Here is a 128,114-nt window from a genome sequence, read left to right on the forward strand (position 1 = left end):
ACATATCATTTGGTATGATCTCTTTCTCAATATTAGCAAATTAAATTGACTTGTAGTCTTAGTCAACCTCCTATTGCAACAAGTCTCCCATAGCTACTTGCATGATGCCCTCTGCACAAATAAAGAAATTATATGAAACAAACATAAGACACTGTTAAATGTGAGTAGTTAGAGTAATATTAAACATAAACAAGCCAACGGCGCACCCAAACAATTATGAAAAACAGATTATGATAAGTTATTCATAAAAGGCACCTATGGATTCGGAGCTAGAGAACGGAAAGGGAGATAGCTCGAAATAAGACAAAATCTGATCTTCTAAGAGGGCTGAGATTATATCTTTCTTGTCCTGCAAGGTTTGGAAGGTGGAAGAGAAATTGCAACGAGCTCTGGATGTTTTCACGTCAGGAAGATAAGGGAGCTCCGTCACCCATGAACTGAAGAACGGCAAGGGAAAGTTTAATTTGGCGAAAAAGAATAAATGTTTCCAACCTTTATGGGAGAAAGACATATCGGCAAGAATTTGACAGTCGCCTTGAAGACAGTCGCCAGTTGATAAAAGCAGTAAAAAGGAGAGGTGACAAGGGTATTTTGTGATATTTGAACACGATGATAGTTTACTGATTGAATTGTAATGTAGTTTCCTTACTCCCAATGAAATGCTTATGGGATAAAGAAAACAGCTCATTCATTGCCCCAATGGAAACAACTCCTTGCTAATTTTGAGAAAAAGGAACACAATCTTACATAACAAAAGATTTCTCAAACAAAAAATGTTAGTACGGTCAAGGATTATGTGACACCTGTGTTGGACAATCTTTGCCGGAGAGATTGATATTTTGCTGAATTACAATACAATTCAACTTATCTGTAGAGATGACTTGAACTGATAATTTCAAGCTGCCAGCAGGGGCTGGTGTTTTCCTGATTGCTGGTGCTGAGTCAACCGAATGTCAGTCTGCCAAGATGCCGAGTGCAGAGTTGGCTGAGTCACCGAATTGGCCGAGTCGGCCGAGTTGGCCGAGTGCCGAGTCGGCCGAGACGCCGAGAGTCGAGTCGGCCGAGAAGCCGAGATACCGAGTGCCGAGTCGGCCGAGACGCCGAGTTGGCCGAAGTCGGCCGAGCCGAGAGTCGAGTCGCCGAGAGCCGCCGAGAGCCGAGTCGGCCGAGACACCGAGATGCCGAGTGCCGAGTCGGCCGAGACGCCGAGAGCCGAGTCGGCCAAGACACCGAGATGCCGAGATGGCCGAGATGGCCGAGTCGGCCGAGATGCCGAGATGCCGAGACGCCGAGATGGCCGAGTGCCGAGTCGGCCGAGACGCCGAGTGCTGAGTCGGCCGAGAGCAGAGAGCTGAGTCGGCTGAATGTCGAAACGCCGAGTGGCCGAGTCGCCGAGAGGATGATGTCGAGGCCTGCGTTCAACGCAGTTTCCTTAAAACAGATTCGTCCCCTCCGGCGGTGCTTAGAGGTCACGACGGACGTCTGTTTCCCAGGATACAACGACAGAACCGTGCTGACTGCCAAGCACAGGCAGATCGTGGCGAACTGAGACAGTACCCGAACGCTATCACAGAAGATCGGGTAAAAGGTGGATTTTCTGGATACTCCTCTTCGCTCAAGATTTGGACTCTTATATAGAGTTTCTCCGTATACGTTTGCATTCATGCCATTAACATTCATGCAATTCATGCATTCAATATGCATAACGTTCATGCATGACTAAATTGTATTTATGCATGAACGTTCATTTGAGCAAAAGAAAACATTATCAAGTGGCAAAATGTTGGTTCATTCGCTTGGGCAAATTTTGCCCTGACCGGTCTGACATTCGACGTGCGCAGGTCACGCTCGCACATAAATTACCTTGCGGGTAGTGCAATCCGGGCCCTGGATTTGCACCCCCCCTGCGCACCCACGCGTGAGAGAGAGCCTCTCTCCTTGCATTTGTTCACAACATCAATGCTTGTGACACAATATAAACCAACAACTAGGCCTTGAAACTCCCAATGTGGGACTATATTCCCATTCACAAAGGAGTCTCCTCCTTCCACCATCATTTATTTTCATTCAAATTTCCAACAACCTGTTCCTATAATGACAGAGTTGGTGAAGATTGCTATGCATACCTGGAACCTATCAATTAAAGATATAGCCCCAGCAAGCTCGGCAGGTAGAGCCATTGATAGGTGTGCTGCAAAAGCAAAAGCATCAGGAAACAAGCATGTGGAAAGCTGGAAGCTAAGCAGCTTTACTAGAGGCTTCAGATGTATGAATTTATAAAATACAATAAATGCAATAATGTGAATTGAGTAACAATGAAAAAGAAATCAATCAGCAACAATGTTCGCTTAATTTAATAATGAGATTTGCTTGGCAGAACAGCCTTATATTTGACTGAGGTAGACCAACTGCTATGTTGCACAATAGTTCCTTCAAGGAGTTAAACTGAAAATTCAGACGACCAATTTATACAGACCTTGTAGAACTACAAATCTTATGGCAGAGCTGTGTGAGAACGAGGCTGAAAAATCAGTGAACATCTCATGTTGGATAAGGTATACAATATACAACACAGTAACGTTTGGTAAGTTATCATAATTTAGCAAGCAATGTTTTTTTTCATCATTGATTCTGGTAAGTTACTAAAATATACCAAAGTTAACAATTGGATGATTACCACAAAAAAAGAATATATAGTAAGAGTCAAATAGCCTATCAATTGAAGCTATGGGTTCAAAGATGAGAAAATAGCTAAAAAATTAATTGGTCCACTTGTTTCATCTTGGACAAATTATTCTTCATAAAAGAGGGAGGAAAAAAAAATCTTTGTATCAATGTGGTGGGGAAGCTTGTAGATTGATGTAGCCCACTCCCACCCATAATTTGTAAACAAGCATTCAGAACTTCAAACAACAAGCGAGTCATGAAGGCTGTTAAGTTTTCTTTGCAGCTGGTATGATGACACAAGGAGTCCGAGCTGAAATTATTAAGAAAAAACTATTCAAAAAATCAAGAGAATTAAGTTTTTGTTCTGATTCTCATGTTGTATGAAAAAAAAGGTGAAGTATCAACTTACAGAGGAGCAAATAGGATCCATCACTATCATAACCATCCCCATTTACGCTGGCAGCAGAGACATGCAAAGGTGTCATATTGTCACTACTGGAGCTAAAGGATGATTGGCTTGCTCTAGTAACTTGTACTGTTGCAGAGGGATTATCAATAGCCTTTCCTCCTTGTGCACCACCTGCTGTTGATTCAGCTCGCTAATTTTCTGCCTTCAAACAGAAGCGGAGATGATTCTAAAGAACAATAAACTTCATGCTACATTAATCCTGCCGACCAGGCAAATGAAGTCTTTAGATGAAGTACTAGAAGGATTCATATAAAGCTAATCTCTTGTATTTACTTCAACCTCAAGAAAACCACCATAAATGATTGTTGCTGAAAAGAGGACCCTACGGGTACCCACAAAAGACATGCAGAAGTTACTAGTTTCTGGTGAAACTTCGAATTAGAAGGCATCACAAAGAGGAGGAGCTCAAGCAGCCAAAAGGACTCCATTACTCGCTATTTGTTTTTTCTTTCTATTATTATGCTTTGTTTGCATCCATCTATTTCTACAGCTGAATATATGCAAGGCCACATGAAGGCAAACTGATAGTCTAGTAGGTTTTCACTACAAGTCGAATAATATGCTATACCAAATAACATGAATAACAAATTATACCAAAGAATAGTAAAAAAATATCTTTAGAAAGAAAAGTATGCTTACAGTAATGGCTGGAATAATTATCGATCGGTAGGGAAAACAAAAATTTTCTGATTGAGAACCCATCAGATTTGTTGTCCAAAAGATGAAGTTTATGGACCATCAACTTCATAAGTTACACAAATCTTTGCACAGCAGAACTGTGCATATACAAATCTTAGTTTCAACTCTTGTGAAGATATTCACTAGTGTTTAGCAGGAAAAAACAGAGAATGCATAGCCATAGGCTGGATTTCAAGTTCCCTTTTCAGGAACCAAACGATGGTCCAACACAGCAAGAGGCACAGGCTTACAATTGCCCTGCTTCAAGTTTCATAACAGATCAGGTCAGGGAGGGAGCTGTCAACATATTCCAGTGCCCTTCTCTTGACATGTTCGATTGTTTCTTCGTCACCATGGGCTTTTTCATATTCCAGATACTTCTTGAAGAGGAACTACAAACAGAGACCAGCATGAAAATGAAGATAATGAACATCATGACAGAGAAGAGACCATATCCATCATTGATCACTAAATCAGGATGCATATTTATTCAGTTAGGCTAAGGAATATTTACCAATAGCATTTAAGTTCCTGATATGCAGAAACAATGGGGGGCAAAGAGTAATAAGCTGAAATGTGCTGTTGAAAAAATACAAATATGAAAACCCCTAAATCATTTTAAAAAATTGATCATGCCTTGCAAAGTAGAAATGTTCCTTCCACTAGTGGTAAAATTAAGCATAATGTACATGGAAGAGAAACAGTGGTTACAGACAAAACACCACTGAAGATTATGAACAGCACAACAAAACCAGCATATCCATATGGGAAAATCTACAGAGAAAATTAAATTCCTAACATAAAATATTCTCTTCTTCTGCAGCAAGTAGGATGAGGAATTACACTATTATCAAAATACCTGGATATGAGATGTAAGAAAAAAAATGTTAGTACATACAGTGTTGAAGACTTTACCTACACTGGTAACGAAATTAAGAATTTAAGCTACCTTAAAGTTCATGCAACACCATCAATGAATATAGATAGGATAATGAGACAATCATCAAAAGGTAATTTGGTTATTTAAATATTTATAGTTCTATCTCGATCTGACAATTCAAGGGAACACAAAAATTAAATGTATTTGAAGTGTATGTGCAATAGATTCTCTTCTGAGCCGGATTGGTAAATGATAATAGTAATAAACCACAATTTTAGGAATTGCTATAAAATATGATACAAAACAATAACAAACAAAAAACCCTTCAGGATATAAGGATTGATCTGAGACACCAGAAGTGATGTAAAGCACACACTAAAAACGACAGTGTTACCTTCATTTTCTTAGGAGGGAGACACCAGAAGTAAGGTTGTGCGAGATTATAAAAGAAGATCCCAGTCAGTTTGGAACATTAGTCTCAAGTAAAAAGGCTGGTGTTCCCGTTCCCAGTAAAATGGATGGACATTTTCTTCGAGAAAAGATCAATTTCTTGATGAAGCTGGGGTATATAGAGAACTCTGATGAAATGGCTAAAGCACTGAGCAAGTTTGTAGGAAGAGGAGACAAATTGCAAAAGCGATTTGACTTCTTAGTGAATACTGGACTCGATTGCAACAGTGTCTCTCAGATGCTTAGGGTAGTTCCTGCCATACTTAATCAGTCAATAGAGACACTTGAGAAAAAGATTGACTATCTTCTGAATCACTTGGGCTATTCAATCGAGTCACTCGTCCACTTTCCAGGATTTTTGAGCTACAGCATAGAGAAGATGAAGCTGAGGTTTACTATGCATGCTTGGATCATAGAAAGAAAGGTAATACCACCTAGAAAAAATATGAGAATCGGTAGCTCAAATGTGGCCTTGAGTACGATTCTCTCATGCTCAGACAAAAGGTTTGTGAAATCTGTTGTTAGTCTTCATCCCGACGGGCCTAATGAATGGGAGAAGTTGAAGAATTCCTTTGCATCGTAAGAATGTTCTTCAAAGTGGTAAAAGCAATGATCGGTTTCTGATGAGCTCTTATTCATCCTATGAGCGCGATAACAGCTTCTCTAAATTATAGATCTTGCCAAACCTTGTATCTTATTCACTTATTTGGCCATGTTCAGTTATTTTCTGGATTATTGGGGCACCATTTGTGGGACAGTTTGTGTCCCAGGGTCACAATGGCATCTTATTGACTTGTAGCATCTGAAAGTTTCTCATAATGATATAGCATCTCTGAGGTTGCAAGAAGCATTCCTTGTTTGTATAACTTTAGTTTTGTTAGTTATGAATTTCTCTGTAACAGAAAAACTAAAGTTCTTAAAATTGAATATAAAATACTCAAAATAACCTTTCTTACAGAAATAGTTTGCTTTTTTTCCCAGTATAAATGGAATTAAATATACTCTTGAAGATTTTCTAGTATCCAAGATTTTGCAGATAGCTAGTAAGCCTTTTTAACAGATGACAGTAGCACTGGTGATTTGTTTAATATACGTTAAGGTCAATTAAATGAACGGGTTTAAATAACTAATCAAACCATATGAATATATTTATATTTAATATGTTTTCACAATAAAATTTATAAATTATATGCATCAATAAATTTTTTATCAAATTTATAAGTATATAAAGAAGTATGAATAATAAAAAAGTTTATAATATCAAATTTATTAATCAACTAAATATATTTAAAAATATAAAAATTTTAAATAATTAAATAAATTAAAAAATATAAAAAATTTTAAACAATTAAATAAGTTCAAATACATAGCTCGATAATTTGAATGAAGTTTAAGCTCATTAAAAAAAAGGATTTCAATGTTAGAAAAAAACATTGGAATTTACTTTCAACAGCTTAAGATCTTCATAGATGAAAACGTGTCGTGTAATTTTGGAGGTCAATGGATTATAAACTTAAGTAATTTTAATTAGATTAATATATTAAAACAGGAATAAAATTAAAATAAAAAATAATTAAAATTTCTTTTCCCTTAATCTTCCTCTTCATGGGTTCTCACTCTTTTTCCAACAAGATTCAAAGTTTCCTTCTTTCTCTTCCCTCACCTCCTCCCCAATTCCCCCTCTAAACATACACACAGAAACTGACCATCTTTTTTGTGCTTTTGCCTTTGGATCTTTTTGGTAGTCATATAGAGCTTTCTCTTCATTTCATCAAAGAAGTCAAGAGGACCACCTAAAATAATAAATAAAACATTGGGAAAAAACAGATTAATTGATTATTGGTTTCTTACAGTAGCTTTCGAGCCACTCCATTGTCACACTCTTTGACCGCTCGAGTGATAATCCGATGACTCTTCAGTAAAAGGTGATATCCGCCATCTCAACGATCCCACATGGTCGATCACACGATCATATGTGAAGAGGTAAATCGGAAAGGTACAATTCACCCCTACGAAGGAGGACATTGCCTCGACTTTGTCGAAATTCGATCCTTGTCCACTTCAGTAAATCTGTCCTGCAGCAATCCGACAGCTCAATCTCATATAAGCTTCTTGGTATATCAAGAAGCATTGGTATAGGCTCTCATGTGAGTCCATCTCTCTATCTCCATAAAATGATTATAAAACTTGTGCACCATTTAAACCCCCTAAATATTTGGTGTTTATGTAGGTTATATGGGGCTGAGCCGTCGGATTATTGTAGAGCAGATTTGTTGAAATGGACAAGGATCGAATTTTAACGAAGTCGAGGAATGCCCTCCCTCGTAGTGGTCAACTATACCTTCTCAATTTACCTTTTCATAGATGATCATGTGGCCGACTATGTGAGACCGTTGAAGTGGTGAAGTTCATCTTTTGTTGAAGGGTCGTCGGATTATCACTCGAGTGGCCAAAGAGTGTGACAATGGAGTGGCTCGAAAGCTCCTGTAAGAAACCGATAATCAATTAATCTGTTTTTTCCCAATGTTTTATTTATTATTTTAGGTGGATCAGAGGACGTTAATAATACAAGATATCTCCTGCTGATCGCTCTGACCACCGCCATGGACGTTGATGCGGCCACCAATGCCGCCATCGCTGCCGCTAACGCTGCCGCAGCCGCCGCCGGCGCCAACGCCTGCGCATTCTCAGCTGCCGGGTCCGTGACGGCCGCCGCCGCCGCCAAAGCCTCCGCAACCTCAGCTGCCGGGTCCGTGACGGCCGCCGCCATCGCAGCCGCCTCCTCCATCGCCGGCGGTAGCGACCCCGATGCCATCGCCTCCGTTTGCATAGCCGCCAACGCAGCCGCAGCCGCCGCCGCTTCAATCATGGATGTCGTCTTCTTCGCCTGGGTCCCCGCCGGCCGCGGCCGCGGCCGAGGCCGAGGCCGTCCCCCCGATGCCATGACGGCCGCGGACGAGGGGGGGACGGCCTCGGCCTCGGCCGCGGCCGCGGCCGGCAGGGACCCAGGCGAAGAAGACGACATCGACGATCGAAGCGGCGGCGGCTGCGGCTGCGTTGGCGGCTATGCAAACGGAGGCGATGGCATCGGGGTCGCTACCGCCGGCGATGGCGGAGGCGGCTGCGATGGCGGCGGCCGTCACGGACCCGGCAGCTGAGGTTACAGAGGCGTTGGCGCCGGCGGCGGCTGCGGCAGCGTTAGCGGCAGCGATGGCGGCATTGGTGCCGCATCAACGTCCATGGCGACGGTACTCAGCTCGGGAATCGCAACGGGGCTCGAGCGGGTTTAAAAAGGCGAACAAAAAAACTTAACCTAAAAAGAGGGCTGGGCGCCCACTATAGCCCAATTATTCCAGAGGGCTGGGCTACAGCCCACTATAGCCCAATTTAATGAGTTGTTATGTGATGAACTTGGCTATTATTCACCATCATTATCAGTAAATTAATGATCCACTAGCTCATTGTGGGTAAAAATTTCATAGATGATCACTGCAGGCCGAGACGAGACAAAAGCCGCAGGTGACACCTTGACCTTAACTTTGATCTTGGGAAGACTCATAGAGGAGCCACATCACCTGCCTCGACTCCCCGCATCAGTAGTCATATAGAGCTTTCTCTTCATTCATCAAAGAAGCATCAGATTGATCAGCAGGAGATATCTTGTATTATTAACGTCCTCTGATTTTATTTATTATTTTAGGTGGATCAGAGGACGTTAATAATACAAGATATCTCCTGCTGATCAATCTGATGCTTCTTTGATGAATGAAGAGAAAGCTCTATATGACTACTGATGCGGGGAGTTGAGGCAGGTGATGTGGCTCCTCTATGAGTCTTCCCAAGGTCAAAGTTAAGGTCAAGGTGTCACCTGCGGCTTTTGTCTCGTCTCGGCCTGCAGTGATCATCTATGAAATTTTACCCACAATGAGCTAGTGGATCATTAATTTACTGATAATGATGGTGAATAATAGCCAAGTTCATCACATAACAACTCATTAAATTGGGCTATAGTGGGCTGTAGCCCAGCCCTCTGGAATAATTGGGCTATAGTGGGCGCCCAACCCTCTTTTTAGGTTAAGTTTTTTTGTTCGCCTTTTTAAACCCGCTCGAGCCCCGTTGCGATTCCCGAGCTGAGTACCGCCGCCATGGACGTTGATGCGGCCACCAATGCCGCCATCGCTGCCGCTAACGCTGCCGCAGCCGCCGCCGGCGCCAACGCCTCCGCAACCTCAGCTGCCGGGTCCGTGACGGCCGCCGCCGCCGCCAAAGCCTCCGCAACCTCAGCTGCCGGGTCCGTGACGGCCGCCGCCATCGCAGCCGCCTCCGCCATCGCCGGCGGTAGCGACCCCGATGCCATCGCCTCCGTTTGCATAGCCGCCAACGCAGCCGCAGCCGCCGCCGCTTCAATCATGGATGTCGTCTTCTTCGCCTGGGTCCCCGCCGGCCGCGGCCGCGGCCGAGGCCGAGGTCGTCCCCCCCGATCCGACGGCCGCGGACGAGGGGGGACGGCCTCGGCCTCGGCCGCGGCCGCGGCCGGCGGGGACCCAGGCGAAGAAGACGACATCCATGATTGAAGCGGCGGCGGCTGCGGCTGCGTTGGCGGCTATGCAAACGGAGGCGATGGCATCGGGGTCGCTACCGCCGGCGATGGGAGGGAGGCGGCTGGCGGCGGCGGCGGCCGTCACGGACCCGGCAGCTGAGGTTGCGGAGGCGTTGGCACGGCGGCGGCCGTCACGGACCCGGCAGGTGAGGTTGCGGCGTTGGCGCCGGCGGCGGCTGCGGCAGCGTTAGCGGCAGCGATGGCGGCATTGGTGGCCGCATCAACGTCCATGGCGACGGTACTCAGCTCGGGAATCGCAACGGGGCTCGAGCGGGTTTAAAAAGGCGAACAAAAAAACTTAACCTAAAAAGAGGGCTGGGCGCCCACTATAGCCCAATTATTCCAGAGGGCTGGGCTACAGCCCACTATAGCCCAATTTAATGAGTTGTTATGTGATGAACTTGGCTATTATTCACCATCATTATCAGTAAATTAATGATCCACTAGCTCATTGTGGGTAAAATTTCATAGATGATCACTGCAGGCCGAGACGAGACAAAAGCCGCAGGTGACACCTTGACCTTAACTTTGACCTTGGGAAGACTCATAGAGGAGCCACATCACCTGCCTCGACTCCCCGCATCAGTAGTCATATAGAGCTTTCTCTTCATTCATCAAAGAAGCATCAGATTGATCAGCAGGAGATATCTTGTATTATTAACGTCCTCTGATCCACCTAAAATAATAAATAAAACATTGGGAAAAAACAGATTAATTGATTATCGGTTTCTTACAGGAGCTTTCGAGCCACTCCATTGTCACATTCTTTGGCAACGAAGTTCATCTTTTGTTGATGGGTCGCCGGATTATCACTCGAGTGGCCAAAGAGTGTGACAATGGAGTGGCTCGAAAGCTCCTGTAAGAAACTGATAATCAATTAATCTGTTTTTTCCCAATATTTTATTTATTATTTTAGGTGGATCAGAGGACGTTAATAATACAAGATATCTCCTGCTGATCAATCTGATGCTTCTTTGATGAATGAAGAGAAAGCTCTATATGACTACTGATGCGGGGAGTCGAGGCAGGTGATGTGGCTCCTCTATGAGTCTTCCCAAGGTCAAAGTTAAGGTGTCACCTGCGGCTTTTGTCTCGTCTCGGCCTGCAGTGATCATCTATGAAATTTTACCCACAATGAGCTAGTGGATCATTAATTTACTGATAATGATGGTGAATAATAGCCAAGTTCATCACATAACAACTCATTAAATTGGGCTATAGTGGGCTGTAGCCCAGCCCTCTGGAATAATTGGGCTATAGTGGGCGCCCAGCCCTCTTTTTAGGTTAAGTTTTTTTGTTCGCCTTTTTAAACCCGCTCGAGCCCCGTTGCGATTCCCGAGCTGAGTACCGCCGCCATGGACGTTGATGCGGCCACCAATGCCGCCATCGCTGCCGCTAACGCTGCCGCAGCCGGCGCCAACGCCTGCGCATTCTCAGCTGCCGGGTCCAACGGCCGCCGCCGCCGCCAAAGCCTCCGCAACCTCAGCTGCCGGGTCCGTGACGGCCGCCGCCATCGCAGCCGCCTCCTCCATCGCCGGCGGTAGCGACCCCGATGCCATCGCCTCCGTTTGCATAGCCGCCAACGCAGCCGCAGCCGCCGCCGCTTCAATCATGGATGTCGTCTTCTTCGCCTGGGTCCCCGCCGGCCGCGGCCGAGGCCGAGGCCGCCGTCCCCCCGTGCCGCGGCCATCGGACGACGGGGGGGGGACGGGCTCGGCCTCGGCCTCGGCCGCGGCCGGCGGGGACCCAGGCGAAGAAGACGACATCCATGATTGAAGCGGCGGCGGCTGCGGCTGCGTTGGCGGCTATGCAAACGGAGGCGATGGCATCGGGGTCGCTACCGCCGGCGATGGCGGAGGCGGCTGCGATGGCGGCGGCCGTCACGGACCCGGCAGCTGAGGTGGCGGCGGCGGCGGTCGTGTAGAGGCGTTGGCGCCGGCGGCGGCTGCGGCAGCGTTAGCGGCAGCGATGGCGGCATTGGTGCCCGCATCAACGTCCATGGCGGCGGTACTCAGCTCGGGAATCGCAACGGGGCTCGAGCGGGTTTAAAAAGGCGAACAAAAAAACTTAACCTAAAAAGAGGGCTGGGCGCCCACTATAGCCCAATTATTCCAGAGGGCTGGGCTACAGCCCACTATAGCCCAATTTAATGAGTTGTTATGTGATGAACTTGGCTATTATTCACCATCATTATCAGTAAATTAATGATCCACTAGCTCATTGTGGGTAAAAATTTCATAGATGATCACTGCAGGCCGAGACGAGACAAAAGCCGCAGGTGACACCTTGACCTTAACTTTGACCTTGGGAAGACTCATAGAGGAGCCACATCACCTGCCTCGACTCCCCGCATCAGTAGTCATATAGAGCTTTCTCTTCATTCGTCAAAGAAGCATCAGATTGATCAGCAGGAGATATCTTGTATTATTAACGTCCTCTGATCCACCTAAAATAATAAATAAAACATTGGGAAAAAACAGATTAATTGATTATCGGTTTCTTACAGGAGCTTTCGAGCCACTCCATTGTCACATTCTTTGGCAACGAAGTTCATCTTTTGTTGAAGGGTCGTCGGATTATCACTCGAGTGGCCAAAGAGTGTGACAATGGAGTGGCTCGAAAGCTCCTGTAAGAAACTGATAATCAATTAATCTGTTTTTTCCCAATATTTTATTTATTATTTTAGGTGGATCAGAGGACGTTAATAATACAAGATATCTCCTGCTGATCAATCTGATGCTTCTTTGATGAATGAAGAGAAAGCTCTATATGACTACTGATGCGGGGAGTCGAGGCAGGTGATGTGGCTCCTCTATGAGTCTTCCCAAGGTCAAAGTTAAGGTCAAGGTGTCACCTGCGGCTTTTGTCTCGTCTCGGCCTGCAGTGATCATCTATGAAATTTTACCCACAATGAGCTAGTGGATCATTAATTTACTGATAATGATGGTGAATAATAGCCAAGTTTATCACATAACAACTCATTAAATTGGGCTATAGTGGGCTGTAGCCCAGCCCTCTGGAATAATTGGGCTATAGTGGGCGCCCAGCCTCTTTTTAGGTTAAGTTTTTTTGTTCGCCTTTTTAAACCCGCTCGAGCCCCGTTGCGATTCCCGAGCTGAGTACCACCGCCATGGACGTTGATGCGGCCACCAATGCCGCCATCGCTGCCGCTAACGCTGCCGCAGCCGCCGCGCGGCCGCCAACGCGGGTCCGTGACGGCCGCCGCCGCCGCCAAAGCCTCCGCAACCTCAGCTGCCGGGTCCGTGACGGCCGCCGCCATCGCAGCCGCCTCCTCCATCGCCGGCGGTAGCGACCCCGATGCCATCGCCTCCGTTTGCATAGCCGCCAACGCAGCCGCAGCCGCCGCCGCTTCAATCATGGATGTCGTCTTCTTCGCCTGGGTCCCCGCCGGCCGCGGCCGAGGCCGAGGCCGAGGCCGTCCCCCTCGTCCGCGGCCGTCATGGCATCGGGGGGGACGGCCTCGGCCTCGGCCGCGGCCGCGGCCGGCGGGGACCCAGGCGAAGAAGACGACATCCATGATTGAAGCGGCGGCGGCTGCGGCTGCGTTGGCGGCTATGCAAACGGAGGCGATGGCATCGGGGTCGCTACCGCCGGCGATGGCGGAGGCGGCTGCGATGGCGGCGGCCGTCACGGACCCGGCAGCTGAGGTTGCAGAGGCGTTGGCGCCGGCGGCGGCTGCGGCAGCGTTAGCGGCAGCGATGGCGGCATTGGTGGCCGCATCAACGTCCATGGCGACGGTACTCAGCTCGGGAATCGCAACGGGGCTCGAGCGGGTTTAAAAAGGCGAACAAAAAAACTTAACCTAAAAAGAGGGCTGGGCGCCCACTATAGCCCAATTATTCCAGAGGGCTGGGCTACAGCCCACTATAGCCCAATTTAATGAGTTGTTATGTGATGAACTTGGCTATTATTCACCATCATTATCAGTAAATTAATGATCCACTAGCTCATTGTGGGTAAAAATTTCATAGATGATCACTGCAGGCCGACACGAGACAAAAGCCGCAGGTGACACCTTGACCTTAACTTTGACCTTGGGAAGACTCATAGAGGAGCCACATCACCTGCCTCGACTCCCCGCATCAGTAGTCATATAGAGCTTTCTCTTCATTCATCAAAGAAGCATCAGATTGATCAGCAGGAGATATCTTGTATTATTAACGTCCTCTGATCCACCTAAAATAATAAATAAAACATTGGGAAAAAATAGATTAATTGATTATCGGTTTCTTACAGGAGCTTTCGAGCCACTCCATTGTCACATTCTTTGGCAACGAAGTTCATCTTTTGTTGAAGGGTCGCCGGATTATCACTCGAGTGGCCAAAGAGTGTGACAATGGAGTGGCTCGAAAGCTCCTGTAAGAAACTGATAATCAATTAATCTGTTTTTTCCCAATATTTTATTTATTATTTTAGGTGGATCAGAGGACGTTAATAATACAAGATATCTCCTGCTGATCAATCTGATGCTTCTTTGATGAATGAAGAGAAAGCTCTATATGACTACTGATGCGGGGAGTCGAGGCAGGTGATGTGGCTCCTCTATGAGTCTTCCAAGGTCAAAGTTAAGGTCAAGGTGTCACCTGCGGCTTTTGTCTCGTCTCGGCCTGCAGTGATCATCTATGAAATTTTACCCACAATGAGCTAGTGGATCATTAATTTACTGATAATGATGGTGAATAATAGCCAAGTTCATCACATAACAACTCATTAAATTGGGCTATAGTGGGCTGTAGCCCAGCCCTCTGGAATAATTGGGCTATAGTGGGCGCCCAGCCCTCTTTTTAGGTTAAGTTTTTTTGTTCGCCTTTTTAAACCCGCTCGAGCCCCATTGCGATTCCCGAGCTGAGTACCGCCGCCATGGACGTTGATGCGGCCACCAATGCCGCCATCGCTGCCGCTAACGCTGCCGCAGCCGCCGGCGCCAACGCCTGCGCATTCTCAGCTGCCGGGTCCGTGACGGCCGCCGCCGCCGCCAAAGCCTCCGCAACCTCAGCTGCCGGGTCCGTGACGGCCGCCGCCATCGCAGCCGCCTCCTCCATCGCCGGCGGTAGCGACCCCGATGCCATCGCCTCCGTTTGCATAGCCGCCAACGCAGCCGCAGCCGCCGCCGCTTCAATCATGGATGTCGTCTTCTTCGCCTGGGTCCCCGCCGGCCGCGGCCGAGGCCGAGGCCGTCCCCCCCTCGTCCGCGGCCGTCATGGCATCGGGGGGGACGGCCTCGGCCTCGGCCGCGGCCGGCGGGGACCCAGGCGAAGAAGACGACATCCATGATTGAAGCGGCGGCGGCTGCGGCTGCGTTGGCGGCTATGCAAACGGAGGCGATGGCATCGGGGTCGCTACCGCCGGCGATGGCGGAGGCGGCTGCGATGGCGGCGGCCGTCACGGACCCGACAGCTGAGGTTGTAGAGGCGTTGGCGCCGGCGGCGGCTGCGGCAGCGTTAGCGGCAGCGATGGCGGCATTGGTGGCCGCATCAACGTCCATGGCGGCGGTACTCAGCTCGGGAATCGCAACGGGGCTCGAGCGGGTTTAAAAAGGCGAACAAAAAAACTTAACCTAAAAAGAGGGCTGGGCGCCCACTATAGCCCAATTATTCCAGAGGGCTGGGCTACAGCCCACTATAGCCCAATTTAATGAGTTGTTATGTGATGAACTTGGCTATTATTCACCATCATTATCAGTAAATTAATGATCCACTAGCTCATTGTGGGTAAAATTTCATAGATGATCACTGCAGGCCGAGACGAGACAAAAGCCGCAGGTGACACCTTGACCTTAACTTTGACCTTGGGAAGACTCATAGAGGAGCCACATCACCTGCCTCGACTCCCCGCATCAGTAGTCATATAGAGCTTTCTCTTCATTCATCAAAGAAGCATCAGATTGATCAGCAGGAGATATCTTGTATTATTAACGTCCTCTGATCCACCTAAAATAATAAATAAAACATTGGGAAAAAACAGATTAATTGATTATCGGTTTCTTACAGGAGCTTTCGAGCCACTCCATTGTCACACTCTTTGGCCACTCGAGTGATAATCCGACGACCCTTCAACAAATTATCACTCGAGTGGCCAAAGAGTGTGACAATGGAGTGGCTCGAAAGCTCCTGTAAGAAACCGATAATCAATTAATCTGTTTTTTCCCAATGTTTTATTTATTATTTTAGGTGGATCAGAGGACGTTAATAATACAAGATATCTCCTGCTGATCAATCTGATGCTTCTTTGATGAATGAAGAGAAAGCTCTATATGACTACTGATGCGGGGAGTCGAGGCAGGTGATGTGGCTCCTCTATGAGTCTTCCCAAGGTCAAAGTTAAGGTCAAGGTGTCACCTGCGGCTTTTGTCTCGTCTCGGCCTGCAGTGATCATCTATGAAATTTTACCCACAATGAGCTAGTGGATCATTAATTTACTGATAATGATGGTGAATAATAGCCAAGTTCATCACATAACAACTCATTAAATTGGGCTATAGTGGGCTGTAGCCCAGCCCTCTGGAATAATTGGGCTATAGTGGGCGCCCAGCCCTCTTTTTAGGTTAAGTTTTTTTGTTCGCCTTTTTAAACCCGCTCGAGCCCCGTTGCGATTCCCGAGCTGAGTACCGCCGCCATGGACGTTGATGCGGCCACCAATGCCGCCATCGCTGCCGCAGCCGCCGCCGGCGCCAACGCCTCCGCAACCTCAGCTGCCGGGTCCGTGACGACCGCCGCCGCCGCCAAAGCCTCCGCAACCTCAGCTGCCGGGTCCGTGACGGCCGCCGCCATCGCAGCCGCCTCCGCCATCGCCGGCGGTAGCGACCCCGATGCCATGACGGCCGCGGACGAGGGGGGGACGGCCTCGGCCTCGGCCTCGGTCGCGGCCGCGGCCGGCGGGGACCCAGGCGAAGAAGACGACATCCATGATTGAAGCGGCGGCGGCTGCGGCTGCGTTGGCGGCTATGCAAACGGAGGCGATGGCATCGGGGTCGCTACCGCCGGCGATGGCGGAGGCGGCTGCGATGGCGGCGGCGGCGGCCGTCACGGACCCGGCAGCTGAGGTTGCGGAGGCTTTGGCGGCGGCGGCGGCCGTCACGGACCCGGCAGCTGAGGTTGCGGAGGCGTTGGCGCCGGCGGCGGCTGCGGCAGCGATGGCGGCATTGGTGGCCGCATCAACGTCCATGGCGGCGGTACTCAGCTCGGGAATCGCAACGGGGCTCGAGCGGGTTTAAAAAGGCGAACAAAAAAACTTAACCTAAAAAGAGGGCTGGGCGCCCACTATAGCCCAATTATTCCAGAGGGCTGGGCTACAGCCCACTATAGCCCAATTTAATGAGTTGTTATGTGATGAACTTGGCTATTATTCACCATCATTATCAGTAAATTAATGATCCACTAGCTCATTGTGGGTAAAATTTCATAGATGATCACTGCAGGCCGAGACGAGACAAAAGCCGCAGGTGACACCTTGACCTTAACTTTGACCTTGGGAAGACTCATAGAGGAGCCACATCACCTGCCTCGACTCCCCGCATCAGTAGTCATATAGAGCTTTCTCTTCATTCATCAAAGAAGCATCAGATTGATCAGCAGGAGATATCTTGTATTATTAACGTCCTCTGATCCACCTAAAATAATAAATAAAACATTGGGAAAAAACAGATTAATTGATTATCGGTTTCTTACAGGAGCTTTCGAGCCACTCCATTGTCACACTCTTTGGCCACTCGAGTGATAATCCGACGACCCTTCAACAAAAGATGAACTTCACCACTTCAACGGTCTCACATAGTCGGCCACATGATCATCTATGAAAAGGTAAATTGAGAAGGTATAGTTGACCACTACGAGGGAGGGCATTCCTCGACTTCGTTAAAATTCGATCCTTGTCCATTTCAACAAATCTGCTCTACAATAATCCGACGGCTCAGCCCCATATAACCTACATAAACACCAAATATTTAGGGGGTTTAAATGGTGCACAAGTCTTATAATCATTTTATGGAGATAGAGAGATGGACTCACATGAGAGCCTATACCAATGCTTCTTGATATACCAAATAAAACAGTGTAATACCTAAAAAGATCAAATACCGGAAAGATTAACAATAGGCCCCAAAATCTTTAAAATGGCCCTAAAATTTTCAAACTTTTGTCATTTCACACGTACTGTTCGCTATTAAACTCGAAAATGCAATGAATTTCAATAGGGTGCATCTAAGCTGCGAATCAACTGAAGGATACTGATATTGTCGATGATGTTTACCAGAAACTTACAAAGTAATGAATCGTTTGACAAAAGCTTGCCGTGCTTCTAATAAACCAAAATACTTCAGCAGGACTCCATGGATTCTTATGAGCATCAACATTGTTGGGCCATGGATTCTTAACCTGCAAGCAAAAATCATTTTAAAAAAAATCTTGCTAATCAAGTAGGAACGATGAGATGCTTATAACATTACCTTGCCTAGCTCAGTGAGTATAGGAGGAACAACTTCATACAATTTTGAAACCTACAAATGAAATTTCACAGGAAGATGGCTCAATTTTGTTCCAATCCTTTTTTCTAGCAAAATCAATGACAGAAAAGTTTAACGGATTAACCAGCTTAAAAAGTGGATCATCTGGCAAATGCTTCAGAGCAAATTCTCTTTGGCAAGTATATCTTGGATCTGTCTTTCATAACACTCCATGGCCTGTAGCATAGGAATTGAAATTCAGAACAGAAACACTATTTAAATCGTCAATCCAAGACAACATCCAACAAATTATAAAAAACGGTCAAGGCATTATATTCCCTTCGCAATGAGACAATTAAACTTGTGCCTTTTCCAATCCATCACTCATATATTGTAGTACCTTGCCACTTTTCAAGGTTTTCCAGACATATATAGTCCTTCAATTGATCTGTAGTGATATCCTCTCCACACTCTTTTTACAAGAGATTCAATCAATAGAACTTCCTGCACAATAACCAAAAAGAAAAAGTGAAGCCACAGACTTCTTTTCAAGATGATAAGAATCATAACAGATAACAACTACTAACTACTAACATAAAGCAATTGACTATGGTATTTTTCAGCATTCACTTGTACAAAAAAAAAAAAAACTACAGTACTGCAAATATTGTAGTGAAATAAATGGTATATATATACGATGAAGAAGACAATATTATTGGTGCAGGAAGTACTAGATGATCGAACCTTAGTTTTGATGATGGCACGAGGTTCAAATTAAGTGTGTGTTGTGTACTGACCAGCTTATCTAGTGTGCAGGGAGCACGAAAAAGTTCTAGTTGAGGCTAGGCAAAGTAAGTCCTAGTTGCGGCTAGGCAAAGGCAAGTCCTGGTTTGGAGGATCAGACAGAAGTTTTAGCAAGATCAAGTGCACCAGGTGCAAGTCCAGGCAGGTCAGGAGGACCGGAAAACATGGCAGAAATCCAGCTAAGTTAGGAGGACCAGATGCTTGGTGGAAGTCTAGACGGTCAGGTGGACCGGTAGCCTAGTAGCAAATCCTGGGGGTCGAGAATCATGGCTAAGCAGGAAGTCCAACAAGTCTGGAGACTTGGTGGAAGTCTAGACGGTCAGGTGGACCGGTAGCCTAGTAGCAAATCCCGGGGGTCGAGAATCATGGCTAAGCAGGAAGTCCAACAAGTCTGGAGAACTTGTTGGCAAATCAGGTAAATTCTCCCAAGTGGAGTGGGTAAGGACGCGTTCCCGAAGTGGAATAGTAGGCATCGGTCTAACTCAGGGTTTCACTGGAAACTTGAAGTTAAGACCATTTAACAATTTGAAAACTGTTAATCCAATTCTGTTATTTTGGTTTTTGAACTAACTTGTAATGCAGATTGGAGAGGCGAGAATTTTGACTCTGGGCTACTCTATCCTGAATCCAGGCGACCGGAGGTCCAGAATCTAGGTGACTATGGTTCGGATAATCGCAGCGGCAGTCAAAGTTCATCCAGAACTTCCACGTTAGCACGGAGTTGCCTGGAAAGGGAATCCAGTCGACTGAAAGTGTCGGATCAGCAGCGTCGATGGCGGATCGGCAGACGTCGTGGAGGCGCCCGGAAGGGGAATCCAAGCGCCCGGAAAGCCTTATAAAAGAACGTTGACAGAAAGCTTCTGTACATCAATTCAAAGCATTCCATAGCAACCCGACGGCAGTCTGCGCACAAAGGATCACCTTAGAAGTCGTTGTAATGCTGGAGTTCGCACCGCAAGCTTCATCTCATTCTCCGATTTGGATAATGATTTATTGTATGCATTTAATTTTTACGATAAAGATTTTATCGTAATTCTGTTTTGTAAATCGTTACAACTCCTCTCCGTAAAGAAGGAGTTAATTAGTGGATTGCCCATATGTAGACGATCAAAGATCGTGGGCCTTGGAATAACAGTTTGTGGTTGTGAACCAAGTAAAAAAGGATTGTGTTCTTCTTATTATGTTTGTGACTCTTGTTTTCCGCTGCAACATTCTCTAATTTATGAACGAACGAAAATATTCAGCGAATTTACGAAAATCGGGAAAATGCTAAAAGATAGCGCTATTCACCCACCCCCTCTAGCGCTCTCTACGATCGTACAAATATAAGTACCTGATTGGCTAAGCCATAAAGAGGTCCAGCTACACCATTCAACACAGCTGCAAATGATAGGTAGGATCTGGAAGAGCAATGCCCACCTGAATGCTTAAGAATGATTTGTAAGGGAAAGGATCGTGTAGATATAACAATCGGACAAGATGTCAAAGTTAATATTTATCTTTAGTGTTGAATATCAGAGAAAAGTAATAAATAATAATGCTCTCATTTACCAGATGAGCAGTGTGAGCACTAACATTCCCACCCTCATGATCACTGAGAATTATATAAATCACAATGTTAATATAAAGAGAAATCACAAGAAACACCAACATAAATTTGAGCAATTAAACAGATTAGTCACCTGTGGATTGTTACATAAAGTCTCATCAACTCAAGCATTTTGAGATCATCAAAAACCAAGCATGCGATAAAAATTAGCTGCATGATCCAGAGAATTGTCTGGAGGTATGATTCCACCATCCTTGTAAATTCTGAATAATATAACACAACAAACCTATCAATATGTAAACACAGATCTATAGGAAGTTGACTCTAACATCTAGAAGAGTGAAATTAATTTCTGTCTAAAATATCAAAATTAAGGCAGCTTGTTATAAAAGATAGCATGTGAAATCAAGTCCACCAAAATATTAATAAAAAGGATATACAAGGAAAGAAAGAGGAAAAAGGTGACAAAACAAAGAAGAAATTCTAGAAAAAATCGTATGTCTTTCATTAAGAGAATTACAATATATATACATCAATACATTCCTTGATCTTAGGGTCTGAAATAGTAAACATAATCAGATCCCTTAATCTTAGACCTATTATAAGAAAATTTACGGCAGTAATTGCAACAAGAATAATAAATACCTTCAAGAGGAAATCAAGGGATCTTGAGGAGGATCTTGAGGAGGAAATTAAGGGATATGCAACTAAAAAAGAAAGGAAAGATGAATATATTGACACCCCCCCCCCCCCCCCCCTCAAATTGATGTGGATAAGTTAATCAGCATCAATTTGCTACTTAGAAACATGTGTCGTTGGCGTGTCAACACTTTTGTAAAGACATCTGCTATTTGAAGATCAGTAGTAAGATGAGGGAGAGTGATAACACCCTTTGTAAATGCCTCTCTGATAAAATGACAGTCCACCTCTATATGCTTTGTGCGTTCATGATATACTGGATTTGCAATTATATGAATAACACTAGTATTATTACCATGAAGTGGAGTAGGATTGGTCGGAGAAAATCCAAGTTCAGAAAGAAGACCACGTAACCACACAATTTCAGAACAAACAGCAGATATAGCCCTATATTCAGCCTCCGTGGAAGATTTAGAGACACAATTCTGCTTCCTATACTTCCAAGAAATCAAGGCACCTCCAAGAAAAATGCACCACCCTGTTGTAGATTTTCTAGTATCTGGGCATCCAGCCCAATCTGCATCACTATAGGCAGTTAAATGAAGAGCAGATTTTCTAAGAAAAAATAATCCACGATTAGGTGATCCAATTAAGTATCGAATAATACGACGGACTGCAACAAGATGAAGATGTCGAGGTGAGTGCATAAATTTACTAACTATATGAACAACATATGAGATATCGGGCCTTGTAATTGTTTGGTAGATAAGACTACCAACAAGTTGTCTGTATAAAAATGGATCAGGTAAAATCTCGCCTTCATCTTTTCGGTATTTCACATTCACTTCCATTGGCATATCAACAGCAGTAGCATTCTTTAAATCAGCTAGCTCAATGAGATCTTGAATATATTTATGTTGATTTAAGAACAAACCATGATATCAAGAATGAACCTCCAGTCCCAAAAAATATATGAGACGCCCAAGATCTTTCATTTGAAATGTACTATGCAACATTTCTTTAAGCTTAGTTATCAGTTCCTTGTCATTGTTGGTGATGATAATATCATCAACATAGACTAAGAGAAAGACCATTCCAGTAGTTGTCTTGTGAAAGAAGAGTGAGGAATCATATTGACTTTGTGTGAAAGAGAAAGTGAGAAGAGTACTGCAAAATTTTTCAAACCAAGCTCTAAGTGCCTGCTACAAAGAGCGTTTTAGCTTGCAAACTTCATGGGAAGCCATCATTTCCATACCAGGTGGAAGTTTCATGTAAATTTCTTCTTTAAGGTCCTCATTTAGGAAGACATTTTTTACGTCCATTTGATGTAAAGACCAAGATTGAGAGGATGCAATAGCAAGAATAGTTCTCACCGTAGTCATCTTAGCAACTGATGCAAATGTTTCTTCATAATTGAGGCCATATTCTTGTTTATTGCCAAGAGCAACCAAACGAGCTTTATATCTATCTAGAGAGCCATCAGACTTAAGTTTTACAGTATAAATCCACTTACTACCAATGAGCTTAACATTTGGAGGACAAGAAACAATATCTCAAGTATGATTCTCTTTAAGCGCTTAAATTTCTGCTTCCATTGCTTGTTGCCAACACTCATGTTCCATAGCTTGCTTATAACAAGTGGGAATAGAAATAGAAGACAAGGTAGTGGACATGGCCACAGGAGTTGAAAAACCATACCTTTCAGGAGGTTTGCGAGGTCTAGAACTTCTTCGAAGAAGATTTGGATCATTAGATATGGGTAGAATAGGATCAAATGCCATGGGAAGATGTGAAGGAACTTCAGTGAGACCTGTAGAAGAATTAGATGCAGGTGTAGTACGCCTATGGTAAACAAAACCAAGTTTAAACCTTTGTACTGGTGTTGGCGATTGAGAAAAATGCGGCAAAGTAGATAGAGAGGAAAATTCGGGAGTCTGGATTGAGAAAAATGCGACTAAAGAAGTATTGATTTTCAAAAAAATGACATTCCTAGAGACACGAGTTTGTCGAGCATGAGGATCATAACAAAGAAATCCTTTTTGGGTTCCAGCATATCCTAAGAAAGCACACTTGATAGATTGAACAGTAAATTTATTTCTCTCATGTGCAGGGAGGTGAACAAAACAAACACATCCAAAAATGTGAAGATTAGAATAATTTGGTGTATGTCTAAACAAACGAAAAAATGGAGAATCATCATTTAAGTTGGAAGATGGTAATCTATTAATCAAATAAATAGCAGTAGACAAAGCCTCACACCAAAAATGAGAAGGAACACAAGACTCAATTAGAAGAGTACGAACAACATCAAGAAGATGACGATTCTTTCTTTCAGCCACACCGTTTTGTTGTGGAGTGAAAGGACAAGAACGTTGTGATTGATTCCATGACTTTGAAGAAAAGATTGAAATTCATTTAACATATATTCATCACCTGAATCGGATTGCAAGATTTTGATTTTGGCAGAAAATTGTGTTTCAACTAAAGCAAGAAATACTTTAAACACAGAGAAAACCTCACTCGTAGATCGAAGAAAATATACCCAAGTAAAGCAAGTGAAGTCATCAATGAAGGTAACAAAGTATTTGTAGTGTTCATGAGAAATTACAGGTGCAATACGCCATACATCACTATGTACCAGTTCAAAAAGTTTAATTGTGCAGGTTTTATGTAATGGAAAAGGAAGTGTTTTGTTTTTACCTAGTTTGCAAGATGCACAATCAACAATATCATTATTAGAAGAAGTCGAATTTTTATTTCCAAGTAAACCGGATTTAAGCAAGACTTGAAGTACATGGGAATTAGGATGTCCTAAGTGTCTATGCCACACCTGATTATCACATTGAGCAAGATTACAAGCAATAGAATTCGACACCGGAGAGGGAGATGGAAGTAAAGAAAAAAGACGTCCCACTTTAGGTCCCGTCACGATTATCTTCCCGGACACTTGATCTTGCACAAGACAACCAGAATTTGAGAATTGAACAGTACAATTATTGTCAACTAATTGGTCGACAGATAGAAGATTAGTGGACAACTTAGGAGACACAAATATAGTATTTAAAGAGGCTGAGAGATCACCAACAGCTGTTATGAGTAAGGAATTACCATCGGCAATATGAATCTGAAGATCTCCATTATATTTTTCAACATTATATAAAAATAAGGGAGTGTTGGTCATGTGATTGGAAGCAGCAAAATCAAAATACCATGGCTTAGAATTAGAATATTTGTTACCTGAAAAACATAAAGCAGAAAGGGCAGAAATTATCATTTGTTGGACCATTTTAGGAGTAATAGAAGGCTAACCAGGATTAGGAGTATTCGAGGAACCAACTGAGACATTATAGGCTGTTTCAGATTTCTTTGGAGGCCGAATGGAACAATCTTTGATGATATGCCCTGGTTTCTTACAATAGTTGCAAAATTTCTTAGTACAATTAGTAACAATGTGCCCAAATCCTTTATAGCTATAGCACTGGACATTAGTCATGTCTCTTCCTCCTTTAGACCTTGATGAGTTAGGGTTTGTATGCATTTTAATCGATTCATTTTTGGGTTTTTGCATGAAAATAAATTATTAAATGAATCGATTTGATTATATTTCTGTCATGTGGTATAATTGAAGGTTTGATTATAATTTCTGCAATTTTATGGCAAATTTTACATTAATTGAGTTTATTTGATTTTAGGGCTCAAATCAGATTAAGTTCAAGCTCAATCGTGGTCAAATCGAGCCAATTTGCCCAAATTGATCAAGCCAACATGGAGGACATGACCTAGATCAAGCCCGATCAAGATCCTTCAAATTTTTGGAAGCCCTAGACTGCCCTAAAGCCCTAGATCAAGCCCTGACCATCAGATTCAAAATGGACGGTCCAGATCATCAGATTAATCAGCCGGTATATAAGCTGGGATTTAATCGATGAACAGTGGCGATCGTCCCCGACGCAGCTCCTCTGCTCGGCGACGTAGCAGCACAGGGCACCCCATTTCCACCCAAACTTCCTCCATTGCACTCCTTGATCTTTGAAGAGTCCAACACCGGCCGATTGGGTATATTCCGGCGGCTGGATTTAGCGCGACGGCGAGGGTCTCACCGGCGGTGCTGAGCTCTGTTTTCGCGTTTTCCGGCGTTCAGTTGTACAATCCGAGCCCCCGGTTCGCGGAGGGGTTCTCCTAGGATCGTGGAGTTTCCTTGTATTAACAGAAGCATCATCGGAGCACGTAGAAGACGGAAATCCCGTTTTGCCAGCTGAAAAGAGGTCTGCACAGCCTGATTTTCGTTCGGAGAGGGTTTTTCCGACGTTTTTCTGGGTTTGGGCAGCAAGAAAACACACAAGAGACCGGCGTGGAAGATTCCAATTGGATTCAATAGCTTGTTTGACACCAAGCTAAGGAGAAGCAATCGGAAGAAGAATGGCTGGATGCATTTTCTGTATTTCTGAACATTCGATTACCTGTTCCTTTTTACTGCATTTTAGGCTATCACTGCTAATTGTTTGAGTTTTTTTGGTTTCTAATGCTAAGTTTAGTTGTTGTTTTTCTTTTGGATTTAATCTATTTCATTAGCTTGCATTTCTTGATCAGTTTCTGATAAATTAGGTTTCTGTCTACACTGTTCCGTGCCATCTTTTGCTGTCGCGTATCAGTTTGTTAGGGATTATTGGTTTAAGCATGGATGTCGTTGATAGCTAATGGGAGTGGTTAGTTAAATGGAATAATTAGCTTCACTTTGCTAAGGAATTAGGTTAGCCTCATAGTGCACTGTTTCGTATCAGTATTGTGCAGGTATCTGTTTGTTCGAGTTTAATTGGTTAATGGATTCAGCTGTTGTCAATTGAATTTGGATAATTGAATTGTAATTAGATTTATTCCCTTGAACTTCAATTTGTTGCATGAGCATGGTTTGTGTATTGTCCTTGTTTTATTTTCTCCGAATTGCATTAACTGTTCAGCCTTTTACTTCATTACCTTGGTGATTTTTAGAGCTTACATACCTTGGTTCATTAGCTTCATCTTTAAATTAGGGAATTGCATTCTTCATTTGTTTGCTAATTTTAATTTGCATTTCATTTAAAAACCCCAAAACCCCCATTTTTATTGAAAACCCAAAAAGAACGACACAAAAGCTTGAGTTAAACAACTTTTCTACTATCCCTTGGAAAAATACGACTCGAGTCCCCTATACTTCGTTTGTTTGAATTTATTGTGGGTTTTCGATAAATCTATAAATTCTAATTTGCAACCCTACTCGTGACACATATCAAATCTAGGGTTGTCAAACCTCCCTTGAGCAGCGTAGGCAACGGGAATTGGAGTAGAATTTTGAGCATTCTGCTCCATGACTGCCTGTGTGATGAGCCGTTGTTCTTCCGTAAAAAGCTCTCCACAAATATCCAACGAAGGAACTGATTCTCTGTTCATCATATTTGACCTGATTGCTTCAAAATCCTTAACTTCATTAAAAAATAATCACGCTTACTAGTCTCAAGTACACTTTGAATAACAAACAATCCTTCGAGAGGTACACTTGCATACACAATATCAGTGTACTTAGCCCAAAGATTCTCAAAGGAAGAATAAAACTCTTGGATTGACATACTTCCTTAACTGAGTTAACTCAACTCAAGTTCCAATTGAAATCTTCGTGCTGTATTGTTTTGGTTGTAAACTTTCTTCAAGTAATCCCACATTGCTCTAGAATTCTTATAAGACTTGAGATTTAGAAATATGGAGGGTTCTGTTGGGTTGTAAGGGTGCAAATATTGTCCCACATCTAAAATACACGGAAAAGATCATGGGTTTAAAAGGATGAAAAATATCTTCATTGGCATGAGGCCTTTTTGGATTGAGCCCAAGAATAAAACCATGAGGACTTAGGCCCAAAGTGGACAATATCATGTATTGTAGAGATATTTTGATTTCATCGGTTCTAACAAGTGGTATCAGAGCGAGGCCGCTCTTCACTGGACTAACCACCAGAAGAGTCATGATCCAGATCTAACCATGTGGGTTGAACCTTAAAAATAAAGGAAGTGGGTGCTCCCATGTCTGAATCAAGAGGATCAGACACCAGACAGAAAGTCCTAGTTGCGGTTAAGTAGGAAATCCTAGTAGGTTGGGTGGACCGAGGGGCGTCAGACTAACCCAGGATTTCGGTAGGAATCCGAAGTTAGAGCCACAATGTAAGGCTTTGAATTGTTTGTATATTTGCATGCTTGTCTTGCAGGAACAAGGAACTGGAAGCAAGATGAAGAAAACGTAAGTGTAGCTAACAAAGTAAAGTCAAACCATCTAGTCGACTGGAACTGGAAACCAGTCGACTGGAAGGAAACTCCAATCGACTGGAGAGTGGATAATCGCAGCACAGAGAAAGCGGATCGAAGACCTACGTGGAGTCGACTCGAGATCCCATTGGAGTCGACTCGAGTGCCCTATAAAAGAAGGTGAACGTGCACAGATGGAAATCAATTAAGAAGTTCTCCTCTCCAAGAAGTGATATTTCTGAACGCGAACGGGGCCAGGCACGTGCAACCGGGGAAGGTCCAGGAGGAGTGTGCGGCGCTCGGACTTCCAGGTCCGCGGCTACCTGTTTGATTTTTATTTCTTACTTATCCTTTCTATTCTTAATTTATTTGTCTTGTTTATCGGACTGTAAGACGGGTTTCTCCGCCTCCGAACAAGGTTCGGAAAGGAGACCACTAATGGACGGGCGCCTCCCATACATAGACCTTGGATGTACTAATCCTGGGAGGTTAAGAACCAAGTAAAATTCGCGAGTCCCATATGTTTGTTTACTAATTCCGCTGTACAAAATCAAATACGTGGTCGGCCACGAAAACGACCTGCTAGGTTTGTAGAGTTGGGGATTTCTGAGGATGTTGTGAATAGTCGAGAGCAGATCCGTAATCCTCCAGGTGTGGGACAAGGTTCTCGAACTCAGGAGATACCACTGATGGACCCGGTATCGGCTACTGCTAGTAATATTATGGATAAGAGCAGGATGTCGTTGCTGGCAAAGTCGGTAAACGATCGATTTACCCTATTTCATGGGGGATCTGACCCATGGGTGACGCGTTCCTGCTTGGAAAGTTTGACAGATACCTTCAACTATATTGCTTGTACTGATACAGAGAAAGCTGAATTAGCTATCTACCAACTCCGTGATCAGGCTATCACATGGTGGAAAACACAGAGGACGATTTTCGGAGAGCAGAACATATTATGGCGATCATTCAGGGAGGCTTTCGAGGCACAGTACTTCTCAGCGGCATTGTGTTTAGCGCGGCGCCAGGAGTTTCTGAATTGTAAGCAAGGTGATCGTTCTGTCATGGAGTATAACACGAAGTTCTCTCGACTCGCCGGATTTCAGTTCTGAATTATAGCTCAGGATAGTGATCGGATGTTTCAGTTCACCCAGGGATTGGTTGCATATATTCGGGAAACAAACGTGGAGAAGTCGAGGAATTTGAGAAAAATTAGGAGAGTTCCTATGGTTAGATCATGTAGTCCGGCAGTATCTTTACTAATCAGGAGACTAAGGGATGTCCGTTGGATTTTGACTGTCATACCCTTACGGTGGATCTCCAGGTGTTAGAGATGGTAGAGTTTGATATTATTCTGGGTATGGATTGATTAGTCACTTATCATGCTACGGTGAATTGCCAAGCTAGAATGATTACCTTCCAACCTCCGGATCAACCCGCATGGGAATTCATGGGTACCAAAAGTGATGAAATATCCATTATTTTGGCAATACAAGCACAAAAGATGTTAGACGGAGGTTGCTGAGGTTATTTGCTATTCCTGAAGCAAACAAAGAAAAATACTGTTTCTAGTATTTTCGATGTTCGAATCATCCGCGATTATCAGGATGTGTTTCTGAACGAGCTTACTGGCTTGCTATCTCATAGGTAAGTACAGTTTACTATCGAGGTGATTCCAGATACGACACCAGTGTTTAAGGCACCGTATCGTATGACACTGAAGGAATTGGAAGAACTTGAGATCCAACTACATGAGCTATTGGACTGGGGTTTCATTTGTCCTAGTGCATCACCATGGAGAGCCCCAGTCCTATTTGTGAGAAAGAAGGACAGATTTATGAGGTTGTGCATTGATTACCGTCAGTTGAATGCGGTTACAATTAAGAACAAATACCCTTTACCGCGTATTGATGATTTGTTTGATCAGTTGAAGAACTCCTGCATGTACTCTAAGATTGACTTAAGATCTGGGTATCATCAGCTAAGAATACGGGACGAGGATGTACAGAAGACAGCTTTCCGTGCTCGCTACGGACACTATGAACTCTTGGTGATGTCATTCAGACTCACCAATGCTCCAGCCGCATTTATGGATCTGATGAACCGAGTTTTCTTGGAATATCTGGACCGGTTTGTCATAGTCTTTATTGATGACATTTTAATATATTCTCAATCGGAAAAGGAGCATGAGCAACATCTTCATATTATGTTGGAGGCATTACGTCGTGAGCAGCTATATGCGAAGTTCAGCAAATGTGCGTTCTGGTTATCTTGTATGGGAATTCTCGAACATGTGGTGTCTAACCGAGGCATTTCTGTAGACCCTCAGAAGATTAAAGCAGTTACTAGTTGGGAGCAGCCAAAGTTTGTTCAGGAAGTGCGTAGTTTTCTTGGTCTGGTCGAATATTACTAGAGATTTGTAGAGGGTTTCTCTCGTATTGCTACACCGCTCACTCGTCTAACCAAAAAGGGGACAAAGTTCGCTCGGTCAGAGGCTTGTGAGGCTAATTTTAGGAGCTTAAGTAGCGGTTAGTAAATGCCCCGATATTGGTGATTCCTTCTGGTGAAGACGGATTCACACTTTACACTAATGCATCATTCCAAAGATTGGGTGCAGTATTAATGCAGTGCGATTGGATAATTGCGTATGCTTCCAGACAGTTGAATGATTTAGAGTTTGCCGTTATTATCTTCGCACTAAAGATTTGGCGACACTATCTGTACAGGGTTACGTTCAATGTTTTCACCGATCATAAGAGTTTGAAGTATCTATTCACTCAAAAGGAGTTAAACCTCAGACAGAGACGTTGAATGGAGTATCTGAAGGACTATTATTGTACTATTAACTATCACTCAAGGAAAGCTAATGTGGTAGCTGATGCACTAAGTCGGAACTCTCGTGGGATTCCAGCTAGTCAGTGGGTGGCAATTACTAATCTGGTCCGATAGTTTTCTGAGTTGGGCTTGGTGGAGCTTAACCAAACTCAGCGAGGAGTGTTGATTTCTATGATGACGCAGTCACCTATAGTAGAGAAAATTAAGGTGGCACAAGCTAGCGACCAGCATACTCAGTTTATCTGTAGTAGGATGGACTCCGAACAGCAGTTGGGGTTTTCTTGCGACAATGATAAGATACTTCAATTCCGAGTAAGACTTTGTATTCCAGAGCAGCATCCGATTAAGGAGTTAATACAGGAGGCACACCATTCTAGGTTCGTGATACATCCTAGTGGTACTCGTATGTATCGGGATTTGAAACGCTCGTAATGGTGGAACGGTATGACGAGTGATATCGCAGACTTTGTTGCGAGATGTTTAATGTGTCAGCAAGTGAATGTTGAACCCCAAAGACTAGTCGAGTTACTTTAGGAGATACCGGTATCCGAGTGGAAGTGGGAATATATTACGATAGATTTCATTACAGGCCTATCCAAGACCCGGAACTCGGAAGGGGCATGATGCGATGTGGGTAATCCCTGTATTTAATTAATACAGAATAAGTTCTAGTGCATGTTATTTTTCTATTGTAGTTGGTTGGATACCTTAGACATATTCATGTTTATTCTATGTTTATCCTCGATTCGCTTGAATCTCATGTGACATCTATTTTGTTACGTGTTCAGACATTTTGCTATGCATGTTGATTTAGCATAGTAATTGTTGGTCATTGTTGCTTGATCATCACATCATACATGGTGCAATGTGACGATTGTAATTTTGAATGTTGTGGGTCAATCATCATTGATAGTTGGCCTAGTAGTGGCAAGTTATAGAATAGGTGGTTAGGAATTTCCTATTCATTGAACCATCGAGAGATAGTGGCTTTATGGTCTGTACTCAGTCGAGTCAATGTCCTGTGCCCTAGTCACCGCAGAGGGGTGGTACTCAGAGACGAGTATAGAGTGGTACTCAAAGACGAGTATGGAGGACAGACATTGACTATAGGATGTAGGTAGCTATATAGCTGCATACTGATTTATCACCAGGTTACTTTGTTGTGGTATTGGATTTATGGCAGTGTGATGTCGAACACCCCCAGCGTCATATATACGTGAGTACTGGGGCGAGTGTGGGTAGTTATATTGTGCATGTGCTGTTTTGTGTACTTGATATATAGGTACTGGACCGTATATGTTACATCGAACGGATTCGCTGAATCGTTTGGCAGATTTGTACGATAAAGGGATCGTTAGGTTTTATGGAGTACCTGTAAGTATCATTTCGGATAGAGATTCGTCTTTTACCTCACGGTTCTGGCAGAGTCTACAGCAAACACTGGGTACAGAGCTTCATTTTACTACAGAATTTCATCCACAGACAGACAGTCAGTCAGAGCGTACTATTCAGACTCTAGAAGATTTACTGAGGGTTTGTGTTATGGATTTCGGTGGCAGTTGGGAGGATCACTTACATTTGGTTGAGTTCGCATATAACAACAGCTATCACTCTACTATTCAGATGGCTCCGTATAAGGCTTTGTATGGAAGACCTTGCCAATCTCCGATGTTGTGGGAGGAGGTTGGTGAGAGACAGCTGTTGGGTCCACATGGTATTCAGCAAGATGCCGAGCTTGTACGCATTATCAAACGACGTATGTCAGAGGCTCAGGATTGACAGAAGAGTTATGTGGGTCCTTGGCCAGAAGGAGCAGCAGTTGCGGAACAAAACCATTTGACTTGTAAAAGTCAGGTGGCAGCAGCATACAGATGAGGAGGATTCTTGGGAGCTGGAGGATATTATCCGAGCTCGATACCCTCATCTATTTACTTGAGATATGATTCTGACTATGGTATTTCTACACTATAGTATGAAGATAGTAAATTTGAGGACCAAATTTTTATTAGTAAGGGAAAATGTAAGATACAATAAAATTCTTTTGTTGTTAATGGTGAAAAATGAAACTCGTCTTGTGAAGACGAAATGAACGAAACTGATTTCGTTCAAATTAAAGGTCGTTTAGTTAGTAAACCAAATAATTCAATTTTAAACCAACTTGGTTTGGTTCATGATGGAAGACGTTTTGGCAAAACGAATGCAATGAGAATCTTCGTCTTAGGCAGACGAATTGAACAAAACTAGGTTAGGTCGAATCGGAGTTCATTTAGTTAGTGAACCAAACGAACCAAAAACAAACCCAGTTTGCTACAGTGCCGGTTCGCTACAGTATTTAGGGTTAAGAAACCGATTCAGCCTAGCCGCCGCGTGATCCAAATTTGCTCAAACCCTAACCCCAATTTAAAAGTACTGTAGCTCCTCATTATAACGAGAAAATCACGATTTTCCTACAGAGCCTTCTTTCTCCTCTGTCGCGGTCAAACTTGCGACTTCTCCCTGACGGCGTGATCGCGCAGGCGTCCATCTGAAGCCAACACCGAGAGGAACCATCGGCGATCAGAACTCCGGCCATCAAGCGTGTCTCGCCGAGGGTGGCTGGGATTTGTTGGCAGTGGCAATCGACGCGAACAGAGGAGCACGATTTTGAGGGTTTATCGGTAAGAGCACGATTTTGAGGGTTTATCAGTAAGAGCCCGATTTTCTGTTTTCATCGGGATTTCTTGATCTGAATTCTTGATATGATCTGTTCTGTTCGATCGGCAGATCAGTGGTGGGCGACGGTCTTGATCGAGCAACATCGGGGCTGAGCAAGGGTTTCTAAGGCTTCAAATCTGAGGTGAGATCTCTCTTCTTGATTAGGTTTTTGTTTGAGCTTGCTGTGGAAATTGTCAATTGCTGAGGGTTCGGTGTTGTTTTGTTCGTCATCGGATTTTTAGGGGTTTGTCCTGAATTTTGGTTGGATCTGTTGAATGAGCTAGGTTCTATTTGATTGAAGTCATTGGATGGTTTGAATTTGTAAATATTGAGGAGGGAGGAGGGGGGGTTCTACGGTGCTTTCTCCTTTCGTGCAGCTGTGTTGTTCAGAGGCATGTCTGATTGTGGAGTTTTCGTTGCATCTTAACTGCGTGACAAGCGCTATAACAGATTTGACTGTTGTATTGGGTCTTCTCGATGATTTATGCTGATTGATTGGCTAAGCTTTGGTCTTTAGCACTGAACTAGGGGCACTGACTTGTTCGGATTTGCCAATTTTGGTTGGATTTGAATGTGGTTCTGTTGAATTGATCTAGGGCTTCTGATTTGAGGTAAGGGATTTTTAACTCGATTAGTTCTCAATCAATGATGGTTGCTATCGGGTTTCAAGGGTTGACGGATCTGAGTTGATTGGATCCGGTTGATCAAGTTTGCTAGATCTGTTGACGGATCTGATTTGGTTGGATCTGGTTGATCAAGTTTGTTGGATCTGTTGATGGATCTGATTTGATTTGATCCAGTTAAGGTTAACCCTAGTTTCGGTTAGGGTTTGATTTGTTGTAAAATTTAAAATATAATTGTATTTAGTGGTGTTGTATGTTATAATTTGCAGGACCCTGATTGGTGGATCATGCTATGTACGAGGTGTATTTTTCTGGGGATTCTCATATCGATTTTCGTCACACCAGATGGGTACTCCTATGATTGGTCAACACAAGTCCTATTCGTAGTGCATAATTATTTTCCATTGTTAATTATCTTGTTGTTATCCTTGTTACCTTCATTGCTTGATACCTTGTTGATTAATCTCTATATGATCTTCTGATTGCTTCTATACAGTTGCATTTTATTGTTGATCTGTGAGTAATGACTTGTTCTAGTTGATGTTGATTATGCCTGATTAGATGTAGACCTCACTTGTTGAATTAAGCATCATAACATATGCATGATAAAAGTAAGTGTGGATCATTGTTATTGTTGTTGGCACTCACCTGATACTGTGTTGTAGTGGTACAGGGGTGAGAACATTTGTTGCACTATATTGGATACAACCAGGACTGGCTAGATAGCCCTCCTGCGATATCCTGACTGCTCCCCACTTGATTAGTAGTAGTTTGTTGTTGGAACGTGTGCAATTATCCTATCGTGCGCCCTAGTTCACTGCACTAGGTGGGAGTCGAGGGGTGGCGAGTGCAAACAGTGATCATGCATAACATATAGAGTAATGATAGATCGCATGAAAAATTGTAGCATGACACACTCAATGCAAATGGGACCCACATCCATGCATTGAGTGTGTTATGCTACATTCATGCTACAATTTTCATGCTACCTATCATTACACTAACATATATATATGCATTTGTTGGTAGTTATTTTCTGCATTGATGGTTGTTGCACTTATTATTATATTATTGTGGTTATTGCACTTGTTGTTACATATGATTGTGATTGTTGTACTTGTTGTTATATGATTGTTGCATTGGATGCATTATTCTCGTATTGTATGTCATGAGATGATTATTTAATCTAGGTGTTGAAAAACTATGGAGTTGATCTAACCAAAATTTTACAAGAACCAATACTTCCATCTGATTCACGTCACTCCTTTTAGTATTAGTAAGGTAACTTATTATGATGTATCAACTATTAATTTTAATTCGAGTTATTAATAAATCAATTTTCTTTAAAGAAAAATATATTTATTTATTTTTGTTTAACAATATTAAGATGGTAAATAATTAAGAACTTATATCAAATCAATATACAACTTATTTTTAAATTATACACAATAAATATATTTATCTAATAATTACTATATATATAAATAAAAAAGTATCGAAACCGTATCGGCACACAGTACGAAACAGTATCGTTCCGATGTGGGACCGAAACTTCGGCACGAGTCGAGATTTTAAACCTTGAATACTACTTCATAAAAAGCTTAAAATATATATATATATATATATATATATATATATATATACACATATAATTTTGAATTTGTTTACCTGACACCATGGCTAAAAATTTATGATCTGTTGTTCTAAAATCTTAACAAATCTTCAATTTAGACCACAGGACACACCATTACCGCACAAGAATCTTCATTCATAAGCTAATCATAACCACTCAGTTTTTATTCTAAGAAATGGTATCTTCATTGATCTCTAATTATTGATGAATATAAACATAAATAAATACTAAAATTTCAATAACTCTAGCATATATTTTTATCCATCAAGCTTAAATATTCTATTTTTTTTAGTAAGTCAATCTTCATTTTACGCTATTTTATAAGATACATGTGTTATCTCTTGATAGCAATTCTTCAGTTAAAAAAACAAATTGATGATGTTCACCATATAACAATCATAGTAATTGTTGGTGTTGCACCAAGATTACCATTCACAAGAAAAGATGATAGCAAGATGCACGCACAAGCGGTGCAGACTTACAATCCACAATTAACACATATTTCACCAATGTCTTCTAAAATATAAGTTATCTCAAGAAAAGCATACCTTCAAGGTACCAATTGCTAGTCCTTTAAGATGTTTCATACCATGAATGCGAACACGAACATTATCACCTTGAAATTTTTCTCCAGTTTCAATGTTTTATCAGAAGCTTCAAATATCTGTTTAAATATAAGTAACAACTAGTAAGATCACAAAATGTATGATGTTATAGGAGTTGCACAGCCATTTAGAATCACTGCGCTTACATTGACATATGCACTGGTGAAGGAGAAGGAGAAGAAGATATCTCCAAAAGCAATCCAAGCCCCTTATCAACCTCAATATTTGTGAATTTTCATAAATTTCTCCGGTTTTAACATACATCAATTTGATCAATTTAGCAAAAAAAAAACAATCTATCAATCCAACTATAATTTCCTCAATTGCCCTAAACCTAAATAACCAACACATTTAAAGAATGCTAAATATTCTAAGAGCTTAAACTAAAACTTTTATGTAATCCAAGGAGCATAAATTTGGTCGGTATGCCTCCTTGTATGCTTGGATCGACAAAGAATTAGAGATTATCTTTATACACATTTTGTTTGGTTCTCTCAAAAAGAGATACTGCATCCTCCAAATAAATGAAAATAAATTAGCAACATCAGAAATGATTTCAGAATACATACAGCTGGTGGAGCTATGTTATACACAAGAAACTTATTCAAGGTCAATCCAACTGCCCTAGTTGACGGATCAACAAACAATATTCGAGCAATCACCTAGAATCAAGTACAATGAGAAAAGGTGAGATAAAGAGCAGTAGATCCTATTCAAATGACAGAACTGAAACCGACCCAGAATAAAATAGGAGCACAGAAGAATGATTATAGCAGAAAGAGAGCACTACAAAAATAATCAAATAACAATAAAAATTATTTTTCACAACAATAAACAGAAAAACCACAAGCTCGAAAGATACAGAAATATAATCTAGTAAAATCTTGTCTAAATATTCCAGTAATGGCCTGCAGAGAATGAGAATAAGTACAATCAAAATATGTTGTTCAACAGAGTATGCCAGACTAGGTTGTAGTAAACCAAAAATGCACCCATAAAGTAACTTGATTTATCAAACCGAGATAGTTGCTATTCATATCGACCAGGTTTAAGGTAGACATAAGTTGACAAATAACAAATCAGTAACTTCCCCTAAGTGAGCTACAACCCACTTGGAAACATTAAACAATAATTGTCGATATCTGGCCACATAACACAACTCATTTACTTATTTGGCATGACCATGAGCCAAATTGAATAACCTCAAATTAATAGTTCACACATTAGATAGTTAGAAGTGTAGACTGTTACTTTAATATATTTAGTGATAACCTACTATGCTGCCGCATGCCCCATATGTCTGAAGTAGGCCAACTGCTTGCTGCTTTAACATCCTTTTAAAATTTTGATGATAAGATAAATACAAGAAACAAGAAATATGTGTCGTTCATTATATAATACTAACAATTGAAAGCATCTGGAAAGCCACAAAGCATTGCAGATCATGTGTGAAAAAAAAAAAGAATTAGAAAGCATGGTTATTCGCCAGATAACAACTAACTCATTGACAATGAGAATGTAATACCTTTTTGTTCTGAGCATAGTTGTCTTTCCATGTTCCACTTGGGAAAGCATTCTCTAAATGGAACATATCTATCAAAAAGTATTAGATTATAAGCAACCAGGTGAATGCGTCTTATTCAATTTCAAAGCCTTGCACCTTCCAAAACATAAGCAATGAAAAAATTAAAAGGCCATACAGTTCCAGTGAAGTATGTAAGAAATGATAGCATCATTCCATTCTCCAGAACAGAAGTCACTCGAGCATTAACCATCATGCCTGGAACCAATAGTGTCAACTTGCAGAAGAGAGTCCTTTAAGATCTTTAACCTGTGATAGAATATCAAGACAATTAAAAATTAGATTAAATATTAAAAACATAGACAAATGAAAGAACTGAAACATACAACACGTTTTGCAACCACATCAGAATCAACATAGAGAACAGCTAGAGCTTTGTCAATGCTTTTAACACAACACTGTATAAATTGTCCTGCAGTAAGTTGATTTTCTGAAAACTAGATAATATAAGCACATTCGAAGAAGTAAAGTCCTGAGCAGTATTTCCTGTCAATTCATGCAATGGAATCGACAAAATCAGTTAGAAAAATGAAAGCTTCAAATATCTGTTCAAATATAAGTAACAACTAGTAAGATCACAAAATGTATGATGTTATAGGAGTTGCACAGCCATGTAGAATCACTGCGCTTACATTGACATATGCACTGGTGAAGGAGAAGGAGAAGAAGATATCTCCAAAAGCAATCCAAGCCCCTTATCAACCTCAATATTTGTGAATTTTCATAAATTTCTCCGGTTTTAACATACATCAATTTGATCAATTTAGCAAAAAAAAAAAACAATCTATCAATCCAACTATAATTTCCTCAATTGCCCTAAACCTAAATAACCAACACATTTAAAGAATGCTAAATATTCTAAGAGCTTAAACTAAAACTTTTATGTAATCCAAGGAGCATAAATTTGGTCGGTATGCCTCCTTGTATGCTTGGATCGACAAAGAATTAGAGATTATCTTTATACACATTTTGTTTGGTTCTCTCAAAAAGAGATACTGCATCCTCCAAATAAATGAAAATAAATTAGCAACATCAGAAATGATTTCAGAATACATACAGCTGGTGGAGCTATGTTATACACAAGAAACTTATTCAAGGTCAATCCAACTGCCCTAGTTGACGGATCAACAAACAATATCCGAGCAATCACCTAGAATCAAGTACAATGAGAAAAGGTGAGATAAAGAGCAGTAGATCCTATTCAAATGACAGAACTGAAATTCACCCAGAATAAAATAAGAGCACAGAAGAATTATTATAGCAGAAAGAGAGCACTGCAAAAAATAATCAAATAACAATAAAAATTATTTTTCACAACAATAAACAGAAAAACCACAAGCTCGAAAGATACAGAAATATACAGAGCTAACAATATGATGAAAAGAAGTAATCGATGTCATTATCCAGTAAAATCTTGTCTAAATATTCCAGTAATGGCCTGCAGAGAATGAGAATAAGTACAATCAAAATATGTTGTTCAACAGAGTATGTCAAACTAGGTTGTAGTAAACCAAAAATGCACCCATAAAGCAACTTGATTTATCAAACCGAGATAGTTGCTATTCATATCGGCCAGGTTTAAGGTAGACATAAGTAGACAAATAACAAATCAGTAATTTCCCCTAAGTGAGCTACAACCCACTTGGAAACATTAAACAATAATTGTCGATATCTGGCCACATAACACAACTCATTTACTTATTTGACATGACCATGAGCCAAATTGAATAACCTCAAATTAATAGTTCACACATTAGATAGTTAGAAGTGTAGACTGTTACTTTAATATATTTAGTGATAACCTAATATGCTGCCGCATGCCCCATATGTGTGAAGTAGGCCAACTGTTTGCTGCTTTAAACATCCTTTTAAAATTTTGATGATAAGATAAATACAAGAAACAAGAAATATGTGTCGTTCATTATATAATACTAACAATTGAAAGCATCTGGAAAGCCACAAAGCATTGCAGCTCATGTGTGAAAAAAAAAGAATTAGAAAGCATGGTTATTCGCCAGATAACAACTAACTCATTGACAATGAGAATGTAATACCTTTTTGTTCTGAGCATAGTTGTCTTTCCATGTTCCACTTGGGAAAGCATTCTCTAAATGGAACATATCAAGCTATCAAAAAGTATTAGATTATAAGCAACCAGGTGAATGCGTCTTATTCAATTTCAAAGCCTTGCACCTTCAAAAACATAAGCAATGAAAAAATTGAAAGGCCATACAGTTCCAGTGAAGTATGTAAGAAATGATAGCATCATTCCATTCTCCAGAACAGAAGTCACTCGAGCATTAACCATCATGCCTGGAACCAATAGGTCAATTGAGAGTCCTTTAAGATCTTTAACCTGTGATAGAATATCAAGACAATTAAAAATTAGATTAAATATTAAAAACATAGACAAATGAAAGAACTGAAGCGTACAACACGTTTTGCAACCACATCAGAATCAACATAGAGAACAGCTAGAGCTTTGTCAATGCTTTTAACACAACACTGTATAAATTGTCCTGCAGTAAGTTGATTTTCTGAAAACTAGATAATATAAGCACATTCGAAGAAGTAAAGTCCTGAGCAGTATTTCCTGTCAATTCATGCAATGGAATCGACAAAATCAGTTAGAAAAATGAAAGAAAATAATCAGTGACAAAAGGTAGAAAAAACTGCATATGGAACAAAAAAAATCATGAATGAACACAGACCCCATCCAGTAGTTACCATTTTGATTCCTTGGCAAAAATCCAGTAACAGATGAGACTCCAAAATAGAGAATGTAGCCATGATCCTCCATGCTCTTTACTTGAGCATTCAAGACCTGGAAGGCACCAAAAACATTCAGTTACAAAGAAAGAATTTTTTCCAACAAGAGGTAAGAACTTCCAATATGCCTTGGCACAATCATAAAATAATATTGTATGCAACCTCATAATTACCATTTGCCTAGATGTGGGAGTGAGCATTCATAGGTTGATAGCGATTAAACTATTGATAGGAATAATTTTGAAAAAATATTGGTGGTTTTAAGTTAAACTAACAGTATACTCATTATTATTATATTTATTTTAATTTAAATTATTTAATTAAAAGATGTGTTATCTTCATCTTTTGTTAATAAGATGAACAACTCAGGGGGCTAATCTTCATGGTTCTGTTCCTCTAATTAAATAAGTTAAAAACTCGGGGGGCTAATCATCGGCTAAAGGGACGAAAATTGTAGATTTTATGTTAGAAAAGATGTGTTATCTTCATCTTTTGTTAGGAACTAAATCCCCAGTAAAGGACAAAAAGATGTAATGTTGTAGGCATAAAATTTATGTAACATATGTCAATCAAAAACAAATTGTTAGAACCGACCTTTAGTGTTATTTGATTAGCAAACCTGGGAAGCTTCCCAGTGAAACCATCTCCGGCAAGAAAACCCTAGTCATCTTGCGCGTTTGTTAGTGATCCCCTCAGCCCCTTCTTTCTCAGATTATCTTTACCCTTCCTTCCACTACTTTCCTCCCTTTCAAATTCAACTTCTGCTTCTGCACGAGCCTAGATCTGCCTCCTCTTCCCAACTTATGACTCTCCCTCCACCTATCCACCAAGTAGATAGCCAAATTTAATGCCCTTCTTTCAGAATTGAGATTTAAGAATACGGAGCTGCAATGAGATCAATGAGATGGACAAGAGTTATAGAACCTCTGGGAAAATCAAGGTCATCATCTTCCATGACAACGGAGGACGGCGTCTTCAAAGGAAAGGAAAGGTTGTTCTCTGTCCCTTTCCCTGCCTTCTCCCCAACATGCGTTCTCTTGCTAGCTGCCATCGTATAAAAGAGCGGCAAAAGGCGAAAGAGTTTTAGGCTTTTGTGAAGGGTTGGATCAAGAGCAAAAAGCAGCACCTCACCTCCGCTGATAGAAAACCTCACTGAGGTCCCCTACGGCAAAAAAAAAAAAAACCGGTATGAAAGGGAATGGACGGAAGAAGAAGCTCCGGCTTCTCGGCGTCTCTCGAACGGAAGAGCAAGTGAGCTTTAGGGTTTTTGCTCCGTATAAGGAAGAGGAAGGGAACGCGGATGATTGCCGCCGGAGGATCGGACAGCGTCGCTTGATCGGACAGCTCACGGGCGTGGGACACAGCGGTGGTCGGTAGGCCGTGCGAGGGTTTAATCAAAACTTTAAGTTTTCAAATATGACCGTTTGAATAGGACCGTTCAAATAGGTTTTTTTTTTTAATCTAATCGATTTATTTTATTAAAATATGATTAAAAAAATATTTTAAATTTTAAAAAATCTAATAAATTTTATATAATCATTCAAATTCAAATTTCTCATATTGGAACTTGGAGTGATAGAGTCCTTAGAACTGAAATGATAAAGTACGCGATAATTATCGTGAATTAGAATGATAAAGTCTGTGATGATCACAATCGGTAGAGTCCACTTCAACTGTTATGATTTTTCTTGCGAACCATGGCAGGATGACTATTGTGAACTAATATTAGAAAATAAAAAATTTTATTCAAAATAACTCATCCTCAAGTTTGCATGTATACATCATAGGGTACAAGTTTCATAATAATAAAAGTAATTAAAACGCTATATTATGTAGGAAATTCACTCTTGTAAGTTTTTTTTTCATTATTCATAAGATTCTAAACGATCCATTCGCTCAAGGGTTAAATTTGTCAAAATGATCATAAAGAAAGCAGTTTTTGAGTAATAGTAATGAATTCATATTGAGTGATTTGGAAAAGTTATAAACTTGTAGTGTTTGTTAATAATATTCATGTATTTTTTTTATTCTACTTCAAGATGTATTTATGAAATTATTTTTATTTTTCTATTAAAGTTTGGAATATTGAAACTTTGCAGTTGACTTCTTACGGGAATCCTCCCTGAACTTTTAAACCAGATCTTCCACTTAACCAAATCGGGGATTTGAAAGGTTAGCCATGGAGTCAATAAGATTTGATTAGTCAACCTAAATTGAAATCGAATACAAAAAAAATGTTAACCTAATCTCACACTATTTTTTAGTATATAGGGTTGCATTTGGACAAATCTTCTGTAAAAGATGGAATCCTTTATCTTAGTGGTCTCACACGGTCGATCTCACGATCAAATGTGAGGAGGTAAATCGAAAAACTATAATTGATTACGACAGATAAAGGTATTGTGGTAAATCGAGAAACTGCAGTTGATCACGACAGAGGAGGGTATTGCTCGGTTTCGTTAAGATTTGAACCCTTGTCCTCTTTTATAAGTCTGCTCCATCGTAACTAACTCAGTTATGTTCCGAAGGTGCATTTAGATAAATCGATCAATCATCTAGTAGATATCTGAATCTGTTTTAGACATACTAGATTGACTTTGATTAGACCCAATAATTCTTTTAAAATATAAAATAATAATAAAGATTTAAAAGATCAATAAAATAGTTATATCTTTTAGAAAATAATAAATACATATGTATATAAGTTTTAAAATATATTTTAACCTTCAAAATGATAAAATTTATTATTTTTAATTGTCTAAGAAAATTTGACACGATAATGGTGCCTCAGATAAATCTTGTGAAACTTGACACAGGATCTATACTGAACTCGGTAAGACAGAGCCAAATTAAATTAAACTAAATTATACATGATTAACATCCATTACAAGAAAAAAAAAGGAATTAGCAATTGATTTAACTATCAAATTTAAGTCGCTAAATAAAATTTTAACCGATTTAGCATTTGAAAATTTTAATGGTTAAATTTTAATCATTAAATTAGTTATTCAGCTGGTGAATTTAATAATTGATTTTTTATTCGATTGTTAAATTTAACGATTGATTTTTCATTAGGTCGTTAAACCTAGTGACCGCATATAAAATTGAAAAATTATTCGTTAAACTTAGTGATCGAATGAAAAATTCATCGCTAATCAATTTAAATAATTTTCAAAATTTAAAATCATAACCAAATTAATTTAATTAAATCAATTTAACCAAAAATAATATTAAAAAAACAACTTTTACCCTAACCTAAAAAATCAATTAATTAAACTATTAAAATCAATCTAATTGCTAATTAGAGATTAAACTTCGCTAATTTATTGACCTAAATAAAAATAATCAATCGCTAATTTAATTTTTAAACATATAATTTTTAAAAACTATTTAATAAAAATTAATTTAATCAATTTAAATAATTTTTAAAATTAAAAATCTTAACCAAACTTATATAATTAATTCAATTTATATAAGAGACCGCGAGAAAGGATGTCGAGTGGGCAATGGTTAATGGTTTAGGATGATTTTGATACAAGAATAAGTTGAAGGACATCATATTTACATGCATTATTTTGCACAACATAATTATTGAGGATAAGAGAAATGTAATAGTTAATTGGTCGGATGATGAGGAGACTGTCATAAATATTTCAAGGCTCCACCTAAGAATTCCAAAAATACCTTGTGAGAAGTTGTGAGATATGTGATAGTCAACTATAATAAAGTAAAAACGAAATATATGAAATTTAAGTTTAACAATATTAGACGTAATGAAATAATTATTAAGATAGAAGATGACAAATTGTTTGAAATTGAGAACTATAAGTATTTAAGATTATTTTTGTAAGAAGATGGAGAGATTGAGAAAGATGTCTTACATAGAATACAAGTAGGATGGTTGAAATAGAAGAGAGTGTTGAATGTTTTATGTGATCATAAAGTACCTCTAAAATTTTTAAAAAAAAATCTACAAAATGACGGTTAGACCTGCTACATTATATAACACAATGTTGGACTATGATTTGAACAAATAAGTAGAAGATGAAAGTTACCGAGATGAAAATGTGAAGGTCGATGTGTGGACATAACATTAGAGAGAAAAACAAAATTGTATATATTAAGGAAAAATTTTAAGATATATATTTAAGTTGGTATGAATATATATTTAGATGATCAAAAAAATATAAGTTTTATTTAGTCAAGAGATATGAAATTAAGATCTTCTTTGATAAATTATGATGAGACATTTTGATTTTTTTTTTAATTATGATGAAAATAAAGGAGATTTTCAGACAAGTTGCTACCTATAAATTTCATGATCTTCTTCTCAAAAATGAAATGATAAAAGATGAGAGATTTTCAGACATGGATCTCAGTTGCTACCTATCAAATTCCACTTGGTCTTCTCAAGTTTCCTTATTTCATGGTTAAATGAAACTAGAATGGCGAGTGAAAAGGCGAGGGCTTCGCAGAGTAAACAAGAGCATACGTTGATTTGCTGCCAGTGAGCACTTCGATCGAGGGGAGGGAGCCAGGAGATCCTCTCCATTAGTGTGCTGCGCCTGCCACGAGCGGTTTCGGCTCCCCTCCCAGCCAACTGCTGGTGCTGGTTCTGCGGTGAGTTCCTTTTTTGCTTTGATAGATCGGGAGGAAGTTGGATTCGTGCATTTAGGTTTTCAGCTCTTCGATTTCGGTTTCGGTCCGTAGAGTCGATTTCATTGCCTTTGACTACGTTGATAGATAGTCCGGGTTTTGATTCGTTTGAGAAACCCTTTTGATTTGATCTCATCAGATTTGTTTAATCTAACTCTTCTTTCAGATTCCTGAACCAAGTAAACCTTGGTTTAATCAAAAAGTTAGTCAATTCTGAAATGGTGTTTAGGTTGCAAAATCACGACTCACCTCACCTCCTTATCGATGGAAGACTCATGTCCTAGATAATGCCACAATTTGTGACACCCTAATTTAGCATCTGATTTTGGAGGTTTTGGGCTAGTTCTATTGATTTATAATGCCTAGTTCGTCCACAATGTTCAAACCTACTGAGTTAATCGATCAACTTTAGATTGTGAGAAAAAGTCATTTGTGATACTTCTAAACAGAAAAGAAATGAGATTACTTACCTAATAACGGGATTTCAAAATGGTATTCTTAGGGTCTGCAATTTTGTAGCTAAAGAATTTTGTCTTCTTAGGGAATTGTATTATGAGGGTCTGGAATTCTGGATTTGTGCTTCAGCCATGCAAGTGTCCCCTATCCCAACACAAGTGTCTCCTATGCCGTCGTGCTATAACTCTGCTTATACTGCATCAACAATAAATGAGGATCACGACTGGGAAGCTTATCAAGTACTTCAGAGCATTGAGAATTACAATCGCCGGTTTGGCAGAAACCCAAGTCTTATTCAGGTATGTTGAGCTTTAGATACAATAGCAGACTTCTTGTCCATCACCATCCTAGATGCCTGCTAAATATTCATCAATGTCCAGTAACATAATGAAACACTATTCAAGGCTTTAAGCAATTAATCAGTCTTGTAATCATTTTATGTAAATCAATTATTCTGATAAGTGTTTGCTTTGAGTCATTTTCCAGAAAATTTTATAGTCCTCTGCTATCCTTCCAATTCTTATTCTTTAAATAAAAGATTTTTAAACAATATTAATTTCAAATAATTGAAATTGCCATATAATTGATACAAGGAATCAAATAATGATATATAAACTATGCTTAAATAACTTTACCAAATATCTTAGATAAAATAGACTAAAAACATATTGATTATATTGTATTATATGAAAAATAGAGGGGCACTCTTATAATTTTGATTTTTAAAGAATAAGTTGCATAAAAAGTGATGACAGCTTGAAACGTCAGCACATGGCATTGTCTTAAAGATTCCTTTTAATTGTGTGTGTGTGTAGATGTATATTAGACATATCTTTTGGATCATTCATGAGTGCTAACAATCTAAAAAAGTTCAATATTGAAGAGGTTTCAGGATGTTCCATTCTTCATAAGAAGGTTATTGAGAGAAGTTCTGGATCCTCAGAGAGCATTTCCCTTCGTCTTCAGAGCACGAACAGCCTTGTCTGTAAGTTCATCAATGATCAAATGGATGGTGTGCAGATCACTACATAAACTAGCTATTATCTCAATGTTTTATAACTGTGCTATCTAGATACTAAGAGCAAGTAGCATATTTTTAGAGATCCTACTTGTGTATTTTAGCAATGTCAGCAGTATGCATTCATGAAGATTCCAAATGCATGCGATATTATCTGAATGTCTAATTGACATAACAAGTTTCTTGATGCATCCAACATTGTTGAAATACCAAGAATAGGTGTTGAGTACACATGTTGGGTCACAGAATGCTAGTAGTCTCAGCTTATGTTGCAGGAGGTATAGAAGTTACTGGTCCTGTCCTAAATTTAGCGGCATTCAGTATGAGTTTACATTCTCTTCATAACTGCAACTAATCTAGAAACTTTTGCAGCTTGATTTAAGATATCGACTCACAAATGAATGTGGCATATTTCGAGATATAAAAACTAACTAACCTCCTGGTGTGCTATTTAAGCTTTGTAAAACTTTCTATTAATGAAAGGGTGAACTCAGTAATGTGATATAAGTATATAAAGTTGGATTTAGTTAGTGCATCTAATGTGACTACTATTTGTAGATATTAGTATTGGTTATGTTGTGAGCCCCTTGGACATTTTATTGGAACATAAGTTGCCGTTGACTTGACTCCAAACGGTATGTATCATCACAAACAACAAAATGTATGTGTTTAGTACTGGTGATTGTGTTCATCAACCTTGCTGCCCTGTATCGCGGTTTACTTCTGAATTGCCATGGAGGTGCTTAAAATGCCCCGCCTAGCATCACATGTGAAAGTGTGACTTGATCGAAGATGGTGTTTATGGTAAATTTCTTAAGAGTCAAAAACCAAATCATGGAAATTTTCTGAGATGTTATGGTCCTAATGCTCTTCTTCTGTTTGAAACTTGAACAGATTATCATTTATTAAAACATCTGACAATGCAATTTTAGTAAACCTATTTCCATAATATCAAATGGTGTTTGTACTGTGCCTTATTTTGTGATAAATGTATTTGATCAACTTTATCATTTTTTGGGTGTTTAATGCTATTCATTTTCTTCCATATCTCTATCCATATGACTTGAATGGTTCACAAAGTTATAGAAATGCTAGGTCATTGTTTTGCTTGTTTTATATGTAAAAGAGTATAGAAAAAAAATCATGAGAGACAATTGCATCTAGAGGAGCCAACTTAGGAAACAAATAATCACAAAGACTTTGATGAACATGGAGAACTTCTTTATTTACATATTTGATGGGAAATCTGAAATTCTACAACAATAAAACAGACAAAAGGAAACATAAATCATTCAACATAACCATGATTTCCCCCCTTTTTTTGTGTCTTCTTGTGCTCATTTATTTCCCATGAAGAGTATAGTGGAAACTAGTTGAGTAGCTTAGCAACATATTGATCACAACACAATTATAAACAACAAAAATACATTTAGAAAAAAAAAAGTTTTGCTTCCAGATTTCCATGAGACAACATATACCATTGTAAAAAGACATGAAATGCTAATCTATCAGTTCCAAAAACAAAAAGGGGGTACCCATACTCACCTTAAGTACTGATAATTAATCTGTTGAGCATGAACTTGAAGATCCTGTAGCTGGCCCTCTTTGATGAGTTTGAATAGAAATGTTTCACTACTACATTTTCACAAATCCTGTTTGTGTTCTGAAATGGCAGAGGACAGTTTGGCTGAGCATCACCAACAACGTTGAAACTACAAGATGGAAGTAGAAGAGACTAGAGGTACGTTCTAGTGAGATCGAAGCATCTTGACTTTAATCAAGATTTTGGACAGAATCAACTTCCCTTATTTTAAGATAAGGATTAGATTAGGTTCCAAAAGTCCTAAATAGGAAGTCAAAACCCCTTTAAAAAAATGTAAACCCTCAGTCAGTTTATTTATTTAATTGACCAGGTGACCATCAAAATTTTTTATTTCCATCAGCGTAAGAACCTCTAAGATGATGCAAGTAGTAGTTCAAATCTGACATTGGCAACCATCTAAGTCTAGTCTCAGAGGCACACCCTCTTGGCAAGTAAAGTCTAAGTGATGTGAGAGTTTATAATTGACTATACAAGTTACAAAATGACAAATTTAAAATTTCATTACACCAAATAAGAGTTTTGGAAACATAACTTTGAGTTAAGCAAGCTAAGGATGACTATAGATTGGTTGTATTGGATGATCCAGTCAACTAGAGGATGAGTTTAATTGACTAATGTATTGAGTAGACGAGTTAAGATGATCTAATGCAAATAAAATATTTCTATTTGATGAAGAATCTAATGGGTAAGTGACAGGAGCAAAATCAATCAATTAGATAGTCAATTGGATTTTCGACAAGATTGGAAGATGAGTTACCTGATAAAGTCGGTCATATTGGAATTGGAATTAGATTGAATCAACTAAAGTATTTGTTGTTAGGTAAAATAATAGTTTGAGATTAATAAATTATTTTGACTAGTGAAGAGTCAATTAGGTCAAAATAATTTATTAGTCTCATTAGTCTAATTGGATTCGATTGATGCACTTAGGATAAAAATTATAGCGAAAGTATAAATATATTAGATTAATATTGGTATGCGTATTGTGCATATGATAAACCACTTAATAATGATGATAAGTAATTAATAAATTTGTATTTAAATAATTTTTTAATTATTAAAGTTTACCATAATATTTTGGATATGATATGATTTGATCAACCATTAATGGAAAGAATATAAATATTTTATACTATCATCTAGAATAATTATATAATTATTCTCTGTGTGCCTACACAAAGAAACTATTAAGGTTTGGAAAGTAGATTTAATATTGAAAATATGCATAATGTAATCTCAATTTTTTTATATGTTCTATTATTCAATTTATACTAATATATAAATAATTAAAATAAATCCTCTAATGAGAAGTTATAATTATAAAAAATTAATTTATACTAATATCAAATTTATTCATAAATATTCGATTTATTTACATTCTTATATCCAATCTATGTATAACAACTAATTAAGATTGACCCGGAGTTAAGAGATTGTAATTTTAATTATAACTATTCATGTTAAGCATATGAGATAAATTAAGTAAATAGGAAAATTGGGAGAAACACTATTATTAAGATTCAACCAATTAGGATGTTCTCAAATATCATAATTAATTAGTAAATTAATAAGGAAAATTGAACAACTCAAAAATATGCAATATCATAGTTATTAATTTATATTATATAACTAGTACATGATGCTGACTATGTTCTTTCATATATATGAATGGCAATGGATCATATTTTAGTTGAAGTCCATATTTTCGTCCTCATCATTCAACTTTCATCTCCATTTCCATACTCATCATATGGATATTTATCTCCATTCTCACATCCATCAAATATCTTCTATATTAATGATTTTTTTTCATTTTATCGAACTACCATTATTCAACACAAGTATATTAGAATTAACATCATTAAAAAAAACATATATAGCTATGAGAGGAGAATTGAAGGCGAGAAGGTGAACATCAGATTTAATTATCTTTCTTTGATTGGTTGTTGTTGAAATAAAATAAAAAATAATTAATGGATTTATATATATATATAATTTAATTAGGTATTCTAGTTGTATATAAGTAATTTTACTATATCAATTTTCATATCCGATTATCCAATTATATAATCTGGTCCAAAAGTTTTCTCAATTCAAGTCGGGTGGGTATCAAATCATCATCCCTACTTTCATAATAGAGTTCTTCCTAATTGGTTAACTACTTCCCACAAGCAATCTATGGAAGAAGTACAACTCCAAGTTTGAAGTATGCTTTTGAGTTTGATCATTGCCACGTCAACTAGGCAAGTTTAATTATTCATGAAATGATCTCTATCATCTCTTATTCAATCAAATACTAACCCTACCTAATTCTATTAAGTTGCCCCACAAAGAACAATGGAAAATCTAGGTGGAAAAGAAATCTACTTAGTTTCAATAGTTGAACACCTCAACCACCTAACCATGTGTGATCTAACTAATAATTTAGACAAGATCACGTGTGTCGAGTTGGTCCGATTTAATAAAATAATTTTTTTAGCTAATATAAAAAATATGTTTCTTAGAAAGATCTCGGCCGTGTACATTTTTGTGTATCCGTGGGCCACATTATCTAATGGCCAATGGTTGGGACTATAGTGCCGCGGTAGGATTCAATTGTCACCCAAGTACATACGATTTGATCTCTCTACGGTGTATTTGTAAGAATTTTTCTTAAATAGGGAGCACAATCAAAAAATGTTGGGCGTCTGGGTTGGTCATCGCGTGCAATTCCCGATTTACTCTGGTGGTCGATAAAAAATTTCCGTGGGACTGAATCGGTCATCTCAGAGATAGTCAATGGGGTTAATTAGGATTTATTTATTTATTTATTTATTTTAGGATAGAGTTGATTGGATAATAAACAGCGGCCAATTGTGGCACCTGAGAAGTAGGCCCCGGGCCGGGGCCCATGTTGCTGGCGAATAGGAGGCATCTCGCTCTCTCGCGGCTGGTCTATAAGAAAGGCGAGAGAGGCGAGACGTGATGCCTCCACGCCAAACGGGCGGCAGCGAGAAGAAAAGATCGAGCGAGGCGGAGAGAGCGAGGGCGTGGGGGAAGATTCGTGTTCATCGTAGCCCCCTCTTCTCTAGTTCATCTCGTCAAGGTAAGAAATGCTCTCTCTCTCTATCTATCTTCCTCCTGTTTTGGTGTTTGATTTGATCTTGCATGTTTTCGCCGATGAATCTGTTTTTTTTTATTGCGTTTTTCATGCTCGAATCTCGCAATATCGTCTCGATCGCTTTCTCCGGATTGATTCGTGTTGATCATAGCCCCCTCTTCTCTAGTTCATCTCGTCGAGGTAAGAAATGCTCTCTCTATCTTCCTCCTGTTTTAATGTTTGATTTGATCTGCATGTTTTAGCCCATGAATATGTTTTTTTTTCATGCTCGAATCTCGCAATATCGTCTTGATCGCTTTCTCCGCATTGATTCGCGTTCATCATAGTCGTCAAGGTAAGAAATGTTCTCTCTGTCTTCCTCCTGTTTTGGTGTTTGATTTGATCTGCAAGTTTTCGCCCATGAATCTGCTTTTTTTTTTCCTGTTGCGTTTTTCATGCACGAATCTCGCAATATAGTCTCGATCCCTTTCTCCTAATTCATTCACCGCGTGGAGTTTACAGTGTTCTTCTTTCGCCTTGGGATCTTGAAAGATTTAAAGGTTTCCCGGTGTGTTCTTTATCCCAATCCCTATATGCCCTAGATCATGACTTTTTTTTTATTAGTCTCTCTGTTTGTAGATGAATGCTTGTCGTTGTTTTCTTTAGGGCTTTACACAGATCTGCTCCCTTCATTATAGAATACCCCCTGTGAGATATTTTGTTCTGGAGTATCTTGGGACTAGCAATTTTTAATGCCATTCTGATGGTTGCTTGACAGCAATGATATAATTATTCAATTATTGTGAATGTTTGGGCCGTGCATGAGACGAGCATGTCACCGTGATTCGCGGCCATTGCCGTCCGATTCTATTTTTCTATGAGAACCATGTGCAAGGGACTCCTGTAGGATTTCCTATAAAGAAGCCTTTGATAAAGAGCGACGATCTTTGCGTTTTCATCTGGTTTTCTAATCCTTTGTAAGTAATGGATAGATCAAGAATAAAATTACCAATCCGTTGTTTTCATCTGGTTTTCATCTATTTCGCTTGATCAGATCTCATGTGGCAGTAGAAGAGACCACGTGAAAACACTTGCCATTCCTAGTAGCTTGATTAGCAGATGTCTGGCCTTCGTTGCATTCATTTAATGCTCAAATCTTGTGTCTTGGTCCCCTCCTTTGTTTCTCTTCTCCAATTCCTTACCTTTAAGATTTCTTGTTCTTAATCACAGAAGACAGCTTATTTGATTTGTTATGAGTTCCATCTTAATGTGGCTTTCTGCTTTATATATCAAGGTGCAGGCGAGCAGTTAGAGCAGTGCAGCCATGGGCGCAGGTGGACGCATGACAGTCCAAGAGCAGGAGGCCAAAAAGCTCTCTGTTAGCCCCGGCGGCGGCGGCGGCGATAAAGACCTCCACCGCTCACCCACCGAAAAGCCACCCTTCAGCTTCGGTCAGATTAAGAAGGCTATCCCACCTCACTGCTTCCACCGCTCCATCCTCCGGTCCTTCTCTTACGTCGTCCATGACCTGCTCCTCGCCGCCCTTTTCCTCTACTTCGCCCTCGCCGTCATCCCCAACCTTCCGCCTTCCCTCGCCCTCGCTTCCTGGCCGCTCTACTGGGCTCTCCAGGGATGCGTGCTCACTGGCGTGTGGGTCATCGCCCACGAGTGCGGCCACCACGCCTTCTCCGATTACTCCCTTCTGGACGACGCCGTCGGACTCCTCCTCCACTCTGCTCTCCTGGTTCCCTACTTCTCCTGGAAGTACAGCCACCGCCGCCACCACTCCAACACCGGCTCCCTGGAGCGCGACGAAGTCTTCGTCCCCAAGCAAAAGGCGGCGCTCTCCTGGTTCGCCGAGTACCTCAACAACCCTCTCGGCCGCCTCCTCACGCTGGCCGTCACCCTCACCCTCGGCTGGCCGCTCTACCTCGCCTTCAACGTCTCCGGCCGGCCCTACCCCCGCTTCGCCTGCCACTACGACCCCTACGGCCCCATCTACTCGGACCGCGAGCGCGCCCAGATCTTCATCTCCGACGCCGGCCTCGTTGCCGTCTCCTACGGGCTTTCCGCCTCGCCGCCGCCCACGGCTTCTGGTGGCTCGTCCGCGTCTACGGCGTGCCGCTCCTCATCGTCAACGCGTGGCTCGTCACCATCACCTACCTCCAGCACACGCACCCGGCGCTGCCCCACTACGACTCGAGCGAGTGGGACTGGCTCCGCGGCGCGCTCGCCACCGTCGACCGCGACTACGGCGTGCTCAATCGGGTGTTCCACAACATCACCGACACCCACGTCGCCCACCACCTCTTCTCCACCATGCCGCACTACCACGCGATGGAGGCCACCGAGTCCATCAAGCCGCTGCTGGGCGAGTACTATCAGTTCGACGGCACGCCGCTGCTGAAGGCCGTGTGGAGGGAGGCGCGCGAGTGCATCTACGTGGAACCCGACGCCGGCGGCGAGCAGAAGGGCGTCTTCTGGTACCGCAACAAGTTCTAAACTAAAATCAACTCCTCCTCAATTAGCAAAAAATTAAGGCAGATATATAATTAGGAATGAGCGCCGGCCATCGATGGCTCCGTTCGCCAATTAATTTCGCGGTGGTTCTTCTTTGCACCGTCTACCTGTCGAGTCAGTGTCGACGTCTATCTGTGTATCTTAATTAACTTGTCTGTCGTTGTTCCTCGTGTCCTTCTTCCTTATAAAAAAGGTTAGTGATACTCATAATTTTAAGTAATGGACATGACCTTTTACAAATATAAATTTTTATAATGTGGTCTTTATTTTCAGGTTGCACCTCCTAATTTCAAAAACATTCAGTTACATTGTCTTTTCTTCTTTTTATTTTTTCATATGCATAAAAAGGTACCATAGGTCGATGCTTTATTTTAGAAATAATTTTTTAATTAGAAAGATTAAAGAATTATTCTTAGAACTCCTAAAAGTCTCTCGTATAATCTTTTTTTCTAAAAGAATTATTTTGAGTTGTATTGACAATTTTTTTAATTTAAAAATCTAGAAATCTTTTTTTTTGAGATGCCCATGAAGACTTTGATATAAATTTTTTTACCTTTTTGATGAATATTTTTAATTGAAAATGGTTCATTTCAACTGTAAAAGAAGATTTTAAAATACTCTTCTTTTAGATAGAGTTAGTTATTTTTGGATAGAATTAGTTCTAGCTTTAGGTCACCATAATCAACTCGATCGGTAACATCATTCTCACTTAAAAATGATTGATTATTTAAATTTAGCAAGTTAATAACTTTTATTTATTTGGCATACATACTATTTATTTTCATATACTTTTATAATCATCTTTCTTTGGTTACCTGTTTATTTTTTTATTTCAAATCATCTTAGTTATCTTATTTTCTATTTTTCTAATCATTAATATTAAATTCTAAGTTATTTTATTAAAATTATTATGTCGCTTAATTTATAAATCTGATTACTTATGAAACCTCCACATCAGATATGACAAGGAACCTTATCATTTGAGAAGTAGATGTTAGGTGTGAACTTATGGAAGACGAGTTTAAAATCTTCTAATTAATTGAGAATGGAAGATCTAGAATGATTTAAAATTTATATTGCAACTATAATCCACAAGTTGATAAAGGATACGAATCTTGAGCCCACATATCATATATCACCTAGGCCTCATCCATCATGGGGCCATCAATCAATCATCGATGAAGATGACCACTTTCAAAACACCCAAACTCAATCTAGAGCTAGACTTGGTCTGATGAAATCAATGTTGTCTATTATTTGTGTCTTTTTCTCATGGTATCTAAATTTATTTGTTCAAAAAATATCTAGTGAATTTAGATCATTAGTCGCCTGATAACACCGTAATATCGAACATAAGCTTTAAAAATCGATTGAAAAACTCGGACTGATAGTATCAGTTGACTGATGATGGGTATCAATTGATTGATATCGATCATGAATCAAACAGAAGCACATTGATTTGACTGATTAAACAGTAATCGACTGATGATAATGATCAGTCAACTGATGCTAAGATGGATGGAGTCGTTAAACTGACAGGTCATAATAACGTTTGAATTTATAATAGATCAATCAATTGATGAGTAAGATCAGTTGACTGATTGGCAAAAATCAACCTCAACCTAAAGGCTATAAAAGAAAGCTTTCGAGGAGATTTTCGATACCGATTCTTGAGAAATTGGAGATGAAGTGCTGTTGTATTTTCTACCATCAACAGACAATCCAAAGAAATAAAGAAGTATTCAAAGCAAAGTTTTCACTTGTAAAGTGTTTTTCTTTCGATTGTCTTTGTATCTTTACTTTGTTTTTGTATGGTTGTATAAATGAGATTGTAAGAGGTTTCTCTGTCTCCGAAAGTATTTGAGAAGGAGGATTAGTGATGATAGTCGTTAGGATTAGACTTTAGACACAGTCATCTTAAGAGATGATGAACCAAGTAAAATCGATTATGTATTGTATTGTGTTATATTTTTAAATTTCTGTTGCATTCTCAACAATCCATCCAAGCTACTCACCCCAGCCACTCCTCTCTAGTTCAGTATCGGTACTACTAATATATTCTTAAGGAGAGTAAATTCTTGAGACTCTCCTAAATATAATCCTACCCTTTAATTTTGATCCCTCACCTGATTCCTCACCTTATTAAACCCATTGTGAGATTTTAAAAAAAGTTAGCTTTTTTCAAGACAAATAGTGATTTCAAATCCGATAAAACATGGCTCATTTTTTGAAATTTTAAATGTGTTTCAATATCTTGGTGGGTTAGATAAGTGTGTTCAAAATGAAAATTATTTTAGAAAAGAGGTGTATGATTTGGATATTAGTGAAAGTCAGGTGGTATACGGTTCAATAAAATATAGACAAAATAAAGTGAATTTAGAGATCACTGGTTCCAACTAAAGTGCTTTCAAGAACCGTTGTGTTTTCTTTTTCCAAAATAATTAGAGAATTTGTTTGATCGAACAACTTCAAAACTTATTGTTGGATTGTCAACAAATCAATTGGTATATTTCTAACTAATTAATGTTAATTAACTCGTATAAAATTCTAGATACCACTTCTTAGGATTGACTGAGATGGTTGGCTGAATAATTAGAGAGGATGAATAACGAATTCTAACTGTAAATGAGACACTTCTAATTGTAAATGAATTCTTTCTGCTCTTGCCAATAACTTATTAGGGTCACACAAATAAGAATATACAACGGAAATAATAACATACGAAATTAATGCATATCAATTGCTAACCCTAATATCTAACACCACAACCTATGAGTCATTGGTGAGTCAGTCTCAAAAGCCCACTTTCTCTTTCGCAGATAACCTCTAGAGGTTGAAATACCTCTTACAATATGAACTTTAAAACTTTACAATGAGAACTAGAAGAAGACTACCAGAGCACAAGAGAACAAGGCTTGATGAATTATACAATCACTATTTCACCAACTTTCAAATCTCCCATTTGATTCTCCTTTTATAATCTTCAAATACTTTCAGCTTCACTTAATATTCTATTGCTCTATCACCAATCAGTTGATTGATTTCTAGATAGCTTCCTCCTGCAATCTAGCAACGACTATCTAAGTGGATTATATTTCACCATCAATCTACTGCTTTCTACTTTCATGCTATAGCATCAGATGAATATAAGTTATCATTAGTCAGTCGATTGTCCAGTCAATTCAATTATAAACAAAAATATTTTGTAAGCTAGTTGACCACTAGATTGGTTGGAGCCCTGCCAACAATCAACCTAATGATTTAGTCTTTGCCTATGTTGAGATTTAGTCTCTTCAAAGGATACGAGTCTATCAACATTCACATCTCACACATGAATTTATCTTCTACAGCTTGACTTCGCCATTATGGTTATCTCTTACTAGGTCCTCCAATCCTGCTCAGATGTACAAAATCCATAGTTTCCTTTTTATATCTCTTCAAAGGATTCTATATAATTCACATCTCTACACATGTATGAATTTATCTTCCCTCATCCTATGATTCGCCATTATGGTTATCTCTTCTTCTCACATGCACCAAACCCACAGTTTCTTTTTTAAAAGCCCTCTTCTTCACTCTTCCCTATATAATTCATCTTCTTTCCACAACTATCAATGTTGCATTTTGAGTTCCTCATCCTATGATTCCTTGAATGTCTCATACCATCCTCTAATCTCTAATGAACTTCAAGCCACCAAACCAACCAACTTAGCCACTCCAAATCCTGCTCCACTAGCTGCTCCAACAATAACTTTTCAGCAAAAGATGAAATCCGCTACCCCAGCGGCCCCACACGATCGACCCCACGACCATCTGTGAAGAGGTAAATTGAGAAGTTACAGTTGGCCACTACGAGGAAGGTATTACCTTGACTTCGTCGAGATTCAACCCTTGCTCACTTCAGTAAATTTATCCCGCACTAACAAACTCAATCATTCCCCGAAGGCTAAACAACAACAACTCTTCGACAAAAGGTAGAGTCCGCCACCCGAACGGTCTCACACGGTCGGTTCCACGACCATCTGTAAGGAGGTAAATCGAAAAGCTGCAATTGACCACTACGGAGGAGGACATTGTTTTGGCTTCACTAAACAACAACTCAATGGTTCTCATAGTGGTCTCTCAATTGCTCTATCTTGCTTTCACTTAAATATTATTGCTCTTATTGACAAAATCGACATTAGAATACCCTCTTATAAACTTCTTATTGCCAACAGCTACCTTAATTGGTTGATTGCATCAACTGAGTCAACTGAACACATTCTATTGGTTGGTAATTCAGCCTGAGTTAACTAACTAATCAAGTCAACCATCAGTCAATAGAAACCTCCCTCAATCGACTAAAACCATTAGACAGTAAAATGCAAGTTGTTACCACAATCTCTCACAACTCACATGCTAAAAGATCTTACCTCGTGTTCTAGGTATTCAATTGACCTGACTAGAACTTCTCATCTACTAACTCGTGTTGGACTTCTCTGTTAAATTATGATCAATTTTGACCCATTTAATCTTCTTTCATCTATGAACCTTAACCTTGTTCTAGCTATCAAATGTATAGTGGACCTCGACTCATTTGAATTTCATTCATTGTACTTGCAATAGTAATGCCAAGTTTCCCCTCAACCCCAATTGAGCCTCCCGCAGGCCGGTTGGTGTTGCCTCTACAATGAGTTCAAACACAAGTACCTCAAACTCAACCACTTAACCATAAAAACAACAAACAAGGGGAAGAGCTATTGACTCAAACTCAGGAAGTAGAGCAGCATGTCACTGAATTCAAAAGCAATAACATAAGAAGCAACTACTTAAAATCATTGAAACAACGAACAAGAAGAGAGGGCAATTAACCAGTCAATTAATAAAGTAATCATCTGCTTGATGGTGTAGTTGGGCCTTTGAAGAGAAGGTGGATTGGTAATTAACCAGTCAATTAATAAAGTCTGTTAGCACTAGCTAATCCAGGAATGATCTACAATTTCTTTCTAGATATGATGTATATATTCCAATTGTAATGCATACACAGGCCATGAAATGAAGACATACGACCAGATATAAAACATGCCATACAATGATAACTGAAATGGTTAATCTTCATCTAAAACTTCATTTGACTCTTTTAACCGTTGAAACATACATAAAAATGAATTATTTTTCTACTTTCATACGTTTACTTGCAAATTTTTGGCTACGTAAGACCAAAAGCTACAATTAGTTTGCTGCTATTTTATCCATGTAATGTTCTTTCCAGATGATCGATAGACAGACAGTGGATTATAAGAATAATTGAACAAAAGAAAGAATGCAGAAGGTGCCTCAATAATTTAGAACTTCGTTATACTTGAATACACAGTCGTACAGCCTGCCTCCCAAAAACTGAGCTACCTCCGGATGCTTAACCTACCAGAAAAATAATGGAAACTAAACAAGATTTTGGAAAATAAATATAAAATGGAAGAAAATGGTAAACGGTACCATTCCAATCTTGATGGAGTCACATTTTAGCTGAGCGTACAGGTTAGTCTCTATTGCCCTTCCCTAGAAATTGGAAATATATATATGTAATGGATAACATAAACAACAAAATGTGCTTTTAGTCGGTCACAAAGATAGTTTACCATTCCCTCCAATACAACCAAGTCTGCATCACTTGCTAGGTATGCTAGATCCGGTGATATACAGCTAAGGTCAATAACCTGAAATATCTCAATATCAGACAATATAATTGACCTCAGAAGTTTTGTAAATTTAACAATCCGTTAAGGGCAATGTCTTCTGCATCTTACCGGCAAGTCATTTCCAGAATTTGCAATCAGAAGGCCAGATGCATCAACTCCCATTAGCTTTCCATTTTGATCCTTGAGCTGTGAAAAGAACAGATAGAGACATCAGAATCAAGCCATTCTCATATAGCACCTGGGGGAAAACAGAAGTGTGACATCTGTATTTACCTTCGAGACTATCTCAACTAATTCAGGGTAAGTTACATCATTGATAGAGGGCAAGTCATTTGCTGCTAGAACTACCTGGGTAAAGCGAGAGAAAAAAGAAGTGTCAGGAAAATGAGGATTTGAACAGTTTGCTGCAAATACAGTGAAGAAGCATCCAAAACCATGGAGAAAAAATTAACAAAAGATTGTTCATCTTAATAGAAAGCATAACAAATAAAATATTCGCAGCCAAAAAGAGCCAAGAGCTGGGTGGTTTGTCATTGACTGTAGCATTTTGTTAATCTGTGATTATAGAAAGCAAACAATAAGGCCACATACACTCACAAATGCATATAATGTGCTTCATCCATTACTTGCATACCGAATGCTTTACAATACGAGTCTCCATAATTGTATCAGATACTTATGGTTGTTCTTGCTCATTCATTTGTTCTAGTGGCTGACCTCTCTTATTTTAATCCATAATCATTTAGGACAATCTAGCCTCCAAATGCTGCAAAAACTGGTCTCTAGTCTCTCTGATTTCTCAAAATTTGAAATGTGAGCTTGTTACAATGAGGTGGTTTTTGATTTGGTAATTATCTTAATTAGAGAATAGGAAATTTATTCCAAAGTTTGATTGAATCTTTAAGTATATTTAAGTATAGGATTATTTCTTTCTTAGAATATCTTACCTTATTTCTTTGTTTAGGCAGAATTCTTCAAAACAAATCTCAATTTCCCCATGCTAATCATCTTTCAGTTTAATAATATTTCTCTTCATAAGTTATATTCTTTATGTGAGATTGCAGTTCTTGTGTTGCATCAATTGATATCAAAGTTGAATTTCTTATTCAATGTTCAGTACACCGCCTTGCCTTACACAAAACTTCTTAATTTCTCCTTGCATACCCCACCACATCACTTGGGCATTGTTTGCTCGTATTCCACCAAATTGCTACTCTACCTACTTGCCTTCCACCCCCACCTCAATGGGCTCACCGAACTTCCATAATGTCGCTACCAACGAACCCCATAAGCAACTCTATGTGACATGCTACAATCCAAGCGACCAACACCTTTCCTCCCTTCCTCCTCTCCATCAACTCACCTTTCCCTTCCACCTCCCTAGAGGAGGCTCTAGATGCCCACTTACAAGAAGTCTCTTCTACAGGCCTGTTTCTCCTAAACCACCTCTACTTTCCTCTGCAACTCGCCTTCTTTTTCCGTCACACACACTCGTCACCGCCAATTGATTGTCGTCGATTCACTTTCTTCCTCCACGCCCTTTCCAGGACCCAATACCTAGTTCAAGGACTTTTATGACCCTCTATTAATACCTACACTAACTGTAATTAGTACAAGTGAAATGTTGAATTTTCTAGTTCATGATTCTCCGACAAACTGCACATCTGACATCCATCCTTCACCAACCCTTCTGCTCTTGAATCCAAAGAAATCATCAAGAACCCTTGAAGGACTCTAGTACAATGAACCACATGTGTCCTATGTGTGCAGTTCTCTACCCATGTCACTTCCTTTAGTCCCAAGTTTATTGCAACGGTTTTTCCTATTCTTAATCTGATTCTTCCTATTCCTACTCCATTGTATATAACTATTTCACCACCCTCTCCTACAAAGGAAGTAGCACCAGAGACCTACAACATAAGGCCAAGAGCTGATCTTGTTGCAGTCAGTCGAGATTTCACTGATATCCTAGCACCTGATAAGATCCCACATTTTTCCTTCGATCTTAACCTTCCAATTTCCCTAAGAAAAGGTGCCCACAATTGTAGCACCTTATATGTTGTATCTCATCACATTCTAATCCTTCCTTGTCTCTATTATTCTGCTTTTCTTTAACTTGAAAATTTGTTAGGATTTTCAAGACCATTTGAAAGGCATCTAATCCAAGGTGGAGACAAGCTATTACAGATAAAATGTTGGCATTAGATTCTAATACTACATGGGAGGTTGTTTCTCTTCAAGTCTACTATGATAGGCATTTACTAGTAACACTCCCCTTCATTGTTCAATTAACAAATTTAAAGCTTGATTAGTAGCAATAAGGTATGCGCAGGTCCATGACATTAACTATATGTACACAGTCTCCCCATTAGCTAAAATTTCTTCTGTTGGTCTCTTTCTTACCTAAGTTGTTGTCTCTCAGTGGCAGCTACATCAATTAGATATTAAAAATATTTTCCCTCCATGGTATCTAGATGAGGAAGTGTATACAAACTGACATTTTAGATTTGTTGCTTGGAAGGAATCTGGCCTTTTATGTAAACTAAAAAAACTTTTAAGGAATCTGGCCTTTTATGTAAACTAAAAAGAAATTTTGTATGGCCTGAAACAACCCCTAGTGGTGTGATTTACTCGGTCATTCTTCAATTCAGCTCTTCAAATCCGTTGGCTGATGATATCATTCTTACTAGAGATGATCCTGCAAGAATCTCAAGGTTGAAAGCATATATTAATCGCTATATCAAACTACAGATCTAGGTGACCTAAAGTACTTTCTTGACATAAAAATTGTTCATTCAAAGGGAGAACATTTGATAGTATGGCAGAGGGAGTTGTTATTTGATCCAGGGAATTACAGAAGATTCATTAGAAAGTAAAATTACTTTTCAATCATCAGGCTCAGTATCTCATTTCTAGTAAGCGTGATTAGGCAATTCCTTTAGGCCATACATTAGGATTACTAGGAAGAAGTTTTAAGAATGTTGTGATAGACAAAAAAAATCTCTAAAAAAGATCATTGACATTATCAAGACAGATAGATGATCAACATTATGCTATTGTATTTGGTGGCAATATGATATCTTAGAAGAGCAAAAAAACAGATGATTGGGACTCAGGACAGATAGATGATCTACATTATGCTATTGTATTTCGTAGCAATATGATATCTTAGAAGAGCAAAAAGCAGATGACTAGAACTGTGACTAGGACAGGCATAGAGGCAGAATATATCTGCCTTTAGCTACATGTGAGCTTATCTCACTCAACAAACGATGACTAAACAATGCTTTAACAGACCTATAAAATCTTATTGTGACAAACTAATAATTAAGTTGTCATGCACATTGTTTTTGTTAAAGTTAGGAAGTCCTATTCCCATTAGTCTCATATGAATAAGTACGAACGGTCTATATTGATCCCTTTTGGTATAGAAAGTTAGCTAATTAACTAGGTCGACAAGTTGATAGGTTCATATCATACCTTTGTTTTAAAACAAAGAAGCTAGGTTGTAATTCTGAGTAATAATAGATGTGAGGATAGGTTTATATCTCTGAGTCATGATAGATGATAGGTAAGAAGATAATTAAGCTTATATCTCTAGGTCATTATAGTTACTAGTCGTAAAGTTAAGTTGCTCCATGATAATTATCAACACATGAAGAAGTGTAGCCTGGTCTATTATATAAATTGGGCGAAAATTAAAACATGCCCCTTATTTTCAAAAGAACATTCCACACACACACACACAGGTGCTCCATTTGCCCTTGTCTAATGTTGTTATAGTAGACACACACACACACAAAACATGAAGTGTAGCTTGGTCTATTATATAAATTGGGCGAAAATTAAAACATGCCCCTTATTTTCAAAAGAACATTCCACACACACACACACACAGGTGCTCCATTTGCCCTTGTCTAATGTTGTTATAGTATATTTGGTCAAAGATGCTCTAGCTACTCCAACTGGAGTAGATTTGACCAAAGTTGATCCAAACAATTTTGGTCAACTACTTTATGTTGTAGCAGAAATACTCCAATAGTAATTGACCATTTTTTAGTAAGTTGGATCAAGTTTTGGCTAAATTGGAGCAGTTTTAACCAATATTTGAGCAACTTTGACCAATGTTAAAGCAGTTTTGACTATACTTAGTAATTTTGAGCATATTGGAGTAGCTTTCGCCAAAGCTGCTACCAGCGTTGGAATAAGGTATTCTTGGAATATGGGAAGCCCTTCTGATAATTTTCAAAATGAAGCACCCTTTTGATTTTTTTTTTTTTTTTTGCCATATAAATTGGTCTCTTTCCTAACAAACTAACAATCAAGTTGTCTGCACATTGCTTTTGTTAAAGTTAGGATATTTTGTTCCCATTAGTTTCATATGAATATGTAAGATGGTCTATTGATCCTTTTTGAATAGTTTGATCTTTTAGGATAAAAAGTTAGTTAATTAACCGGGTTGATAGGTTCATATCGTACCTTTATTTAAAAACAAAGAACCTAGGTTGTACTTCTGAGTTATAATAGATGTGAAGATAGGCTTAAATCTGAGTCTTGATAGGTGTGAGGATAGTTAGGCTTATACCTCTAGGTCATTGTAGTAACTAGTTGTGTTGAAGTTAAGTTGCTCCATGCTAATTATCCACACGTGAAGAAGTGCAGACTGATCTATTATATAAACTGGTCTTTTTCCTAAAAACCCAAGCTTTTAAATAAATAGTTAGTCAATGAAGTTTAAGAAGTATTACATGAAAGGCAAAAGATATAGAGAGTATCATTTCATTGGAGAGATGACACAATCCACATGGAGATTCACTTTATTTATTAGTTTTAATGATCAATTAGCAAATTTGCTAACCAAATCATCAAAGACTCCTGAAAATGAATACATTTGTAGCAAAAGAAAGTTTCATATCTTTAAAGACAACTTAAGGGAGAGCATCAAGGACCAAAGTGTAAATAACTAGGGATATATATGTTAGTGAATATACAAACAAAAGGTTTTTTAAACATCAATAAGACAACGAACTAGCTTTATATTAAAGTGTCGTTCCAAGTGACTCTAGAAAAAATACACTAGACTCATTCAACTTGTCGAAGTTTAATTGTCATTAACATAGAAGAATGGCATAGGCGAGAAGTCCGCATTGGCTAGAGTTTCATGCATCGGACTGTCCTTTTTAGAGAAGAATGACAGATGCTTTCAAGAATTAAACTATTCTATCTTTAATGTATAATAATAATAATAGATTAATCTATTAGCTAAGTTGATATTTTTAATGATTATTCCTTTTTCTCTTGGAAGTGAAAGCCTAGACATTGAATTTTCTTAATTTAGTATTTTGATTATTTTATAAGCATGGAATAAGTTTATGACTCATATAAGTTTAATGAAGTCAACATTTATGTTATTCCTTTTATCTTAGGAGTTATAAAGACATAATGATAAGGATCAACTTAAGGAACCCTCCCCTCCTTTGACTCTAGTAGTGAGATTATTGATTCTGACAAACAACCTTTTGTTGTTGTCACACCAAACCTATGCAAACCTAGATTATGTGCTAGGTTACCTCAGCACAAGATTGGAACCAAATAGTGTATTAGCACTTCAAGTCATTGTTGCATCTATAAGTATAGCCGTCAATTTGGGTTGGATCAGTTGGGTTGGCCCGCCCCGCCAAACAATTTAGGCGGATGGGTTGAAATTATCAATCCATTTTTAGGTGGGTTCAGATGGGTCGGTTTGCTTAGGCCTGCGACCCGTGTGGGTTGACTCGTGGCGGGCTTGAGTTGACCCACGAGTTGAGAAAACTTATTTTTTTCTTCAAAATTTAAAATTAAAGTAGAAAACTCAATGTACTAGTGGGCTTGACCCGTCTAAACCGCAATTCAAGGTTAAAAATTTCTAACTAATTTAAACTGTAATCCAAACTTAAAATTTTAATATTTTCTTTATTTTTTTATTTTTTTGCAGGCCTGTGGGTTGACCCGCCTAACCTGCAACCCGCCTTGGGTTAGGTTGGAGATTCTCCACCCCACCAAGTTGGTGGACTGGCCCACCCCGCCCCATCATATGATGGATTTCTGATGGGTTGGCCCGCCCCGCCATGAGTTGACCCGTTTGACAACTCTATCTATAAGCAGGCTAAGGTGCTTTTAATGACAAGCTAATTAACAAAGATATTGGTATATTTTGATTACTAAGGTATCCTTGCATTGGATTAACCAGCAGATCTTTACTAAATGGAATGAGAAAAGAAACATTGTTTAATTCAGCTCATAAGAGAATAACTGTAAATTAACAGATTATATTACCGTTGTACCATGACGAAGTAACTCTCTTGCAAATGGTAATATACCCAATATAACATCAGCACCAGAATTATCAACAAAAATAACAGCCTGCGATAAGCAAAGATAGTTTCAATTAGATGTACAAGTCTTTAATACCATGGCTGCTCTTAGGAAACAGGTAGTAAGAAACTCTAAAGTCATTTGGATCACTCCATGAAATTGTAATAAGTGCAAGACATGAAGTAGATATTTGTTTTGGTTCAATTGAAATTCAGGTTTTTAAGTGGGGCATTCCTTTCTCCGTCCGTGCATTTTGCCCAATCGCTTTCACAATTTGCACGTCGTGCTCGAAACCATTCGAGTTTGGTCTGACAAAACGTTCAACGACCTATTGTAAGATTCAATTTTGGAACACAAAAAATGAGGAAATCAGGCGTGTGTCATGCTCGTGCATACACATGCGCGTGAAACCTCACCTCACTGTTCTGGGTTTCCATGTCACAGTCAAATAAGAGCTCAAGATCAGAAATTTCTGTACACCATGTTTGTTATCATGATTTTGACATGTAAGCAAAAAAACACATCAAGGAACTTGGACATAGCAGATGTTACGCAGGCAAAAGGGTCAATCTTGCTTACTCCTAAGCCTACGTGTCATAAAGAAACAGAAGGAGACTCATGCTAAAAGGAGTAAGCTAACCTTCTTCCAAGACTTCTTAGTACATTTTGTTTTGAATTCATCCAAGTCATCAATTACCCAAGGTCGAGGAACAAGGTTCTGACAACTTGCCAAAAAGGACATGCCATCTTTTGCAAATACCTCTGCTAGCTTCGAGAATGAAAAGAAAAGAAATTGTCAAAATAAATTAATGCAACAACAAAATGTTTTATTTTGGAAAAAAAAAAATCAATAATATAATGAAAATTTAGTTTTAAGATATTTTACATCCAAGCATCATCACCATCATCATCAAACCTTGTTTATTCCAATTATTTGGGATTGGTTAATGAATTTGATCCCTGAGAGATATGAATTAGAAAGAAAAAAAGTCTTACATTAATAATATTTGCATTACTTAAATCATTTATTCACATATTTTCTTTCTCCTTACCTTTTACTCTGATAGATTTAATACACCTAACTATAAAATCATTTGTATCTTTCAACTTGTTCCTCCTGTCTCATCCTATTTTCTCTCATTTTATCATTTATGAGTTAAACCTAATTGCTCTCAAATATTAGTAATTTTTTATTTAATACTTTCTGGTAACTCCCTAAATCAATATTAACCTTCTCATATTTTTTATATTAACTTTTTTTTACATATTACTCCCTAACAACTCAATACTTCAACCCATTCTTATATGATTGTCTTATAAAATTTCTTATTAGCCTATAAGGGGCAGGCACAAAAACCCCACAAGTTCCCAAAAGCTCCTCTATATTTGAACCACTAATTTTCTATTCTATCAATTATGTCTTTATCAATATCTCCTTTTTTTTTTAATAATAGAAGTAAGAAATTTAAAACTCTTACAAGGATTTTGAACTCATCCATCTTAAGTATTCCATTGATTATTTTTGTATTATTGTATATTTCATATATTCAATTTTTATTTTACTTATCTTAGAGCCTTTATCTCTTTACTTCTAAAATTTTCCCCCAGAATTCAAGTTTCATATTCAATCTTAATTACACTCTCATCAATGAACACAATATTGTATGCAAATAACATGCACCCCAGGAGGTTTATTTTAACTTAATCTCATCGATTAACACAATATTGTGCAACTACTTGAATATTAATAAATTCAGTCAATTGGATCAAGTTTTTTGAATCGAATGGGCATGTTCCAATAGCACATTTGTCAATATGATTGTATCAGCAAAGTTAGTAAACTAGATTTGCAGCGTCAACACAGTAACAAGTTTTTCATACTTTATTATTTAATTACATTATAAATAATCATCTTGACCTCATTTAAAAGTTATTCTTTATCCTATGATGCTTAACATGCCTATCTACATGTTTTTCCATAGTTTGGTTGAATTTTATTTTTTTTATGACATGAATGGGAAAATATACAAATAATTCTATGATCATAAATGCAAGAATATCTGAGATGATCAAATGCTCAATGCTTAGTTTTATCACTGTGCTTATTTTCAAATTATTGTGATCATTTTCGTAAGATTTTATCTATATGTTTGGTAATATTTGATATATGATAAAGGGAAGAATAGGGAGAAATTACATTTTTAAGTTAAAAACTTCCCATAGTCTAAAAGCAAAGTCATTAGATTCAAAGGTAGCTCTACTCAAGCCACAAGTTCCACGAAAGGATGAAGGGAGCTTTGCATTTTAATTTCCTAGTGCACTTTTAAGGTTATTATCATTTGTAACTTAAATGGATTGTCGGGATTGTTGAGAAAATGGTTCCTCCCTTATGGTTAGATTTAGCTATGGTGTTTTGATGGTTTGACAATACAATTTAATTTAGGTGTGTATTTGATATTGTGTGTCAATGATATCTATTGAACAATTGAGGTGATCAAGCTTGGAGGATGAACATCATGGATCAAATGTGAAGGCACGAGGAGCTTCAGACTCATGGATATCATCAAGCTTGAAGAAAGAACCAAAAATACGTAAAACTTTGTGTTAGATTATGTGTAATATCAAGTTTGTTTTCAATATAGACTGTTTAGATTTGTAATTGTCTAGGTAAAGGTTAGACAATTTAGGTCTTGATTTTTGTTGAAGCCTTTCAAGTCATGTGTGTTGACAAACTCAAGCCTCGGACCTAAAGTCAACTTACTATGGACTATAACTTGAGTAAGATAGTGTTAATCCATTGAGATATAGTTTCTAGTCAACTAGAGTAGGTCAATTGACTAGAGGTTGGTAGTCAAATTGATGCAGGGTATAAGCAAATAGAATGTTTCTATTTGAGCAAGTCACATGAAAGGGTCTCTAGTTGATAAGAAAGATGATCTGTCCACAAGAATGTAACGTTATACTAGTGTTGGTATTGTTATTTTTGTTTTAGGCTTTTGTGTGTATTTATATTTGCTTCGGTTATCACGATTATTAACTTATCACACACGCATTGAGCTAACAATTTCATTTAAGTGTGTTAGCAAAGAAACTTTTTATCGCTGTCTATTCAGACCCCTAGTCAGGCCATTTGATCCTATACTTGATAGTTTTGTAATTAGAAATATGTTATATAAAACTCTCATTTCTTATAAATAAGCAATAAACCCTTTTCCTCCATTTCGTTGGCACCTTCTTAATTCATAAAATTTTATTCAATAACCTAGTAACTAAAATACACCATAAACTTCTACACTCTTCTGAACATCAGTAGGAATATTACTCCGACCTATACTTTCCTACCTTTTTCTTTAAAGCTTCTTTACCCTTACTATACCTAAACAACAAATATATGATTACCAAATCTATCATAAGTTTCAGTCTCAACCAAGAATCTTTTGATTTTCATCTTTCCTTATTAAATAGTTTATTAAACAAATATTCCATCTTTCCTATTATCATGACCAAGAGCCTTTTAATTTTCATCTTTTATGCATTTAACATCTAAATATTTAAATTTTTTCTAGTTTTTACAATTTAACAAATATCTTTCTCCCTATTCTTAGTTCTTACATTATAATAGAACTAATTCTATGTTTACGTAATTTTTCCCATCAAGTTTAGCTACTTTATAGTTATTCAGATTATCTTCCTTTATGCACTTTTGTCAATCTTTAAAATTGTAAGAATAAAAAGAAAATAGTTTGTGTATCTGCATTGAAATCTTGACTTAAAGATGCATGAGAAAACATTGGTTTACATGCCAATCTAACCAGTATTTATTCTATTTTTCCTAGTCATGTAATGATTGTGCATAATGAATGATACCTGAGCGGAACCCAGGTCAAAAATGTTCCCTGCCAATATACCCCTAACCAAATTTTCCACACGTTGACTATCATCTTCAATAGCATCATTAAGTTGAACAACACCCTCAAAAAGTGAAATAGCTTTAGCATTCTCCTCATCCTAGTAAATTACAGTGTGTCATTGTCAGAGTTAGAACCAAAGAGACAATATCATTTCAGAGAACTTTTAGGAGTACCACTTACCTTAACCTTCTTAAAGATATCTCTAAATCCCAATTCTCTAAGCACCTGTTCACGAAGCCTACAAAGAAGCTAAAATCATCCTCAAACTATCAGACCTTCCCTGAGATTTGGACTAATCATCCTAACTGAATCATGAATAAGAGAGGAAATACTGCAAACATAAGCTTACAATGCAATCCGGTGGCCCACCATGGCTTTCAGGATTTTTCTTCATGTCCTCGAGCATAGCCGTATATCTTCATGAACAAAGAAAAATAAAAGAGGCAACTAGATAAAATGTGCTAACAAATAAATTGTATTCTTCCATCATTGGTGAACATCTTAATTATTTAGGCAAACACTACAAACCATTGTTAAAGGGTACAGTATTTTGGGAAAAAAAACCTTAAAGTTGGAACCTGATATCAACTAAAATTTTCTAGCATCATGTGACAAAAACAAAATCTCAATGATTAAAAAACTAAAGCAATCCTAATCAAGAAAAGACTAGCTCTTGATGCCCACCCTGTGACAGACATCAACTACTATAATACAAAATTCAAACACAAAATGAATTTAAAGGAATATCATGAATAACTTCCCATTGACAAATGATGATATGAAAAATAGCACAAAAGGAACTTCAATGATGGAATATTTCAAAAGTAATTATTTTACACATAAAACATGGTATTTGAATTAAATAGAAGTGAAAATGAGTATGGTAGTTCTACATAGTTACTGACGTAGAAGGATCACCTAGATATCCCCAAGCTACTACTCAAGAAATATTCATAACAAACACCAATTCAGGTGAACCCTCATCAATAATCTTCTTCAAGTATGCTCTTTTTTCCAGTATGATAAAATCTTGCTGATATCAACCAAATACATCTTAGGAATGATACAATCAAGTGGGTATGGAATACATCATGCAAAATATTGGACCAGTTCTCTTTTCCATACAATAACTGATTGAAGGGTAAGAATGAGTAGACTGGTACTATAACACAAGTTTATCTCATGAAGATTCAAGTGGCCTGAGCATCCAATAAACTACTACAAATTGGCTGAGAATCTCACTTGGAAAGATAATACCAATGCAAACTATACAACATTATCAGCAAGATATAATAAAAAGCATATTCCTAAAGTAAAATTAGTTAAGGCACATAGGAAGATGTCTCCCCTAAGGACTCTACCTCTCAGCAAACTTTTCAGCTTTAATTGCAGCATCAACAACTGTAGGGTCATTTTCTGCTCGATGCCTGCATTATAACAGAGAGGAACAGTAGGAACTGGTATAAATTGGAGATGTAGATGCAATAAAACACAACGATAAACTTACTAAAATCCAGAAAAGGTGCAAATCAAAATGTTCCCTACCAAGACAAGTAGAAACTATGAAGATGTAAATATTACCAAATTAACCAATTCAAATCAAACCATATGTGAATGTTTCTATTTGATTATCAAGTAAAAAAAAACAAAACAAAACACTAGTTATATCTGCAAATGGTGCCAAAAAACAGTTCGATATCAGACTGTCATATATCTGCAAATGGTGGTTCTGGAAACAGGGAATATAAGAAAAGGCAAGCGCTTATGAGAATAAAATTTTAACTACGATATTCATGGCACGAAAAACAAATTACCAACTTCCGATCAATCGCTTTGATTTGTTCTATACATACAAAAAAAATTGAAGTGGAAAAGAAAACAGCAATCTTCATTATCATGATAAAATGGATCGAAAACATGCAAAGAGTTTATGAGAACCTGAAGGAGGGAACAGAGTTCAAGAAAACATCGATCCACTGGATCTCGACCGGCGTGGCCTTGCGGGGGTTGTCAGACGGGAAGCGGTAGGGGATCGTGCAAACCCTGTAATTGGACTCGATAGGGGTTTGGAGGAGCGGAAACGGCACCGTCGGCGAGGAGCTCTCCATCCCCTTCTCTGGGCTGCGACAGCGACTAGGGTTTCACCCTGCGCTTCTGCTTGGCGGAGCGGAGAATCGAAGTGCAACGAAGAAGAGGAAGAAGAAGAGAAGTTGGACACGAACCGGGCTAAAACGTAAACGATCTTCTAATTGTTTTTTTTTCACGAAAATCCAGAAAATGGCCAATTTTCTTTAAATGCGGAGATTTTAGTGGAGAAATTTCATGGATAAAATTTGAAACGGCGTTGGGTTTTTAATTATGTAAAAGAGTATTTTTTTTAAAAAATAAAAAAAGTTATCATTAAAATAGTGGTTTATGTTGTCTATGATATTTATCCTTCGGAAGTAGGGATGGCAACGGGTTCGGGGGTTGACGGGGAAGTCTTCTCCATCCCCATCCCTGAAACCCAAACCCATATATCATCCCCGTCCCCATCCCCGTCGGGTATCATAATTTAAATACCATCCCCGTCCCCGTCGGGTTTCGGGTATCCAGCGGGTTTCGGGGATCCCCACGGGTTTCGGGGGTGGTTTTCTCCGCGGGTATTTCCATGGGTATCCCCATACCCATCCCCATCCCCGTCCTGACATATTTAAAAAGTATTTTTTAAAATTTATTACCTTTTTATTAATTAAAAAAGGAAGTATTATTTGTTTTAGAAATAATGAAACTATAGTATTCAAACAAGTCATTATCAATATGACTTATTTTTTTCATTTGATAAGGATGTAATCAAATTAATGAATCTCAATGAATGAAATTATCAAAGTCGGGTTCGGGGATGGGGACGGGGAATATTTGGAATACCATCCCCGACCCATCCCCGTTTTCCGAGATTCGGGGATTCCCCATCCCCATCCCCGCTTTCTCGGATTCGGGGATTCCCCGATCAAAATGGGTTCGGGGAACGGATTCCCCATCGGGTCCGGGTCTAATTGTCATCCCTATTCGGAAGTTATTTTCTTCTGAATATCTAGTAGATGTCTAGTCTAAATATTATTTTAGTGACACTCTGGTGGTCAGTGAAAAATTTCTGTGAGACCGGATCGGTTACACTCAGGGATTGAGTCCATGAAACTGATTGAAATTTATCATTTTTTAAATATTATTTTACTGACAAACGAATCTAGTGCACATCCAGCACGCGCGGTGGCCAATAGAAGTGTTTTGAGCGTTCGAAATAGTAGTAGTCTATTTTTTATTTTTTTAAATACATTTAAATTATTTAAGATTTTTTTAAAAATTTAGATATTGAGTTATAATATTAACTATAAAAAAATTTTAAAATGAAAAAAATGTAATCGCACGGGGTGTGCCGGATTATTATCCTGCATTTCTTATCCAACATACCTCGTAAGGAACTAAATTTTTTTATTTTAATTTTTTGTATACTTAATACTATAACCCAACATCTAAATTCTAAAAAAATTATTTTTTAATGGATTAACCGTAAGTCAAAAAAATTAAAAAAATACACCTTGTGAGGAACTAAATTTTTTTATTTTATTTTTTTTGTATTAAAAACTATAACCCAACTTCTAAATTCTAAAAGAATATTTTTTAATGGGTTAACTGTAAGTCAAAAAATTTAAAAAAATATACCTCGTGAAGAACTAAATTTTTTATTTTAAATTTTTTTTTGTACTTAATACTATAACCCAACCCCTAAATTCTAAAAGAACATTTTTTTTAATGGGTTAACCGTAAGTCAAAAAAATTAAAAAAATAATACTTTTCCTATTTCAAGAGCCTAGAATATTTTCGATCACCCAGAATCTTCTATCACGCACCATGCGGATATCAAAATTATATATATATATATATATATATATATATATAGGTGTTTCATTTTTATATTCTAATTAATGCTGAGATGGAAGCCCTCGTCTCACATACAACGCACATGGTAAATCTAAAAGTACATTCCAATATTTTAGAAGTGTCTTGAGCATTCAGAATAATAACATTACTATTTTTATTTTTTTTACTTATAATTCAATCATTTAAGATTTTTTTTGAATTTAAGGATTAAGTTATAATATTAAATATAAAAAAATTTAAAATTAAAAAAAATTAGTTGTACGGAATGTGTCAGATTATTATCCTGCATTTTTTATCCAGCACAGTAAGGAACTAATTTTTTTATTTTAAAATTTTTATATTTAATATTATAATTTAATTTTTAAATTTTAAAAGAAATTTTTTTAATGGATTAATCGTAAGTAAAAAAATTAAAAAATTATCAAAAGCATACGGTTTCTAAACATATTGATAAATAATAATACCGTGAGATAAAATAATATGATAAATTAAACACGATTTAAGAAAGTTATTGGAAAATCTTAGAAGTGGTATATAGTAGAAGAAAACTTAACTTATCTTAAGAAAGAGAAAATTGATTTTTTTAATCAAAAGGGCATTCTTTCCCAGATAAAATAATATGATTATTCTTTAATATTATTTTCAATATTATCATGTCTATATTTTTCGTCTAAATCCGGAATCGGTCCGAGTATGTTATATCAATTACAAATTTGTAGCTGCTACAACTACAATATTTGTAGTTTATAGTTGTAATAATTATGATTTCGTAGATGTTATAACATAAAAATATTATTAAATAAAGAGGATTAAAATTCTTCAGAGCTTTGAAAAGCCTTTAAAAGATATTTTTTGAGCCAAAAACTAGATCATTATGGGTTACACTTGATAATATATATAGATCTCTAAACAAATTTCGATTTGATATATTGTGTGTTTCATGGTTCAACCTGAAATAAAATTTATGATCTCTCAAAGTTTATCTGACATTCAAGCAGCTATTGTTGGGATCAATGCGTTCGCTAGAGGGGGGTGAATAGCGATTCTTCGATTTTTCTGCAAAGTTATTAGCGAAAGCAAAATAAAAATAAGAAAAGAAAAGCACAATCGCTAACCCGGTTTGTTTACTTGGTATCCACCTCTATGAGGTGACTAATCCAATGATCCACACACACAGACGACCTTTTCCACTATGAAAATCCTCCTTTTCAAAGAGCACTTTGAAGGCGGAGAAATCCTCACACAATCAGTCTCTTCCTTTCACAAGATATAAGTGAAGTTTGAGGAAGAAGAAGAAAGTTTTACAGAGTTAGAGTTTTGCCAAAAAGATGAGAAAATGAACTGTTGTTTTCTTCGACGTCGACTTCTATTTTTATGTATTTTCGTACATCAGTCGACTGCTCAAAGGGTCAGTCGACTGATGGGCTTCAACGGCTCTTTAATCTGCATTTAATTAGCCAGCTGTCACCCCAACGGTAGTCTATCAATCGACCACACCATCACCAGTCGACTAATGTCAGTCGACTGATGAACTCGATTGATTTTTCTGTTTGGTCACCAGTCGACTGATCCATCTGAAACCACTGTGTGTGCTTCTGATCAAACACCAGTCGACTGCACCAACAGTGCCAGTCAACTGATCAAGCTGAAACTCCCCTTCTAGTTTTTTTTCAGTCCTTAGCCTTGACACAAGCCTTCAAACGTCTTCCACAAGCCTCATGCCCTTCCTTGCACTAGTTTGAGACGTTTCCCTTAGCTTCGTCGTGCTAAGTCTTCCTTTTCCAAGAGGTCGCACCTCCGAGACTTCATCCTTTACCAAGAGGCATCGCCTCCGGGACTTCATCCTTTGCTAGGAGGTCGCGCTTCCAGGACTTCACCAAATGCCAAGACTTCATTCCTGGACTTTCCTGTGGACTCAAACCATACAAGTTAGATCACCAGCATTGTCTAACTTAAACTCATTTTAGTCAAACATTAAAATCCAAATTACTTGGAGCAAGATTGCACTAACAATCTCTCCCTTTTTGATGTTTGGCAAAAATTTATTTAAATTAGATTTTTAATACAGCATGTATAAAATAACAATAATTAATTTCAATGATAATAAATCAATAAGCATCAATAAGCATAATAAATCAATAAGCATCAATAAGCATGAACAACATGAGCATTAAATCATGAATAGTATTACATCCTAACTTTAAACATTCCATTCCTTCTTTTTTGACAATCATCAAAAATATGTTAGTTCAAGGAGGTAGAATTAAATAACATATAGAATAAAAATCCAAGAGGGAGCTTACTTTGTCAAATTAACCAATTTTGGCATGGACTCCCCCTATAACTGTTTTGAGCGTTCGAAATAGTAGTAGTCTATTTTTTATTTTTTTAAATACATTTAAATTATTTAAGATTTTTTTAAAAATTTAGATATTGAGTTATAATATTAACTATAAAAAAATTTTAAAATGAAAAAAATGTAATCGCACGGGGTGTGCCGGATTATTATCCTGCATTTCTTATCCAACATACCTCGTAAGGAACTAAATTTTTTTATTTTAATTTTTTGTATACTTTAATACTATAACCCAACATCTAAATTCTAAAAAAATTATTTTTTAATGGATTAACCGTAAGTCAAAAAAATTAAAAAAATACACCTTGTGAGGAACTAAATTTTTTTATTTTATTTTTTTTGTATTAAAAACTATAACCCAACTTCTAAATTCTAAAAGAATATTTTTTAATGGGTTAACTGTAAGTCAAAAAATTTAAAAAAATATACCTCGTGAAGAACTAAATTTTTTATTTTAAATTTTTTTTTGTACTTAATACTATAACCCAACCTCTAAATTCTAAAAGAACATTTTTTTTAATGGGTTAACCGTAAGTCAAAAAAATTAAAAAAATAATACTTTTCCTATTTCAAGAGCCTAGAATATTTTCGATCACCCAGAATCTTCTATCACGCACCATGCGGATATCAAAATTATATATATATATATATATATATATATATATATATATATATATAGGTGTTTCATTTTTATATTCTAATTAATGCTGAGATGGAAGCCCTCGTTTCACATACAACAGACAGGGTAAATCTAAAAGTACATGTCAATATTTTAGAAGTGTCTTGAGTATTCAGAATAATAACATTATTATTTTTATTTTTTTACTTATAATTAAATCATTTAAGATGTTTTTTTGAATTTAAGGATTAAGTTATAATATTAAATATAAAAAAATTTAAAATTAAAAAAAAATTAGTTGTACGGAATGTGTCAGATTATTATCCTGCATTTTTTATCCAGCACATTATGTAAGGAACTAATTTTTTTATTTTAAAATTTTTATATTTAATATTATAATTTAATTTTTAAATTTTAAAAGAAAATTTTTTAATGGATTAATCGTAAAGTAAAAAAAATAAAAAATTATCAAAAGCATACGGTTTCTAAACATATTGATAAATAATAATACCGTGAGATAAAATAATATGATAAATTAAACACGATTTAAGAAAGTTATTGGAAAATCTTAGAAGTGGTATATAGTAGAAGAAAACTTAACTTATCTTAAGAAAGAGAAAATTGATTTTTTTAATCAAAAGGGCATTCTATCCCATATAAAATAATATAATTATTCTTTAATATTATTTTCAATATTATCATGTCTAGAATTTCGTCCTAAATCCTGAATCGGTCCGAGTATGTTATATCAATTACAAATTTGTAGCTCGCTACAACTCCAATATTTGTAGTTTATAGTTGTAATAATTATGATTTCGTAGATGTTATAACATAAAAATATTATTAAATAAAGAGGATTAAAATTCTTCAGAGCTGTTGGGACCGATGCGTTCGCTAGAGGGGGGTGAATAGCGATTCTTCGATTTTTCTGCAAAGTTGTTAGCGGAAGCAAAATAAAACACGAAAAGAAAAGCACAATCGCTAACCCGGTTTGTTTACTTGGTATCCACCTCTACGAGGTGACTAATCCAAGGATCCACACACACAGACGACCTTTTCCACTATGAAAATCCTCCTTTTCAAAGAACACTTTGAAGGCGGAGAAACCCTCACACAATCAGTCTCTTCCTTTCACAAGATATAAGTGAAGTTTGAGGAAGAAGAAGAAAAGCTTTTACAGAGTCAGAGTTTTGCCAGAAAGATGAGAAAATGAACTGTTAATTTCTTCGGCGTCGACTTCTATTTTTATGTATTTTCGTACATCAGTCGACTGCTCCAAGGGCTAGTCGACTGATGGGCTTCAACGACTCTTTAATCTGCATTTAATTAGCCAGCTGTCACCCCAACGGTAGTCTATCAGTCGACTGCACCATCACCAGTCGACTGATGCCAGTCGACTGATGGACTCGACTGATTTTTCTGTTTGGTCACCAGTCGACTGGTGAACAGTGCCAGTCGACTGATCCATCTGAAACCTCTGTGTGTGCTTCTGATCAACCACCAGTCGACTGCATCAACAGTGCCAGTCGACTGATCAAGCTGAAACTCCCCTTCCAGCTTCTTCTTCAGCCCTTAGCCTTGACGCAAGCCTTCAAACGTCTTCCACAAGCCTCGTGCCCTTCCTTGCACTAGCTTGAGACGTTTCCCTCAGCTTCGTCGTGCTAAGTCTTCCTTTGCCAAGAGGCCGCGCCTCCGGGACTTCATCCTTTGCCAAGAGGCCTCGCCTCCGGGACTTCATCCTTTGCCAAGAGGTCGCGCCTCCGGGACTTCACCAAATGCCAAGACTCCATTCCTGGACTTTCCTGTGGACTCAAACCACACAAGTTAGATCACCAGCATTGCCTAACTTAAACTCATTTTAGCCAAACATTAAAATCCAAATCACTTGGGGCAAGATTGCACCAACAATCTCTCCCTTTTTGATGTTTGGCAAAAATTCATTTAAGTTAGGTCTTTAATACAGCATGTATAAAATGACAATAATTAATTCCAGTGATAATGAATCAATAAGCATAATGAATCAATAAGCATCAATAAGCATGAACAACATGAGCATTAAATCATGAATAGCATTAAATCCTAACTTTAAACAATCCATTCTCCCCCTTTTTTGACAATCATCAAAAACATGTTAATTCAAGGAGGTAGAATTAAATAACATATAGAATAAAAATCCAAGAGGGAGCTTAATTTGTCAAATTGACCAATTTTGGCACGGACTCCCCCTAAAACCTTACTCCCCCTATAACACGCACCAACAATTGGTTGTTGACATCGAAGTTGTAGGTTTTGAACATTCCTATAGACCAAAAATATGCTCCTAGAGCATACATCAAATAATAGAGGTCAAAGGATGTCCAACTCTCAAGAAACGGGTCAAAATAGTGATAAACAGTGACATCAGTCGACTGGTATCTGATGCAGTCGACTGATGTCTGAAAAACTTATTTTTCAGACCCAACTTCAAAAATGCATAAGTAATTCAGTTTTCATCCAAAAATTATGAAATTTTATACTGTAATTACTTACATCATATATGACCAGGAAAAAATAATTTCAAAAAGTTTACCATATTAAAATATGATTTTGATACTATGTATCAAAAATATGAAACTCTTAAAGCTATTAAGAGTTTAGTATCAACAATGATGAGGAATATGATTCTCTACCAATGGATAGGTCTAGAATGTTTAAGAAATCAATATGAAATGTTTCTAAAATCTTAGATTTTGAATTTTATTTTTGATTTTCTTCTCAAAATTCAATGTGCTCCCCCTAAACCATTAACCCTTCATGTATCATTACACAAGATAAACAAAGCATAATCATGACTAAATAGCAAGAAATATGAAACATAATATAAAAAAATAATTAGTCATAATACAAGTAGTTCAAACTATTTAGCATCCACATCCACAGAGCAAGTTTTAAACAACCACAGTTTAAAAGTTTAACACCCAAATCCAACAAATCCATCAACAAAATCCATAAACAAATCCATCAAGAAATCCATCATACTACATCTCATCATCATCACCAGCAGGAGGTGGAGGAGGTGGAGGAGCCTGGAAGGACATGTGCATCCTCTGCATCATGTCGTACATCTGCTGCTGCTGCATATACGCCTCGTGCTGTCTCTGTGCAGCAGATGTCCACTCCTGACGGAGGCCTCGAACCTCCTCAAGACAAGTCATGACATGACCACCAACGTCATGCACCATCCCCTCCAGACGAGTGAATCGCTCCTCAAAGCCATGTGTGGGGGGTGCACCAGCCGCAGGAGGAGGAGCAGCAGCAGGTGCTGCAGGTGCATCATCATCCTCATCCTCCTCAGACTCGGAAGACTCATCCGCAGCTCCGCCCTCAATGTCACGAATCCAAACTATAGTGCCACCATGGTATGTGATCTTTGCCAGCTTCAAATGTCGCAGGGCTATCTGGTCGTAATCCTTTGATAAGTGACGAATGGTACCTACTGAAATATCAATGCCCCTAGATGCAAGAAACTGAGTAATGATGTGGCAAAATGACATATAGAGCTTGCCATTTGTAGGACCCGAGTAATAAAGGATGGAAGAGTAGACATGACGGGCAATGTCAATGTCAAGATGTTGCTCTAAAGCATACATCATAATCAAGTGGGGAATTCGGATCATTGCCCGACCTCGGGTCACAATGGGAAGAATACAATCTAGTATAATTCTATACCAGACATAATTTATGGCAGACATCTCGGTGGCATGAAAGATATTTTTAAATGGATTTCTGGGGGTACCAAAATAGTGTTCATGAATTTGGTTCACGGTAACATGGGCAAAAGAGCCAGTGATAGGACCAACAACATCGGGAAAACAAATGAACGGGTTCTCTGAAGGTCGTAGACCTAGAAAAGATCGGAGAATTTCAGTGTTAAACTGAACTGAAACCCCTGCTACTGTGGACACATATCGGTTGTCATTAATACCAACAGGACGAAGATTGACATAAAATTCCTTACAGAGGTCAAGATTGATGTCACTTGTGCAGGTAAATAATGACTCTAGTTGGTAGAAATTGATGATCTCATACAACTGAGGTGTTTTTGTTTGAAAGAATGATTTGTTAATGTACTTGAGAATAAAATTGGGGCTCTGGTGTTCCTTCAAAATAAGAAGGATCAGGGTATTGGATGAGGAACCCATGCACCCCTTTCTTTTTTTAATTAATAAAAAAAGTAATAAATTAAAAAAAATACTTTTAAAATATGTCATGACGGGGATGAGGATGGGTATGGGTATGGGGATACCCATGGAAATACCCGCGGGAAAAACCACCTCCGAAATCTGTGGGGATCTTCGAAATCCGCTGGATACCCGAAACCCGACGGGGACAGGGATGATATTTAAATTATGATACCCGACGGGGATGGGGACGGGGATGATATATGGGTTTGAGTTTCGGGGACGGGGATGAAAAAGGCTTCCCACCAATCCCCGAACCCGTTGCCATCCCTATATGAAGGTATTTCCTCAGTTGTACCAACTGGTGTTGATTCGAAGATAGGAGATCCGCTCGGGGTAAGAGGTCAGAAATTCTATCAAATCCAAAAGAGATGGTGTGCCCAAGTCAGGAAAGAGAAGGGAGATTCCATCGACATAAGAAGGATTAGATAGATAAAGAGGGGCACCTCTACAAAATTAAGTAGAATCTCAACGTCAAATTCAAATTCTAATAAAATTAACATTAGCATAATAAAAATAAGTTAATTAATTTGATATTTTTTTAAAGAAAAAATATAGATAATTCGCATAGAGAAGTGAAAAGGTCAAATTTAGATCACAAATATAAATATTTTTAAATTAATTAATTAAATTTTAAGTATTTATTGATTATTTTAAATTTCTTAATTTTTATTTAAAAAAGTTCCTTTATTTAAAAAAATATTAAATGTCCTAATAGACTATTTAATGTTTGACATGGCCCATGTGATATTCGGCTGATATAACGTGAAATTGAGGTGACCGGATTTGCATCGTGTCCGGTCCAATAGAACCGTTAGGTCTGTTTCGTTGAATGACTCGGATTTGAGCTGGCACGATCGGATCTATTGCATACTATTTCGGGATACCGTGAACCAAGCGGCGCCTTTCCCTTCGCTTCGTGTACCTTCCGCATTGGCGGCGCAAGGGCCGGCGATTTCCTCATCTCCGCCACCACTTGCCCTGAATCCCTTCCCGGCACTCGAGGAGTTTTGCTTCCACCGCCTCCTGCATGGAGGATCCGGCAGCATCCTGCCCCCACCTCCCCCTTTCTTGGCCCCCGGATGGTTCCCTGTCGATGGACTGGATCCGGCTCTTGACGGGCATCCTCGATTGGTCCTCGCGCAACCTCCCGCCTTCCGATCTCCCCACCCTCCTCCCTTTCCCCGTCCTCGCTCGTCTCCTCCTCGCCGCCTCCGATGTCCTTCACAAGGAGCCTAATTGCGTGAGTATTCCCGCCGACAAGGAGGAGCTGAGCAGCGTCGTTGTCGTCGGGGATGTTCACGGTCAGCTACACGATGTCTTGTTCTTGTTGGAGGACGCTGGGTTCCCGGCGGAGGATCGGCTGTTCGTCTTCAACGGTGATTATGTGGATCGTGGCGCGTGGGGGCTCGAAACCTTTGTTCTTCTGCTGGCTTGGAAGGTCTCGTATTTTCCTTTCTTTTTTCCTATAGCAAAGCTAGGTTTTCTTACCTGATTAACAAGTTTATGGTAAAGCTATGACGTTTTGTACCTTTTACTCTGCAAAATATCCAAACATCACCACTGGTCTTTGGGTTAATTTTGTTAATCCATATTGGTTGGTTACCATTTGTTGGAAATTGGTTCTTGTAACCAATTGGTCGAACAACGACATGGACATGAATGACTATATTGCGTGTAGACTGTCGTAGATCAATTTACCAGGTGAATGAGAAATTAATATTCAAAACTATTCATAAAGAAAATCGTGATATTATTGATTTAATCTGGCATGAACAAACGAGAGCTTGAGCTTATGCATGAGCATGGTCCATAGATGTTGACGCATGAATGCTAACTCGACTATGTTCGAATGTTGGTTTGTTTGACACTAAAATCAAGGGATTTCTAAGATGCGCGTTAATTGCACATGAAAGAATGGCAGTTCTGATTGACGCTTGCATGGTGGCAAATGACATGTGAGAATTGCATTGTCTGACACTATTCAGATGGGTTCCCTTTGCTTGAGAAGAAAGATTTGTCTTCTCTCCCAATAATGGAAATATTCCATTCATGTTGCCCGTTATACTTGTTTACACTACCTCTTCAATATTATATATAAGTTCTCAACACTACTCTCTCATATCACTCAATTCTCAAGTTATGAGTTCTTCTATTAAATTTTTCTCTCTCCCTCTCCTCTATAAAGAGTTTCACGCATTCGAAAGTGCCAAAACTCAAAATTTGAGTATTCCTATTTTAAATCATATGTCATTGTATATTGCAAGTAATTGTCAATCAACCATAAGTATTTATGCCGACAATATCATCCTAAAGAGAGAAGGCTTGCTTTTACCCCGATCTTAATTCATTTATCCTAAGGGATCACTTGATCTAAAAGAGTGTATCGACATCCATAGAGATGATTCAATAATTGACATTATTAAGTCAGTGACTATGCTACCAAAAGGGATATGTTTATCACCTGAAGAGGTACCTCAATAGCCAAAGGGGTGTGTCAAGAATCCTAAAGGGATATTGTTCCTGCCTGAGACTGCCGTAGGATGAGCCACCGGATAACTGTCTTTGATGTTGATGGAGTCACTGAACACCAAGGGAGAGCTAGACTGACTGAGCTTGTAAAGCTTAAGAGAGAAAGAGAGTTAGAATGGAAGCCAAGGGTGCCCTGGCTTAGCTACTCTGACGCTCAAGTTAAGTCTTCGACGAGAGAGGTAGAGAAGAAGAACAGTAAAAATGAGATATAATGGATGGATAGTTGGTGAATGTGTATATGATTAGTATACCTTTATCTACATCTGCGGACTCCTTTTATAGCACCAGGAATAGTACCTTCTTGCTTCCTTAATGAGTCGTCCTATCACAGTAAGGTAATATTCCATCGCCATGTCTGTCAAATCACCCACGTCCTATCATGTAGAAGATTGTGTGGGATCACGCTATAGGGACCTTGTTATTCCACTTATTATGATAACCCACGTGAGGTCTCGCGTGTCGTTGACTAATTGGGGAACTTGAGCCAAGAGTTTGACATGTTAAAGAGAGGTCCTATCGGTGGGATCGAGGTGACTGAGTAAGAATGTTGGGTCAGTAGAGTTGAGCCAACTGGGCGATGGTGTTGGATCAGCCGAGCCGAGTTGAGTTGAGCCGAGTGATTGAGCCCCTTGTCTTGGGTTAGCTCTATCGACTGTTTGGGTTGGTAGAGTTGAGCCGACTGAGATGATGGTGTTGGATTGGCCGAGCTGAGTGGATGAACCTATCGTCTCGGGTAGGTCGAGTGATGGTAGTCCTATTGACTTATCTTGACCTTACTAACCTCCACCTCAACTAGGCTATTGATATTCTTGCTACATGTGAAGTGAAAGCCCTCACTATGCTCCACATCACAAGCCTCCCCCTTGAGTCTAGTCGAAGGAGGCATGAGCCCGACTGACTGGATTGTGTTGTGGAAGCAGGATGGCCATCTCAGCATGCTTCCATGATTGTCGAAGCGTTGGTAAGGAAGATACGCTGCAAGATTGCGAATCCCAAGTGTGACGAAGGTTCCTTCATGCACCGAAGGCAACCAGGTGCCTTTAATGCAGGCGTGTGCTATCAACCTTGATATTTGAGCCTCACCCATTACGCCGATTGTTCCAATCACTGTGCCTGTATCTTTCCAAGGTCATGTCAATCAAAGTGAATTGACCAACTGATGGGATCGAGGTGTTGTTCGGATCGTCATAATTACCAAGATCGGGTCAATCTTGGCTCTTGATCCGACGGCATTAGAGACGTCCTCGCCTTTTTTGTCTTCGAGATCCTATGGTCGTCTCCGAGCGGCCAAAAGTTAATCTTGATCAACTTTTGATGAGAGTTGTAACTTTAGTTTAACGTGGTTAAGAGGCTAAACAAGGATGAGCAGTTTTGAACTAGAATGTGACTTTGGGCTATGCAAAGGGAACTTTACCAAAAATGTTACAACTTTTGTCTTTTCACTAAGAAGGATAGTTCATTGATGATTGTAAGAGATATGTATACTTGCTGAGAAGTATGATTGAGGCCTTTGAGGAGTTTAAAAACACTATAAATGTGATTGAGAAAATTAACTAAGCAAAATCATCTATAATGATTGAGGAAGAGAATGTAGGGTATTGTTCGAAGAATGTTTTTCTGAGAAAGAAGCATTCATCAATTAAATGTATCTTACTCACCTCAATCCAAAAATTATGAGGGAAGTCCTCTTGGCAAACCACAAACCCCAGTAAGAGATAAAACTCTACACAAGTTATGGAAAGGTCACGAACCTTCCTACAAAGCCAATATATGCGGGGATGTTGGACCAACGTATAAATAACTAAATTTGGGCCAAAAGAATTGCATCTATACACATGCCACTAGTTATGATGCACTACGATAGCCAAGAAGCTACAAGAAGGGCATAAAATTGTGTCAAATGGTAGACTTAATATTATTTTAAACACTAAATCTCTAGTGGTGTGATTTCTATTGAATATGAAGAATCGTGTAGAGCCTCACCAAGAGATGAATTAAATTGCATGTATAGCGAAATCAATCGAAAATCCAACATATGAATCAAGAAGTAGTCCTAACCATATTGACCAAATTGGAGATCTCAAGATCATGATTTGAAAGGGACAACTAAGCTATAAAATTCGAGGCATTTAGAAGTAATTACTCCAACTTATTCTTGTGATAGAAAGGTGTGGTCTGCAAATGGATAAAGGATGAGTAAAAGACTATTAATAATTCCTATATTGTACCACATAGGGTACAATAAGGTATTGTAGATACTCTTGATAGGAGATAACTTATGCAAGTGTGAAATGAGGGATTGTAAGTATTTAAGAATTCCAAGCATTGGCCAAGGCTAAAATGGACACGATGGAGAACTTGTAGAAGTATAGGTTGCAATTGTGTGAGTATGATTGTCTTGATTTATACCAACGGAATAGTTGAAGACAATTCATTGTATAGCTAAGTAAATTTGATCATATTCTATCATAGAAGAGTTAAAGCCAAAGGCTGTCTCTCTCGATGCAATAATCTACCTATTGAAACTCTTATTTGAGATCTATTGAAAATAATTTATAAGTTATATTCGTGTGGGGGGGGGGTTGTTGTAAATTGGTTCTTGTAATCAATTGGTTGAACAGGGACATAGATCACTATTTCACAAGTAAGATTGTCATAAATCAATTTTTCTCGAGTGAATGAAAAATTAATGTCTAAAACTATTTGAGTGAGAGGAAATTGTGATATTATCGGTTTGGTCTGACTTGACTGAACGAGAGCATCAGCTCATACACAAGCATGGTCCATGGTCCATGGTCCATGGTCCATGGACCATGAATGCTAACTCAAGTATGCACCAATGTTGGTTCATGTGGGACTGTCGGTCAACACTTGCTTGCATAGTTCCAAATAACATTTTGGAATTGCATTGTCCATCAATGTTCACTGTTTAGCAGGGGCGGAGCCAGGATTCTTCCGAAGGGTGGGCCAAATTTTTTTTTAACAAATTGATAAAAAATAATAAATATATTTAGATTATAATAAAAAGTAAACAATTATCTAAGAAATGCTTAAAGATCAGCTCTTCGTGTCTTCAAATTCTTGAAGTCTTGAATTATATCATCATAATCATATTTCTCTGCAATTCCACCTTCTATGTATACAAGCAAACTATTGCTAAGAAACCCATCTTCCATCTTACTGCGTAATCTTGTCTTAATAATCTTCAAAGCAGAAAATGCTCGCTCAGCACTAGCTGTGGAAACTGGAAGAGTAACAAGTAGACGAAGCAATCTGTCAACCAAGTTATAAGCAGTATGTCTACTAGTTTCAACCAAACATCGACACAACTCTGTAATTGTCCCAATCTTTCTCAACTCAGCATCTTGAGAAATATCCAAAACAAAATGATTCAACTGATTCTCTAGCACATACCTATCTTGTAGGCTGAAATCCTCTGGATAGTATTTTTCCACCATTTTGCATATCTCTCCAGCATTAAAGGATCTAAACTCATTTCTCGGAACTAAAGTAGCCATAATAGATAAAAGATCCATTACCTTCTCATTGAACTTGTAATTCAATTCCTGTAACTGAGTATCTATTGTAACCAAGAAAACTTCAATTCGAAAGAATCGTTCATTGGTAAAATGATCAGGCTGCCGACGTGCACGTCCACCACGTAGAATATAAGTTTGTTCCATATCTGGAACATCAATGTCATGCTCTTCACAGAACTCTTTAACTTTCATGAAAAAACAGTTCCATCCATCTTCCCTCATATTTTGGAGAAGTTGCTTTGTAGATGCTACTATACGAATAGCATTTACTATATCCTGTGTCTTCGTTTGTAATGCTTGACAAAGCATATCTGTAATTCCCAATACTTCCTTCATCAAGCACAAGATAAACACAAACTCAAAAGACACAAGATAACCAAAAGCAGTATCTCCATCAGCACGAATTGAACCAGATGATCCATCAGCAGCAATATTTTGAAGAACAGAACTTACTGCATTAAACATATTCATAAGGCTAGAAATAGAATTTAGGTGAGAACCCCACCTAGTGTCACCTGGTCGTTGGAGTGAACCAACCTGATTTGCTCCTTGACCTGTTTCAAGTTCACCAATAGCTAATAAGTGAGCTAGCTCAATTACTTGAGAGTCTCGGAGTTCATCATGACGTTTTGCAGATGAGTCCACAGTGTTCACAATGAACAAAAGTTTCTGAAAAAACTGACACACTGGAACCACATCATTTGAAGCAGCAACTAGAGCAAGCTGTAAACGGTGAGCATAACAATGCACATAATAAGCATAAGGACATTCTCTGAGAAAAAGAGCTTGCAATCCATTCAATTCTCCCTTCATATTACTGCTCCCATCATATCCTTGACCTCGAAGATTCTTAATATCCAAAGAATGATTGCGTAGAACAGAACATAATTCATCCTTCAACGTCATAGCTTTAGTGTTTTTGACATGTATTACATCAAAAAACCTTTCCTGCAAAACTCCAGCTCCATCAACAAATCTAAGCACTAAAGCCATTTGCTCTCTTTTTGCAACATCACAAGTTTCATCAACAATGATAGAGAACTTAGAGTCTCCAATTTCATCTCGGATATGCTTACGTACTGCAACAGCATAAATACTCAAAATTTCTTTTTGAATATCAGGCGAAGTGTATTTAGAATTACCTGGAGCATTTTCCATGACAACCTTTTCAACTTCAGGATTGAATTCAGCCAAAAGTTTCACTAACTGCAGAAAATTCCCCCGATTCCTTGACTGAATTGACTCATTATGACCTCGAAAAGCACAACCTTGAAAAGTAAGCCATCTGACAGCAGCAACTGAAACTTTTAACCTTAAGCGATTCTTTTCTCTTTCTTCATTGGTGTGCACATTGATGATGTTTTCCACATGCCCAGATTGGTTCAACAAATCCTGACAAGATCTCAAAGCATTGTTATGATCAGAACAAGGACTAGAGCCAACATGAGTTAGAAATGCACATTTCTTTCCATTACGCACTCTTTTCCAATCAGAATAACCTTGTACAGTGAAGACATCAAATCCAGATCTCTTATTCAAATTGCTACTAAAAAGAAAGCAAACAAAGCAATAGGCACAATCTTTGCTCACAGAATATTCCAACCAAGATGGATATTGCTTAAACCATGAATATTGAAACCTGCGTTTATGCCCTGGTGGACCAGATGGTTTATACTCATCCAATTGTGGTTGCATAGGACCTAATTTCAAGTAAGCCCTGCGAACTTCATCCCTTTGATTTATTGGATATTCCCAAATTTGTGGTCTTAGTCCAGGATCTCTTTCTAGAAATTCAATTCCTCTAAATATCACTTCACCTCTGTTGGATACTTCTTCTTGTTTTTCTGGATTCTCAGTATCAATATTTGATGGTGAAATAATGGGAGAAACTTCATCAGACTCGTGCACTTGAGGAAAAGAAGCATCTACTTGTTCTTCTGAGTCCATCTCATCTCTTTTTCTCTTGAAAAATGAATGCAGAGTTTTATTCTTCCCCATCATCTAATTCTGAAAAAGAAAAGAAGCAAGAAATATAAAACACAAACAACTCAAAATACACAAATTAAACATCATCATCCACTTTTAATCATAAATTAAAATTTTAAAGTGGACACTGGAGAAATTACTGAACTCTGGAGAATTAACTAGAAATCAATCGCGTTTGGGAAGCGTCATCTGGAATGACCCGGATGCCATGGATTGATCATCTGATCGTGGGTGTTTGATTCGGTTTAGGGTTGGGTCATTGGCCTGTTGATGTTGGAATTTTTGGTTTTGTTGGATTGGTTGGTTGATGTTGAATGAAGCTTCCCAAACGCGATTGATTTCTAGTTAATTCTCCAGAGTTCAGTAATTTCTCCAGTGTCCACTTTAAATTTTTAATTTATGATTAAAAGTGGATGATGATGTTTAATTTGTGTATTTTGAGTTGTTTGTGTTTTATATTTCTTGCTTCTTTTCTTTTTCAGAATTAGATGATGGGGAAGAATAAAACTCTGCATTCATTTTTCAAGAGAAAAAGAGATGAGATGGACTCAGAAGAACAAGTAGATGCTTCTTTTCCTCAAGTGCACGAGTCTGATGAAGTTTCTCCCATTATTTCACCATCAAATATTGATACTAAGAATCCAGAAAAACAAGAAGAAGTATCCAACAGAGGTGAAGTGATATTTAGAGGAATTGAATTTCTAGAAAGAGATCCTGGACTAAGACCACAAATTTGGGAATATCCAATAAATCAAAGGGATGAAGTTCGCAGGGCTTACTTGAAATTAGGTCCTATGCAACCACAATTGGATGAGTATAAACCATCTGGTCCACCAGGGCATAAACGCAGGTTTCAATATTCATGGTTTAAGCAATATCCATCTTGGTTGGAATATTCTGTGAGCAAAGATTGTGCCTATTGCTTTGTTTGCTTTCTTTTTAGTAGCAATTTGAATAAGAGATCTGGATTTGATGTCTTCACTGTACAAGGTTATTCTGATTGGAAAAGAGTGCGTAATGGAAAGAAATGTGCATTTCTAACTCATGTTGGCTCTAGTCCTTGTTCTGATCATAACAATGCTTTGAGATCTTGTCAGGATTTGTTGAACCAATCTGGGCATGTGGAAAACATCATCAATGTGCACACCAATGAAGAAAGAGAAAAGAATCGCTTAAGGTTAAAAGTTTCAGTTGCTGCTGTCAGATGGCTTACTTTTCAAGGTTGTGCTTTTCGAGGTCATAATGAGTCAATTCAGTCAAGGAATCGGGGGAATTTTTTGCAGTTAGTGAAACTTTTGGCTGAATTCAATCCTGAAGTTGAAAAGGTTGTCATGGAAAATGCTCCAGGTAATTCTAAATACACTTCGCCTGATATTCAAAAAGAAATTTTGAGTATTTATGCTGTTGCAGTACGTAAGCATATCCGAGATGAAATTGGAGACTCTAAGTTCTCTATCATTGTTGATGAAACTTGTGATGTTGCAAAAAGAGAGCAAATGGCTTTAGTGCTTAGATTTGTTGATGGAGCTGGAGTTTTGCAGGAAAGGTTTTTTGATGTAATACATGTCAAAAACACTAAAGCTATGACGTTGAAGGATGAATTATGTTCTGTTCTACGCAATCATTCTTTGGATATTAAGAATCTTCGAGGTCAAGGATATGATGGGAGCAGTAATATGAAGGGAGAATTGAATGGATTGCAAGCTCTTTTTCTCAGAGAATGTCCTTATGCTTATTATGTGCATTGTTATGCTCACCGTTTACAGCTTGCTCTAGTTGCTGCTTCAAATGATGTGGTTCCAGTGTGTCAGTTTTTTCAGAAACTTTTGTTCATTGTGAACACTGTGGACTCATCTGCAAAACGTCATGATGAACTCCGAGACTCTCAAGTAATTGAGCTAGCTCACTTATTAGCTATTGGTGAACTTGAAACAGGTCAAGGAGCAAATCAGGTTGGTTCACTCCAACGACCAGGTGACACTAGGTGGGGTTCTCACCTAAATTCTATTTCTAGCCTTATGAATATGTTTAATGCAGTAAGTTCTGTTCTTCAAAATATTGCTGCTGATGGATCATCTGGTTCAATTCGTGCTGATGGAGATACTGCTTTTGGTTATCTTGTGTCTTTTGAGTTTGTGTTTATCTTGTGCTTGATGAAGGAAGTATTGGGAATTACAGATATGCTTTGTCAAGCATTACAAACGAAGACACAGGATATAGTAAATGCTATTCGTATAGTAGCATCTACAAAGCAACTTCTCCAAAATATGAGGGAAGATGGATGGAACTGTTTTTTCATGAAAGTTAAAGAGTTCTGTGAAGAGCATGACATTGATGTTCCAGATATGGAACAAACTTATATTCTACGTGGTGGACGTGCACGTCGGCAGCCTGATCATTTTACCAATGAACGATTCTTTCGAATTGAAGTTTTCTTGGTTACAATAGATACTCAGTTACAGGAATTGAATTACAAGTTCAATGAGAAGGTAATGGATCTTTTATCTATTATGGCTACTTTAGTTCCGAGAAATGAGTTTAGATCCTTTAATGCTGGAGAGATATGCAAAATGGTGGAAAAATACTATCCAGAGGATTTCAGCCTACAAGATAGGTATGTGCTAGAGAATCAGTTGAATCATTTTGTTTTGGATATTTCTCAAGATGCTGAGTTGAGAAAGATTGGGACAATTACAGAGTTGTGTCGATGTTTGGTTGAAACTAGTAGACATACTGCTTATAACTTGGTTGACAGATTGCTTCGTCTACTTGTTACTCTTCCAGTTTCCACAGCTAGTGCTGAGCGAGCATTTTCTGCTTTGAAGATTATTAAGACAAGATTACGCAGTAAGATGGAAGATGGGTTTCTTAGCAATAGTTTGCTTGTATACATAGAAGGTGGAATTGCAGAAAAATATGATTATGATGATATAATTCAAGACTTCAAGAATTTGAAGACACGAAGAGCTGATCTTTAAGCATTTCTTAGATAATTGTTTACTTTTTATTATAATCTAAATATATTTATTATTTTTTATCAATTTGTTAAAAAAAATTTGGCCCACCCTTCGGAAGAATCCTGGCTCCGCCCCTGCACCTTGGTCCCTTTTCTCGCTGGTGAAGGAGGCGACAACTCTCTGGGCTGCGAACAGTGAGATCCAGAGCGCGAAGACGGCGATGGTCGGGGCGATCGCGGGGAAGGGACTCCCTTCAAGGGAGATGCGGCGTGAGTAGGCAGGGGAGAGGAGAGGGCGTCCGTTTGTTTGCGAACCTTAGCGTGACGGCGGCAGGCGGCTCTGCTTCATGGAGAACGACGACGGAGAATCATCGTGGTCGTCGCTCAAGGAGAAGGGAGAGTTGCGGCAGAGGGAGACCTCACGCCGATTGCGATTTCGGGCGGAAGAAGAAAAGGAAATGCTGCGTCGCGAAGGGGAAGAGGAATCGCGATCGGTTGGGAAAAAAAAAAGAAGGAAGAATCGCTGCAGGGGAAAGAAGCCGAATCGCGGTTCGGGAGAGGAAAAGTTGAGGCTTTACAAATTCCTAACGGGTTAACGGGTTTTAAACCCGAATTCCATTAATCCTATTTTTTTCCCGTATTTTACAAAGACTGGGCCATGGCCCAGCTTGGCCCACCAGTAGCTCCGCCACTTATCACTATATAAGGCCCCAAGACTGCTCTCAAATTTAGAGTTCTCCTTTTGATTTCTTCTCTCCCCATCTCCTTTGTAAAGAGTTCTAAGGTTTCGAAATTTGGAGTGCTCTTATTTTGAGTCGTAGGTTATTATATCTTGGCAACACTTAGCTGAGACGATATCATCTCAAGGAGAGAAGTTTTATTTTCGTTTCAACCTTAATTCTCTTATCCGAAGGGGTAAGTTGACCTGAAAAGGTGTGTTAACATTCATAGAGATGATTCGATGATCAATATTATTAAGTCAATGACTGACAATAATAAATCGGGGATGATACTACTAGAAGGGGTATGCCTACCACCCAAAGGGGATGCTTTGACAGTCAAAAGGGTGCGCCGAGAATGTAAAGGGATATGATTTAGTTGTCATACTGATGTCCTACCTATTCAAGCCGTTGACTTATCAACGAGTTGACTTATCAGACCCAACACCCAACATGTTGGACCAATCTCATTAATTGAGAGAAATTCCAACAAAACATTATTGTTGGATTTTGTCAAAATTAACCCTTTGATCCAAAAATAATAATAATTTTGGAAAGGACAAATATCCAAATCCGACTTAATGAAATGGAACGCTTAGAAAGTATTTTCAATGGAAAAATTAAAAGACATGTGCTAACACATGCAGTTAAAAGTAAGGGAAAATAAGTAGATGATTACAAACTTGATTGAATTGCACGTGAAGATATTACTAAATGGATTGAATCCTGAGGATGAAAATATGACTAAGCAATTTTCATTGAGCTTCCCAACAATGCCTAAAGAACTTGGATCCATTTTACCAGTTTGTTATCAATGCATTTTTTTCAAGGATCTGCAAGCAGAACAATAGAAGACCAATCAAATACGTGAAAGTCCTGGTACAAATTGACTCTGCTAGTTCAAATTTTTAAGGAAAAAAAAATCAGACAATATCAATGATAATTTATTTCTTCAAACCACTTGAGAAGATAAATAAAATACTTACATTTCTGGAAAGCTCAAATTGTTGACTTTACATCAAATAGTTTTTGATTAAAAATAATTTAATTATTGGTTTATAGGTTTTTCTACCACATCGAGTGTTTCTTCTCCGTGGCAATCATGAATCAAAATATTGCACCTCAGTGTATGGTTTTGAGAATGAAGTATTGGCTAAATATGGAGACCAAGGCAAACAAGTTTATAGGAAATGCTTAAGATGTTTTGAAGATCTTCCCTTAGCCTCTGTTATAGCAGATTCTGTATATACAGCTCATGGAGGACTTTTTCGCAGCATAAATGTTACTCCATCAAAGAGATCAAAAGGTAAAAAAGGTCGTAGGATAGTTACTAATGTTGAAACCTCTTTAAAGTTGGGTTCCATGGAAGAGCTATCAAAAGCAAGACGAACTGTGCTCGATCCTCCATGGGAAGGATTGAATTTGATTCCTGGTGATGTACTGTGGTCTGATCCATCATTAGCCTTGGGTCTCTCTCCGAACAAGGAAAGGGGCATTGGTTTGATGTGGGGCCCTGATTGCACTGAAGAGTTCCTTAAGAAAAATCAGTTCAAGGTCTGTTATTTATTGTTATCATGCATTTTAGTTATTTCTTTTCTGTTTCTTTCGTAGATTATTTTCCATGTCATAATTTGTTCCTCATTAGTTATCAAATCAAGTTGTTTTATTTTTTCAAAATATCACAACAGGGTCAGGAAGACAGTTCTGCGTTGTTCCTTCATCCTCCTGTCCTAGTATTATCCTCTGAACTACAATGTGACCCAGCCATTTCTTAAAGTCAGAATGAATGGCATATTGAGATTTATTTAGCACTTGATTATACCTGAAAAGTATAGGTATACAGGAAATTTTTAGTCAAAGAAGATTGGGATATGTAATAAGTTCTAATATATATATATATAACTTAAAGTAATAGATATCTTCTTCAGTTCAGGGAACCTGGATTCTGGAAAAGTATAACACAGGCACATGGTTGACTCAGAGTATTATTATTATTATTCCTGGTTGCATGGTTCTTCAATGAGTTATTCTTTGAAGCATCCCATGTGATACATATTGAGCTAATTAGGATATGGTCATATTTTGCATTGGTGGATATTCTTTTGGGGTCTTTATGCATTTTTTTTTAATCTCTGCTAAGAGCTTCTTTAGGATATCATGGATTCAAAAGTATTCGAATCTGTTCAGTGAATAGCTGATAACTATGATCTGACTTTGTTTGGCGTATCTGATGAGCTGCAAGTTATCTTTTGAGTTGCATTGTCCACTGATCTTAAATATCAAGATGTATGGTGATAACATGAATTTTCTGAAGTTGTGTTCCCTATTTCAACTATAGTTGATTATCAGGTCACATGAAGGCCCTGACGCCAGGGTTAAACGGGATGATCTTTCTGGGATGGATGCAGGCTATACAATAGATCATCAAGTAGAATCTGGGCAGCTGATTACTCTCTTTAGTGCTCCAGACTATCCCCAATTTCAGGTTCTTTAACTACTGTTTTTTTTTCACATACAAAGAGTTATAATATGTAAAAGGTCTTTGTTGTAAAACTGGAGCTTTGTGCTAGCAAATTATTACCAACCTTTTCCTTAATACCTCGTCAAATTAGTTTCATTGAGGATCATATTGACTTCATTAAGTTGAGATGGCTCACAGAAAAAATTGGGACGGTCTGTTCCTCAATTTATGACATATGAAACATCCAGCTTGAATATTTTTTTGCTGAAGATAAAATTGTCCCACAGGGCTCTTCATGCAAAATATATCTGCAACTGATACTTCCAGTTAAATATACTAAGGAAGAAGTTATGGACACAGTTTATTGCTATATATTTTTAGCATGCTTGCTTAAATTTTATTTCCCCTGTTGGGTAGTGATGGTCTGATGCAAACTGTAAGCTTTTCCCCTTGACAGCATGTTTGCAAGTAGAGGCTAAGCTCAATGGCGGCTTCCAATTATTTAAAAATCGTCACTCATTTCATATCTTTTCTAAAATCTTCCCATTCTACCTGATATTATGCAGGCCACTGATAAGCGATTCAACAATCGGGGGGCATATATTGTGTTGCAGCCACCTCATTTTGCTTCACCTGTTTTCCATACCTTTGAAGCTGTAAAACCAAGGCCTCAGGTAATAAGAATATCTTGTTTCTCATGTGATTATGGAGGAACTATAGATGCATTTTTTTATTTTTTTCATTTCCATTGCTCCCATTCTTCTTCTTAATATTGATAATTTCCATTTGAGAAGCTTTACTTTAATATTAATATGTCTGATCCTCATGTTCAGTCAACCCATCTACATGACTTAATGCAAATTGTTCCTTAGGGATTATGCTGGTAATTGTGTTAAGGATATAAATGTATCAAGGTTTGATTACAATTGTTGAGATAAATTGTCAATCAATCATGTTCAACTCCTTTTTGATGCTATAACTGTTTCACGGTTAGCTCACATAAGGAGGCCATACAGGTAAAACCGTATTACGACTATGAAGAAGTAATAGACTCGGACGAGGAGTTGGATTTGAGATCAATGGACGATGGCTCTTCTATTGGAAGTGGCTGAATGGGGTAGCACATTCATCGGAAACACATTGACCTGTGTTTCCTTGTTTTGTGCTTGGGGTAATATTTATATACTGTAATATCTCTGTCATTGTTGTAGGAGAAAAAGAAAACAAGAGGTAGATTACCAGTTGCCATGGTAAATTCGATCGATGGTAGCTTGTAGGCAAATGAATGAATGCCTTTGATGAGTGGCACAATCTCATGAAAAGCAGATATGCAAATTTCTTTTTTTCCTTTTCAAATTGACTTTCACTTGTAATTCGCCGTGGTTTGTACTTCTTACTTTTTTTTTATAAAAAAAAACAGCTTTTCCCCTTGGAACCTTCTGTTCGAAGGTGGTAACCCTCTACGATGGTGAGTTTTGACATTGATGACCTCTAGGAGGGTAAACGTCTGCTCGTATGCAGCAAAGTATCTTCTTGCAACTTCAATTGCAAGAAAATTTATCAGGAATGATGCAGAAGTAGGTAATTATAAGGCTGTAAATTAGTCCAGTTGAGTTAAATTTTGTGTTGTTTAAGTTTATTTGATAAGATAATTAAGTTGAATCAAATCAAATTTAAAATGAATTATATTTTTAGAGTGATCGTTCAAGTTTGATTTAGTTTCTTCATTACAAATGTAAGTTTAGCTTGGTTCATATAGATATATTGAGTTTTTAATTTTTATTTAATTTTTTAAAATTTTTACATTTTTAAATTTATTTAGTTATTTAGTAAATTTGAATTATAATTTATTTTATTTGCTTATTTATTTATTTATTTATGAATATAATTTATAAATTTAATTCATATGTGATAAAAGGTGGTAATGTTACTCTAAGTGTTTCACATTAAAAAAAAATGATAAATCTCAGTCAGTCTCATGGACTCAATCTTTGGGGGTGGCCGGTCCGGTCCCACGGAAGTTTTCCACCGACCACCAGGGTAAATCGGGAAGCACATACGACGGCCAATCTAGATGCTCAGCATCCTTTGATTGCGTTCCTCATTTGGAGGAAAATTCCTGTAAATACGCCGTAGTTGGGGATCGAACCGCGGGTCCCTAAGTCAAAATTTGTGGAAGAGTGGTAAATTATAATATTGAGCGGCCTCGCCTAAGTGAGAAGTATTTGTCCTCTAAGACAATGAATCTTAGGAGATTCGAATCTTGTTCTTGTGTTAATTTTATCATTCTAGTACCAATTTAAGTATGTTTGTTGAGGTTTATAAATTTAATTCATGAATATTATTCATAAATAATTTATGATCTCTTATTATAAATACAAACTAATTGGAAGGCAAATATATTTAAGTTTATTTATTTAATTTAATAAATTTAAATTTATTTATTTAATTAATTTTATATATTTTGAACTAATATAAATACATTTTTATTAAATCGAACGCTAAAGATGAGATGAGAGATCAACATGAGGCGTGCCTAATTGATGGAAAGGTTTGTTTCCCTATTCCATTTTCCAAGTTTTGTTAGTGGCTTTGCAGGAGAAAGAGAAAGAACCAGTTGGAACATTGGGAAGTGTTAAAATTTTCTGTAGGGTCTTTCGTTGATGGGGTATGGCAAAGAATCCTTACATATGGTCGTGGAGTTGATTGTGTGGAACTGCTAAGGTGGCGGATTCCACTTTTTTACAGAAGGATATGGCAAAGAACATTCAAAATCTTAAATATGTCTCTAAAAGTAATTTTTTCATCATCACAATCACAATCGATTGATGAACAAGGAAGAAGAAGAGAATTTTTCAGATCAGATAAGCTTTTGTAAAAGTTCATATGCTATAAAACTCAGTTTTGTGCCTCCAACCTATCCAATTTACATTGTCATAGTTAATCAGATATTTATGAATTAATTTTTAAACTATGATATACTACCGATTAATTTTTTTTTAACAGGAAAATAATTCTAAAATATTGACTACGGAGTCATAGAGTGGTCAGTGTTTCAGAATTAATTTCTGTTTTGGTCACTAAAGCACATCGGCCTTAGAAAAAATGATAAATTCCAGTCAATCTCATGGACTCAATCCTTGGGGGTAGCTGGCCCGATCCCACGGACACATCTACCTTAGAGAATGAAGGTGAAATATGTTTCAATACATCATCAATTGATTCAAAATAATAACTACACTAAATAAAAAGCACCTTAGAACATCCACAATGAATGCTCTAACAGAGTGTTATAATACTTCATTGGTATTAAACATCATTGTGGAGGGGGTTATAACACCCCTCCAGTTGAATGCATTCAAACAATTGAACATGTTCAATTAAATTTTAAAATTAAAAATAGTAAAATTATTATTTTAAAAATAAGATTATTATTAAAAATAATAATAATATTTTTAATATTTTAAAATATTTTTAAAATATATTCATTTAATATGATATAATATTAAGATGATTGAGTAGACATTGGTACCTATAAATAATGAGTGTTAATATTAAATGGAATGTGGGTAAAAGAGATATGTTATTATAAAGAGTATGTGGCAGTGCACTCCATATTTTTTAATGAGGTCGAGTATGTTATAATGGGAGTGGATTATGGATGCTCTTACAATAAAAAAAAGCAAATAAGAGAATAGGAGTAAGTAAAAATTTTATTAAATTAATAAATTAATTAAATTTTAAAAATCAATTTAATTATTTTAGAATTTTATTTTTTAAAAATAATTAATTTAGTTTGATTTTAAATTTAAAATAAAAATTTATTAAAATTTATTAAATTAGTAAATTAAATTTATTAATATAAAAATAAAATTTCTAAATTAGTAAATTTATAAATATCTAATTAATCGATAAATCTTTTCTAATATTTAAAAATTTTAATTATTTCTATTAATTCAGTTTTCGATCGAATTAATCGATATTTTATCGGTTCGATTTGTTTAGTTTTTATTTAAAAATTTAATCGATTGGATTAATTTTAAAAAATTCAATTCAATTTAATTTCGATTAATTCAATTCAATTCAATTTAATATACTCACAAGGAGGAAAAGTAAAATGAGCAAATTTAGAAGCAACCCCTTTAAGTTTTATTATTTCGATTGTATTTTCAAAAATCGATATATAAAATATTCATTCTTTTTAAAATATTTAGAAGAGATCATCTTTTTATTTGTCCCTTTAAATATTTTACCATTATAGTTGTGAGAGTGTTATTTCTTTATTTTGAATCTTCTTATTATTTATTATGACTCGCCCCATCCAAATGTGAATTTCTGTATAAATTATATTATGAATTTAATCCAGATACAATAGTAAAATATTTAGGAGAATAAAAAAATTTGATATAAGACAAATATTTTAAAAGTAAAGTAAAAAAAAAAGTAGATTGAGTTGTCATAATCAATTTAATTTAAACAAATTAAATTAAAATTTTATTAATTCATTTTAAAATAGATTCAGGTGGACCAATTTATCTAGGCTGCTTGTGACTCGCATGAATTGATTGGTAACAGATATGAATTGGTTCGGATTGAGAAAATTTATTTATTTTTTTAAAATTTAAAATTAAAATAAAAAATTTAATAAATTAATGGACTTGTTCCATTTAAATTGTAATTTAAATTTAAAAATTTTAATTTGATCCATTTAAATTGTAATCTAAATTTAAAATTTTTAAATATTTTTTGACATATATTTTGAATTAAATTGAAGATCTTTTAATCCACTAAATTGATGAACTGACTCATTTCGCATTGTTTTTTTTAATGAATTCATTTTTTTCTGTAAAAGGTGGAATTGAGCGGTTCCATAGGATTGATCCACGACTTTAATGAATTCATTAATTCTATTATGAATTGATTCGTCTCACCATTAATAAAATTTAAATTATATAAAAAAAAATCGTCAATTAATATATATACAAAAAATGAAATTCAGCAACGGGAGGGAAGCGCCTGGCTGTTTTCAGAAGCAACACGTGACGCGACGTTTCCATCGTCGATTAAAAGCATCATCACAATTATCGTTTTGTTTTGTTTTGTTTTTTTTGCTTGTTTTGGCATGCTCTGCTTTCTCTTTCAACGCTTCCGCCGGGATTTAACATCTCGAGAGGCTGACGCCGCAGCCGTTCGTGTCTTCTTCTTCTACTTCTCTCGGAAAGCGCCGCCCCCGCTGCTGCGTTTGGGTCCGGACAGCAACGCAGATCAGAGACCCTTCAACTTAATGCATCCCCACCACCTTCCTTCCTTCCTTTCTTCTTCTTCCTAATAGCAAACAAATATGACACCCTCACAGTGAGAGACGCCAGCCATCCCATCCCATCCATCATCTCTATACTCGCCTTGCCTTGTCTTTCCTTTCCTTTCTCCCCTGGCTTGTGCATTTTGTGGCATGGGGCATCATTGAGCTAGTAGCAGCCTCGGCCTCCGCCGACGTTGGCTTGCCACCTAATCGTACGATCGAGAGAATCAGTTGAGTTACTCGTCCGACCATCCCATTTCAATCTTCTTCTTTGTTCTTTTTGGATTTCAATAAATGAAGGAATGAATGCGTGTCTTATGAACCAGATGGCTCACCTAATAAATTCTTTCATGGCCAGATTTGATTTTGTTTTTGTTTTTTATTTGATTCATTCAGTAGAGAATTGGCCATGCAACCGAATTAATGCTCTTCACACGCGCCTCTTATTTTTATTATTAAAAAAATTATATACATACATACATATAGAGTTTTGATATTCTGCGTGCTGCGACTCCATAATGCAAGGGCGGAAAACTATACCCGGGCTGTATCCCGAGGGCGAGCGACGAAAACAAAAAACCCTTAGGATTGAGTCAATATGACTAACTGGGATTATTATTTTTTTTTGATACTCTGCGCGACCTATGCTGCGCGACTCCATAAGTGACACAGTCGACTCCTGCCACTGTCGGCCATTATCGCCGCGTCATCCGGCCACCGTCAGCCATTGGCCCGGGCACGATCGACGCGCCACTTGCCAGCGCATCGGCCAGAGTCGGATTCTGACCGGATTGTGGTCAGAATCCGACACAATTTGGCCGGAACGCGACGTCAATGGCACGCACCGATTTTCGACGCGATTTGGTCGGAATTCGACCACGATTTAGTCAGAAATCGACGCGCACTATTGCTGACCGCGTTTTTGACCAAATTGCACCGGATTCCAATCACAATCCGGCCAGAATCTGATGCCGATCGACGTACCGGCGAATGGCGTGTCAATCGTGCCCGGCCGGCGGCCAGTGGTGGCCGGACGACGCGGCGATGGCGGTCGACAGCGGCGGGGGTCAGGGGCAGATCACTGTACATTCTCACATTTGGACAATCAGATCTGGCACACGATTGCGTGATGGACGGTGGATCGCGTGGCGCTCACGGACGCGCATGAGGGAGTCGCGCATAATATCAAAATGGTATATATATATATATATATATAATTAAAATAAAAGACTCCTTTTTAATATTTACCTAAATGATAATCATTAATTCATGCTACTTACGACTTACTTTGGATAAGTTTATATCATCCAACGTATCAAATCAAGAAAAGTTAATTAATTAATATAATTATATTCATACTATAATCAAATTTCCAATAATTCACAGCTAGCATTATCATTAGTTGGCTTTTCCTTTTCATTCACACATATAAATAAACCGACTGTTGCACTACAAAAATAAGGGTGTTTAGCAACAAACTTTTGCGACAAAATTTATTTGTCGCAAATTTGAGACAAAATTTGCGACAAAAACAAAATTCGTTGCTAATTTAGAACGAATTTTGCGACAAAAATTTTTTTGTGGTAAAGTTTGCGATGAACAAAGTTTGTCGCTAAATTTGTCGCAATTTAGCCACGAATTGACTTATTCGTCGCAAATTTGCGACGAATAAGTAAATTCGTGGCTAATATTGGAGTTCCCGGAAAAATTAAAATATTCCAATCCATATAAGTTGCGACGAATAACGTTTTTTTGTCGCTGAAATTGCGACGAACGACGGATTCGTCGCAAGTTGGCGACAATTTAGTATTTTTGTCGGAAATCTTGTGACGAAAATGGCGATTAGATTTATCCGTTGCTAAATTTCTCGATTCCGGTGCCAAAGAACCACGTGATTTTGCGACGAATACTATTATTCGTTGCAAATTTTGCGACGAATACTATTATTCGTTGCAAATTTGCGACGAATACTATTATTCGTTGCAAATTTGCGACGAATACTATTATTCGTTGCAAATTTGCGACGAATAATATTTTATTCGTCGCAAATTTGCGACAATTTAGTATATTTGTCGCAAATTGCGACGAATATGGCGATTAGATTTATTCGTTGCTAAATTTCTCGTTTCCGGTGCCACTTACTCACCCGGGACCCACGTGATTTTGCGACGAATTCTATTATTCGTTGCAAATTTGCGACGAATAATAGTATTCGTCGCAAATTTGCGACAATTTAGTATATTTGTCGCAAATTGCGACGAATATGGCGTCGAATAAAATTTCGTCGCAAAAAACCCTAGATTAAAAGTTTCCGCCGATCCCCTTTTCTCCCCCCTCGCGATTTTCCTCTCCCGCAGCGCTGCCATCTCGCGATTTTTCTCCCTCTCTCGCCTTCCAGCTTCTCCGGCGACGGCAATCTCCTCCGGCGGCGCTTCCTCTCCTTGCTCGAAGGTAAGATCTCCTTTTATTTCGTTTTTCGCTGTTCTTTTTCGTTTGTGGGGCTGGAAAGGGGTGGTCGGGCGGGTTGCTGGAGCTCGCCGGCCAGCAGTGCTAGGGTTGCTGGTGCTGGCCGGCGGCGGCCGCCTGGCGGCGGGCGTTGGTGTCGTGCAGGTGTGTTGGCGGGCGTTGGTGTCGTGCAGGTGTGTTGGCGGCGCGCAAGTGTGGCGGCCGGCGTTGGTGTGGCCGGCGGCGGCGACCGGTGGTGTGGCCGGCGGCGGCCAGCCACTGGTGGGGTGCTGGCCGGCCACAGTGGGGGGGGGGGGGGGGGGGGTTAGGTTTGTGTTAATCGAATTGGGTTTAATTATATTAGTGGTTAATTTTAGGGTTAGGGTTGGATTAGTGGTTATGTAGGGTTTAATTAGATTAGTGGTTATGTTTAGGGTTACGGTTAGGGTTAGTGATTGATGTTTAGGGTTAGGGTTAGTTATTGATGTTTAGGATTAGGGTTAGTGTTTGATGTTTAGGGTTAGGGTTAGTGATTGATGTTTAGGGTTAGGGTTATTGAATAGTATTAGGGTATAGGGTTAAATAGGGTTTGTGATTAATGTATACGATTTGGATTATTGAATAGGATTAGGGTATAGGGTTAGGGTTAGTGTATCTTATGTTAAATTTTTTTAAATATATTTTAAGTAATTAGCTTGGTTATATAATATAACATTGTTATTATTTTATTGTGCAGGTTCTACTTTGAGGTGTGAAGGTCCTACGTATACTCCTGCGTTCACGTGTTGTAAGTATAAATTTTTTATTCTTAATTGATATATATCCATGATTACTATCTTTTCTATTTAACTATAGCGATCGAAATTACATGATATTTTGGATTGTGCAGAAAAAGAAATACCATGTAATCTTCGGTCGCTATAGTTAAATAGATTAAGTAATTATGGTCATGATTGATTTATATTTTTTATGCTTGTTATAGAGGTTATTTATGATATGTTTTGTATGTCTTATGATATGTTAGGTTTATCTTTTCTATATATGTCATAGTTGTTGTTAGGTTTCATGTTCTCTATCACTATAATTAAATAGATCAAATAATTATGGTCATGATTGTTTTATAGATTTTATGGTTGTTATAGAGGTTAATTATTAAATGTTTTGTATGTCTTATGATATGTTAGGTTTATGTTTTATATGTCATAGTTGTTGTTTATGTAATTAGGTTTAATATGTTATAGTTAAGTTTAATAATTTTTTAAATTTTAAACAGGAAAATAAAAATGCAGATTGAAAGGGGTTGGATGTATAGAAAGAACAAACCTAACCGTAAAGGTTTAACTGATGAATATATTGTTGGAATGGAACAATTTATTGAATTTGCAACCTCTCATGTTGAATTTATGGATGGAGAAAAGATAAGATGTCCTTGTAGAAAATGTCATAATGGTAAATTTTTACAATGTAACAAGGTTCGCGAACATCTGTGTAGATTTGGTTTTACTCCGAATTATTATAATTGGACATGCCATGGTGAACCATTTATACCTGACGAGGATTATTATGGACAAAATATACAAGCGTCAGCTGCAGTGAGTGGTGATCAAAGTGCTTATAACCAATTCAATCCATATCATAGTTCAGGAAGTCATAATATATTTTCTGATCCGAGTTTTGCAAGCTCTAGTTGTCCTCCAACAGATGAACAAACATTTGCTACTTATACATCACCATTTGAAGGGGTACATGAACAAAATGTTTATGAGAATTTAAATAATCAGACATATCAACAATTTCAAGGAATGCTAAGTGCTGCAGATGAACCGTTGTGGGCTGGTTGTGACACTCACACTCAATTATCTCTGACTGCAAGATTATTGAATGTAAAAGCTGAGCATAATGTGTCTGAAAATTGTTTTAATGATTTTGTTCAAGTTATGGGAGAGGCACTTCCGCGTGATCACAACATGCCTACTGATTATTATAGTATGAAAAAACTTGTGAAAGACTTAGGTCTTCCAGTGGAAAGGATTGATGCTTGTAGAGATGGTTGCATGATATATTGGGGAGAAGATCAAAATGCAGATGTTTGCAAATTTTGTAATCAAGCTAGGTACAAGAGAAGCAATAAGCCTCAACAACGACGTAAAGCATACAGTCATCTATTTTATTTGCCTTTGACTCCTAGGTTACAAAGACTATATGCATCAGAAGCAACTGCTGAACATATGACTTGGCATGCAAATCATCAAACAGAAGATGATCTAATGTGTCATCCATCAGATGCAGAGGCATGGAAAAATTTTGATAGAACATATCCAGAATTTGCAACTGAAATTCGGAATATAAGATTGGGTTTATGTGCTGATGGATTTGCTCCTTTTGGTAAATCAGGTAGAACTTATTCATGTTGGCCAGTTATATTAACTCCGTATAATCTGCCACCTGGGATGTGTATGAAAACACCGTATATGTTTTTAACATTGGTTGTGCCTGGCCCTCAAAATCCGAAAAAGTTAATTGATGTTTACATGCAACCACTGATTGCAGAGCTGAAACAATTATGGAATGATGGTTGTCTTACATATGATATTCATACTAATCAGACGTTTGTAATGAAGGCTGCACTGCTTTGGACGATAAATGATTTTCCAGCTTATGGCATGTTATCAGGATGGAGTACCGCAGGAATTTTAGGATGTCCAATATGTATGGAAAGATCCAAATCATTCAGATTGAAACATGGAAGGAAAGCCAGCTATTTTGATTGTCATAGACAATTTTTACCAGCAAATCACAAATTCAGGAGGAATAAAGATGAATTCACTAAAAATAGAGTTGAAAGAACACCTCCACCAATGAGATTATCAGGTCAACAGCTTTGGTACAGAGTTTATAACTTTCCTTCAGTTATTGAAGATCCACATGGTACACCTTATGAATATGGGAGCACACATAAATGGACTAAACGAAGTATATTTTGGGAGCTACCGTACTGGTACAATCATTTACTACATCATAATCTAGATGTGATGCATATTGAGAAAAATGTTTTTGATAATCTGATAAATACAGTCATGGATATCCCTGGAAAAACAAAAGATAATTTGAATGCAAGAAAAGATATGCGATTGATTTGTAAAAGACCCAGTCTTGATGTCGATGAAAATAGTAGGGGGCCAAAGCCAAAGGCAATCTATACATTAAATAGAGAGCAGAGACGTATTGTTTGTGAATGGTTAAAATCTTTGAAATTTCCAGATGGTTATGTCTCTAATATTGGAAGATGTGTTGATTTGAAAGAATACAAATTAATTGGTATGAAAAGTCATGATTGTCATATATTCATGGAAAGACTTATTCCTATTGCATTTAAGGAGCTGTTACCAAATTTTGTCTGGGCTGCAATTTCAGAGTTAAGTATTTTCCTTCACGATCTTTGCTCAACAGTTTTAAGACATTCACACATGGAGACTTTAGAGAAAAATATTCCAATCATTTTGTGCAATTTAGAAAGAATTTTTCCACCATCATTTTTTGACTCCATGGAACATCTTTTGGTTCACTTGCCATATGAGGCTAAAGTTGGAGGTCCTGTCCATTATCGATGGATGTATCCATTTGAAAGGTACTATTATAAATTTCGAATAATGACTAAATATTTATTGATCTTAATTATTTTATATTTTGGTGTCTAATCTGATTTCTTATATGATAAGCAGATTTTTATATCATTTGAAGAGAAAGGTTAAAAATAAAGCACATGTTGAAGCCTCCATTGTCAATGCATATATCGTCGAGGAAGTAACAACTTTTGCTTCATATTATTTTGAGCCTCACGTTAAAAGCAAAAGGCAGAGGCCAGGAAGAAATGATGAAGGTCCTATTGATCAAAATTTAAAGGAATTTTCAATTTTTAACTATCTTGGTCGACCAAGTGGACAATGTAAGGAGAGATATTTAACTGGTCAAGAATTGCGTGCAGCTCAGACATATATTTTACTGAATTGTCCAGAAGTCACGCCATATTTCGAGTAAGTATATATTTTTTATGTTGGTAATATCTTATATTTTGGCACATGTGTGACTGTCATTTAATTTTATTGTAGGATTTTTCAACAATTATATTCTGAAATGTCGGCACAAGACTTTGATCGATATTGTGATGAAGAATTTTTCCCGTGGTTCAAATCATATGTAAGTAGTAGTCAATCTAGCTAATTTATACTATCATTTATATATATACATATGACAATTTTTATACATGTTTTTTGGATTTTAGGTTTATGACAATCAAGCTCACCTTGACCATGAATTTCTATTGCATCTTTCTTGGGGTCCGAAAGCATTGGTACGCACTTGGCCAGCATATTTCATAAATGGATATAATTTTCATACTCAGGAATATGGAATGGGAAAAAGTACAATGAATAGTGGAGTATGTGTTCAGTCATCAAATAATGACAGAGCCAGTGCAAGCAATGATTTTTATGGTTTGCTGGATGAAATTATAGAGATAGAATATCCCGGACCAGAAATGAAAGTGATTTTGTTTATGTGTCGGTGGTTTGACCCAATTAGAGGAATGAAAGTGCATCCACAGTACAAGTTGGTTGAAATAAATCATAAAAGGTTTTATAGACGATATGAACCATTTGTGTTGGCACAACAAGCTATTCAGGTATTCTATGCTTCGTATCCTAGTTTGAGACGTGACAAAATTGATTGGTGGGTTGTATGTAAAACTAAAGCACGGTCAAAAATTGAGGAACGTTGGGAAGACATTGCATATCAACAAGAGGAAGTTAGAAACACATTTGAGACTGAAGAACATGATATTTCAACATTACGAGATCCAAGCGGAATTGTAATTAATGTTGATGCAAGTGAACTTAATCAAAATATTAATGAAGACGCTGAGAGCGACGACGACGACGATGACGACGACGACGATGATAACGAAGATGATGACGACGATGATAATGACAATGAAAATGAAGATTTTGATTTTATATAAAAAAATAAGATCTTTTATAAATAATGGTAAGACTTATTTTATGAGTTATTTAGTTGTATTCGCCATATTTATATAACTTGGTTACTTGTTTATAAACTATTGATGCACTGTAATTATTTCTGATATGTTCTTAATTACAGGTCATATTATTTACATTTTCTAGCTGTTTGACATCTACTCACCTCATACCTAGCACAGATGGTAAGTATTTCCATATTACTATTCCTCTTAATGTAAAAATTATTTATTATTTGATCTGATAACAATTTTGTTACACAGATGCGCAGAGGTGGACATAGTCGACGCAGTAGTCCTGCTGGCCAGTCTCCATCACCATCTGGACAGGCTGCAGGACCTTCGCATACACCTTCACCGCCCACCGCCCACTCACCGCCCACTGCTGTAGGACCTTCGCATGCACCTTCACCGCCCACTGCTGTAGGACCTTCGCATGCACCTTCACCACCACAGCCGTCGCTGGTGCAGTCTCCCAACCCTTCTCCGGTACAGTCTGCTACTGACCAGCATCGGGAGTTTGTAGTCCCTCTTGGCGATTCGTAAGTATATTCAGATTATTTTTTATATTTATATATTTTTTTTATTAATAATAATGTTTGTTTGAATTTTTTTATATAGTTTCGAAAATTCAGTAACAATTATTCGTCAAGTTAATCGAATTGTTAATAATCATTGGGGAGGAGCTTCAATGACTTACACAAGCACTCCAGGACCCACCAAGGATTTATGGTGGACTGAATTCAAGGTATATTTTATATTAATTTAATTATTAAATCATATACAATTTAATATATCTAACTATTTATTTTTATGTATTTCAGCGAGCATTCACTTGGGATCCATCACATGAAATGGAAATAAAGAGAATTTTTAAAAAAAAATGTGGGGATCACATTCGTCACACAATACATCATGCCAAGATCAGCAATAAAAAACCACCTTGTATCACTGATGAGAATTGGACAAGGATCAAAGGTGTTTGGGATACCGAGGAAAGCAAACAACGAAGTCACCAGAACAGGACAAATCAATCATATAATTCTGGTGACTCATCTGCTACATATGCGGGAGGCTCTATCAACATCGAGGAACACACGCGTAGATTGGTAAATTTTTCTATATACTATTTTATTATTATAATTTAACTTATTTCTTTATTTCTAACAATGATTTTTAATTTTAGACTAAGGAGATGGGGAAGGAGCCTTCTGTTATTGAGACATTTACCCGCACATTTCAAAAAAAAGATAAGACTTGGAGCGGGGACAGAGCTAGAGCTATGAAGGTTTAAATTTAAATTATTTAACTTAAATGAATTTTAATAGTTATGTATGTTGTTTAACTTATTAAATGTATTTATATTTCAATACAGGAAAAATTTGATGAGGTCGAGCTAGCACAGAGGAGTTCAAGTGCTAGTGATAATGCTGATGGATCAGAGCCCTCCATTGGAAATGACTTGAGTATCTGGTTGGAGGTGACTGGAGGATCAAAGGGGGGGAGGATATTGGGAATGGGTTCTCTTAGCAGAACTCATCGAGTTGCTGGCACCTCTTCCTCTTCTTCCTCCACACCAGCAATGAGGGCACAAATAAACAGCCTAACTGAAGAAGTCTCTCAATTAAAAGGCATAATTATTCAACGGGATGAAGAAATGAGAGAAATGCGCAGACAACAGAATGAAGAAATGAATGAAATGCGCAGACAACAACAGATGATTATGCAGCATTTTCAGTTAGGCTCTGCTCCGAGTCAGCTTCCTCCGGTTCCCCATGATGATGATGACGGTGACGACGGTGAAGACGATTCTTCTTGATAGCCTAGTTGTGTATCTTTTTAATATTTCTCACATTTAATATTGCTTTTATTTTTTTATATTTGTAACTACTTTTTACTAATTAATATCATTATTTTATTTTGAACAGGGTTGATGAAACCAAGGATGGCCAAAAGGTAAATTTTTACATTTTATACTGTATTTGTTATAAATAATTTCTAATATTTTTGTTTTCTTGTGTAGAAAAAGAAATGATGATGAAGAAGAAGAAATCAGTGATGCAGAAAGTATTACCCGAGGTTGATACTATGGACGGTGATGCTTTCTTTTTGGGCCATTCAGATACTTTTTATATATGTATTTTATTATGGATTTGGTTGTTTCATTTGATACTTTGATGCACTTGGACTTTATGTTTCATTTGGTGTACTGATATTTGATACTTTGCACTTTGAGTTGTATATGTTTGATATCTGGATTGGAGTTTATTTGATACATTTACATGTATTTATGTTTGTGGATATTTAGATATGTTTATGTTTCTGTATGTGATTATTTATGGATGTGAATGGTTGTGGATGGTTGTGGATGTGTTTATATCATGTGGATGTGTTTATATCATGCATGTGGATGTATATTTCATATGGTTGGAGATTTGTATGTAAACAGGTTTCATATTTCGAATAAACGAAATGAATCTGTGAAATTTTTTTTTGATTTGCGACGACATTTGCGACGAAAAGCTTTTTCGTCGCAAACTTATCGAAACTTATCGAATTCTTGTCTGCGGCTTTTTGCGACGAATTAACTTAATTTGTCGCTATTTTGCGACAAAACATGATCTTTCGTTGCAAATTTCCGACGAAATTGCCTGTTTTGTCGCAAATTTGCAACGAAACTTGCATTTTCGTCGGAAACTTGCGACAAAACATACAATTTCGTCGCAAAAATTGGGATATTTTGCGACGAAATTTCCTGTTTCGTTGGAAATACGCAACGAAATATTTAATTTCGTCGCAACAAAATAGGTACTGTGCTGTGATATCGACTTCTTATAACTCTTAGTTTTCCGACGAAAATGCAGTTTTCGTTGCAATTTAGCGACGAATTTTCGTGTTTCGTTGCAAATTTCCGACGAAATTGCATATTTCGTTGCAAATTTCCGACGAAATTGCCTGTTTTGTCGCAAATTTGCAACGAAACTTCCATTTTCGTCGGAAAGTTGCGACAAAACGTACAATTTCGTCGCAAAATTTGATCGTCTACATTTTAGGAAAATCTGCGACGAATTGTATTTTCGACGCAAATTTGGAACGAATTTACTTTTTCGTTGCTAAAGATTTGCGACGAATATTGCGACGAACAAGTTGCGACGAATTCTGCGACGAAGATTTGCGACGAATTAATAATTTTTCGTCGCAATTCGTTGCGACAGCCTATTCCCAACAAAAACATTTTTGTCGCAATTTTCGTCGCAAAATGGTTTAGCAACGAAAATTCTTGATTTTTTCGTCGCAAAATTCGTTGCAAATGGCAGTTATTTTTGTAGTGGAGTCTGAGTGGGTTATCTATTCTTGAGACCCGAATCAAGAAGGAGAGATTACTGAGGCTCGTGTATAATATAATTTTTTAAAAAAATAGATTTCATCCCTTTTGGTGATATTTCGAAGTCACATTGGATATTTATTTCTCAAGATACCATGACACGATCACGTACACAACGAAGCACGAGTTATTCATGGAGAATCGAGCATGTATCCAAATGCTATCACAAAAGACCTACCGAGTGGGTTACTCAATAGGGATGAGGAGAATGTGAGGGGAATGGATGGATCTTCCCTATGGCAGAATTTTTGTTTATCTTGTCTCCTTTTGTTTGAGGTCATATCCTCCTTAAATAGGGGTTCTGGTCGGTTGTTTCTGTCCGACGATTATAGATTCCTTATTAACATCCGATCATATCCGACCATTTCAAATTTGACACATTAATTTACACACATGAGCAAATAGAAAAAAAAAATTGATTAGGGTGGACTCACACAAAAGACATTTACGGTTAATGCAAGCATGCATTTGTTCACGACTTCTACAATTGTTATTCATTATAAATCAACCTTAATGTCACTTAACTTTCAACATAGTTCCTAGTTCCTTTAGTACACATTAGAGTCCATTTCCATCTATTTTTTATTCATATTTCTAGCACTTCAAATGTGTCTAGAAGGTTCATCCATCAATGCAAATTGATCTAATTTTTAAACAAGTTATTTTCAAATCAAACTCAAACTAAACTCGTTTAACTTTTAAATGAGTCATTTTTGAATCGAATTTGAATAGTTCATGAACTATTTAATTTTATTATGAGTTAAACTCAAGTTTAAGAATTAAAATTCAAATCAAACTCAAATTAAACTCAAATTAAACTCAAATTTAAGAAAAATAAATAGAGATCAAACCAGAACTCCTTAACTTTCGACTTAGCTCGATTCGATTACACTCCCACTATTGTGGCTGAGCTAATGGATCCAGAAGCCTTTAATTAACAACAAAAGAATTGTTGTCAACTTTATGGCTTTTGCACCGTAGCTCAATCTCTTCCCACAATTCTTTTTTTTATATATATTTTTTTCTTAATTCTTTTTGTTTTTTAATATCATGACCATTTCCAGTTTGGGCAGTGGAGCAGCAGCAAGAGGAAGAAAGCAGCAGGAAGAAGACGAAGTAGCAGCTGCAGCGGAAGAGCAATCGATGAAAGCCATTGCGAGGAAGGATGGCAATGGAGGAGTGGGAAACGGTGGTGCTTCGCCGCCGCTTACTCTCCTCCCCTGCCTCGAACTGAAAGCCTTCTTCGCCACTCTCGTCGTCCTCACCCTCGTCATGGCCGTGTGGCAGCTGCAGCCCTACGAGTCGCTGCTTGACTCCCGCTCCGCCGCCTGCCCTCTTACCGCCGCCACCGCCCGCCTCCACAAATCGGCGCTCTCCTTAGGCATCGATTCCTCTCCCAACTCCACCGCCTTCACGAATCCGGTACCAAAATCCAATCTTTCCGATCTGCCTCCGAGAGCTCCGGCGAAGGATCCCAACAAGCGCGTTTTCCAGGCGTACGGAAGCGCCGCGGCGCTTTTCGTCCTAATGGGCGCCTACCGCGGCGGCCCCGCCACCTTCGCCGCCGTCGGGCTGGCCTCCAAACCTACTCACGTCTACGGCACCCCCTGGTTCAAATGCGAGTGGGTGCCCAACGCAAACGCCTCCGCCGCCTCCCCGCCGCAGCCCGTCCGCGCGAAGGCCTACAAAATGCTCCCCGATTGGGGGTACGGCCGCGTCTACACTGTCGTCGTCGTCAACTGCACCTTCCCTTTCAACCCGAACGCCGACAACGTGGGCGGGAAGCTCCTCCTCCACGCCTACTACTCCGCCAAGTCCCGGCGGTACGAAAAGGTACTAGCTTTGGAGGAGTCGCCGGGCTCCTTCGATGAGGCCCGCTTCCGGCCGCCGTTCAAGTACGAGTACCTCTACTGCGGCTCCTCCCTCTACGGCAACCTGAGCGCCACCCGCATCAGGGAGTGGATGGCCTACCACGCCCACTTCTTCGGCCCCAGATCCCACTTCGTCTTCCACGACGCTGGCGGCGTTGGGCCGGAGGTGCGTGCGGTGCTGCAACCGTGGGTGGCGGCGGGCCGAGCGACGGTTCAGGACATCCGGGGGCAGGCCGAATACGACGGCTACTACTACAACCAGTTCCTAGTAGTCAACGATTGCTTGCACCGGTACCGGCACGCCGCCAATTGGACCTTCTTCTTCGACGTGGACGAGTACATCTACCTGCCGGATGGGAGGTCGCTCGACGCCGTGCTGCGCAACCTCTCCGACTACACTCAGTTCACCATTGAGCAGAATCCGATGTCGAGCAAGCTGTGTGTGCTCGACCATGGCAAAAACTACTCCCAGTGAGTGCCATTTCATCAATATTATTGGCAGTGATTATGTGATTTTTAGCTTGAAGAAATGCCTGATTAATTGTTGATTAGTTAATAAGTCGATATCTAAATGAGTTTGAAGTCACTAATAGTTTGAAGTCACTGATAGCAATAATTAGCACAACAACAACAGCTACAATCACAAGTGATGAGACCCAAACATTCGGACTCTACAACATGGATCTCATCTTGCTATATCGAACATAAACAAGATTTATCGAACCGAACACTAAACTTATTCATGAACGTTCCGATTCATTTGCAACATAGGATACTTTTGGAAAAACTTCTAGTTGATTAAAGCCTTAGTTTGAAGGTGTATCTAGTTGATAAGCTATCACAATGGTTTCTCGATGTTGAGTGTCAATTTTTACCATTGTGCCCGACTGGTTTCTTCGTCTTACTGCTTAAACTTAAGAACTCCTGAACTCAGTGTGCATCAAATGACCTCAAGTTATGGTGTTTTAGGATCCTCTCTGAGAAAATAATTCTAGTATCTGCATATGCATTACTCTAATAATCTTGTTCAACTGGATTGTGATTGTTACAATTATGGTACTTGACTTGTGCTTCATTTCGTCGGTGGTATTTGCTCAAGTACTTAGGATTGTTATGCAAGAATGTTAACGATAGTTCGATAGTTCTTCATATGCTTTGACTCTGATGTAGATATTGTTGAAGGAATTAGTAGTTGCAGTTATGGTATTTGTCCCATTTGTTTGAACACAAGTCTAGGTTTTGTTTTGCTTGAACTTGAATGTTATCTCTTGAAGAATATCAACCAAAGTAGTTTGACAAAATCTCTACGACATGGAGTGGTGGAGTTCATGAGGGGCTAAGTACATGTTTTCGATCGATTTAGTTGTAGCAATTTTGTTACTGGTGGATAATTTGATTGTGAAGAGTAGTAGTTTCTCATTTCTTGGCTGCATTTTTATGTATTCAGGGAGTGGGGAATCGAGAAGCTAGTCTTCCGGAACTCAATCACCGGAATAAGAAGAGACCGGAAATACGCAATTCAGGCAAGGAATGCATATGCCACTGGTGTCCACATGTCTGAAAATGTCATTGGCAAGACGACCCACAACACAGAGGACATGATCCGCTACTACCACTACCACAATTCAATCAATGTGCTAGGTGAACCTTGCCGAGAATTTGTTCCAATGCCACCGCCTGGAAATGTGACATGGTTCGAGAAGATCCCGTATATTTACGATGACAACATGAAGCGTCTCGCAAACACCATCAAGAACTTTGAGAAGCAAACCATTGGAGCCATTCAGAAACAGTGCAGCAGCCATGATCAGTGCAGTAAACCATAACCATGTATATATAGCACATCCATTCTTTGGGGATGTTACTGAGTATTCTTCTTTGAGCCTCTCCTTCCATCGCGGAATCGAGATCGATAGACGAAGGAGAAGCATCTCTAAGATTGTTGCCCTTTTGATCCTTTCCTCCTCATTTCATCTCTTTTATGTAAACCTTTGTTCAGCTTGTTAAATCCTTCTCATGTCTCAAGAGTAAAAGTTTACCTGTTTTGGCCACTTTTGTAAGAACTTATGTGATAACTTTTCTTCATAGAATTTTGATATGGCTTATATCTTTCTTCTCTCATTTTCATGAATAAATAGATGAATATACAATAATTAAAGATTGATTTAGAGGAATTTGAATATTGATTTCTCTCTATTTACGACCATACAGATTAATTATGATTGATTTTTTTTTTCTATTTATAACTATTCAAATTAATTATGGAAAGATAATAGAAAACAAAATAAACATGTTATACAAAATAAATGTTTGCTACATATGACAACATCTCCCCTTAAATTAATGTTGGTCAATCAAAAAATATCAATTTGCCATTAAGAAATTAATGACATTGTTGAGTAAGAGAAATTTGCCATTAAAAAATATTTTATCTTATTTTTCATTCTAAAAATACTCTTATTACAATCTAAAATAATTTTGATAAAAATTACTTTAAATAATTTTAAACAAGAACTACTTTAATAGTAGTTAAATCTGCTTTATCATTGATTAAAATTATGGAATAATTTTAGTTAAAATTATTAATATAAAGTAATTTGATTAAAATTATTTTAAAGATAAGAAATATAATGATGGACCATTTTGAGGAGAATGAAAATAAAGAGCATCGTATTTCAAATATAGGGGCCTTAATATAAATTAATGAAAATTATAGACTTTTAAGGAATTTACCCTTTCCTTTTTTGCTAATTGGAAGGCCATTTCTCCTTCGGCCGTTACCTTATCCACTTCCCCTTCCAGTTCCACCACACGCTGGCTCGCCGGCGCCAACCCCAACCGCAACCCCGCCGAGCGCCGCTGCTAGCTCTGCACCGGCGTCTGAGGCGAGGGGAACCAACCGCCAATCCTCCACCCGATCTCCGTTCATATCTACTTCCTCGCCGACGGAGGCTGTGATAGACAGCCGGCGAAGCCTAAGACTTGATCGACTCTCCGGCGCGAGGTTGCCACTTATTTCGTCGACTCCACCTTCTCACCATATCCATCTTGGAGGACCGGATCTACAACTGGCGAGGGAGGCGGGGTCTCTCCGCTCTCAATCGTCACAAGGCGGAACTGGATTGACGCGTTGGAGTGGTGGGTTGACGCTCCTCCCCTTGGAAGTTCTCGATCCGCCGAGTCAGGGGTCCGTGAAGCAGCATGTCGAACGCTCTGGTTAACGGCCTAGCGGGCGCCGGCGGAGGCATCATAGCTCAGATAATCACCTACCCTGTTCAGATCGTAACCGCTCGTTCCTTAGTCCATACTCTTTACCTTTTGTCATGGATTCATCCAGATTTTGATTCATGCATAAATGTAGGTGAATACTCGTCAACAGACCGAGAGAATTGCCAAGAAGACGTCACAGGCATCGGCCATTGGCGGCGGCCACTTCCCATCGGTCGGAGGAACCATCTACCAAATGTTTCAGGTCTCCTTGTTCCTACCTTGTGCCCGCTTGCTTCTTGACCTCCACCTCAACACTGATTCCTTTTCCTCCTGCTGGGTTGCAGCTTATCAAAATGGAAGGTTGGGGAGGACTGTACAGTGGCCTTAAGCCATCTCTAGTTGGCACTGCTGCGTCTCAGGTCTGCCCTGTTTGCTTTCCCAACCCAATACTTAACTACTCGAGCACCTGGACATGTACTCTTCCAGCCATACTTATTATAATCTACAACTCTTTAAAGTCTCACATCCTTTGGGAGAATAATGTGGTGTGATGATATCCAGGGAATATATTATTACTTCTACCAGTTACTGAAGAATAAGGCAGAGTCCATTGCTGCTGCCCGCAAGAAGAAAGGGCTTGGTGATGGTACTGTTGGCATGTTCTCTTGGCTTGTTGTTGCAGCTATTGCAGGGTGAGTGTTATTCATGTCACAATTAGGACATAATTTCTATTTATGTGAAGATATTTTTCACCTACAACTCCTTCGATAACTCAACTTGTTTTATGTGTATATTCAATCCTCGGGCCTTTTAATGATTGGGTTTGCAAATTGATCATTACTGACAAAGGATTCCACAATTTCACCTTCTCTCGTATGAAATGATGGTCAATCTCTATATGTTTTATCCTCTCATAAAATACTAGATTAGAAGCTAAGTGCATGGTAGCTTAATTATTATAATATAACTGCATTCTAATCAGCAGCTATTTAATCCAAGCTCTCAAGTTGCTATCACCATAATCATATAATCTATCTTTGCACTTGACTTGGTTATGACAGTCTACTTCTTTCTCTTCTAAGAGATTGGATTACCTTCTATAAGAATGTAGTAGCCCGATATGGATTGTTTATCTAAGGGTGGACTATGTTCTATCATGGTATCCATTTGACATAAGGATCAATAGGTGGCGTTGGTTTGGTTCCTTGCATACTAGTCTCTTCTAGTGTATCAGGCATATTAATTGATATATGTAAATATCTTCCCCATGAGAAGTAACTTCTGTATCAAAATAGTTGAGATTCACTAATTTTTGATTTAAAAATGCTGATAGAGTACTCCTGCAATTGTGTGATCCTAATGTTGTGTATATAGGTGATAAGAAAAATCATCTTTCTGACTAAGAGTTATGTTTATAGTCATGAAAGACTGAAGATGGTAGAGCTAAATTTTCTAAATCAAGTTCTTAGAAATTGCTACAATCCACGTAATCCTTAACTTGCACTTTATGTCAACCTAACCTTGAGCAACAAAACCTAAAAGGTTGTTACATATCGACTTCCATAGTAGTTATTAAAGTATAAAGAAAGACATTCTTATTGTTGAGTTGATGAAAAGGCTAGTGAAAGGCAACCACCAAAGTGAGAAAGAGGTGAATTAAAATAATCTTAATTCGAGAGAAAAGGTGTCAAAAATACTTTGCGCTATAAGTTAGAGTGTGTTCCTTAGCCATTAGGCAAGCTTACACCCCTCCTATAGTGTCATTGAGAGAGCATTTAATAGTGAAAATTTACACGCAACCCTTTATAGATTGTCTTAGAGGAAGAAGAACTAACTCCCTTGTCTTATTAACGTAGAGAGTCTCCATCTTACCAATCTTTGCTTGTGCAAACTAGGGTTTAAGAGGGCCTCCAAAATAGTTTTAGGGATTTTATAAGAAGCTAAAGATGACAAAAAATGCATAAGATAAGTATGATAGTGAAGCATTGGATAAATGGAGAAAAAGTGAGTATAAAGTAGAGAATGTTTGAGTACCTTTCCAAATAGTAGACGAAGGCATTAGGTTGCAAGAGGGATAGAGAGTCTTGAGACGGTGCTAGGGTGCTCAAATCTCGGCTTTCAACTATACACCTACGGAGGTGATTCATCTAAGGTGGATAATGTGGTGGCAGGAGGGATAGTAATGGTTAATGAAGTAGGAACATGAGATACCTCATGTCGACTCAGAAAGAGAGGGTGAAGAGCTCAATAAGAGAGTCAACTCAACGAAGATACATAAAGGGCAACCCAATGCACGAAGCCCTTGCCAATCCGGGATCCCGAGGAAGGGTCGAACCGCATAGGGTCTATTATATGCATTCTTATCTTGCATTGCAAGAGGTTATTTCCGATTCGAATTCATGACCACAAGGTCATACAGTAGCAACTTCAATGAAGATGCATGAGTAGAGATAAATACATGGTGTGACCTTAGAGAAAAGCAACAATAGACATTCTGAAGATGAGATTCACTAAGTAAAATATACTTGATAGGTTGAAGGATTACTTCTCTTGCCATGCAATAAGAGATGAAGAAAGTAGATATAATGGAACACCTAGGTGGGAGAAAACATAGGTCATCCCAAGGAAAGAGGACTTTCAAAGGAGCTTGCCCACGAAGAGTACTAAATGATAATATGATTTATAAAATAACATACAGTAGAAAAGCATCAACCTAGAAAAAAAGGAATATGTATACGTGGATGATCTCAACTAATTTTTCCTTTTGACTACACTATTCTGTTGATGTTGGTTGCAAGGTCAAGAAGAAAAGTCTAGAATATCTAGACTCAAAAGAAATGATTGGAGAATACAAGAGAAACATTTAGTATTATCGTCGTTAAACACTTTAATAGACACAAGATTGAGTTTAGATCTTTGTGCTGAAATGGGAAAATAGAGTGAAAAGTTTAGAGTGGTCTTTTATTAAAAAACATTTTATTTGAGAATAGTCATCAATAGGAGTTACTTGAGAATAGTCATTAATGAAAGTTACAAAGTACTTAAATCCAAGAGTGAAATTGACACGTCTAAGATTCATTTATCAAAATGAAAATGAATTTAAACTAAAGGTTTAAATACACACGTATGAACACTACTAGGGAATGAAGAGTTAGTATTCCTTGATCGACATGATACACTTAAGAGAAGTATAGAAGAAAAGTCTAGAATATCTAGACTCAAAAGAAACGATTGGAGAATACAAGAGAAGCATTTAGTATTATCATCGTTAAACCCTTTAATACACACAAGATTGAGTTTCGATCTTTGTGCAGAAATGGGAAAATAGAGTGAAAAGTTTAGAGTCGTCTTTCATTAAAAAACATTTTATTTGAGAATAGTCATCAATGGGAGTTACTTGAGAATAGTCATTAATGAAATTTACAAAGTACTTAAATCTAAGAGTGAAATTGACACGTCTAAGATCCATTTATCAAAATGAAAATGAATTTAAACAAAAGGTTTAAATACACACTTATGAACACTACTAGGGAATGAAGATTTAGTATTCCTTGATTGACATGATACACTTAAGAGAAATCTAGAAGAAAAGTCTAGAATATCTAGACTCAAAAGAAATGATTGGAGAATACAAGAGAAACATTTAGTATTATCGTCGTTAAACACTTTAATAGACACAAGATTGAGTTTAGATCTTTGTGTAGAAATGGGAAAATAGAGTAAAAAACATTTTATTTGAGAATAGTCATCAATAGGAGTTACTTGAGAATAGTCATTAATGAAAGTTACAAAGTACTTAAATCCAAGAGTGAAATTGACACGTCTAAGATCCATTTATCAAAATGAAAATGAATTTTAAATACACACTTATGAACACTACTAGGGAATGAAGATTTAGTATTCCTTGATCGACATGATACACTTAAGAGACTGAAGACTAGATGGCCTAGCAACCATATGAATATTAGGAAGACCATGACTAATACATATCTAAAGAATGATTGGTCCACCAAAAGTACAAAAGAAGATAAGTGACGAGACCACCAAAAGCACAAAAGAAGATAAAGGCATAAGTTGGTACAATTCGCAAGATTCATGCCCTACACAAATCACTGTTCTTGCCTTTGAATCTTGAATGAAAACGAAAATGAGATTGAATATGAAAAGGATTTAGGATGCCCACTAATAGATAATTAATTCAAGAAAATTCAAATTTAAAATACAAAGAATAGAGACAATAAATGCAAAAAAAAAAAAAATCTTTTTGATGCCCTTAACCCATAAGTGAGATCATTGGCTATTGTGACATTGTATGACATAGTGGTGGTAAGCAGAGACAGAGAAGATGTTACCAAACTTGTACTTATTGCCCTTGAATATGGAATTTGGGAGGTGTATAAAGAGTAGGAAGTAAATGTACTTCCATGGGCCAAAGAGGTAAGTAGCTAAGATGAGACACAATTAAAAGAGATTATCAATCACGTCATAGGCCAGAGAGTTGTCACCCTGATATAAATTCCTAGCCTGTGTCAAGTCTTGAAATAGGAGAGGAAATAGAAAAGAATGCTCATAAGGCTGGGATCAATGAACTGTCAAAGGAGAGCAAATAATTTGGCATCAATTTTCAACCATGTAACTCTAGTGGTCTTACGAATCTTGGTAGCTCAAGGTGGTGAGGTATTTTTGGTGAATATAGCACGTGGTCCAAGTTTGAACTGCTGCAGTTCACCACGTTTATAGTTCTTTCTATTTAACTTCTCCATGGTGATATTCATGGAGTCAGAAAGGCTGGAAAGACTCATGGTAGGAAGCACCAAGAAGGTAGTAGAGGAATCAACATTTTGAGTCAAATGAAACTCTTGACCAAAAAAGAGTTTATAAGCACTACTAAATGTTGAAAAGGTGTCAACAAAACAGGGCGTCTTCTGCAGTCCAAGTGTGGCATCTCGCTGAAGAAAAAAATTCCAGTGAGTGAAGGAAAACACTGGATCCGGTAGCGATGTTGAAATCTATTAGATCAAGGGAGTGATATAGGCACTACTGACAAATCTGAGTTCTTGTTGAGGTCATGATTTGCTTCCTGAGGATATGCGTGTCAAATGGCAGATCTGACTGGAGTGGTCTAGGTGGTAGTTGCAGATTGCTGACATGGAGAAAGAAGCTAATGATGTGTGCACGGAGCAATGAGGATGGTGCTCGCAAATTCTGGTGTGGAGGAAGAGGCTTGGATTGCAGAAGCACTTGCAAGTGGCTGGCACAGAAGAAGATCCTTGTTCTTCTGCATTGAGCAAGAATGAAGAGAGATGAGACAAATGATACTGTGTTCGGAAAATTATTAGTATATTATTTTAGGCAGTCCCTTATACTTGTTTTAATGTAATTTCTACACTCCACACTCCACAATGAGTGGTATTTAATAAAGACCCCTAGGAGGCTCTTATCAATTTTGTAATTTGATTCTCGCTCCTTGCATTAATTTGGATTTTGCGCTGCATGTTTTGCACTCTGTTCTCGTAGAATCATTGTATCAGCTAATGTAGATTTTTGTTTGTTGGTCAACTGGTCAACAGGTCATGGAGTTCTCTTTTTTTGTGGAAAAAAAATAATTTTTGTATAATGTAGTTTGTTTATGGAAGCATTAAAAGGCATTTGGACTGGTTACTAGTTAGCTAAATGTTTTTTATTCAACTCCTTTTGCTCTCTGTGTTTCTGCTCAAGATGGAGCTTCGAGTGTCCTTGTAGTTTTGTTATCCCATAGCCTCAATAGACAATTTCAGTGGCGACATAAGTTGATCTTGTTCATTCATGTATTTGGCTAGAAGTTCAATTCTCTTGTGTTGTTTCTTTAGGTCGTTGAATGTGTTGCTGACTAATCCAATATGGGTCCTGGTTACTCGTATGCAGGTAATCCACTTGCTTTCAATTTAAGATCATAACAACATGCATTGCAGGCTTTTGTCTATCTAGTAGCTCACATCATTGTTATTCGTACATGTATCTGTGTGTGTGAACATGACAAACTTAGATCTCATGGCTAAGGATCATCACAATTATGAAATAGTTTGGAATATTCTTCACATATTCAGTAATGATCTTATCTTGCAAAAATTTCTGCCTAGTAATAATATGCCTCTTTTAGTAATTAATTTTGACATGAGTAAATAAAAAAATAGACTTGGTTGTTTGAGATCAACTGAGTTTTTCAGAGAAAGGTAAGTTTTCTCCTTTTAGATTAAATAGTAACAACGTCCTTATAGAAAAACTCACATTAGGTAGAAAATGAAGTGCCTACGATTGGTTAAAAATCAAAGGTGTAATGGAGAGGTGAAACAAAATCTAGTTAAATAGGAAGTTAAAACATAAAAAAATGATAGAGACATGTTTAAGAAATTAATGCAGAGAAGGAAATAAAACATCATAATAGGAGACACTTGACGAAAAAGAAACTGAAGCTAATTTCAAATTAGCACTTCAGCAATAAAAGGAAACAAATTGAAGAATATTAAAGAATAAAGTGGCTATAATAATTAGAGATTTGATTTGTTTGTTATTTGGTAACTAGTATTTTCTATTTAGGTAATAATAGAGAATTAATTATAATCTCTACTAAATTATCATTTTTTCCTTAGCATATTTATTTTCATATTTGTTATTGAGTCAAGTCTATAAAAGGAGTCTAGAGTTCTGTAATTTAATCATCTTGAATTAATTGAATTTCCACTTTTCTTCTTTGTGTGTGAGTTTACTTCTATTGGTGAGGACCGTGTTTGTTCATCAGCTGTGCTACATCAATTGGTATCAGAGTTGAAGCCTAAATTCGGTTCTATACCTCTTTTTCCCACCAACTTCTCCTTTTCTTTGGCGACATCAACAACTTCTCCTTTCCAAAGTACATAGACTTTGTTGTGCAAATTTTTAGCAAAGAGGCTCGTATTAATTCAGTAGAATTGTTCTCACTTGAAAATTACCGATTGTTTGAATTTAGCAAGCTAATTATCTTTTGTACATTATCTATTCAATTCACATATTATTTCCATATACTTTACAATCATCTTTGTTCGATTACTTGCTTATCTTGTCGCTATTTCAAGTCATTTTATTTATCTAATTTCCTATTTTTCTCATCATTAGTTTGCCCTTATTTTAAATCATTTTATTTATCTAATTTCCTACTTGTCTCGTCATTAGTTTTAAGTTCTATCTTGTTTCCTTAAAATTATTATGCAACTTAATTTATAAATCTCATTATTTGTCGAACCTCCGTATCGACTATGATTAGAAGGCCAACCATTAGAGAAATAGATGTCAGTTGAAGATGAGTTTAAGACCCTCTGATGAAGAGTGGAAGACCTAGAACGGTTTAAAGTTCATGCTGCTAGTATAATCGATAAGTTGCTAAAGGATACGAGTCTCAACCCACATACCTCATATCCCATGTAGCTCAACAATCACTTGGGCATCAACCACCTCGGGACCATCAACTAGTCATCCATGAGGAAGATCATTTTCAAAACACCTAAACCCGACCTAAAGTTAGACCTGAACTTAAAACAAAAATAGATACTACCCATCGAGTTAAACTAGATGCCTCCAAATTTTGATGGTTGTCTAAACCCAAATGCATTCCTTGACTGGGTCACTAAGATTGAAGATTACTTTCACTGGTATGATATGACCCAAATTGAATGAGCGAGATTTGTAACAATCAAACTCATTGATTTGGCAAAGAAATACTGGCAGAGTATCCAAGACCAATACGCCACAAATAGAGAACAACCAATCACACACTGAGTAGAGATGAAATGATTTCTGAATAAAAAAATGTCACAACATACTTTAGAAACCAAATTTGAATATTTGAGTAAATTTGACAACTTATGAATGTGGTGTAACCTCAAATTAGACCCTAGGAAAATTCTAATCCACTTCATTAATAATTTGAGATTGAAATTCAAAGACAAGTTAAATTATTTGCCCCAACCTCAATCGAAAAGGCTTGTTAGAAAGCTAAAGAGATTAAGCAATTTGTGAAAGCCCCTACTGTTGAACGTTCAGAGATGAAGGGGTGTCGCCCCTTCATCTTCTGAAACGGAAGCATCTTCTACCTGCGGTTGATGAAACGAAGGGGCAAAGCCACCCCTTCATCTTCCTGACTTCATGTATATAAGGCGTCCAAGATCCATGGGAAGGTGCAGGAGAAAAAGACATCTATTGAGGGGTTTTGGTTTGTGGAAAAACCTGAGGAGTTTTCCATTCGTGATCCCTCCTTCGACGCGAGCAGCCGCCGCCGGAATCACGCTACAACAGGTAAAATCAACATTGGTATCAGAGCTGTAAATTATTTTTACCTGTTAGTTCTGCCTGGTAGCCTGTCTCTGTTCTCTGTTCGCAACAACAGATGCGAACAGTCGCACGCGCTGCTCGCGACAGCGCAAAGGTGCTGTCTGCGTCTGCGGCCAGCGATATGTTCTCCGGCGAAGCTGGCGCAGGGGCGATTTGGGTGGCAGAAGAGGGAAGCCGGCAAGTCTGGTGGATCTTCCGTGGTTGCCCGTTCGCCCGCGCACGGATGCTGCTGCCGCCGCATCTCTTCGTTTGCTGTCGAAAAAAAAAAAAACGGCAGTGTGCTTAGTGCACAAGAAGAAAAAAAAACGGTGGTACTGTGTTTTTAGTGTACAGAAGAGAAAAAACGGAAGCGGCAGAGTCTGGATTAGGGCAAGAAAAAAAGTTTTTTTTGAAAAAAATTTAATAATAAATCACGTGTTGATAATAAATGATGTGCCAGATTCTGATTATGGGCCAATTAATCTGTTGAATGAGTTTTTGATTAATTAGAAAAACCCAATTATATGGAAGATCACCAATTCATTAAAAAAAAATGTCAGATGTGGTTGATGGTGGGAATCGAACCTCTGATTTCCACAATCACAACAAGAGAAGCAAACCACTAGTTCCCAATCTGTATATGTAAATAAATTTGTTTCATTTACATTTTGATCAATTTGAATTGGACTGTTCTATAAGAATTATATGGACTTTCTAATTAGATTAGTTCTAATAAAGACAAGGGAATTAATCTGTCTGTTGACTGAAACTCTTTGAATAAAGGAAATTTATTTTTCTTTATTGCTTAAAATATCTTGCTTAGATGTGAATTGAATTTAACCGGTTTTGTACTGGTTTGTCAGTTTTGTACTGACATTATTATTTTCAATTCCATATGCCAAGGATCATTACCACCTTAACTCGTCGCGAAGTGCGACAGAACCAACTAAGGGAGGAGATTCAGTATATTGAGTATGACTATGCTCTCGGAGTTCGAGGACATATTGGAAGACTCGATCGACTATTCTGGAAACTAGAGCAAACAGAGTTTCCCATCCTCGATAATTATAGGATCTAGGCTTTGATGCGTTCATTGTCAGGAAGTCCAAAGGTGATAGCACACCAAATATGGGGGCTCTCCGAAGGGAGAATCTCATATGCACAATTGTGTGTAGAACTGCTTCACCTTGAGTTCCCAGAAGAAGATTCTGAAGAAGATCTAGAGGAAGAACCTGAGGAGGATCATTTTGTGCATTCTGTACAAAATTCTGCAATTGGTCCACCTCAAAGTGTTCTAGCAGAAAGTGCACTAGTTGAGCCTAGACAAATTGGACACATATTGATTACTACTATACTAGTGTCTATCCTAGTGGGAGTGGTGTTAGCTTGTCTTATGTTTTAGAGTTCAGTTGTTATGACTGTCATGACGAAAGGACGGTATTAAGCTCACATAATAATGTAATAAAAACTGTTGTTATGTACGAACAATGTTATCTATTAAGAAAACAGTTATTATGAACTAATCATATTCTTATGAACCAATCATAATTGTTTTCTTAATAATTTATTAGTTCATAATAACTGTTTTCTTAATAGATAACATTGTTCGTACATAACAACAGTTTTTATTACATTATTATGTGAGATTAATACCGTCCTTTCGTCATGACAGTCATAACAACTGAACTCTAAAACATAAGACAAGCTAACACCACTCCCACTAGAATAGACACTAGTATAGTAGTAATCAATATGTGTCCAATTTGTCTAGGCTCAACTAGTGCACTTTCTGCTAGAACACTTTGAGGTGGACCAATTGCAGAATTTTGCACAGAATGCACAAAATGATCCTCCTCAGGTTCTTCCTCTAGATCTTCTTCAGAATCTTCTTCTGGGAACTCAAGGTGAAGCAGTTCTACACACAATTGTGCATATGAGATTCTCCCTTCGGAGAGCCCCCATATTTGGTGTGCTATCACCTTTGGACTTCCTGACAATGAACGCATCAAAGCCCAGATCCTATAATTATCGAGGATGGGAAACTCTGTTTGCTCTAGTTTCCAGAATAGTCGATCGAGTCTTCCAATATGTCCTCGAACTCCGAGAGCATAGTCATACTCAATATACTGAATCTCCTCCCTTAGTTGGTTCTGTCGCACTTCGCGACGAGTTAAGGTGGTAATGATCCTTGGCATCTGGAATTGAAAATAATAATGTCAGTACAAAACTGACAAACCAGTACAAAACCGGTTAAATTCAATTCACATCTAAGCAAGATATTTTAAGCAATAAAGAAAAATAAATTTCCTTTATTCAAAGAGTTTCAGTCAACAGACAGATTAATTCCCTTGTCTTTATTAGAACTAATCTAATTAGAAAGTCCATATAATTCTTATAGAACAGCCCAATTCAAATTGATCAAAATGTAAATGAAACAAATTTATTTACATATATGGATTGGGAACTAGTGGTTTGCTTCTCTTGTTGTGATTGTGGAAATCAGAGGTTCGATTCCCACCATCAACCACATCTGGCATTTTTTTTTAATGAATTGACTGATCTTCCATATAATTGGGTTTTTCTAATTAATCAAAAACCCATTCAACAGATTAATTGGCCCATAATCAGAATCTGGCCCATCATCAGAATCAACACGTGATTTATTATTAAATTTTTTTCAAAAAAAACTTTTTTTTTCTTGCCCTAATCCAGACTCTGCCGCTTCCGATTTTTTTCTCTTTTGTACACTAAAAACACAGTACCACCGTTTTTTTTTCTTCTTGTGCACTAAGCACACTGCCGTTTTTTTTTTCGACAGCAAACGAAGAGATGCGGCGGCAGCAGCATCCGTGCGCGGGCGAACGGGCAACCACGGAAGATCCACCAGACTTGCCGGCTTCCCTCTTCTGCCACCCAAATCGCCCCTGCGCCAGCTTCGCCGGAGAACATGTCGCTGGCCGCAGACGCAGACAGCACCTTTGCGCTGTCGCGAGCAGCGCGTGCGACTGTTCGCATCTGTTGTTGCGAACAGAGAACAGAGACGGGCTACCAGGCAGAACTAACAGGTAAAAATAATTTACAGCTCTGATACCAATGTTGATTTTACCTGTTGTAGCGTGATTCCGGCGGCGGCTGCTCGCGTCGAAGGAGCGATCACGAATGGAAAACTCCTCAGGTTTTTCCACAAACCAAAACCCCTCGAAAGATGCCTTTTTCTCCTGCACCTTCCCATGGATCTTGGACGCCTTATATATATGAAGTCAGGAAGATGAAGGGGTGGCTTTGCCCCTTCGTTTCATCAACCGCAGGTAGAAGATGCTTCCGTTTCAGAAGATGAAGGGGCGACACCCCTTCATCTCTGAACGTTCAACAGTTTGGTTTCTAAAGTATGTTGTGACATTTTTTTATTCAGAAATCATTTCATCTCTACTCAGTGTGTGATTGGTTGTTCTCTATTTGTGGCGTATTGATCTTGTATACTCTGCCAGTATTTCTTTGCCAAATCAATGAGTTTGATTGTTACATACTTGTTTATTCAATTTGGGTTATATCATACCAGTGAAAGTAATCTTCAAGCTCAGTCCAGGAATACATTTGGGTTTAGACAACCATCAAAATTTGGAGGCATCTAGTTTAACTCGATGGGTAGTATCTATTTCTGTTTTAAGTTCAGGTCTGACTTTAGGTCGGGTTTGGGTGTTTTGAAATGATCTTCCTCATGGATGACTAGTTGATGGTCCCGAGGTGGTTGATGCC

The 128,114-nt window shown here is 38.0% G+C and overlaps 7 protein-coding genes, 1 long non-coding RNA gene and 3 pseudogenes across 9 annotated transcripts in view; 8 read left to right on the plus strand and 3 right to left on the minus strand.

Annotated features, from left to right (window-relative positions):
- Positions 1-17,409: 17,409 nt before the first annotated feature.
- Positions 17,410-22,048, minus strand: LOC141812140 (citrate synthase, mitochondrial-like; annotated as a pseudogene).
- A 351-nt stretch (positions 22,049-22,399) lies between these two features.
- LOC141812141 (uncharacterized) lies at positions 22,400-28,267 on the minus strand (annotated as a pseudogene).
- Positions 28,268-32,746: 4,479 nt separating this feature from the next.
- LOC141812070 (uncharacterized) lies at positions 32,747-34,122 on the plus strand. The gene is made up of 3 exons (XR_012600240.1): positions 32,747-32,958; positions 33,065-33,137; positions 33,888-34,122. It is a non-coding gene; the product is annotated as an uncharacterized LOC141812070 (long non-coding RNA).
- A 7,273-nt stretch (positions 34,123-41,395) lies between these two features.
- On the plus strand, positions 41,396-47,084 carry LOC141812142 (uncharacterized; annotated as a pseudogene).
- A 929-nt stretch (positions 47,085-48,013) lies between these two features.
- LOC141812224 (fatty acid desaturase DES2-like) lies at positions 48,014-53,634 on the plus strand. The gene is given in 3 exon segments (XM_074700270.1): positions 48,014-48,078; positions 52,314-53,085; positions 53,088-53,634. Coding segments are annotated over 2 exon segments (1,176 nt in total). The 5' UTR covers positions 48,014-48,078; positions 52,314-52,343; the 3' UTR covers positions 53,522-53,634.
- Positions 53,635-58,576: 4,942 nt separating this feature from the next.
- LOC141812204 (damage-control phosphatase At2g17340-like) lies at positions 58,577-71,746 on the minus strand. The gene is made up of 12 exons (XM_074700244.1): positions 71,421-71,746; positions 70,844-70,909; positions 69,832-69,898; positions 69,663-69,731; positions 69,439-69,579; positions 66,212-66,340; positions 65,533-65,619; positions 59,491-59,565; positions 59,326-59,403; positions 59,158-59,235; positions 59,015-59,077; positions 58,577-58,939 (listed from the first exon to the last, which is right to left on the minus strand). Exons 1-12 carry the CDS (start codon positions 71,588-71,590, stop codon positions 58,856-58,858), a joined length of 1,107 nt encoding a protein of 368 aa, XP_074556345.1. The 5' UTR covers positions 71,591-71,746; the 3' UTR covers positions 58,577-58,855.
- Positions 71,747-81,491: 9,745 nt separating this feature from the next.
- On the plus strand, positions 81,492-96,151 carry LOC141812288 (serine/threonine-protein phosphatase 7). 2 transcript variants are annotated; one of them, XM_074700335.1, is made up of 5 exons: positions 81,492-82,039; positions 93,393-93,884; positions 94,669-94,815; positions 95,358-95,465; positions 95,808-96,151. In XM_074700335.1, the coding sequence occupies exons 1-5, from the start codon at positions 81,629-81,631 to the stop codon at positions 95,901-95,903; spliced, it is 1,254 nt and encodes a 417-aa protein (XP_074556436.1). In that variant the 5' UTR covers positions 81,492-81,628; the 3' UTR covers positions 95,904-96,151. The 2 variants fall into 2 exon arrangements, with proteins under 2 accessions (XP_074556436.1, XP_074556437.1); XM_074700336.1 differs by lacking the exons at positions 95,358-95,465; positions 95,808-96,151 and having other exon boundaries at positions 94,680-94,767.
- Positions 96,152-103,821: 7,670 nt separating this feature from the next.
- LOC141812211 (uncharacterized) lies at positions 103,822-107,555 on the plus strand. The gene is made up of 4 exons (XM_074700255.1): positions 103,822-106,166; positions 106,261-106,572; positions 106,648-106,735; positions 106,821-107,555. Exons 1-4 carry the CDS (start codon positions 103,822-103,824, stop codon positions 107,553-107,555), a joined length of 3,480 nt encoding a protein of 1,159 aa, XP_074556356.1.
- Positions 107,556-108,052: 497 nt separating this feature from the next.
- Positions 108,053-109,743, plus strand: LOC141812212 (uncharacterized). The gene is made up of 7 exons (XM_074700257.1): positions 108,053-108,112; positions 108,192-108,318; positions 108,395-108,679; positions 108,757-108,858; positions 108,946-109,396; positions 109,499-109,526; positions 109,594-109,743. Exons 2-5 carry the CDS (start codon positions 108,262-108,264, stop codon positions 109,387-109,389), a joined length of 888 nt encoding a protein of 295 aa, XP_074556358.1. The 5' UTR covers positions 108,053-108,112; positions 108,192-108,261; the 3' UTR covers positions 109,390-109,396; positions 109,499-109,526; positions 109,594-109,743.
- Positions 109,744-112,054: 2,311 nt separating this feature from the next.
- LOC141812184 (galactan beta-1,4-galactosyltransferase GALS1-like) lies at positions 112,055-114,922 on the plus strand. Its single transcript, XM_074700215.1, has 2 exons — positions 112,055-113,297; positions 114,274-114,922. Exons 1-2 carry the CDS (start codon positions 112,099-112,101, stop codon positions 114,650-114,652), a joined length of 1,578 nt encoding a protein of 525 aa, XP_074556316.1. The 5' UTR covers positions 112,055-112,098; the 3' UTR covers positions 114,653-114,922.
- A 670-nt stretch (positions 114,923-115,592) lies between these two features.
- Positions 115,593-128,114, plus strand: part of LOC141812185 (peroxisomal nicotinamide adenine dinucleotide carrier-like) — a 41,127-nt gene continuing 28,605 nt past the window's right edge. Inside the window, exons 1-5 of the mRNA XM_074700216.1 lie at positions 115,593-116,108; positions 116,188-116,298; positions 116,381-116,455; positions 116,598-116,728; positions 121,886-121,940. Coding sequence (XP_074556317.1) covers positions 116,028-116,108; positions 116,188-116,298; positions 116,381-116,455; positions 116,598-116,728; positions 121,886-121,940 — 453 coding nt within the window. The 5' untranslated portion in view covers positions 115,593-116,027. The remainder of the gene's footprint in view (positions 116,109-116,187; positions 116,299-116,380; positions 116,456-116,597; positions 116,729-121,885; positions 121,941-128,114) is intronic.

This window comes from Curcuma longa, chromosome 18 (assembly GCF_044706935.1).
Source record: "Curcuma longa cultivar G26 ecotype Majalengka, Jawa Barat chromosome 18, ITB_CL_G26_1.1, whole genome shotgun sequence".
Taxonomy (NCBI): Eukaryota; Viridiplantae; Streptophyta; class Magnoliopsida; order Zingiberales; family Zingiberaceae; genus Curcuma; species Curcuma longa.

What these genes read in the sequence shown, in the direction of transcription:
- LOC141812204 (XM_074700244.1), bottom strand. Translation starts at nt 71,590, where the DNA reads ATGGAGAGCTCCTCGCCGACGGTGCCGTTTCCGCTCCTCCAAACCCCT. An exon ending in AACTCTGTTCCCTCCTTCAG is followed by an intron (nt 70,910 to 71,420) that starts GTTCTCATAAAC and finishes GTTATAATGCAG; the next exon opens with GCATCGAGCAGAAAATGACC. An exon ending in GTGGGCCACCGGATTGCATT is followed by an intron (nt 69,732 to 69,831) that starts GTAAGCTTATGT and finishes GGATGATTTTAG; the next exon opens with CTTCTTTGTAGGCTTCGTGA.
- LOC141812288 (XM_074700335.1), top strand. Translation starts at nt 81,629, where the DNA reads ATGGAGGATCCGGCAGCATCCTGCCCCCACCTCCCCCTTTCTTGGCCC. An exon ending in TTAAGAAAAATCAGTTCAAG is followed by an intron (nt 93,885 to 94,668) that starts GTCTGTTATTTA and finishes TTTCAACTATAG; the next exon opens with TTGATTATCAGGTCACATGA. An exon ending in CAGACTATCCCCAATTTCAG is followed by an intron (nt 94,816 to 95,357) that starts GTTCTTTAACTA and finishes GATATTATGCAG; the next exon opens with GCCACTGATAAGCGATTCAA.
- LOC141812211 (XM_074700255.1), top strand. Translation starts at nt 103,822, where the DNA reads ATGCAGATTGAAAGGGGTTGGATGTATAGAAAGAACAAACCTAACCGT. An exon ending in GAAGTCACGCCATATTTCGA is followed by an intron (nt 106,573 to 106,647) that starts GTAAGTATATAT and finishes ATTTTATTGTAG; the next exon opens with GATTTTTCAACAATTATATT. An exon ending in TCCCGTGGTTCAAATCATAT is followed by an intron (nt 106,736 to 106,820) that starts GTAAGTAGTAGT and finishes TTTGGATTTTAG; the next exon opens with GTTTATGACAATCAAGCTCA.
- LOC141812212 (XM_074700257.1), top strand. Translation starts at nt 108,262, where the DNA reads ATGACTTACACAAGCACTCCAGGACCCACCAAGGATTTATGGTGGACT. An exon ending in TATGGTGGACTGAATTCAAG is followed by an intron (nt 108,319 to 108,394) that starts GTATATTTTATA and finishes TATGTATTTCAG; the next exon opens with CGAGCATTCACTTGGGATCC. An exon ending in AGGAACACACGCGTAGATTG is followed by an intron (nt 108,680 to 108,756) that starts GTAAATTTTTCT and finishes TTTTAATTTTAG; the next exon opens with ACTAAGGAGATGGGGAAGGA.
- LOC141812184 (XM_074700215.1), top strand. Translation starts at nt 112,099, where the DNA reads ATGAAAGCCATTGCGAGGAAGGATGGCAATGGAGGAGTGGGAAACGGT. An exon ending in CATGGCAAAAACTACTCCCA is followed by an intron (nt 113,298 to 114,273) that starts GTGAGTGCCATT and finishes TTATGTATTCAG; the next exon opens with GGAGTGGGGAATCGAGAAGC.